Here is a 114,491-nt window from a genome sequence, read left to right as displayed (position 1 = left end):
GAAGCCACATAATGATGCTCTGTTTAGGAAAAAATCTCCTTAGCATTATGATCTCATGTGCTACTTCACCTGCATCCCTCATTTTAACTGCTAGAAGAACTGTACGAGGGGTTAACATGTAGCATTTAGAAAGATGCACTTGTTTGAAGCAGCTCTTGCACCTGAAATTTTGTAATTCTCAGCTTGCTGTGTGCATTAGTGGCTGGCCAAGTAATTGTGCTGTATTTATCTGGCTTTTGAAAGGAGCTCAACCAGCCTCTTCACCCCAGCGCGCTGTACGTGCTGCTTGGTACGCGTGTTCCCCAGGCATCACAGCCCCAGTAGGATAATGGCTTCGGTTTTCTTAGAGTGAAGCAGTTATTTGCAATTTGCCTCTGGGTGCATCTGTCTCACTGGCCAGGTCAAGCACATGCCATCTTAAATATAGGTAGAAGAGATTTTAATAGCAAAAAAAAAAAAAAAGCCCCTGACCCTCAAATCTTTATTCCATCACTGTGCATTCTTGAGGAAAAAACCCAAAAATTAGGCTATACCTCTGGTCGGTATTAATTTGTGTTCCCCACTCCTCCCCTTTGGCTTGTTTTGCTTGATCTGGCTTTTGTGTGGAAAGGACTAAATACAGCTCAGTCAATATTTGCTCGTCAATTTTCTCAATAGTGAATTCCTCTGCAGGCACTTCATCTGTTTTCAACAAACAAGCTTCAAACAAGTGAAAAATGAAGTTATGCCTTTTTTCTTGTTGATTGTTTAGTTGTTGGCGTTTTTTTTAATCTAAATGTATCTCTTCCTGTGTTCTAGCAACCAGGAGAACGATGCTAGAAAAAAAAAACAGTTTTAGACCTTTTCAGCAAGTATTAAAATCTAAACTAAAATTTTGCTTTATTTGAGCCCTGCTATGTGATACTTGTTCCTCTCTAATGGGTTGGTTTGTTGTCCTGGTGTTATACTGTCCCTTCTCCATTATGCGCCTCAAGGGAAAAAAAAAATAATCTTCCATTCTGAGTAGGCTGCTAATTTTGCATCTTACTTTCACTGCATTGCAACATTAAGATCAGCTTTAACTAACATCCTCCCGGTAAATAGCTTACCTTTCTGTAACCTGTTGTGGCAGCCTATTGTCACAGGTAACAACTGCAGAAAACAAGATTACAGTGCACATGGGCTTATGGCCCAGACAGCTGGAGGAGGGCTTCTTGCCCGCCTTGTGCCAAGTTCTACTCTGGTGCTGCTGAAACAAAGAGGAGAAGTTCAGGGAGAAGAGGCAGAGTGGGGCTTTGCTTCTCAATTTTATTTTTTTCTTTTTCCCTCTGAAAGCAATTCCTTAACATTAAAGATGAGGAGAACAGTTTCTATTCAGGGTGACGAGTAAAGCATATTAAGAGTCATAGCAGAGACTTGGGATGATGCTGAGGGGCACCTTCCAACCACAGAACTGCTGTTCCTTCCCATACCTTTTTGTATAAAAAAAAAAAAGAAGGAAAAAAAAAAATCTCAGTTCCCCAAAGCCTAGGAATGGTAATTAAATTGTAGCTGCAGGAATAATGACAGATACGGGCCCCTTGCCTACACCTTTTCATCACCGCGCCCATCTCCCATCTGTTTTTTGTTTGCCCTAAAGCTTAAGTGGTTTCAAGAGCCTCCTCTTGCACGCATGTTCTCACTATGTGCCCATTTTAAATCTCTCTAGGTATTTTAACGAATTAATTAATTGCCAGTTGCTGACCTCAACTTAAGTACAAGTACACGCTGTAAGTCCTGACTTGCATCAGGCACTTTTCTTAGCACAGCAGCCCTTCTGGGGGCTACTCCAAATCTAAACCTTCCTGTTGTCCAATAACTTTCTGTTCTAAACCACCCTGGGTTGCCCTGATGTTGGCTTTCCCTGCCAAAGAAGGAAAGGCAAGGATGGCATTAAGGACATGAAAGGCACTATTTCGGGAAGCGCCCAACCACATAATCTGCTTGGAATATTTTAGGGTTTTCCCAATGTAGCCGGTATCAACACTACTTCGAACTACTACAGGGCAAGTCCAGTAAGAGCTGGTGGGATTTACATGAGCACCTGTAATACTGGTAGATTGTCCTCTGTAAGAAAGTCTTCTTGAAAAGGGGGTGCTTGTGCTTCCCGTAGCGTTACTGGGTAATAACCTGGAACGTGAGCCTTTGAAACATGGTCAGTGCTGGAATCCACGTGAGAACCAAGTGCTGTAATGATAATTGCTCATTATCTTATTATACAAGAACTTACAGCCCCAGAGGGTAAACAACTAATTAAATGATTATCCACTTTAAAAATGGCAACAAAGAAATGAGGAATATTCATTCTTTTAGCTCTTCTTCCGATACTGCCAGCAAAGTCACGTGTTCCTCAAAAGGTGAATGAGGCAGCCCAGGACAGACCGAACTCTCCCCATTCTGATGCTCTGAATGCCGTAGGGTGTTACTGAGGCAGGGAACTTGCTTTTAGAAGAGCAGGCTGCTTACTCAAAAGCAACTCAACTTTTGAGCTGCAACTCAAAATTAAGGAGGATTCGCTGACAGGTTATCTAGGAAGGCAGCCGATGCTGGCCTTCAGAGAAGTATGGGTCACCTTTTACATTCGAGGGTTTGCTTGTGCAGAATTCTAAAGAGAATTTATCTATCTGGGGCACTTGGTCAAGCTGGCTTATTCCCCACTTTCCCCAAATACATGGTGCAAGTTTCTGCTGTTAAGGGGGGGGTACTAACTTGGGAGGTAGCTTGGTCCCTTATAAATCAGAACGCTCGCTATTTTTGGAGGTTTTCTTAAGGAGCGGAGTGTGACAGAAGGAAGTGACTTTTTTTTTTTTTTTTTAATTCCCCATCCCCCCCTGACATTGTAACACAGTTGTTGCTTTCAAGAATATGCACGGTCTGTTTTCTTCAGACTGTTGGCTCGCCTGGTAAAATAATTAGCTGTTAGGCAGACAGAGGGAAAGGATCACATCTGCACAAGACAGGAAGACTGGGACAGTAGAAAGGGGAAAAAAAAAAATCCCTGCTTGAATCACAGCTGCCCACCATGCGTAGTAACAGTCCTTGCCAAGAATATTCAAATTGATTTAGGGAGAAAAGCTGAGGAAACTGTTTAACCCCAGCCTGCTTGGATCTGTGACAGTATCTCTAGGGGCTGCTCCGATCCCACTTTGGGCCGAAAGAAGGGTTTTCAAGCCACATGTTTCACCAACTGTCCTTCAACCCCCTTCCCCTTCTGCAACAGGAATACAAAACACAGAGTAATTGCCAGGCGTGAAGCTGTGAGCAGCTTTCCACACCAAGAAAATAACCAAAGGTGGGAACATTGATTTCATATTGATGGGATTAAGTTGTAATTGGATCATGTGATTAAAACCAAGAGCCAGACAAATTATTTGTGACTAATTTCGGGCAATAGGAACCTTTTACTGCCTGCCGTACGCTCTGAGTAAGGCCCCTTCTCAAAAGAAGTGGTCGGCATGTGCATCATCTGCAAACAACCTTTTCAAGTGTGTGAGTCCAAAATTACTTGCTCCAGAGTTTCTGAGCACACACATCCATCACAGATTGTGAGGGTTTTGCATCAAAAAATATGAGTAGCAATTAGTTCAGATATGCAAGTCTACAATGAATCCCTTTCCCTACTTAAATCTAAATCTGTAAGGATATGCTCATTTAATGATCAAAAAACAGGGTGTTTGAATATTTGTTCCCAGAACCTGTTGTCTCTGGGACCGTCTTTCCCTGCAGGAGTCCCAGGCTCAGTCCCAGCAATCTCTTTGGGGTAAATCTACAAAAGGATAAATGTAGAAATGCACAGAATCGTATCCAAATAAAATAAAAGTGCTATAAAGCAGGTGTTTTGATACTCGATTTCAGGTGCTGGTGCTCAGGTTGAAATCTGGAGCCCTAAACGCCACTTAAGCTGTGGGTGGGCCCTCCTTGCCAGCTGGAGCAGCGAACTTCAGCATTCAGCCCCTCCAAACCTCTGCTCAGCTGCAACCTCCCTTACAACGGGAGGCCTTTGGCACATAAGCTTTTTTCCAGTTAAAATACAAGTTCCCTGGGTACCTAAATGTCTGCTGTGAGGCAAATGCAGATCTGCTGAGACCCTGACAGCACTGAGCAGCTATGCACTGTGTCCATGCCGAAACCACAACAGCCCTTAGCAGCAAAGCGTTCTCCATCAAGCACGCCTGCGAAGCCAGGCTGGAATATGTGTGCTCAAGATGTTTTTGGATCAGGTCTCACACAAAAACAGCTGTGGGAGGAAATGGGCCCAGTAGTCAGACCACATTCACCATTAATATTCATTTATGCACAAATACTAACACAATCCTAGATGACTTCTAAAGGAATGGGCCTAAATACCTCCAGGAAGAGACAGTTCTGTGCTCTGGACAAATGATTTAGAGGCCACTGAAAGGAAACCCAAACCCTCTTCCTCTGTTTCATGAGAAGGGCCTCTCTTGCAAAGAGTTCCTGCCTGTGCATCCTGATGAGAAGGAGACATCTTACAACACCGGACGAAGCACCTGAACGGCTCTGAGGGGACGCAGCAGTGTCCTCAGCCTCTCCTACTTGCCAGGTTTTGGCAGCTCCTTGCACAGAGCTGACCAACTCCTGGGGATCCTCTGCACACCCTCAGCACCCATCAGCATGAAACGGGGTGCCTGACAGCCCCTAGCACTGGCAGCTCCCCCAGGCTGCAGGCGAGCCGCATCCTTGCACAGATTCAGGTCTCCAACTGCTCTGTAGCTCCTATGGGAGAAAGATGATCCTCTCCTCCCGCAGCACAGGAGCACTAAGCGGGTGTTGGACATAAACGTACGTGCAGAAGGCTCAGATACAGGAGTAAAGCAGGCTGTATCAGTAGTTAGGAGGATATGTCTGAGTGGGCACACTTGTAGTTCAGTTATTAAAAGAGGAAAGAGGTATAAAACGGAACCAGAGCAGAGTTAATGACGTATTTTTGATTTTGAAGGTGGTTAACTGGAAGCCCTGAAATCACATCCCTGAAGGAGGCAGGATTAAGCACAGCAACACCCCGAAGAATAAGAGACAGCTAGCGCCCCAAACTTACAGCAGCGAGTCAAGTAATCAGCTCACGGCAAGACAGAAATGTAATAAGGAAAATGCAACTCAAGAAAAGAAAAACAAACAGAATGGGAGAGAGACAGAGAGAGGGAAAGAGGGACAAGAGAGAGGAGCAGGGTAGGCGGAAGGCAGGCAGGCAGGCAACGTGATGGATGCCACCGGCTTGCTATCCATAGCTACACAGTCAGGACTGCTGTCACAGATACATCTGCTGGCCCTTGCTGGTGACCATGCAGTCAAGCACAGCCCAGCCATGCCCTTCAGAGGACGTGGTCTGTTCTTTCTCATTTTCTGCAAGGTGACAACAGTCAGTGTGCAAACCTGCAGCACTTTCCCGATGTTTAGAGTAGAGCTGCTGCTTATCCCTGGCCAGACTCCTTCTGAAGTCAATGAAATAACCCCGGGACAGGATAAGAGAGGTGTTCAACAGTGCTCTGGGGGGTCAAAGGAAAATTGTCGCTTGTTCTAGCACTGCATTTTTATTTAAAGTACTTGATGCATCAGGGATTACACCCCGCTGGAACCAGCTATTTCACAGGGAGTACAGCAAAGATGGAAGTTTGGGTTTTCCTCAAGGACACAGATCCACTTTGAGGGGCAAAGCCTAGAAAAGTGCACAAGAGGGAGGAGACATAGCAACCTTCCTCCCCAAGGTTTGCTCAAGTTCCCCGCTCAGGCCGGAGAAGTTATTAAAAAGGTAGGGAGTGTAAATCCACTAACACCAGGAATCCATATTCTTTCATCCAAATTCCTCTGTGAATCACTGTGAAGAAGCAAACACACAAGACCAAATCCAAAAACCATGTCAGTGCCTCCCTAGGAGCCTCAGATAGATGGTTCAGCATCACCTTACACTGATGGTCCGTCTGACTTCCAATATCTGCGCGCACAAGACGATGCCTGCCAACTTCAAGGGAGATATTCATGTGCACAACAGGCAGGACAAAGCCTTAAAACCACTAGTAGTTACACTTTTACTGCCAGAAGCAACATTTTAATCTAAGTATTGGCTCCTGACAGAGGGTGTATTCTCAGGCGCTCCAACATCTTTGCTCCATCTGAATAATTGCAAATGCCTGTCTTTAATCTATTTTCAAGAATTGTTGGGTTTATGTTTTTTCTTTTTTTTTTTTTTAAGTACAAAAGAAAATGTTTCTGTGTATACATTCATGGCAACAGAGCTACACAGAGACATAAACTAATGGAAGGTCCATATGTCGAGAGAATATCATATGTAATGAGAACTGCTGCATTTTTGTAAAATGTAATGGGACAGATACGCAGCAGCTGTGGGTTACTCAAGAAGCAGCTAATTTAGCAAGCTGAATTCAAGGATATTTCCCAGATCTCCCAAACAATGAATAGCAGTGTTGTTCAAGATTACCATTATGCCTTACATCCTCCTTTGACTGGAAGCTGGGGGAGGAAGCCTCTATCTGTGCTTCTAGGGCAGAAGTACATGATTAGTGCCTAGCTATCATAGGAAGCCCCAGGGGAGCAAGGGGGTCTGGACTTGAAGGAAGGAAGGAAATTGTGTAGGATAAACAAAAAAGAGCCTCAGGAAAGCAGTTGAGATGGGCAAGACTTGGTGAAAAATAGAGAAAGAAAAAAGGGAAATACTGAAGGGATCTATTTAAGTCCTAGCTAATATTAAACTTTAAAACAAAGATGCTCTCTTCTAAAACAGCATTAGAAATTTAGCAGGCTCGTATTTCTGTATATGTAGGTTTGTTCAAAGACAAGGTATTATTAATTTCAAACATACAAATAGCAGAGTTTTTAAAGCTTGACTACCCTTGGATTTTACTTTTCCAGGGATTTCACCCCTCTTCTCCAGAAAAAAAAACAACAACAACAACAACAACAAAACACCAAAAACCACCAAAAACCAAAACCAAACAAACACAACCAAGATACAGGCAACTCAGATGTAGCGGATGCAATCACAGCTCCATTTCACCATTCACTACCAGATTCACTGAGCACATGGGACTGGTGTGATCTGTTCTCCCAAGGTGGCCAGTTTGCCCAGGTAGCCCAGGGCCACCCCAGAGAGCCACAAACTCATTGCAGCTGTGGCTGCCCTGGCTCACAGCACAGCCCACCAGCCCCAGCTGCCTTCAATTCCCATTGCAGCTGAAGCCAAGTGCCTTGTATTGGAAAGGTAGCTGCACCAGAGGACCCACACCAGGCTCTGCTAATTCATATGTTAAAACAGATCATACCTCCTGCCTCCAAAAAAGAAAAAAAAAAGAAAAAGTAAAAGAGGGAAAAATCCGGGGCTAGTTCAAACTCTGGCTCCCTACACAATCTCCAAAGTCTTTATTTTTGATGGGGAAGGTCTCTGCGGTTCACAGTGCCAGTGCTGCCAAGAGCAAAGCGCTGCAGTTTGCAGCTACCCTTCTGCAGCTGGGAGGCAGAGGGGGAGGATAGGGACCGGCTAATCTGGAATCCAAATTTGTTGCAGGTTTCACACACATAAACAAAAGCCGCCAGGCCGTGCAGACAGACTGGGGCCTTGTTACATCAGCTCAAGGAAGATTTGTCAAGCGTAACACAAAACAATCCTCCCCCTGCAAAAAAAAAAAAAAAAAACCCTCTCCCTCAGCAAATTAAGAGATTACCTGAATGAACAGAGTTTGCAGAGGATTTTCAGATATAGTAACTTGGTAGGAGTAACTGAAAAGGAGATTGTTGCATTAAGACAGATTGCACTTATCTGGTTCCTGGATCACGGTGTTAGAATTTCCTCTTGCTGTACTGCTGAGATAACTGAAGGTTCTATCTCCCTGTAAAAGAAAAATGTTTGATTTCCACACAAACAGAATGAGCTTACACAGGAGAAGTATCAGGAGAATCCACCTCTCCTGGCCAAGCTCTTCTCTCTGCTCCATTGGTGGAAATCAGGAGTAAATGCCTAAGGCTCCCGGACGTGCTGTGCACTCCTGAGGGCAGAGCAGAGCAGGGGCTCCTGCTTTGCTGACCGAGTCATTCCCACAAGCCTGGCTTTAGAAATTCATTGTAGTAACAGGCTCAAGCCAAACCTTTTGCTTAGTTACACAGAGAAGGGATCGCTCCCTCTGTTTAAGTCAACGTGAAAACCACTGAGTGGCTTATGTAACGTAGCATCGGGCCTCCGAAGTGTTTTATGGCAGAGGAGTACATCTGGACTCAGCAAAAGGCTATCTTGGGCCAAGGACTTTGCTCTTTACCATGTATGATCTACACATGCAAGTCTGGGGTGTACTTCTGCTCCTAAAGTCACAGCTGAAGTGAGATAGTGCAGCTAAAAGTTGTGGAACTACCTGAAATAAATAAACACATTTTAAAATAGACATTTTAAAGCTTTTTGAGCTGACCCTTTCTATTTAGTGATAAACAAATGCCACTCTGCTCTCATATCAGAATGCACTTCCCAGAGCAGTTCATTCCTTTGCACAAGGACAAAACCCCAGCCCTCAGCAAGAAGAGCCTGAATTTATTCAGAAGTCCATAGGAAACAGCTGTTGCTTTCAACCCAGCCTCTCCTTTATCTCCTTTATTGTTTATTCATGTCTCAACTAATACTAGCCACTGTGAGCAGGTCAGGACTCTGCACTCCAAAAACCTCCTCAGAAGCTAATGGAACGCAGCCCGTTGCCAGTAGGATGGAGGAGCTGGGTTTTACATTATTCAATTCCCAGGTGGTGACAGAGGTAAATTCCTGACTTCGTTAGCTAATAGTGCAGACAAGAGTCAGGCCTTTGCCCCAGATTTTTGCAGAGGGGCGCAAACATTCAGTGAGTTGTGTGAAGGAAACCAAATGCAACAAGTCAAAAATGGAGCGTGCCTGTGGACATTTCTCCCCTTCTTCCCCGAGTTTGTTGACAGTTCCTTTGTACTACAAAGGATGTTTACTCCCCCTCTCTTCTGTAACAATATAGTGAGCAGGATTATGCTCAAAAACCTGCAAAAATTAATCTGTAAAGTCTGTGCTGTGGTGTCACGGCATGCAGAAGTGACCCAGAGCCCAAAGAGGCTGGGGATATTTTTACAGAGAAGAAGGGAAGAGGCACAGAGTGATGACCCCAACAGGTATTTGCTGGAGATTTGCTACCAGGCAGGGAGAAACACGGCAGTAATGAGCCCAGTGTGAAAAACGGGAAAATGGAAGGCAGGGCTCCCATGTCCTCCTTCCAACTGCCTTCATTTGTCTCTGTTTCCCAGCCAAAACGTGGGTGTAATTGTTCAGGCATAGCATGAAGCTTTAAAGACTCACAGTGGATACGGCATAGCGGGAGGACAGCATGATGTCAGCAAGAAGTGAGTTGTTTTCCTCAGCTGTGGAAGAATTAGTGAACTAGAAACCCAAGGATGTCAGGACTTCAGTCCAAATTGGAAAGAGCATTTGAGCTCACCAGATTGGCAGGGGACAGAGGGACAACCCTGTGTCTCCCCTTGCAGAAAGGCTTGTTGATTTTCCTGAGTTACGAACCACTGAAAGCTAGACGTATCACTCACACTCTTTAAAGCACTGCAAAACCCAAAGCAGCATCCCCACGGGGAGAAAAGCAACATGCATTTGCCACGGAGAAGGAGAGAGGAGAGGTGAATGCCTGCCCATAGAGCAGACCTCTCTTCACTTAACAGCATATGACAGTGTCACTTATTTTCACAAACAGCTATTTAACAGTCAACATAAGGAAGCATCATGAATAGAGAACAGCAGACAAGGCATAAATTACACAGCTAACTAAAGACTATGTTTCCTACTCTACTTTAAAAGGCAGGCCAGATGTCTTCAAATACAGTCAACTGTTAGTCAGCGTGGCAAAACCCTTTCAAGACCAGCTAACTCAAGTCACAGTGTGCGCTTGATTCGCTTTGGCTGAACGGGGATCTTCCTGGGCTGCAAGCAGCATCTATGTGCAGCTGAAAATACGGTGGGAATGAGTCAGTTCCTTGGAGCTTGTGTGGGAGGCAAAGGCAGAACTGTGGGTGGCTTCAAAGTGTTAAACAGCCTTTTAAATTCAGGCCCAGTTTCTCAGAGGAATAAGGAAACAGAGATAGTCACCCAGTCTGGATTTAGTTCCATGCCTTGGGTCAGCCTTGAGAAAATTGCTCTCTGATAGTGACAGCCACTTCCCAGGCATGCAGATCCACTTGCTCCTGAGCCAGTTCAGCTTCGGATGTAATTCTGTGGAGTTTAACAGCAGCCCAGTTAGTCCCTCACCCATAGCAATGTAGCAGCAGCTGACCCTTCTCTCCTGACATCCGCAGGCTGCCTCTCAGGAAAGGGAGAGCCTCACCAGCTCCAGTTCAAGCATTTGTCTGTCCATCTCCACTCCATCTCACCCGTTTTGCTTGAGCTGCCTGGGATAATAACTCTGCCAACACGGGCATCTCGGGTACCCACTCCATGCGATGACAGAGAGCCGCTTCAACCATCCAGCTCTGTATTGGCAGGGAGTTTCCCCGCCCCACAGTCTGTCATTCCAACTCTGGCGCCAAGAGCTTTGGGATGTGGTCCTACCCACCACCGGTCTGCACATATGGGGGAAAGGGGATGCTGTGGGTTAAATTACCTGGCACATTGAAAATTCAGGCCCCATCCAGTTTCCTCCTGCCAACTGTTTGCCATTCAGCCCCATTCTCCTATACTGCAGCCGGAGTCTGGTCAGCTCTAAAGAGGATTTATTGCTTTTACTGGATCAGGCTCACCCTTCCATTTAAGTGGATTAATGTGGGTTAGCTCTAACTTAGCCCCACACAGCATTAGCCAAGTCAACATAAAGTTCCCTACTACTGGCAATTTTGTTGTTTTTTCCCTGTCACGATGAATTTTTAATGGTCTTTATGTGCGAAAGCAGCTTTGCAAAATCTTAGGCTCCTGCTTTCCAACTTAGATGATTTGGCATGTGAAGAATGCAGTGAATATTTAAACCTGTAGTTTGGCATAGCCTGCACAGAGGAGCTAGAAACCTAGCCCTGGCCCTTCGGGGACTGGCTAGTAACCATGCAAAACTCCCAGCCTGGAGGAACACCATGGGGAGCTTGTGAGGATCCATCAGTCTTCAGTGCTCAACCAAAATCACCCTAACCCCACCGTTCTTTAGATTCTTTTAATTAACCTCAGGATTCATATGGAGGAGCTGTACGTGGGTGGAGTTGTGGGTTATTTGATAGATGACTCGGCTCACTCTGCTGGTCGTATTTTATTCACGTGAGAGTAACTGTTGAAGGCTGTTATTTACCACTGGGACCAGGGTCCCCATCCCAGTAAACCATGTGCAACCATGTGGTAACAATCTCTGCCTGGAAGATCTTACAATCAAACCAGATTAGAGAAAAGGGTCAAAAAGGAAGGGACCCCTCTTTTGCCCTCATCGTACAGATGGGTGAACTAAGGGCTCATACACACATTCAAGCAGCCACCAATTCAGAGTTTACTGTAACCCCTTTGTACGCAGTTTAGCCCACAGCAAAATCAAGGCAAATCGACTTAGCTTTACCGGCTGTAAAAGGGCAGCCGGTTCAGGAGCCATCACAAGAAAACCTCCATCATCCGCTTGAACACACAAGGATAGATGCTGGAATTCAGCCAAGACAACGTGGCTTTCATCTTTTACATGAAAGGGGGCTCCCTTTGACATTTTGAGGCCCACTTTTTTAAGAGCTGTTACACAAACTTCGGCTCGCACGAGCTTGGAAATATGGAGACACGTACGACCAAAACTTCCAAAGCAAGCAACATTTCTGTACGCTGGGCCCTGTTCTGCAAAGACATATGCAGGAACAGTCCCCTTGACTTTGGCTGAACAACTCCAACAGGTATCAGTTTGCAACCACCAGCCATAAGGACCACAGCTGAAAGGCGTTGATTTCTGGTCTCAGTGTCCCCCAAGCCATGATCTCGGTTTAGATATGAGCATGGAAAGATGCAAGTTTCTTCAGAAGTTGCTGCTGCTCTCTATCTTAGTGTGGCTTTCTGGAAATCCCAGATCTAAATATTGGCAGTTCTGTGCTATTTAATTTGTGAAGCTATCAGACCTCCTACACCCAGTGGCTGCCTTCACGCATGATCATATTAAGGAGGCTCCGTAAGCTGGTATGTCATTATCTCAGTGTGTTAATTTATTAAGTCTGGCCTACATACAGTCAGATGGACTATTCCCTTTGGGTTCTTATTATCAGCAAGATCCAGACATTTTAAGCCTTTTGGAGCCCAGGAATCTCTCTCATCATGCATGTAGAAGCCCAAGGAAATCTCTTGGAATCATTGACTTCCCAGCTACAATAATTTAATTTCATAGATGGAAAGATACTCATACTGATGCACAAGCAAGTGAGGAAAAAAAAAAAAAAGGTAAAAGCAGACTTCAATCTGGCAAAAAAAAAAAAAAAAGCAAATCATACACCTACAGCCCTTCAAAGATACAGCCAACACTCTCAGCTGAATTAACAAATTGTGAAGCAGACCCTTTAGCAGCTAGAGCCAGACTGAAAAAAACCAGGGCATTACTTGACACGTTTCTTTGCCCTGATTGGGAAAACATGTGACTTCCCTCCTAGATATCACTGGTATATGTTAAAACAAGTATTCCACAAGCGATGAAAACAAAAGCACTTGGTTTCCAAAGGATGTGTCTGAGCATGACTGGCTGTTTGAGAGAGAAGTATAGTGTGAAAGCAAAGTTGCTCTTGTGGGGTGGATGTTTAGTGTCCAGAACGGCATGACTGCCAGCTGAGTTTATCCACCGTTAGGGCATTCATAACAAGGCTTTTCCCACATTGTTTTCCTGGTGTCTGATCAGGGATGAATTCAGCAAGAGTACTAACAGCTCTCCATTTTACCCAGCTGCCTCTTTTTGTGAAGCCTGTAGGAAATTAATTTCTTCAAGACCGCAGTTTTGTTTTCACTGGCCGTGTGGCTCAAGAACCATTACGGGAGTAGGGCAAGCAGAAGGTTAATGGTGCAAATTCAAACCTGTTAGAAACCAAATCAAAGTTGAATTTGTGTGTGCCTTTTTACTCCAAGCTGTGATTAAATTCAATGAGGTGCAGTGCCTTAGGTCCCACATCTCAAAAAACCTATACGTACTATTTTCAGCGATCTGTGGTCTGATTTCCGAGATGCTGATCATCTGTTCATGTCAAAGCAATCAACACCTGTTAAACAATCAAATTAGAAGTCTCAAATTAGTATCCAAACATCAACCAGCGAGTTTCTGCATCGGAACTACTAAGTTTCTGTTATTTGGCTGAATTGCTCACCTGGCCAGGCCATGTTTTAAGCAAAGCAGGTCTTCCGTTTCTTGTGGCTAAGACCGCATAGATAATCCTTAAATAGTGATGGCAACTCAGGCTTGCAGAGTTTTCCTGTATTTCTTTATAGGGGATTGGAAAATGCATAGAAGAGCTTTGCACAAAGAAACATGAAGAGGCATTTTGGTATTGTCCTATGTATTAGCCAGGCTCTTAGAAAAATAGCTGCCAATAATTAGTCGCCTAACTCTGTATTTTGGGGGTGATTGATCACATATTACTGAAGCCAGTGGGAAGTTTGCCATTGACCTCAGTGGGCCCAATGTTTTACACCTACCCAGCTAGGAAATCTTACGAGATTCAGGAAGAAATTAAGACATTAAAACAACTCTCAGAGCAAAGCCACTTGTACTTAAGAGTCTAAATACGGAGTTTACACCTCCATCTCAGACATCCAGTTCATCCTAGTTTATACTCACAGCAACAGCACAGCTGTCTCTGAGAGCATCTGAGTCCCAGAAAACAAATTTTATAAATCCAGCTCAATGTCAGCAATCTGACAAATTGTTTTGTCAATCTGTTTTGTGTCTTTTGACACATAGGCGGCTTCATAGAAACCGTACAACAATAAGAACACAATATCATCCCAACAATAAGAAAATTAAGGTTAAAGGATCCATAAAGAAGGATTAAAAACACTTGCCAGGAAAAGGATTTGGAGGAGGAGACACTGGCATTTGCAAAATGGTTGCTATAGGGCCACTGCTATAGGGCCACAGCTCCTGAACATGATCACATTTGCAGGGCTATCAGTATAAAAAAACTGACTGGGAAAAAGCCTCAAACTTCAGCACTGGAAAAATCTTCAGAGAAAACAGCAGAAGGGTTGTTATGGTATTCCAGAGAAATCAAATACATTTCAAATAAAAATTTGTTAGGCTTAATGAATAAACTCATATCACTGTTATATTCAATTGGATTTTTTTCTTAAGAGGCACATAAACTTTCCTGTTTGAGGGGATAAATCAATGACAAATTGTCTGATGTTGTGAAGAAATTTCCTCTGCTAGCAGATGATTCCAATACAGAGTTTCTTGTATTCTCTCCCTTTGAAGTATCTGGTGCAGGCTGTGGTTAGAGACAGGATATCAGCCTGATGAACCCCAAAGACATTTTCTTGTAGCTCAAAGTTCAGATGGTCACAAACAGCAGTTGTTCTGGTTAGAAAAAAAAAAGTATCACGCATTTGCTGTAAGTTCAAAAGCGCTCTGCTCAGCACCTGGATTTTCTGCTCTTCGAGCCACATCTTTACAACCACTTCCTTCAGGAACTGGTCATAAAATGTGCTCTGATGGTGACAGCTCTTAAAACGTTATATATGTGAGTGGGTTTGAAAACACAGTCCTTTCAGGGGTGCTGCTTTGTTACAGGATCTTTTTCTCATGTATGTTAGTACCTAGGCACCCTTTCGGCCTTTTAATCTTTGATTGGAAATTCAACCTAATATCAGAAATAATTGATGTTAGCTCAAAACACTGCAAGTTGTCAAAAATGAGTGAAAGGTGGCTGAGGAAATGTCCCTGCCAATTTGTCACTTTTAAAGTCAAAACTACTTAGTCCTCCTAGATACATTTTTTTCCAAGCTGGTTTGTGAAGGTTCGAGTGAATGAAATAACCTGGCAATTGGGCACAGGAAAAAAAGGGAATGAACTAAGGTGCTAAGGTTAAAACCAGTGATTCTGGGGTCCCAGAAAGTTCCCTCCTTGGCTGTCAGCAGGATGTTCTTGCTCCTCACTCACCTACTTGTAACTTTGCAGGAGCAGAAAGTGCCTCCCATTTCAAACATAGCCCCTTAAAGACGGAATTGGGGAGCTGGTGCACTGTGTAGGATAATAAATTCCTTATTATGGACTTACGCTGCCGTTGTACATAGCATCTTCCTTAGGAGAATGGGGGAGGGAGAAGACCATGGAAAGTTCACCTCAGGGAGTTGCCAGCGGAGGAGGTAGTTTGGATGCCAAACCGTGAGATACTGGCATCCAAATCCTGCAGATCCCAGGAGACAAATCCTGGCTTCGCTTAAGTGTATGGGATTTTTGCCACTGACTTAAGTGCAGTCCGGATTTTACCCTAGGGAACCGGGGAACGCAATCTCCTGGCATTGAATGGGCTGTTCTTCCCCAGTCTTCTCCTACCTGATGCTGGAAGGAGTCCATTTGTTCAAAGTCTAGGGAAGCGCAAATGCAGCAAATAGCATGGCTTCTGTGATAGGTGCCAGAGTTTTGAAATTAAATATATGTGGTATTTCTCACTGCCTCTCTGACACATCACAGCCCTTTGTATCTTTCTGCAAAGACAGGGGGAAGTGGGAGGACTTTGCTCACCCAGCAGCCCGCTCCAGGCCTGTGGCACTTTGGCCACACATGGAAGTACAGCTGTGTCCCTGTGGCAGACGGCAGAAACTGTGGAATCTCAACTGTGGTACTGGCATCATTGCAAAAGGCTGCCTTGCTCTGGCCAAATGATTTCCACCAAACCCTTCCACTTCAGGCAGATGAATGAATGCGCAGGCTTTCCTACTCACCAAAATGCCCATGGTTTCCCCACAGCCCGGTCACTGGCCCCAGAGAAACACAGCCACCGACCATTCAGCACGTGACCCTCAAGTCACAGCAAAGCAGATACCTCCTTTGAGCAAAATACGTCTCTCTGCTTCATTCCATTGCTATTTCACTTTCTAGTTTGGAATCTTCCCATTTCTGTGGTTGGCTCAAGCACTTAATGGGGTTCTGGGGTTTTTCCCCAAGACGAGGACGTTCACTGAAGTCTGTTCACTAAGCGAACAGAGAAATCCTGCAGTGATACCCAATACTTGGGGCCACTGCACAAAAAACCCCATTCATTGTTGCCAAGCCACCAGGGTCAGCCACACAGCTGGAGTTTTTACCTGTGTATGTATTTATTTAAAGGGAAACTATCACTTGGGTTTTTAAGTCATGTTGGTAATTTCAGACTTCTGCTCCAAAAGGATACGCGCGCACACAAACACACATGCATATATGTGTATATACATTTCCTGCTTGGCATCCTGAGCCACAGCGTTGGTCTGAACACTCCTCTCAGAGGCACAGATCATCTGCCCTTCCCAGCAGGAATATGCGGAAACTGCTGGGGATACCTCAGCTTGAACATCAGGCCCCGTACCAATACACTACTGGGACACTGGGAGCTCCATTTTAGGTACTCCTCAAAAATAAAAAAAGGACTGTATTTCTACTTGTATTACATATCTGGGATGAACCATATATCCTCAATCTGCTTTCAGTCCTAGCTTCTACTGTATCTTTTTCATCTGCTCGGAGTTTTCTGAAACAAATTCATTGGGATTTGAATTTTGCAGTGTTCAGACTCTTGAACAAAACCAGCAGAGTGCTGCTGCTTTTGGCTGCACACATCAAAATGCTCTGTTTTAAGTTGTGGCCAGCACTTCTGCAAAATGTGGTTGAAAGTTATACTTTCTAACCTGGCTTTTATCATTGTTCTCAGGAAGTTGTAAAGAGTAAGCACTTTTAAAGTGAAATCACTTGAGTTCAGTAGTTCTGGAATTGGGCTTTTAAGGTTGGAAATGGCTCTCTAGGGCACAAGGTTGTTAATGCTTCAAATTTTAGAAGTCTCTGAGCTTTTAGTTTCTGAATCATGTTGGAGAGAAACATAATCTGAATATTGGAAATCTCAGATTAGAAGATAGGGAACACAATCTGACCTGATACTTCAACATCAAGGATCTCACTGTTTGCACTGACAAGTTTCCTATCCCTGTTCTTTTTTCATAAGATTGAAATCTCACATCAAGAGCTTAAACAGTTAATAAACTAACATTGGCACAACACTGACATGGAGAAATTAAGAGTGTGAAAATCTGAAAAATGCTTGCTTGAAGTCATAAGCCTGTCAGTTCCCTTAAAACAGATATTGGCCAATTCTGCAGCTCATCGTGACATAACCTTAGAAAATACAGAAAAGAAATGTCAGCTTCTATTATACTCTATATAATTAAGAATAATTAAGCTAGATATTAATTATCATTATCTAGATAAGGATTAAGTTTAAAGCTGTGCATGACTTCGTAATGTCTTAGCCATCCCAAAATATGTATTGATTCTACCTCCCCCATGCAATGATGTTTTATTTATAGTGGTATTTTTAACATCAGTGACTCCTTAGGTCATTACATGAATTATATTTAGTCTGGAAATGACTTAGTGCTTTCCTTGCTACCTCAGAGTACACATCAGCGCACAGATTGTGATTGTGATTGCCTGTGCAGGGAGCTGGGGTGTGTTACAGTCCTCGGAAATCTTTCTCACCCAGAGTGCGGCTGTGAGATCCTGTCTCACACGACGTTGGGCAGCAGGCTTGAAATCTAGCAGAAGCCAAACCAAAGTCTGTCAACTCTTCCTAAATGAATTTACAAGTGGGGAATGAGATGAATGGCATGGGATGGTTCTGCATGAGTGCAGGGAAGCAACTAAAAATATTTGTAGAGACCTAAGTACACCACCCCAAAAATATACACATACTTTCCACCATTTAAATATCTTGTCTCTGGGTGGAAGCCAAACATTTTTCTATTTATTTCCCTGTATGCCACCAAGTTACTAAGGAATTTAATTGCCTAACTCAAAATGTTAAGAAAATACCAGAAGGCTGAACATCCCGGGAAAGGACAAGGTGTTAGGAGGATGTTAACTCATCTAGCATCGTGTGCTGAAGAAAGGAAGGCGTTTCCGGTTGCTAGTGCTGCAAACTCCCTCTCAAAGGATTTGTGGAAAAAAGGCTGCATTTGGTCTCTATGAGAAGCCAAGTTCTGCCAGTGATAAGCATTGGGAACACATGCAATGATACCTCTTGTTTCCAGGCATCCTGACAGCTACTTCCAATTTGCATTTCTAAGTGGAATTAGCAGAGGAAGGAGATTTACACATTCCCTGCTGATCGAGCTGATTGGTTTGGTTTGTGCTCCATGCAGGAGTCTCCTGTAGAAGCCCAAACCTCCCAATTAATCTTCAGACAGAGTGACAGAAGAGACAACCTTTGGATGAAGATGCTGGTGGACTTGTGCCACAAATTCCCCATGTGACATTACACAAGTCATTCAAACTCTCTTGGACTTACTCATTTTCACAACAGGGATAAGTCAGTTTTGCCTATTTAAATTACAGCTCTCTGAGCAGAAAGAGAAAAACTTATTACTGAGCCATTAAAGGAGGCCAGGTGAACCCTCCTCAGGCAGAAATTCTGCCCCTGAAGGTAAGGCTAGGCAGCTGCAGTCACTCCTGAGAAATGCTTGACATTATCATGGTGCCTTGCAGGAAAACAGAGCTGTGGTAGCTGGAGAGACCCACACTGGTTATCCCTCGCAGTTGCCTTCCATTCCCCCTGCAATTCCTGACCTGATACTGCTTTTATGAGGAGAGGCTTGTTGGAAGTATTTGCACAGCCAAGAAAATCTTCTCCTTGCCCTCTGTCTCTTCAGTTTCACAGGCTACAAGGAGAAAAGTTCACACAGGTTGGACTGCTGTCATAACATTTGTCTGAACCCAAGGATGCCTCCTCAGGAGAAATGCCTGGGGGTGAACTGGGTTGAGCGCTGCTCCTGCTGCCAAAGCAGGGAAAGGAGGTGGAGAGCCATTCTGACCCAGGCAATGGTAGCAGCACATTTGGTGTCAAGTCTTTTTGCTATAAAATGTCAAGCTGAATTTGTCAGCACCTAGAACACAGCCTGGGTGAAAGGACATTATTCTAAAATACAATTTGTATTACATTTACTAGTGAAATAGATTTTTTTTTTTTTTAAGCCATAAAATAATCAATGTTGTTTCATATGGTTGCAAGCTCACAATATCTGTGTCCTCTCCAAATTAAATCTCCTTGATTGCATCATACCAAGAGGACAGTACCTGTCTCAGATGATCAGCAGGAGTAAACCCAGCACCTCTGCATTTATTAGGCTGCAGAAAGTTGATTGTCTTTCACAGTGCCTTGTATCTTGGTGGTGGTTGCATTTTCCATGGATCCAGGGTCCAAACGTACCATTTATTGGTTCAGTTTAAAAATCTCCAGGCATAAGCGACCCCTTTGGTTCATGGATTAAAGCAAAAGGACATTGCAGTCTGCAAGCAGATAAGATGGCTCGGCCAGGCCTTCAGCAGGACAAGCTGAATTTGAATGGCCAGGGAACATCACTGAAGTCTTCCTGCCACAATTAGTCAGGAGAGTATGATGAAGGTAAGCAATAGGCTGTCAGTCCTTTTGCCCTCGGCTTAGCTGCAGATGGAGCAAACGCCAAGGCAGACTGAAGGATTTTGTGTGCAACAAGTCCTCCTGAACACAACACCTGACCCACAGTGCATGTGCTTCTCATGAGGCCTGCAAAGTCTTTTTAAAAAAATTTAGTAACAAATAGACATTGTGTCATAAATGTGAAAAAAAATCTATGTTTATATGAGCATATAATATTTCTAGAAATACATGAATATAAACCAAGAAAAAGCAAATGTGGACTCAGGATTTCAGCGAAGCGTGACAAATTAAACTACCGAGGCTACTTATGCAACTGGCACGTCACCCCGTGTGCTGGGGGGGTGCAGATGACCAAAGCAATGCCATTGCAGGGAGCAAGCCTTTTACTCAAGGAGGACACGTATAGTTTGGCATCTGTGCTCTTTGCCTCCCCGCTTTGCTGTTACTCAGCAGCAAAACAAGCAGCAGCACACAGGAAAAAAAGAGGAGCAACAGCTCGGGTGCGTTATCACTTGCCTACGGAAAAATAAAACTGGGCTTTTCAGAAGCACATAGTGTTGGCCTGACTAGCTCCCACTGGAAATAACTGTAAAAATTCAGATATACTCACTGGTTTTCCTCTGTCCATCAGCCGCAGCCTGGTGCCCATTTTAACTGGGTTACTCCTCTTCCATCTTCCACGTTAAACCTCTCCGTGTGGCGATGGCAGCGTCTGTGGCATCCAGCCAGCCCTGCAAACTCCCACCGTGTGCCTTCAAAAAGTGAAGTGGCCGTCACTCGGCAGCCATGTCTGCCGGCCTTCCTCTCTGCTTTCTCCTTTTCTTTGGGGCTGCTCTGCTTGGGTCAGATAAAATAAAATAAAATATGACCCTGCAGCATATTTAGCCCAGCCCAAAGCAGTGCATGGGATGAGGGCTCGAGGAGAAGGGAGAGCAGGAGGGGAACTTCAGTTGCTGTCATGGCCACCGGGGCCTACGGGGGCACAGCGCCACCAGGCCGGGCTGCCCTGGGGGTGTTCTCCCCAAAAATGTGTGAAACGCCTGAAAACCACCTAAAAAACACTTGAAAGAACACCTGCCCCCACGCTCCTCACTGTGGTTTGGACAAGAATGGCCAGTGCTCAAGGCAAGCAGCATCTGCCACCAAAAAACATAAAAAACCCCCGTTTTTTCCTGAGGAACCCCGAGGTCTTGGGGATGCAGCTACGGCAATGGCCCCGTGTTTCCCGGCACCACTTCATTTTCCCCTCATTTTCCAGACAGCTGAATAACAATAAACAGAATCATTTTGATATGATGTATTTATATTTACATGGTACATTTTAAAGCAATAGCTACACTGATCATACATATTAGAAACAATAAAAAAAGAAGTTAAGAACTAAAATGTACATCATACACTTGTATATATATTTTTTTTTTACACAGAGGTAAAAAGGCTTATAAAAATCAATACAACAGGGTTTTAACTTTTAGTATATAGATACAATAATGATGAGGCTTCAGGCACTTTAATTTGTTAACGTGAGCGATAGCTTGGAAAAAACAAAAAAAAACCTTTCCACAAAAAAAAAAAAAAAAAATTGGTTAATGTTTTGTTACCACAGATACAAAAATAAAATCTGAATAATTTCTCTCAAATGATTGATGTCAGTATTGCAAAGCTGACTGGGAAAACGCTACACACTGTTCAGCAGCAGTGTGGAAATTAAGGAGGAATATTTACAAAAAAACACCCCATTTCTATCATTGTGCCCTTACACCACTGCCTTCACAAACCAAATAACAAATGCAGCAAAATCTACAAGTATTACAAAAACCCAAGAGAAGGAGGAGGAAGGGAATTAAAAAAATAATAAAAAAAAAGAGTTGGTTTTTTTTTTAAAAAAAACCTTTTATTTCCAGACATACAGAAAGGCTTGGAGTATGTCTACTTTACTTAAATAAATAGGGGCACTTCAAGACCGGACAAAAAGCTGTAAGATCTTTTTGTAGTGTTGTGCTTTATAGAGAGAAGATCTTACAGATGTTTGTTTACATGAAACAATGTGAGAACAGAAATAAAAGGAATAGGTTGTTCCATTAATTTTTTTCCCTCGAGGCTGGCTTGATGTTTACTAGACACCATTGAGAGATTTGTCAACTGCTATTAGGCACAAAATATTTATATTTCATTCAGCAAACCCAGACACATCACCCAGAGTGTAACACTCCATCCCTTTTCTATTATCATTCTTTTTTTTTTCCCCAACTGAAAAAATCCCCAGCAACTGCTATGAATTAAGCCTACCAAACTCTATAGTGTATAAGCATGTTGCATACTTAATTCATGGTTGACTAAAAAGCTGTGATTAACTCTCAGAGGAACCGTTGGGACATTCCACCAAGAAAGAATGGCAAGCGTTCCTTTTACATTTATTTGGCAAATTAATAAAAAAAAAAAATTCCTCTCTTTTAAGACTGATGTCAATGTGCAATAGAGGGAGGGAAAGGACATGCGCCCACTGGCAATTTACTGCAGAAAGAAATTATGGCAGGAACAGCAGTGCCAGCTTTGACAAGCCAATCCCTAGCTGCCTCAAAGTATTCGGATTGTACTATGCTAGTTAGAGCTCACTGCGCTAAATCTTTTTTTTTTTTTTTTAATAAAAATTATTTGGCTATTCCTTGTAATATATTAGAAAAATACTCTTTTTTTTTTTTTCCAAGCTAATTACAAGCCTTGTACACAAGACAACATGACATTTAAAAAAAAAATTAAAGTAATCTTATCCTGCTGTATGCACCTTATGCATCCACTTGATAAATCTGGGTGGTGAACTGAGGAGGGGAAAGCCAGGGAGACGCTTTGGTCTGGCTCCTGCAAAGACTCACACGCTTAACCCTACACACAGACTCACAGAAACGCCGGTTGCACGCGTGATACATCAAGACATGTGTAAGCATCTGGAGGATTGGGACCACAGGTCAGGAAATGGAAGTGGTGGTTAACATCCTGGCTTTTGATTTTAAATACCTGGTTAGATTGCTAAACATAGTTTCTACCGTGGACGCGTATGTTCTCATGCTCATGTATTATACAGAAAACAAACAAACAAATACGATTTTCCATATAATCCACCACTTAATGCAGCATTTCCCCAGAATTGCCATAATAGTGCTTTTGACATTGCATTGTTAGTAATTCTTTGCATAACAACAATTTTCCTCATCTGGAACCTTAGTGTTTTATTCACAGATCATTACATGGCTGGCTAATGAAGAAGTTCCCTTTCTTTTGGGCAGAACTCTGAAAACACAGTTTTATTTTACCAATGTTATTTAAGGAAAAAAGAAAACCCTAACATTTAAGTTTCCCTTTCAAGTAGTGGTCTGAAATGATTACAGGTAAGGAGAACTACCAGATTCTCAATGGTTATGTGACTATGGTAACAGCCTTCCTTTCTGTTCACTGTACGAACAGAGGAATAATTTCAGATGTTTGCTGAAGGAAATGACAACGGACTCTAGAAGAGAAACTGTAGCTTTAGATGGCTATTTTCGCTTTGGAAAACAGAACAAAAAACCCAAAGAAAACCAGTGACAGAAATACTGTGTTGTGGTACAAGTTTGTTACTAGCACACCTTCTATACACGCACAATAACTTGATGGCAAGTTAAAGTATCTTCCAAGTGATATTTCATTCACTACACCACTCTGTTTCTAGAAATGCCAAAGCTTGCTAACACACTGATGGTACCACACAAGCAGAGGCAAGACAAACACAACCTGGAGATGTTCTACAATCCACCACCATTTAAAGCAGTTCTTTTCTCAAACTCATTTTAACTGGAAAAAAAAAAAAACAAGGAACAAAAACCCATGTACAAGACAGTCTATTTTGATTACAGATTAATAATACAAAAGTCTATGCTGTAGGTTAGTTAGTTAGAACACTTGATGAGCAAATCAATGCAGTGTGAGTCCCAGACGACTGAATGTAAAGTGATCCGAACTGGTGGTTTCTGGATGCTGCTGGGCACAGTGGCTGCATCAAAATGAGTGATCTTAGAGCTCCAAAACCAACGTGTTCCTTGAACTACAGGAAAAACGTAACACTTTGAATGCATCTGTAGTCATCCAGCAGCTTTGTGTTTTCCACCACAGCACCTGCACATGACCCCACAGTGGTAACAAGCCCGAAGCGGCAAGTAACAGCACATACATGGAGCAATGAAAGACAAGGCGATAAGGGCCATCCACCGGAGGCAAAACATTTCATCACTGGTGTCGCACGAGCAAGGATCTGTATAGTCTCCTTCTGGATCGGACATACAGTGATAGAGCATAGTGTCTGCACACCACATACAGCTCACTCGATGGATGCAAGTCTTGACGCGGTCTGGAGCATCCTGACATTGACCCCGTTTGTTCTCCTCGTGGTTGAACATGTCCCTGCAGTACACGCACCGTGACCTCTCACCATCTTCCTTCCGCCTGGGTTTGAATTTGACAGGTTGAGTCTTTATCACAGCACCCTTGATATCTTCACCCAGGTCAAAGTCCGAGTTGTCTACGTAAGGGTAAGTGTATTCGTGTTTCGAGGCCTCACTTTTGGCAAAACGTACGTAAGAGTCCATGTCATCAGGATCAAAGTTCTTTCCTCGTGCTGGGGCGTGGCGATAGTCCTCGTATCCAGTCATCCAGATCTTTTCCCGAGGATTGATGCGCACTATCTCCTCATCATCGTCTGGAAAGTTGACGTGCCGGTAGGATCGCGGTACTGACTGTAGAAGCAGAGATGGAGATGAAGAGGGAGAAAGATAAATAAGTTCACTTTGCTATCAGCAATCATTGTCTCCTCGCTTAGTGAAAAGCCGATATTTAACAATTTTGTCTTTCCTTCTTTGTACGTCCTTCACCGTGACCCATCAAGAGTTTCAGCCTTTGGCTCAGGAATAAGTACAACCATCACAGACCTACAATGGTCTTTGTGGTCCGATGTAACATATTAAATCACAACATAACTCCTTTTTTTTTTTTTTTTAAATAACAGGAAGCCCTTTAAAGCTAACTGAGAAGGAAAGGGGGAGAAAGGAAGAAAGGTCTTTCAGGGATGTGAGGGGGAAACCAAACATCAGCCTTAGCTATGGCAGACACAGCCCTTTAGGTGGCAACACTGGGAAGAAACCTTACTTGTTCTAGATGGTAGTGGTCAGAGCTATAATGGTCGTGAAGGTGTCCACGAGTGCAAATTCTTCGATGCTCGCAGGATGCAGGAGAAGCCAGAGTTCGCACAGGCTGTTCCCTTTTTTGAGAGGAGTTAGAGGAGCTATCTGTAGCATTCTGTTTTAAATGGAAAGGGGGGAAAAATCATCATACATTCAGCTGTAACTGCATGCTGTATTAAAAGAGATGTTTTGCTATTCACTGACTTTGCGCACACTTGCAATATTGGCAACACCTGACAGCAGCCAGCTTCATGAAGTTTCACATAAAAATACCTGAAAGAGGCAGATCTGTTGCCAGGTCATAAAAGCTGTCGCCACACATATGGAAAAATAATATGCCATAGCCTACCTGTGACATATTCACTAACACCACTCGTATTCACTTGGCATGTTATTTGTTACGCCGGGCATTGCGGGATGATGAGCGTTCATGCTAGAAGCTACCTCTGAGTTAACTCTGTCAAATGATGCAATTGTGTATGTCCTGTGGGCAGACTCAGAGCGTTTGTGTGCCCAGGCCATACCCCACTAGTTACCCAGGCTACAAAAATTTTTGTTAACCTGCAGGAATCCCTGCAGGTCAAAAACTCCTTTACACATTCTTCTCCAAACACTCACTGAATTCCACTTCATCACAGGCTACTTGAATAATCAGCTTTCCTTTAAAAACTTCAGGGTTTCTTCCCCCCCTAATTTTGTCACTAATCTCTAACGTACAATGAACATTACTTGTGTTTTTATACATTCCTAGCTCACAGTGAGCACTTTCTTTAGGTTAATTAGTTACATCATTACAGAACAACAATCATGAAAGGGTGAAATATCATGCTGTAACATTCTATTGCCAATACCTGCAGCTTCTTAACATACATATTTCTCCTCCTGAAGAAACACACAGTGGGGTACCAGTCTTCGCCACCCTCTCTCCATAGCCCTTCCTTGGTTAAAATAGTTCCCATACAATATCTAGACATTCAGAATTTTGCCCATTAATTCTTTTAATAGATTGGTTGGGTTTTTCATATTACCATGAATATCAGAGAGCAGCTGTTAAATGCACTAACAGATCAGGAGCAGGAAAAAAAAGCCTCCATTAACAAGCTGTAACATTGCATGTGCCTAAAATACTGGTGCTTTGAACTAAGAAAAATCTCCATCCCCCTCCAACTAACAAGTTGTGCTGCAGCTACGACGAGTCCGAGGGAAGGGTTTCCATTTTCCACAACAATCAGCTAGAGACACAACCTCAAGAGCGGAGAAAAGTTGAATCGGTAGAGGGAGAAGACTGGTTTTACCTGAAAAACCTTCTCTCTTTGTCAAGAATGCACTCTCTAAATATTATTTTCCAATGATTTGTACTAGACCTGTCTCTTGCTCCAAGAATACAAGAACATTCATTGTGGATATTTGTTTATTCTGAAAACAACACTCTGCAAGACTCTGTCCAAAGGTGAACACACCTTAAAGCATTACAACACAAAATAGATGTTGATCCTCTTTAACTAGTAATAACACTTACAAGCACTGAACTCCCAACTTACTTTGTTGAAAGCAAATATACACATCTGTTTGCAGTGTGATGTAAAGCCAGGCTGGGTTATCTGAGAGGTACAACAAGCAGGATGAGTTTTGAATGGCTGACCCACCCAATAGGAACAGACTTTTAATGCATGTGTTTGGTTTGGTTGGGTTTTTTTAACAAGTACCTAGAAGCAGAACAACGCTTAAGATAACTAACACCACCTCTAACATGTAACTGCACTGATATTCAGGCTCTTTTCAAAAAGTGGTTTCACCAGCCCAGTCTTCATAACTTATTAGACAAGGGCACTTCAAATATGACGTTTAAATCCTTCAAAGCTAATTCTTGTGCCTGTAACTTTAGGTCCTACAATATCTAGCACATTCTGGGGACATTTCAAAAGAAAATGAGCAGCTTCTACAAGCAAGTACTTCATAATAACATTAAGCTTCCTTGCTATCTGGAAAACCTGAGAAGAGTCAGGATTTAGTTACAACAGCCACCTCATACAAATACCTTTTTGCAGTGCTGTATGTGGTGCAGACCCAGATGCCAAGCTGTAATTTAAGCTTCTCAGAACAACAACAGAAAGGCACACACCCCATAGTCTGGGCAGCCTCAGCCTGCAGCATGCTCCCAAAGTTAAACTTTTACTGGAACAAGCCTTTCATGGATATGCTCTGGAAACATTGTGGGTCCTCACAATCAAAATCACGAAACCTGGGAAAATTACTCCACTGGAGGAGGTTGCGCATACTGGCCTGCAATCCCCTCACCCTCCTAGATGAAAATAAAAATCCCAAACTGGACAGAAGTGCTAGATAACCTCAGTGGGGCGGCTGGGAGCTATAACCAGCCCTCCAAGCAGCGTGCTATTTGCTGCCTCTCGGGGAAGGCAGTATTTCTGCAACAGACAGTTGGAAAAGAGGCTGGAGCGATTTTTATCTTGCCTGATTCTTATCTACCCTTGCTTTCCTCCACACCTTATTCTCCTTCAGACCTGGCAGGGTAACCGAGCCTCTCCTCCACATGTGTTGACATGGCTACAAAACCTGTTTGCAGCATACCACAGAGGCTGCGTCTCTGGCCTCCGCTTTCACCTTATTCAAAATTGCTGCATTTCCACGTTCAATGTCCTCAGATTAGAGGGGCAGTGTGCCAACACAAACACTTATTCTAAGCGCCCAGAAAGGGAGAAAGCAAGCTATTTGCGACAAGGTCTCTGCTCACTTGTCCGTAAAAAAGTTCGCGCTGCCTCCTGGTTGGTGACGCTAGAGTCAACTGGTTGACAAACGCAGTGTCTGCAGGGTTACCTTGCTGGCCATCGGCTGGGATAAGCACTGTTACTTTCCAACACAGTCCCCCATCGAAGCTTCAAACTTCTGTAGGAGAAGAGAGAAGACTCTCGACACATAGGAATGAATGGTTTGAAGATTGGGAATAAAAGATAGAAAATATCCCCCTCCCAAGCAGAAGGTTACCAGTGAACACCACAGGCACCTCACCTGTGCTGGTGAGCATACTCATCTAAAGAGAGAGGTGAACAACAATATGACACAGTTTTCTCATGAAACTTAAGTTAGTCAAGGGAGTAAAAATGAAAGCTGACCCTGAAAACTTCCTTAAGAATCACATAATGCTGAGACAGGAGGCTGAGGGGAAACCTCATTGCTCTCTACAGCTACCTGAAAGGAGGTTGTAGGGAGGTGGGTGTTGGTCTCTTCTCCCAAGTAACTAGTGATAGGATAAGAGGAAATGGCCTCAAGTTGTGTCAGGGGAGGTTTAAGTTGGATATTAGGAAACACTTCTTTACTGAAAGAGTGGTCAGGCACTGGAACAGGCTGCCCAAGGAAGTGGTGGAGTCACCATCCCTGGAGGTGCTCCAAGAACATGTAGACGTGGCACTTCAGGACATGGTTTAATAGGCAGGGTGGTGTTAGGCTGATGGTCAGACTTGACTTTGGAGGTCTTTTCCAACCATAAAGATTCTATGATTCTATGACATTGAATGTTAAAAAAAAAAAAATAGATTTAAAGTGCAAAGCGATGGGAACACCTTGATCTGACATGTACAATGACACACTCTGAGCCAGGTATCACTGCTCAGGAAAGAGGTCTTGGGGTTAAAACAGGCAGCCCTGTGACAGTGTCAGCATGGTGGCTCCACAACATATAAAAAGCAGCATCAACAAAGATGACCATCAAGGCATCGCATGTATCTGCTGTGCTTCCCCAATCTGCCTGCAGTTCTGCACCCCGCTCCACCTTGTGTCAATAAGGGTATTTCCACCATGGCAAATTCACAGATCCATGGTCAGGACAATTGAGGACACAGGATGACTTCTCAGGAACAGGTAACTAAATAGCTTGGGTCTCTCCAGCCTGGAAAAGAGATCATGGAAGGGACCATGAAGATGGGAAGAGAAGTCATCTACTGAATTATAAGTCCCATGGGAATGCTGAGTAGGAATTGATTATTATTCTGGTATCCCTCATGAGAGAAGATTGCAAGGCATTCACTGGAACAGGCTCAGATAAGGTTCAAACAGAAGGAGGTACTTCTGACAGAGCCCATAGTCAAAACATGGTTCAAAAACCCTCAGGAGAAAATAAGTGACCGAAGATCAAAGGCATGATGACGCTCAGGCCTTCAAAAATGTACTTCACTGGGACTGAACCTGGACTTGGTGACTGGTGAAAATCAGGCATGTTCTCAAAGAAAAGGCATTCTCATCTTCAGCCACGTGCCACTATGAACAAATTATGGTAAGACTTTGTCAGTGACGAAGCAGGGAACAACTTCTGTCCCTCACAACAGGACTGGGCCTTGGCTGGGATTTTCTACAATCAGCATAGCAGTGAAAATTTTGGGGAGGATGGTGGAGGGGGAAGACATGAGAGGTTTGTTGCAGGTCACCCACTTGCCTACAGGAATACATCTAGAAAGGGTGTGACTAGGCTGTTTCACCAACAGAAAAACATGTCCCAAACCATCGAGCCACCAGTCCGTCAGAGAAACACTGTCTTCCTCTGAAGCGTGTTGAAACCAATCCAGCTCCAGTACTTTTTTTTGAGGGGAAATTATTGAAAACATGCCCAGTAGCCACATAAGAGAAATGAACCCAAAACTAAAGTTGTTGGAACAGGGAGTCCGGTAAGAAACTCTGTTTCAACACGCCCTCAAATGCTCAATTAGAGAAATTTGTACTGAACGTACTAGAGCTTTGTGATTGCTATGGCAGTCGCAAAGTCTTGTGGTTTCACTGCTTGGATAACAAAATCATTAATCATGACCATAACAGTAATTTTATAAAACCCGTGCAACACATTTCCTTTTGCAAGTGAGCTGTATGTATCTGAGCGAGCACACGTACCACACAATTGATATGGCTGCTTTGAGAAACAACACTGGCATTCTACATGCAAATGATTGCACTGTGATAATTAAAAAAAAAAAGTGTCCCTGTTTCCCTCTCAGACTTTCAGAAGTGACTCATTAAATTAAAAAACCCTAGTCATTAGTAAAGAAGATTATGTTAATCATTTACTGCAGTTTACTACTCATTGAAATGGATTTGTCACACAAGAACAGCCGGCTAATCAGGTGCCTAAGTAATATTCTGAGATAAGCATCTATCATAAAACCTGATGAGAAAAAGCAGCCTTCTCCTGCTCCTGAACTGGACTGATCACCTTGCCCCTAATGGCTTTACAGAATAGTTTCACCCCATGTGATGCAACATCAAAGGTGACTACAAAAAAGAAGAAAGATTCATCTCAAACTTATGAAACAATACAACCTGTGGCAGCTTGTCAGAAATTGGTTGCCAGAGGGAAATTATGGAATTTTGTCACTTGTAACTTCCAGAAGTGCCCTCAGCCACATAAAGCAAGTTTGCTGTCAAAAATGACTGTGGGCCAAGCAAGACAAGATGGGTTTTTTTCCCCCCTTCTAGGATTTTAATGGTTACATGAGATGGAGAGGATAAGGAGGAATAAAGTATCATGATGTTGAACAAGTAGTTTCGCAAGAGATGTTCCTAAAGGAATGGCAAACCTTTGCCAGCCTGGCCTTTGCAAAGCACAAGCCCCTCTACAAGCTGACCTGCTCTCTACTGTCGTGCTCCGCTTTGCTCATCTCTCACTGCCCTGCAAGCCTGCTCACTGCTCACTTGTATCTGAGGGAGACTGGAGACATGCAGCATGAAAATGCAAAACTTGGTGTGGGCTCGAGGTCTCATCTTTACTGAGGCAGCCTTCTGCAACAGCGAAACCTCCTCTCCTGGCAGCAGCTCCAGTATTCACTTCGGGAAGCCTGGACACAATAAAGAGGAGCCCACTGCCAGCTTGTCATCTGAAAAGACATCCCTGCCATCCCCAGGACAAGAAATCCAGCTCCCTCACCAATTCACAGCTTGAGGATGAGCCTGGAAAAATGACAGCCAGCAAGCTGCATCCTCCCCCTGGCCGTAGCCAGACCACCTCCGGCTAAGACCCGCGCACAGCCGGAGCCCTTTGTTTGTGTGCTCTGCCCAGGTGTGATCCCTTGGGAGCGCTGGCACAAGCCAGCCCTTCTTCACTCGGCCCTTTTCATTCGCTGGAATAAAGGGAAAACACAGCTGTGCTATCAATACGGAAAGGAAAAATGATAAAGTTGGCAAAACGGTACAGCAAGCGAGCAACACTGAGCTAAGCTAAGCGCCTATCTGAAGTTTATCTGCAGAGCCTCCGCTGTTTATGAACTTCACAAAGAGGAAGTCTGAGTGCTATTTTGGACGCATGGCAAAGAAACTTCCACCTTTCCAAAGAAATTAAGATAAAATATAGTCTCCCAGAACTCCCTCAGCTAAATCTTGCCAGAACAAGTCCTTCCTTCCCCCTCCAGCTTTTTTCTTTAAAAGCTTAAAGAAATACAGCATTTTTTAATTTCACAGAGAGGGAAACAGCAAAAATCCTAATTTTTGTCTCAAAACACCATTTTCTCTCTATTCAAGAAAATTAGAAAAGGAAACAGCTGATGTTTTCCATCCATCTCTAAGTGTGCCCCGTGTAGTCAGGACAGCCCACTTCAAAGGGGGCTTAGATTATCTATGTATTAAGAAGAAGGTTCAGTGTCAAAAATCTTTTAAGATTTGAAACTCCCATCTTCTGCTTTTAATTTGTCATGGCAAGACAAAGCCATGTAAGAAAATGCTTTTGTCAAATTTCTGTTTGTTTCCTATCACTGAAGACGAGACAGAAATTGTATTGAAGAAAATGGCTTCCATACATTTTTGAAATATTTTGACACTCATCCACTGAGGACCACTGGAGCTGAATCTAGTTCTATTCCCTAGCAGAGAGTCTGAAGAAAAAGCTTCACGTTAGATCATATTCCAGCACAGTTCAAAGACAAATTGGCTGTATACAACCACTACAATAAGGACGGATTCAGATTTTTCTAAAACCAGAACAGGACTGTAACTTCTCAAATGTTTGGACTGTTTCCTAGTCACCACTTACACAAATACCAATATAAAGTGCAGAAAGCTACCTAGTTTTACTGCTACCTCTTTTATTTTTAAGCTTTGTGGTTATAGCTTTTAGTGCCAGAAAGATGCTGGTGGCTGTACTGTCTTAAGTCAGCAGAATTTAAGGAACATTTACAAGGACTCAGTATACAAGATCATCTCTGCTAAGCTAACGCTAAACCCGATTCTGGCATCATTGGTCAGTTCTGCATGGACCACAGATGTGGCTTAACGGCTCACTTTGAGAAGTAAAAAGAATATATGAAAATCAGATACGGTTAAACAATACGCAAACACTCAGATGTGGTAAGGGGGAAACCTCAGGGAGACTTTCCTGTTTCGCTATTTGCCAGGGATACGAGGAGTCAGACACATCACTGCAAAAGCAGGCATTTGAACAGATACAAAATAAATGCCTGCAGAAGTCAGCAGAGGACTGGAGACGGTACCCTATTTTGCCTGAACTCAGCCCAGGACCAGAAGCTGCGAACAGGTCCATGTGACATTTCCTTTCCATACGATATTCCTTGTTTTGCCCTTACTACACCACCGGGCTAGCATACTGCTTCAATGGAAGGAAAAGCCTTTGCATCAGTTCCTTACAAGGGAAAACAAGAATGCTCTAAGGGGAAAAAAAACCCCAAACCACAAGCCCCAAGTACTGGCACTGCTCCCCCAGGCAGCACAGCGATCCCTCGGTACAGTGGTGAGAGTGGGACGGCTCTGCCTACCCAGGAGGCGCGCGTGTTCTTGTCAGTCTGGAGAGCCTCTCCTTACCAGGACTCCTACATTTCCTCCTCCATTCCTGTAACTCCTCCTTGCTGTGGCCCGATTGGATTTCTCCATGCTGAGGTGAGCTACATCGCTTCAGTGGGTTCTTTTTACCTAACCTGAAAACTCTTTAAACCAAACAACTGCTTAAAACCATCTAGCGACAGCAGGCAGGCTTTTTGTTTTTGCATAAAGGGCTCCGTTAATCTGTTTATGCCTTGGAAATGACATCCCTGTGCGGACTACAGCATTGCTGGGACGATCAGCTGCCCAATATTTGTGTTCATACAGCTCCGCGAATATTAGCGAAGCCTCCCTCCTCTAACAAGTAATATTAGCCACGTTACCACAGGTGTCCTCTGCTAAGGCCATGAGAGACAGCCACCAAGGTCTATACCACTGTTGGGATGTGATGGTCTCTGCTTCTCCCTCCAACCGGTCCCATCACCTGCTCTGTGAGCATGTTTGGGTGGAGAACGACAGGAATCTAGCCCTAAATCATTTTCGTATCAGCTCCCTGACCCCAGCTGACTACCCCGTAAAGGCTTGTGCCCTTGATGGCACAGGAGGGTCTCCAGGAGAAGCAGGGGGCAGAGATGGAGGGTCTGGAGAGGTAGGTGGGTGCCAGCTCCTCTTTGAAGTCTTCAGTCTTTGACCTGCTTGTCGTCAGTACAGCTGCAATTAATTTGGAAAACACTAGCTCCTGATTTTAAGATGCTAACAAGGAACTTAGCACATCCAATGCTGTTGAAAAGCTTTCCTTTTGGAGGATGGGTAGGGATGCTAGGAAATAAAGGAGCGAAGCTCAGCCGGGTGATGTTAAATACTGGACGTGTACAGGGGATGGCAAGGAGCCTGCGCCACTGCTCAGCACAGCCAGGAATGGACGGCTCCACAGAACTCACCACTGAACCTCAGCTCTTCTATACAGAAATTTCCAAGGGGCAGGAGCGAGGGAATAAAGTAAGATTGAGGGGGTAGGGGAAAAGAAAAAATGCTAACAAAAATTAGATTAGCTAAGCTGAAAGAATCAGTGCACCTAATCCATCATTAATGTCCTCGCTATGCACAAATTGAAGACTTCAGCCTCTGAACTCATCGGCGTGCTCCTCCTATGTAATACGCTGGGTTACAGAGGGGAAAAAACAGTTAAATGCAAACTTCCCACAGCAGACTGATACGATATTTTAAGAAGTCAGTTAGGGGTCATTTATTCACACAGTTATGAGCATCCATGTTATTTTAGCTAGAAGCCATCACCAAAATAGAACCCAACAGCTGATGAAAACTTTTAAAATACCCTCTTCACATGCACTGCAAATATGTCAGGCTCTGCTTAAAAATGCAGCGGTACTTATTTACTTCTGCCTTTCCTTCTCCTTTTGCAGACAGAACCAGAGACAGATGAACTGCTCCCTATAATCACTTCTGATTTAATTTTCATAAAATATTTACAAGATACAGGGTGAGCAGACCATTGGCAAAACACATTAGGCAGGTGAGGGAAGGAAACAGGGCTATTTGGATGCAGTTGTTTATAATGCATTTCTGTACTGGGCAGAGGTCCATTTTGAGCTCCCTGGACTCATGTATTCTGTTGTTCGTCCTCAGCTACTACTAAACACATGCCTGGGGGCAGGAGGGGGAGTACCATCCTGCAGTATTTTGTCAATCAGGGTTTTTTTTCCTTTTCTTTAAAGGGGTCAAAGGGGGAGCCTGCTGCTTTAAAGGAAAATAATTCTTGAAGCCTCATCTAAAAGCACATTTCATTGTTTAGCTTTACCAAACTCCTCCTTTTCCTTTCGAAATTCTCCAAAAAAAAGAAACTCCAAACAAAAAGAAAGCCATTTGAGAGGATGCAATCGAATTATGGTTAGACTAACAAAACTCAGGTGTGCACTCCAAATGAACTGAACACTCTGTTTTGGTTTTTTTTTTTATTTTATTTTCCACCTGTTATGTGAGACAACAGATTAAAACCAGATTTGCCAGTGTTTAAATAAGTGGAAATTAAAGGCTTCCTCCTGAAGAGCAGGGCAACATAGACATTGCCCCGTGGTTCCAACTGAGACCCCTTCATATCACCACCAAGATGGATGCTCCAGCTTGGCACCAGGAGCCAAATACTTTCCTCCCTCTAAATTACACAGAGGCTGGGATGTCGGGGCCGAGCATGGCTTTTTGCCCACTCACTCCAGACCTGCATCCCTCTGGCCCCACTAGCGCTCCCGGGTGGCGATTCCCTAATCCTTTCAGCTGCGGTGCGGGAAGTTGTCAGTCATCGCTCTGTCCCTGAGCCAAGGTTGCCTTTTTCCAACTGTGTTTACACCGTGCGCGGGGTCGGCTCTGCCCGTCACCTTCAGAGGTGGTGCCCAGGGCTGGACAAGACACCCCAAATCCGGCCAGGGTCCCCGGTGCCTCCTCCCATGAGTGCCTTGGGACAAAGTGTTTTGTTTGAATGCAGCAGCCAGAGAGATTATAGCTTACAAATATAGCTGCTTGCTGAAAGGGACTTCCTTAGCTTGCATATTATAATAATGTAAAAGGCTATTTTCTGTCTTTGTGAAATTTTCAAGCACCTCGTGGCTGAAAGAAAGGACGATAGGCTTCAAAGGCTAACTGCACCCCCTGGATTAAAGAAGGAACCTAATGGAAAACTATAGTAATATCAGTGACATATTTTCAAGGTAAAAGGGTAACATTTGGCCATAATGCACCCCCATCAACACCACCCTCAGCTATCCTGTTGTTTCTTTCTTGTCTCAATCAAAGGATGAATTGCAGTAGCAACAGGAAGGAGGAAAATGCCTTAAATACTAAACCAGGCTCAGCTATGACTGCAAGAGCCACCTTACTTATACCACTGGCACAAGCACAGCAAAGGTCTGCAGTGAAGCTGTATTGCAGAAGGTGGTGTATCCACAGCCAGGGGGTACGTGAGGAATTTCAGGCGGCCTGATGAATATCGGCGGGGTGGCGGAGGTTTTTTACCGCCCGCATAGCCGATCACTCTTACGGTTTCCCCTGAGCCAGCACTTCTGCTTCTCCGGCCCTACAGCGAGCTGGCTTGAGGAGCTAAACCACTGGAAAAGTATTTGCTTTCTCTTATAGGGCTAGTTTTTGGTTCACTTCCCCAGGCTGGCTCAGCACGGGGTCAGCCATGCTGGTAAAAGGGGGATGGCAGGAGCCCCCTCTCTGCTCCGCTGGCTCTCAGCAGTGCTGAGGTCAAGTTGCATCCCCCAGCTGTGGTTTCATATACGGTGCTAAAATAACCCCTGCAACCCCATTCCTGCTCCCTCACACCAGCTCTGCTCTTGGCACGGCTGCACTGCAAAAGCAAGGTGGAGGGAACCGCACTGGCTGGAAAATAACTTCCTTTTCATGGGTGTCTTGCCTCAAATCAGGTCCCCCTTACATAATGCCGAAGAAATGCCCAGGGAACCACAGCTGAACAAAAGCAAGGCCAAAATAAGAAGGCCACAAACCCAGCCTGCCAAGCTCTGTTGACAAGCTGAGGTAGGCAAAACTGCCATGCTGCAAACACGGAAAAGACGAGCTGTGCTTGCAAATGCTCCTCCTGGCCAAGGGATCAGAGCTATTCAAGGGAAACAGTAAGGGCCATGGTGACTGCTTTTTGGGGAGGAACAACCCACCTTCAGCAAGGGGTGCCAGAGATCGCTTTGTTGGCAGCCAGCAGTTTGGGCTCCACCTCTGGATGCTCACTCCCCTGCATCCCCCCTTCATCTGGGCTGCTGCTATTGCCTGCGGGGCCATGCGCTAACTCCATCGATCAAGTAAGCTGATCCAGGTTGAAAAATAATCCTTTAAAAAAAAATAAAAAAAGAAAAAATCTCTTCCCCCTCCATTTTACTGTAATGTTAAGAAAGGGCAACTTCATCTTGCCTAGGTTTTGTTTCTGACACATTTATGCCTTAAGCAGGCAAATGCAGTAACACATTCAACTCCACATGAATTAGAAGGGAACATGCTCACAAACAGCTTCACACTTTAACTCATCACATAGTTCAAGTACATTACTACACAGCCAGATTATTTTTTTCACAAGACAAACATGCATCTAGCTGATAGCAAGCGTGAAATGGTGCTGCAATGCACTCAGATCACAAATTCATCAGCTAGAACCTACAGCTAGGGAGGCACCAGTTAAGTCACCTTTGGACAAGGAATCCTACAGGCAGGTTTGCCGGTGACCCAAAGCTTCTGGTGACTGCCTATTACAAAAAAAATAGGCTTTCAGTCATCTGAAGATTACTTGAATGCAAGTCTGATTATACATAACAAAATAATTAAATAGAGTATAAAACTGGAAGAGCCGGCACACTAAAATATACCACCATATCATCATTTAAGCACAGAAAAAGGGGAAAATGGCTGTTAAAAAGAGAAAGAAACAAAAAAAAATCCTCACAAAAGTCTCCTTTGAACTGCTGGGGCAAGCTGAAAAAAACTCAATACTTAACTGGTGCACGAATTACAATGCTTACAAGTTCTGGCAAGATACAGCTATAAGGAAACTTCCATCCCAGCAGAAGATCGTATTTCAGTTTCCTGCAGGATATATCCCAATTCAGTGCAGGATCAACTGTGTTTGCATGTGGGAAGGGTACGGAGCCAGAAAATACACTACAAAAACGGTCTTGAGAGGAAGAATTGTGACAAGAGAAACTGCTTACCCTCAGCAAAGTAGCTATGATTCTGTTCTATGAAGTAGTTCAACACATCCAAGTCACTGCTATAATTAGCTACATAAAAACTACACGACAGGAAGACTTGGAATATCTGATAGCAATACAGACATTTTCTGCCTAATAATTTGTTACTGAAGAGACGCTCCTCACCCTGTCTTTACACAGACACCTTGAACGCCCCAAGCTCTCAGTAGACTGGTATTTGCAGGCTGCTAACTTGGTGGGGTGGGGGGGAATCACATCCTTTCTTTTGGGTCTGGTTTGGTGACAGTAAACACTCTTCTGCCTCCTCCACAAAGGGCACGCAGGTGCCCATGACCAACCGAACTTCCATCCACGTTCCCATCACCTCCCCATCAGCACAGCAGCAACTGCCAGACCCTCAGGAAGCACGGCAGTACTGGCTGGGTGATCCCGCCCTTGCCAGGGACTCAGAAGTTTGAAGATTGTGTGTGGTAAAACAACCAGAGTGATAGTTTGGTTTAAAAAAGGAAAAAACACAACACAACAAAAAAAAAAAAGAGAAGGTTTTGCTGTTTGAAAGCCTTAGATTGAAACAATGCCAAAGCAACTGGAGTTCAGCGCATTTGGGAATTGCGTTAAACTGCATATTCCTGATCTGCAGCAAGAAAAGTCTGCTTTGTCCAGCAGAGATAGACCTGAGAGTAAAACCACAGTATGATAAATACAATAAAGCAATACAGAAATTGTGCAAGACCTCTACTTCCCCCTCCTTTCTTCTAAAGCAAGCAAAGAAATCTTCAAATCTACCCCACGGTTCTATCAGTTCCCCTTAGCTCTTCACTTCACTTACATCTCATGAATCTGTTACATACTTAAGAATAAACAGATTTTATGTACTGCTTACCTCCACACCACAGTAATTTTCGTGTTTTGTTCGGTCCATAGGACAGGCTGTGAGGGAGCAAGGACAATCTATAGGCTGAAGTAGACAGTAATTGCCCCTAGAGTTTTGAAGGACATAAAGAAAAGAGCAGCTGCCATCCCAGATGACAGCAGTGATACTTCTGTCTCAGCAACAATCGTATTAAATTATCAGTGAGTATAGCTGACTTGTAACGGTAGAAAGAGTAAAATAAATAAACAGGTTTGTTTCTAGGATCACTTATAAACAGGAGGTCCTGAAGGAAAGGGAGAAACACAACACTATAAAAAAAACCTGACAGCCAGAGAAAAACTTACCACTTCACTTTCCTTACTGAAAAATCTCTTTGAGCATTGGTATCCATACCCATTGAGTGACATGAATTTGTTGTGGGCAAAGTTAAACTGAAGAAAGGCAGAAAAAAAAACAAATAAAAAGAAGCTAGCCTTAAAATAGCTGGATATTTGGGACCTTTTCACTCTTTCAGTGCTATCTCTCCTGCCTCCTGACCCCTGGCATAAAAGCAGGAAGAATTCCACTGAGAAGCTGATACAACCTGGTATGAATGGGAGGAAGAAAAAAAAAACTAATTAAACTACAGATAGCCAATGACTTCAGACTCTGGGACTACCTCGGTAGTCAGTCTGCTGGAACAAATGAAGGCAGATTTCACAGCACTAAAATGCGAAGAGTGAAAGCCGTGTTCAGACGTGACAAGCGATTGCTAAGTTGGACGGGGATGCCCAGAGCACTGTCTATAACTTGAAAGACTCAACTAAAAAAAAAAAAAAAAAAAACAAAAAAAACCCCAAAAAACGTAGTCCAGTTCATTGCTAAAAGTTAGTTTGGTTCTTGGTTTTTTTTGTTTTTGTTTGGTGTTTTTTTTGTTTTGTTTTTTTTGAGGGAGGGATTTGAGCCTGCTGGTTTCTGTGTGTGAATTTCTCTCTTCTTGGCAAGTACTTTTTTTTTTTCCTTTCAAATCTGAATGGTTGGTGGTTTACAACGCAAGCCCAAAATCCAGACATCAGAGGATGTGGCTAGCAGCAGTGAACCCTTCGGCCGTACATGCACAGCACAGCTGGCTGCTGAGCAGGAAGAATAACACAGCTAAGGCCATCTAGTCCTATCGCTGTGATGATCCTCTAATCGCTTTGCTCAGCCTCACAGAGCAAACAAGGTGGATTTGCTCACGGTGACAAACTAGGCACTGCAACCCACCACTCCTGCACAGAGCTCTGCTCCTCCAAAAGGCATTTTTCCTTTCTGTTACTTTATCTTAGCCTTAAGAAAAATGAAATTTCAGGCTCTTGCTGCTCCTCAGTCCCTGAGCGCAACCCGTGAAAGAAATAAATCTCTCAACTCAGTGGTTCTCTACTCTCGGCAACATCGTTTTCCAAGGAGTGGTGGGACGAAAGAAGCTCCAGCATCACACGGAACTTACAAATATATTCCAAAGGAATTGGACTGCGTTTCTACACGTCTACTTTAAAGAAAAAGAGCCACAGTGGTTCTTTAAAAGAACCATCTGAATGTGAAATGACCAAGCCAGCAAGAAAAATTAGATTTAGTGTTTATCTAACTAACATAAATCTTATAAATTTTAATAGTGAGACTGTAACATGCTTGAGGCCCACATGGGAGATAAAAGTAGGGAAAAGGTTTCATGGAAAGGCAGCAGGGAGAAATCTGGTTTTTTAATTAGGAAACCAGAAGAGATGCAAGGAGAACTATAACGTTAACATCTGCCACAATCTGCACCGCTACGGCAAGGAATGGGTAATGGTGTCTGTCTCTTAAACAGCCGTCAGCAGCATCCAAGCCACATGACAAACTTCCTAACTCGAACAACCCTGAGCACAGGAGTACATGTTCATGCTGAGAAAAAGGCATAAGGGGTGCAGGATGGCTCCAAGCACACAACTGTGCGGTGAAAACATGAGTCTGAAGACTTCTGCTGAAAGCCCAGTGTGAATCCCAGCACCAGGACCCTGCACAGAGAAGAAAAGTGGTGGCAGCAAGATCTGTTCACATCCCCTTCGTAAAGCAGGAGATTATCTTCCCTGTCTTGTAGTTGAGGAACTGAAGCAAACAGGCTTTTAGCCAGAATTCTGCAAGAGAAACAATGGATCGAGTCTACGCAACCCTTGAAACGTAACCCTGTAGCTCAACCATGCACATTTAGATCATGCCTGCCCTACCTGCAAAATTTTGCAAGTCTTCATTTTGAACAAAAACTAGGATTTTTAAAAATTACTATTGATTACATGAAACAGCTATGATTGCAACATGCACATCAAACTTACTAAGGCTGGGTTTTGTTGTTTTCTCCCTGACATTGCTATTAACCCAGAAGGGGACAGCAGTCGTTTCTAGGTTCACAAACCAGAACTGACAGGGGAGCTGTTGCTCCTTCTGCCAGTGGGTGTCTTGTCTTTAGCGCTTAAGCAGGCAGAAGGCTGCGGATTTATCTGAAAAACACATGAGCAGTGTTTCAGCTGAATTGGTCATAAGGTTTCGGAATGAACACCTCTGCTTTTTCAGATGGGTTGCTAAAAGAGACCATTTCAGGCACTCTGCAGACTCTGGAAGACATTGACCTTTCTTTCCTTGGACTCAATTCACGTTTTTCACTTTATAGTCATGTGGGATTATTATCTGTAATTGAAAGTAAAAGTGTAGATTAAGGAAAAAACTTTGCACAAGAACTCAATTATATGGCAAATTCTGTGGCTGAGGAACTAGAGAATATATTCAGTGCTTATTAAATGTTATTTCTGAAATGCATGTTAATTAAAGAAGGCTGAAGATGCAGGCTGGATGGATGAAGACAAACAGAACAATCAGACTGTTTGCAAAGACAATGTTTCCCCCAATGGAGACACAACGGATGGCTAGTCTTACTCAGATTGCATCTCTTGAGAGGACGATTTATAATGTACAAGACAGGAGAAATTTATTTGCTAACATATGGAAAACATTTATGGGCTCTACTGAGGATCTGGAATTAAAGAAACACAACTACATATTGTTAAAACTTCTAAATGGAGATTTCATTTAAGAAATAAGCACAGTGCCCTCAAGTCAGTGACACTTATTTCCATATACTTTTACTTTCTGCCCTGTTAGGTATGAATTTCAGAACAGAAGTTTGTCTCAATTTGTCTAGTTGCTGTAGGTCTAATCCACAGGAAAATTATTAGATGGCAAAGTCGTTTTTTAAAGATGTAACCCATGCTTCAGAGCGATGGATGGGGAGCAAACGCTGTAGGGATGGGGCAAGGTACTGCAGCCCATTATGGTCTTGGCACTACAAGTTACAGTAGTGGGAGAAGATAAAGGCTACCGACACCAGCGATGCTTCCCAAGCAAATGCTCACATATCCACAGCTGCAGATAATTCACCCCCTTAAAACCAAAAAACCCACCTTCTCGTACAAGAAAATGATCCTTCATTAAGCCACACAAGATCACACCCTGAGGGAGAGCTCTGCCTCTGGGGCGAACCTTCTCTTCCCCATGTAAACAGAATCATAGAATCATAGAATCACAGAATGGTTTGGGTTGGAAGGGACCTTCAAAGGTCATCTAGTCCAACCCCCCTGCAAGAAGCAGGGACATCTCCAACCAGATCAGGTTCCTCAGAGCCTCATCCAGCCTGGCCTTGAATGTTTCCAGGGATGGGGCATCCACCACCTCTCTGGGGAACCTGTTCCAGTGTTCTACAACCCTCATGGTAAAATTTTTTTTCCTAATATCCAATGTAAATCTACCTCCCTCTATTTTAAAACCATTACCCCTCATCCTATCACAACAGGCCCTATTGATCAGGCCCCCTCTCCCCATGTAAATAATTTGCTAGAAGCCCAGAAGGGTTGTGTGCTGACTGACAAATAAGCAAAACAAATGATGCACAAGCTGCATGGACAAAAATACGCACAAAGCCATAATTCCATGGAGCAGTATTGAAGGCAACAAGATCAAGGCCCATCTAAAAGCGCTGTCAATCAATATTCAACAGCCATATCAGGGTCAGTACTTACGTGTAATGAGGGTGGTTGTTTTTTAAGCTGGTATTGTTACATTGGTGCAAATACCAGTGCTGATGTGCAAGGTAAATTTGGGGTGGCCATCTGTGAAGGAGTGTAAGAAATGTGACATTCTGGACCGCTGTGGTTGAACAGATTGAAACACCTTCAAGGAGAGGCAGGACCTCAGGCCAAATATTTGAGGTAGCGTAGCAGTACCGGCTGGGATTTTCAGAGATGGGTACATGACTGATTAAATGACTCAATCATGCAGATGCTTTTGAAAATTCTGCCGCACACAGTTAAGTTTATTCATGCATGTGTGGGAGAGGGGGAGGACTGTGAAGATTTTAATAACTACCTTAGGAAATAAAAAAGAACAAATGTACTTTCTCTTTAAAACAGAGCAAAAACCCCCAAAAATCCACTGCTGTAGCTGGGGAAGAGGGTTTGCAGGGAAGTTGTAAAGAAGTTTTGTGTGCAAAGATGACCAAATGGATTATAATACACAAGTCAAAAAGAAGTGCAAAGAAAGAACGAAACAGAAGGGTAAAAATAAAATATATCACAGCGCTATCAATTTATTCCATTTTAAAATCCCTCCATGTTTCAGTCTGTTATTTCTGGCTTATGCAAACTTCATACTCCACCATCATCTACCAGATAAATGGGAAGTTCAGAGCTTCAAAGAGCTTAAGGACTGCAGGAAAAGAAGAACATTCATCTCAGTAAAGCAAAGAAGAAATATTGGGGAAAAAGATGCTCCTAAAGCCTTATTTTGGAGTATGACAACACACCCGCCCTGATATGACAGCTTGACCAACAGCACCACGTGAGCTACCACCATCGGTGAAGTTCCTCTCACTCTCTGGAGGTCACACAACATGCAGAGAGAGCTGTCAGGCAGGGCACAATTTCAGGTGTGAACCCAACACGGTGACAACCTTGCTAATGCTATTGAGTAGCTTTGTTCCTCCTTCTCCGCTGAGCATCCTACCCATAAATATCCGCACACTGGGGGGTTATCTGTCACCTACTCGGGGTCAAGTAGGGGGGAAAATCTCTTGCAATTTTGGCTCTTTGCTTTGAATGGAGGAATCTGAGTGATTTTAACGCAGCTGGAGCACCATTCATCCAACTTTTCCAATGTAAAGCAACATCTACTTAAAGGCAGCAACTTCCTCCTCCTGAAAAAAGCACCCTATGAGTTTAAAAATCAACACTCAACCACAAGATTGAGCTCGTGAAGAAATTCAGAAGCACTCCTAGGTCCCTAAACATCAGCTGGCTGGATTTTAGCACAGAATATCCTTTCCTATTTCCACAGGCTACTTTTCACTGCTTTAACACTGAGTATTTCCTTGTATAACCTAGCGAGAGCTGGCACATACCCACCCAAGGCACATTTTGACAGTGATCCCCTTTCTGAGGGGTACAGAACCACATGCACAGCCAGTGCAACCACTCATCCACAGCAGAGCACGGCTCGCCCGGTGAATTTGCGGACAAAACAGCACAAACCGGTAAACTGCTCTGGCTCCAGTGGTGCCTCCCCCCAGCCTGTCCCATCCCAGTGCCTATAAATCACTTCTGGCAGGTAGTTGGGAAGCAGCTGCTAATGACAGTTTTGCTGTGGAGTGCAGGAAGTCACCTTTTAACCCCGCCTGCTGTTGTTTGTCTCCCGGAGCCATGACAAAAGGACAGATGCGGACAACATGCCAGCCATCCAGAGGATGACCACGTGGCAGGGAACCTGCCCTGGTCCCGTATTGGTGAAGCATCACCCTCATAAACAAGTTTTGGCTTTGGGTGCTCCCCGGTGCCCATTTTCAAACACTTTGATGCCTGTCCTCAGTTTTTCCTCTTTCACCCTCAAGATGCAGATAAGTATCCCAAAACCAACTTTAACTGAGTTTGGTGCTGCTGTGCTGAGGACATTCCACCTTCCACCCTCCTGCCATCCAGCCCCCGACCTGTGCTGCAGGACAAGGAGAGCATTTATAATATAACTAACACACGTACATGTGTGCGTGGGGGTGCGCAATCGGAGATGAGCAAATAAATTTAATAAGATAAAGTATTCCTTGTGAATGTCTTGTTTTCAGCCCATGGAATAATCGCGATCAAATTACAATTTCATCTGACTTTTTTTTTTCTTTTCTTTTAAAGTGTAGATGTGTAGTGCGGACAGTAGCCTCCTCTGTTTCAGGAAAGCTCCAAAATACATTTTAGACTTTACCACAAATTAAATACAAGCAACTCACTCCTATTTAAGTGACTGGTGGTTAGATAGATGGCATGCTACTGTGGCTTCCTCCAGCTGAAAAGCACTTGTTTGAACTTTCTACATTTCATGCATAGGCAAAACACTTCAGCTTTTCTTAACAATTGCAACTCAAAAATCTTATTTCCTTGAGAATGCACCTGAGTAGCAGCCACCTACTTGAGTTTGTGAGAAGCTTCTCATGGACAGAGAGGGAGGTATTAAGAGGTGTGTGCACCACTCAGACCAAGCCACAGGAAATTTGAGTTATTATTTGTTCACTTCCAGCCCTGACAACATCTGCTCTGCCATGCTTTTCACGTGGTGACGGGAGGCCAATAGAAACTCAAAGCTTTACCTTCTGAGGAGGATATACTTCCACCAAATAAAACACACCCACTGGCCAAACATGATGACGGCTGGAAGCCAACCGTGAGGCATAAAAAGAGAAACTCTTTCCAATCTGACCATGTAAACCAGAGCACAAAGGAGAATGATTTCGAGTGACAAGTACTTACTGTGAAGACATCATCATCGCCGACCTCAGCCTCGTTGTGAAGCGTTGACGAGGAAGTTGTAGACCCTAGGGAGAAAAACCAAACAAAACCACAACAGCTTTTTAAACACATGACATTTCCATGCAACTTTTTTTTTTTATTAGGCTGGTAAACAATTGGATTCTCACAGCTTTGCATGTTGTGGATGTATAAGAGTGCCTCAAATTAAGGAAGAAAACCCCATGTACTGATAGTTGAGTTGGAAAGGTAAAATCTGGAAGTGTTTCTTGATACGTAACTGCGCGGCTTCCAATGCTAATTAACTATGTTAAAAATAGCAGTTAACATTTTCAATTACAGAAGACTTTCGTTTCTGAAGAAGGGTAAAGCTATGTACTAATCAGTGCTTGAGACCAGATCCTCAGCTGTCAAGAAAGCGTACGAGCTATTCTTCACATATGCCCTAAATCTGGGGAAAACACGACTTTTTATTTAAAAAAAAAAAACAAAAAGAAAAACCAAACCTCACTTTGACAATGAAGAATTCGATTGGGTTTTTTTCTTTTTCTAATTTTGGAAGTTGTTACATATTGTAAAGGTCTTCTCTGTTACCAGCTACTTCTCAGAAAATCACCTTACCCCATCTAAGCAAAGTATTTGAAAGGAGCTGAAATACCCAAAATCACAGACATCAGCAAAATACTGGGGTGCAGTTCTTATTAATTACATGGCAAACACCTGGAATAGTGGGAAAACATATTTTAAAAATCCCTTCCTCCAACCTCTTTCCCCATCCCGTGGCTGTCCCCCTCCAGAGCTGCTCGAGAGCCTGGTCAACACCCACATCGCCGAAGGGCAGCAGGGGGGGTGGCACATGCCATCACTGGACTTGGCAGTAAATTTATGCTGTGGCTAAAAGGGGGTGACTCCTCTGCCTACCCCCGACGAAGGATCTCAGACCCCCTTCTTGGCTAGCTTCATCCACCATGAGGCTGCCAAGAACGGTGGATGCAGCAAGATGCTCTGATGGGGGGAGAAACCTCAAGCCAAAGGCATTATTTTTTAACGTAAGCCCACTGTTAGATTGAATTAGGGCCACATCACATCCCTGACTAAAACAGTTGAACGGTTTGTACCACCTTCATTCCGGAATTTTTTTAAAATAACGTGCTTTATATAACGTTATCCACACCAGCCTTAGCTGCTCTCAATTGCATCACCACAAAGATGTGCAGAGCTAAGTGTGAAAGCCCACTTAAAACACTAAGTAACACGAAAACATTCGTGCCATTTGCTACATTAGCTTTAAAAGTAAAAAACCCAGACGGTCTGCAGAGCTGCACAGGATTACTGTACTTGTGCACAAAAATTCTATACTTCTGATGCTACAGGGAATGAACTATTGGTTCAATATTAATAATAAAGCGGTGATTTAATGAAGTGAAGCTTTGAATGCACAGTTTGTTGTGCTTAATATTACCTGCTAAATTCGATCAACTATGTGAATAAAAAAATGCACAATAAATGAAATCCACTGCCTGATGCTCTGTGTGCACAAGACAGTTATTGTTTTTCATTCAGAAAGCCTTATTTGGAAGTTAAGGAGGAACGCATTCATGAGGATCTGTCTGTGCTGTTAATGGGATAAATATACATTTACCGATTTTGAAGTATCTGAGATCCAGCAGAACTTGATTTTAAATACCTCCACTGTAAAATGGATCAGAAAGAGCAGAACAGGAGTTGCCATGTACCAGCATCTCCAAAATACTACTCAATACAGCTGAGTTATCATCTCCTTGAAACTTTGCACAAGCCCGTGCGACTTATGCAAAACATCACCTTCAAAACTCAGAATGCTTCCCAGTTTTAGCAAGCAAGAAGAAGAAAGCAGAAAGCCTAGCTGTAACTTCTTCATGTTAATGGCACAGGAAAAAGGAAACAAGTAAGTAGTTGAGAAGAACCTTTCTCTAACTGATAAGGTATGTACCAGGAAAGAGCCCTGGGGGATTAATTCTCTCCCAGTATCTACTATGTCCATGTCAAAGCAAGGACAGGGCATCCAGAACGTTAAGCTGTCTTACGGAGCTAATGTTCTCAAAAAGAATACACATCTGCATATATATTGGAGCTAGTATCCTCAAAAAATAGTACCATCTGTACATAAAAATATCCTGGTCACACTGGGTGAGAAGGATTAAAGCTTTGGACCACCAAGTCCCTAAATAGTGTCATGGTTAAAAAAATAAAAATCAAGCAAAAAACTCAAAGAATCAAATTTAATTAAAATAAAGTACTATTGAATTATAGCTGCATTATGATTGCCTGATTGCAGAGAAATGTGAAAAGGAAAATTTTATGACAACTTCAAAGCACAGACAATTCAAAAACATTTTTAATAGAATTAAAAAAAACGCAAAACACAACAAAGTCTTCAAGAACTACCACTCAACCAAGAGGATGCAGACAAAACTAATTACTGCAAGAAAACAAAAACAAACCAAAGTTTTATTCAACTCCAGGCAGGAATTCATACTCTGATTTAACAAAGACTCAGTCAGACAAGATTCGGCTGCGTATAAAGGAGAATACGGGCTGTTTGAGTTGCCATTGCCTGTCTGAAACCCAAGCCTATCAGAAAAATGAGTAATAACAGACTCGATGATAATTAAGGGGGGAAGTCTGGACAGACCAAGCCAGATAGGACTGGAAAACACCTGGACTGAAATCCCTTCTCTCCTTAAGGGTTAAGGGATGAGAACACTCACTTCTTAAAAGCTAGGGCTTGCTCAGCGCAGGCTACACTCGGATAGGCGCACAAGAGATGTCCAACTCTGAAAACTGATTTTAAACCCATCCCTCGTTCCAACTCCATGCTTCAAACCCCTTTCTCCATCCTTCCAAGGGTCAAAGTGGCTGCCACCATGTGCTGTGGTACCTTCAATGAGGTCCTCGATGGCTTTCCTCACTCCTCTGTCGAAGGCTCGAGCGTCAGCAGGGCTTTGAAAAGTGAGCCCAAACTTTCTGTTGTCAACTTTCCAGTGGTGAAAGGTGGGGTTCGCCTTCGTGTACACCAGGTCCTTCTTCACAAAGCACTCCAGCACCACCTGGGAGGGCACGAGCCCCAAAAGAGGAGCAAAGTCACTTTTCCCACTCCAAAGACAGAGCCAGCACCGTCTCAGCCTGGACCCAAAAGCAAGCCAAGTCATGCCTCGCATAGAGGAACATCCTTTCCTACCAAACAACGATTAATAAACACCAGACACTGTAATTGTTCTCATAACCATCGCACATTCATGTTTTCCTTGTGCTTTTAGTAAGTGCTTGCTCCCTACCCCCCAGAAGCCTATTTTGGACCCAGACCCAACACGGCACAGGCTAGCAGAGGCTCACTTGAAGGGAGAGCTTCTTCCCTTGATAATTTTGCTTAAAAGGAATTTTATTCGCCAGCAGATTTAGGAGGTGCTATATCACTCCTCTCACCATTTTTACCTCCTTCACTCCTAGTCAGGCACTTCTCTCAGGTTCTGCTGTGCCAAAAGCCATCTCTGGGGTGATGCTCAGGGAGGACAGGAATGGCTTGTAAGTCTTACCCTGTCACCCAAAACCATAAGCATGTCTCCAAAGTAGTGTCAAAAAAAAGCATCCTAAGCAAAATAGTATTGCAAAAGACAAACTGTACTTGAAACAGCTTTAAAACACCATTTTTTTTGAAAATAAGATAATTTTCAACTCAAATAATGCACATTTTTTTGCCTAGACACTGAGTTTGCAGTATTTTCAAGCCAGCCACTCTCTTCACAGGAGCGAATTTCAGAAGAATCAAATATATAGACACAAGATAACAAACCTATATCAGACCTCAGAAACAGGGAAAAGGCTTTATTAATTTGATTTGTGTGGAGAAAGAAGAGAGCTCCATTTTAGATAAACAGCTACCAGCAGAAACCGAGAGCATAAACTCATAAGAGACAACTTGTCTTCATATACTCACTCTGCCCGTTCAAACCTTGAACGGCACGCAGTATAAATAATTCATGGCTGTTTTAAAGGCTTGCACTGCATTACTCAGTGCAATGTGACTGGCTTCATGGCTTCTTTACACTTCAATTCACTTCTCATGTTCCCTTGCTAGGTTTTAAGAAAAAAAACCTCCCAGGTTCTTTTTCAGTCACCAGAGAGTCTTTGCACACGGATGTCAAAAATTTACCTGCTCCTTCCAGGTGACAGCACAACCCAGACTGCAAAAGATGGCAATTCTAGATGAGGATGGGTTTGTTTTGTCCAATCTAATACTACTTGCACATGACTGTGTGTTTTTTTTTTAAAAAAAAAAAACTTGCACAAGAATACAATAGCAATAGATTTGGGATAATTCTCATTTTAAGAACAGACAAAAGTTGAATTAGGTTCTGTTACCAGTTTGTCTTTCTGCCTTTCACCATGGATTAGAAATCCACTTCTTCCATTGCCCTCTGGGTATGTGACCTTGCAGACGCCAACTCTACTGAGACCGCCTCCTTCTTGCGGCAACCATCCCCCACTGGAGTCATCTCGGGTCATAACCACAGCTTTGACTCGCACAATATAGCTGTCACTGCAACGGTAACAAAACAAAAACAAAGCCTTTTGTGAGCATCACACAGTCTCATCAGAGCACTTTTGAGGGCAGTATTTAGACAGCACTGGTCTGGTCCCAACACATAGTTTCTGTCCAGGATGGAAGTCCACCTCCATGGTGGATGGTCTTGACTACTCAAGCCATCATAAGAGACAGACTCATCAAACAACAAGGGATGAACTCATCGAGTTTCCAGATGTCAACATACTGATCAAACAACCCATGGTCCCGGACATCCTCTCCCTCATGCAGTTGGAGACAAGGACCAAGAGAGCAGGATGAGCCATGCAGCACCCCAGTGCCGCCATCCATGGGGGATGTATTGTGGCACCAGGTCTCCAAAAAGTGTTGGAAGAACATGTAGAGCTCAAACAGCCCATAAACAAAGTGTTTTAAGGTTTCTGTGATCGAATTAGTGAAGTGGGCTTTGGAAGATGACATTAACGTTCCTCCGCAACCAAGAGTCTTACAGGAAAAAAACCTACAAATGTACCTCACACAAAAGGAGAAAGGAACCATCTCAGCTCAGGCCATCAGGACCACACCATGTCCCTAAAAGAGTTCCATCAGCATTTCAAGGGGCTTTCAAAAGCGGCACATCATAACCTCACAAGAAGCTACTCTGGAAGCATCGGAGAATCTGGGGACAATCCAGGTGTCCATCACAAGAGGTCAAAAGAGCCTCCACAGCAGGAGGCTTTGCTTCCCCAAGCCTCCTCCCATACCCTTTCTGCACAGCAGTTGCTCCAGCATCTGCTGGGGACATCATCAGGGAGGGGTCATTCAGGAGCAAAAAAGGCCACTACAGGACGTAAGCAAAAGCTGTGTGCCTTGCACAGAACACACAACAGATCCCAAGCTAAAACAGGTTGTCCCCACCCCAGAACTTCTGGGAAATACCAAAATCAGCTTTTCTGTCCTCATGCTGCCGCTGAGTCCCGGCTCACGCCTATCACACGTTTGACATTAATTAACCCAGCGACTGCTCAGGAACAGCACTGATGGCTGTGATGCTCTCACAAGGAGGTCACCACGGTACGGGGTTAGACGTCAGCCATGCACAAGCACAGCGTTGTTGGCTGCAGAGACACCCATCAGCACCCACCAAGGTGCTGCAAGGCACTCAAACCTGGGAACATGAACAGAAGCCTTTTCTTTTGCAAAGAAAAATGACCAGGAACTGTTCATCTCCAGGACACCGAGCGAGCTCACCCAAAGAATGCACAACCCATAGAGGGCTCCAAGAGGAGGCCTTTCAAAATTACAAGTATCATCCTTTAGGGAAAGGAATTCCTCCTTGAGGAAAGCTCTGTATCCAGACATCTTCCCAGCATCCTATACAACATGACAAGAGAATTTGCTATCAAAAATTAAAAGCAGAGGTAGCTTTCTTCATCCTGCACCAGGCAAAACCGCCTCTTGTTTTCAGACCTTATTTTTGCATCACTTTTGTAATACAAATGCTAATATTTGAAGTCTGAGTTCCTATTTCATGAATACAACCAGATTCTATTTAATACCTAAGCAAGCAGCCTCACAGATCCTACTTGAAGGCAATTTTGAGGACAGAGCAAGGGGGACAGCGAGCATTTTCTGGGCAGAGGTGCCTGGGACCAGCTCATCCCTTCTGCAGCTGGACAGATCTCACAAAATGCACGCAGCAATTTTCCCTTCACTGGCTTTATTTTATGGATACACCAACTTTCTCACTGGACCTACACGATGAAGGCAGTACACAGATGCTTAAGGTTCATCCTCTATTGTTCCGATGACTTTGCACTGGCTGATGAAAAGCTTTTCAGCATACTCAGATATGCGGCCTATACCACAGCTGACACACAAAAGGCATTCGCAGAACGGAGAAACGACATTTTAAAGGATATTTTTGTTCTTGAGTCCTTAAAGCAGCATCCTGGTACAGGAAATGGGGCAAGCGCATCTATAAACAGATCCAGTTACCTTTTTATTTTTTTCTAACAAAAGCCTGTTTCTAGATTTTACCAGTGGTAACTTTAATCTCTTGGCTTCCTGATGCTCATAATTAAGCAAAACACTTCAACTGATTTCCTACCATATAAAAATTGAGCTGCTTCCATCCGAGAGAATTTTGATCCTCCTCTTCTCTCTACGTTTTCCATACGGTCCATAAGGATTAGCAACTAACAGATAAAGAACAAAGCAAGTCAACTATACATTTCTGTATAGTGCTCCTGTTCCCCAAGGATCCTTTCATTTTTAACTCCTCTCACTTCTGGGGAACTCCCATCGAATTTCAAGCTCTCTTATGAAGTCGGAGTTGCTTTGATGCGACTTTCCTTCCCATCATCCTGCAAAAGTCATTCACACGAATGCCGCTTCTCCTTCCACACTTGAAAATTGCCACCGGCAATACAGCTTCCTGCGGGATTTACCATGCACTTTTATGGCAGCAGCCGGAGCCTTCGGCTGTCCCAAAAGTAACATCGTCTTCAGTTACTTTGCTGCAGAAATTGTCCACTTAAAGGAAAACTAAGAAAGCAGCAACTATGCAGTACTTCGTGATTTCTACCAATTATCTGCGTGTTTCCATTGCCTCTCGGTGATTTCTCTAGGCTGGTAATCACGTTTGAATACTAGTGGATGCCTATACGTTAAATTTAGGCCCCTTGACTGCTATCCCTGCTCATTAAAATCACAATCAGGCAGGGCACAGAGCCATATGGTTTTCAGTTTTATACCTGCGCTGATATCATGACCTATGGCTCTTCCAACCTCTGCCCCCAAGATCATTGATTTCACCCACGTGCCCAACAGCTGTGCAACTAGACGTGACGCTTATTAGGGGAAATGACAGACACTTTGTTAACTTAAACTGCCGGTTCTGCTTTTGAATGGCACTTTTTGGAAGTCAGCATCCTCACTCAGGGATGCCTAGTGCACCCAGTTCAGGCTTTTGGAGATCAGTGAGAAAATGGACAGGATTTGGACCAGGGCTTGGCTGCTGGCATCTGCCTACATCCAGGAATCTACTGAATGCCAGAGGGTCAGGGACTGGGGGGCAAAGGGGTGGGGAAACCAGATAGAACAGCAGTTTTTTTGACCCAAACAGAGCAATCAGGTAATTTGCTTTGATGGAAAGTGGAGAATAATTTGTTGGTTTTTCAAGAATACGTGGTGGAAGACAAACTTAAAGGAACCTGAGTGCAAAGCAAAAGATGTTAAAAATTTATTCCTTTCGTCATTACTCACTGCATTTGTCTGTCACTCCCAAATACCCAGAACACCATTTAAACTGCATTTCTTTCAACCTGCTACCTCCTTAAATATATCAAGCCAGAAACCCCAGTTTTCCCTCTACCACAGCAGGATGACCTCTGCGCCCCTATCAAAAAAGGACCTTGCCCAGCAGAAGGCTTCACCTTTGGCAAGGTAAGCAGAGCTCTGGCTCTGTTAATGTAATCCCTTGGCACGCTTTCCTGCACGATCAAAAGTCACCAGTGATGTTCCCATCCCTGCTCCCACGAGGCTCCAGCCACATGTGCACGTTTCCCCACATGCAATGAACACAAAGGGACTTTGTGGAAAAAAAAAAAAAAAAAAACCATCAAAGAAAAGAAAGTAGGTTTTTTTTACACTGAGGATGGTAGAACACGGGAACATGTTGCCCAGAGAGGTGGTGGATGCCCCATCCCTGGAAACATTCAAGGCCAGGTTGGACGGGGTGCTGAGCAACCTGATGTGGTTGGGGATGTCCCTGCTCCTTGCAGGGGGGTTGGACTAGATGACCTTTAAAGGTCCCTTCCAACCCAAACCATTCTGTGAGTCTGTGAAAGAAAGAAAACAGGTGTTTAATGCTTCTTAGGGCTTGACATCTTGGTTTAGTCACTGGACTAGGACTAAGAAGCTGCACACTGAATATTCAAGGCTACGCACCGCTTCCTTCAGATTTATAAGTCAAAATCTTGCCCGCTGTTTCCATCCACAAGCCTAGAATAGGCAATGCTTCTTTCCTTCGTGCCAGTGTTGATAAATACTTAGGAGGTACTCAAATATTTCAAGTCCATATAAGGACCTTGCTTCCTTAGCGTAAAAGCTGTTTATTTTTTTTGCTATTTAATTTTACATGACTGCACTGAGGCTCTGGCTGGTTGCTGGCGCTCAAAAGCCTCTGGAGCAAAGGAGTGATCTGCAAATCCCACATGCATGTCTCTGCTGAAACCTTGGTGCACCGAAGTAGCAAAACAACCATGTTCACGTCAACCACTTGCACTTTTATCATGGCAACTGTGCAATTTGACTATACCAGGAAAAATGGTTAATGAAGTATGTGAAAATATTTGGTCTGTTATCATTAATGAGATACCGATTGCTGCTGAGATTAGATAAGGCAAGCCTTTTATATAGTTAAAAACGAAACAGCTAAAAAAAAAAAAACCCCACAGCAGCCTTAGTTCCCCTCTTTTTATTGGCTTCTTAAACTTCAAGACCGCTCTAATTGTGGGGTTTATGGCCTACGCGCTACACGTTTCATGCAAACTATTCTTAATTATGCTCTTAAATGGAATACTTTCCTATCTTAACCCTACAGATTTGTCTTCCACAGCCTTAAAAGCTTGGGAAGAAAGTATCTGCAGGGATTACCCAGCTGCATGGCAGCTGGCCAGCGTGTTCCAGGGCTGCTTCAGGTTGTTCGCCTGCCCCACCCAGAGCAAAAAACCATAATGAACTTGGGGAGTAAAGGTAGCACAGAAAACCACTTGCTGTTTTTACTGGAAGGAAAAGGGCTTTAAAAATTATAGCTTGTGGGTGTGCATACATACATATATATATATATATTTAAAAATATATTAAAAAAAGAGTGTGTATAATTGCTACTCTGAAGGATATTGAGAATTTTCCTAAACAAGAAGTGAGTGAATAGCAAAGACTATGAAGTGACCTTTGCAAAAACTGAACCATGCTTGCACTACCTACAGCCTAACTTTTACAAAGCATGTGTATCTAAGAGACAGGCAACTTTTAAGGCAGATTAAAAAGTGCTTTCCTCCAGCATGCACAAACCACATTGTAAAATGCAGCCAACACCAACCAGCACTCTCTGACATGAGCCGCACCGCTTACGGGAACCGCAGCGCAGCCGATGGGGGACAAAGCCCTGTGCCTTGTTGTACGCCTGCAACACCGCATCCAGGACTGAATGACAATTAATTCCTTCCTCAGTTACAGCTCTAATTTTGACATTGTCTTTGTTAAAGGAGGGTCACAGCTGAAGTCTGCAGCTCCCTTCCACCAGCTGCTCTTTCCTTCCACTTTGCTTCAAATGCAGCAACTACAAATACCATGTTTGAGATGTCTTGCAGCTAAAAAATCCCACAGGAAAAAAAAAAAAAAAAAAGAGGAAAAAAAAAGTAGTCCAACCCACTACATTTAGTACTCTCCTTTGAGTCACATTTAGCATCTAAACCACTTCCCAGACACCTTCCATAATTCAATAACACTCTCCCTCTAGCCAGGTTAGCTGACCAAAATATAAACTTAGAAACTTCCATGCTAAGCAGCCATATGACACTCTAGTATTTTCCTCCCTTCTCAACTTTCCAGCTTACAGCGCCAGGAAAGATTCAGGTCTCTGACAGAAAGGTAATTGCATTTAATGTGTTTCAAAAATACAGACTGCTGTCTTTACACATCAGCATTCCCAGATGCCACATTTCAGGGCAGAGCCAAAAAGGACAGCAGGAAGCTGCGAATGCAACAGTGGCAGAAGTTGGGCCGTTCAGCTGAACTGAATCGCAGACACCAGGCGCCTAAATAGAATTTTCAAACTACCTGGATCCATGCAAATTTAACTTTAAGACTACTGGGGTATAACCTGTCTTTGGCTGAGCTGGATGTATTTCACAGTGCTCTTACTTTGCCCTCTGTCCCTGCCCCAGTAACTCCGACAGCTGGAGTTAAAGCCGTCTTGTTCTTCCCTGGTCATTGCTGGAAATAATACTGCAAGGATCCTTTCTGGAGTTCATCCCACAGCAGGAAAGTGGCGGCATTTTGATGGAAGTAATGCAAAACTGCTATTTTTGGAGTCTCACTTCCTTGATCTGATGCTTGGTTCATGAACCTTCTAGCAAGGGTGAAATGTCTGTGGATTACAACTGGCATTTTCTTCTTCAAAATCCTAACTTATCACCTTGTTAGAAAGTAAACTTCTGAGTGCATGGAGCCACAGTAAAATAAAGTTTGATATTTCAATACCATTTAGATTTCTAGCAGGTTTGAAGCTTTTTCATTAAGTATCAGCTAGAAAAAAAAAACAACCTATTTACAGCCTTCTGGTCAGACCCTCTGTTAAAAAAGAGCCTGTAGAATACCATGGAAAACCTCCCAAAAGTTTTCCTTGCCTTCACTTCTGCATCACACCAGCAACACAGAGCCACTGTATCTGTAATCCATCTCTAGTACAGCAAATTTGCAATCTATGTTTTTCTGTCTTTAAAAATCCAATACTGACAGAATAAAAAGGTGTTCTGGGAAATGCTGGTTTCCACCTGGTCAGAGTGAATACATGGCAGTTCAATCTCCACGTGCCTTGCTCCAGCGATGCTGCCTGAGTCCTGCAGCACATCTGTCCTGGGGCACTTCACCTTAAACCAATATTAACCTTAGAGGCTCAGTTTCAGGACTTTTCTCTCTCTCTCTCTCTCTCTCAACAAAATGAGAAAACTTTGTTGGCATTTAGCATTTCCTCCTAGCTTCCCTCTGAAAACATAAAGAGGTTTTCTCTTCCAACTCCCCAATTCACACCTGGCTACTGGACTGAGTTCGGCAGCATGCGTTCAGCTTGTACACTAACCATTTCACAAAAAAAACCAAAAAAAAAACCAAAAAAACCCAAAAAAAAAAACCCACAAAAAAACCCCAAACCAAACCCCAAAAACACGAGAACCCAAAACCTCCAAGAACACTGTTAGCTACAGCAGTGCAGAAGGTAGAAGAGGAAAATCCTGGAAAATCCTGCCCTGAAGGAAGCACTCATGTAGGATTTGGAAATCATCACTGGCAATTTGTAAGATACGTAAGACACACACAGTCCTACCTGCACATCCCATAAAGCACCCCCGAGGAGCAGTTGTGCGTGAAGGTTACTCACTGCTGGGGTGCTGCCCAAAATCTTCCTGTATGCAGCAAAAAAACCCAACCCTTCAGGGTGCTCACTCCAATGGGCTGTGAGGGGCCTGGATGCGGCAGGGATGCCAGAAGGCCCAAGCGCCTTCAGCCCTCAAAAGCTCGTGGTCTTAATACGATACCGCAAGCAGCACAGCTCTGGGAGGCTGGGGCAAACCCAAATAAGTACCTTTTGATGTTATTTTTCATTCCCCGATGCCCTTCTGAGTCCAGAGGCAGAACAAAGAGGAGCCAGGCCCTCCATGGCCAGCACCTGGCAGGCCTGAGTTGGCTTCCAGCACTGCAGGCCATCCAAAAACCCTCCGTAAGAAAAATTAACAGCAGTTTTGTTTTTTTTTTTTTCCAGAAGGAAAAGGACTTCTCAAAAACCCAAGACACCTGCAACAATCCAGCCGCCCGCCTCCACATCTCCCTTAAACACAGAGGCAACGACAAACAAAGGAACCCTTTCACCAAAATGTTTGTTAAACATTTAAGGCTGATTTTTTTTTTGAGTTCAGGAGAAGCTCTATATCCTACTTGCTCGAATGGGATTTCATAATCCCATAATTATTTCAGATCCTTCCATGAAGTAGATTGAAAACTGTTTTTATATATATTTCTCATATATATAAATTTTTTCTTATATATATATATTTTTTTTTTTTTAAATGACACACACAAATGCATCTACTTCTGCACACACAAATGCATCTTCTTGCAGCACATTTTTACAAGGCTACGTCCAGGCCAACTAACTTGGATGCACCAAACCAGAGAATGAGAGAGATTTTCTGCTGCAAACGGGGCTCTAGGCCCTTGCTCCTTAGGGATCTGGCGTTAAAAAGCAGCTGGGTTCAGCACAGGCAGGGTAACACAACTGCAATTCGCACAGCTGTAAGGTTGGGTGTTTGCACTGGATGGGCTAAACTCATATTTTTGGCCAGCATAACCTCTCCTCCTGCCTGGCCATCCCCGCAAAGTGCCATACACGTGGGCAAAACCTCATGTAAACCATCAAGCAGCTTTTTAGAGAAAAAAGTAGGCTTGCAAACAGGCTGATGGGGAAGATCCAGTGACGCTGCTCGACCGCAAGGATTTTAAGGGCTATCCCCAGAAACCAGCTTACTACACAAACAACGCTGAATTAAAACAAAAGTCTAAGTGGGGTAGATTAATTTACTACTCACAGTCATATTGAAGCATCTATGTAATATATTGTTGAAACTGTGTTAAAGCTATTGAAACCCATAGCAAAAGTTGTTACCAAAATAGCCTTCAGATTTTTTTTTTCCCCCCAAAAGACAGCCACAACACCACTGGGATGCATGCTAACGACAAAACTTTTAATGAAACCTCTTCCAAAAATTCACAGCAAACCTCCATCTCACTGGAGATTTGAGTTACCTCAGGGCCAGCCTCCTTGCAGCTTTGCAGGGCGGCCGCTTTGTCAGGGACTGCAAATTACAGGTTTGGGATTTATTTAAAAAAAAAAATTTAAAAGGTACTTTTCTTCAAATTTCTTTAATGGAACAATTCTGCAATAAATCATTATAGCTGCATATGATGGTATATCTTGGAAAGTTGTAAGGCGCAGCAAAACAATAAAAATCAGTTTAATAACATAATGTGTTTGAATAATTTACCCTGCAGCTCATTAAAAGCCAGCATGCAGTACAGGCAAGAGTTGCACACTCAAGTCCTCGTATTTTCATGCAAGGGTACAAAATATTAACAGATTTCAAGGAAAGCTAATTAGTATTATCGTTTACTGTAATGAGGAAGGAAGTTGTTACTGCATGACAGATGGTATTTGTTTTGTATCGCATGCAAGATAAGCAAAAAGCGCATAAAAGCTTAGCCAGCCAAACAGGTAGTTGCATGAGATCTGCATCCTGAATTGATTTCCCCTCCTCCGAACAACCAAGTTCCTAATTTTTTTTTTCTAACATATACTGACCATAAAACCCACTCAGTTACTGTTATCCTATGTTAGCTAATGAATGGCAATATTTAGCAAAAATAAGAAATAAAACTAACAAGCATAGCAACTGTATTCCAGCTTTAGAAGTTTATCTCCCTCCTTATTTTGTAAAACGAAACTAAAGACTTGGTACTGCTCACCAAAAATTAGAGAGGAATGTAATGGAGAAATCTATTCAATTCACAGTACGATGGGATTTCCACATGACCCTCCTCCCCATCCAATGAGTTTCTGCTGTCACTCTGTAGGGCGCTGTGATGCCCATGATGTCACCAGACGCGTTTGCCAGATGAGGTATCCCATTACTCCCCTTTAACATCATATTTTGCAGATTAAGTGCCACCTGTCCTAATGTAGCCATATTATAACGCGTGAGAAAGTAATGCAAGGCGTGCTTATCTCCAGCTACAGAATCAATGATACTCCGGAACATGAAAATAATTATGCATGCACATACACATGTACATAGTACTTCTGAAAAAGTCAAAGTTTACAAAGAAAAGACAAAAATTAGAAATCGCTCACCCTAAGGAATTTCCATTTTCCCCCGCTCTCCTCCATTTGGATGAGTGAAAAGCACAACTATCTTTATCCCTCTGTAAACATCCTCCCTGACACGTACAATACAACTACAAAGCTTAGACAATATTTTGCAAATATAAAAAAAATTTCTGTGACTCAATTCCAGCTGAATCTATTTCAGACGAGGGAGGAGGGAATAAGCAGGATAACTGTGGTCTAAATATAAAGAGGTTTTATCTTTTGCCAGGTAAATGCATTAAAAAAAAAATAAAATAAAAGAAGACATTCTCATCTACATCAAAGCCAGCACACCCCTTCAGTTTGCCTTCCACCTCTCTTCAATGCCCCCCAACTCCAACAAGCATCCGTGGAGAGGGACATCAAGGGAAGCAGCTTCCCAGGTAGCATCTATTTTCCTCTCAGTATGTAAGAGAGGGTGCACCTTAAACCATTACCTCTGAAAAAAATGTGTATGTAATCATAAAAGGAAGCCTGTGTTTCACAGAAGAAGTCATACATATTCACTGATAGATTATACGCTAATTTAGAAAAGATTAGAAGGGATGCAGGGGCAGATGGGGGGAGGCAGAGAAAAAAAAAAAAAATCCAAGTAAAAACCCATGAAATTATACCCAGGGAGAGCATACACACATACCTGCTGGGGGATGCCATTTCCTCTACGTTTTACAGCCCGATTGCTCTGTTTTACCATCATTGCCACTACCAGCCTCCCGATAGAAAACCGATCGGCGTTGGCTGCCCGGCGTCCCAGCTGGCTGCTGCCGAGCGGAGCGGCTTCCCCCCATGTGTGATTCAGTCTCCTTGAGGGATGTGCTGCATTGTACCGGGTGAGTCATCCCAGAGGTATTCTGCATATTACAGCCCTGGCCGGACCATTACTCATACGCAACATCCTCCTTGCTCCGAGAGCACAAGCGCACGCACCGACCAAAGATCCTTGCTTCCCCACCCCAGTTACTGGCTGGAAAAAAAAATAAAATAATTATGATACAACTGCCATAAACTAATAACGAGGGCGTTTAGTAGCAGTTCATGGAGTAAACATGCTTCTGAGAGGTTGCACCAGACCGGCGGGCGCGTCGCCTGCTCACGCAGGACTGGAAACAGGTCCAAAGTTGAAAGTGAGCGTCATCTCCTCTGGTAACCTCAGCTGCACTTTATTCCCAAAAAGCTGCTAACACAGCGCTGGGACCAAGGGTCCAAACGACTCAACAGGCCTAGGGGAAGCACTCAGCCTCCCAACGAGCCCGTCTCCATCACAGCTTTTAACAAGGTTTTAAATATTTCCCACTTGCAACAATTTTGTATTTAAAATATCAGCCACAGGTCCTTGTATACCATACCTTTGCAGGCAACCCACGTAATCCAGCACGCTCTGAAGTGCTGACCCAGCAAGATCCCTATGCACAAACTGCGTTTTGGGCAGTAGGTCTCAAGTGCTCCCTTGCTGCTCCAAAACTTTCACAACTGCTTTAACTCCTCACTCAGTCAGTGAGTCTCCCTCCAAAGTTACACGATCATCCCTGAATGCCCTCTCCTTTTTTTAAAGCAGAAACACTGCTCAAGAACTGCATCAGCAACAAGCATAAAAATGGTGACACTGGGGCTCTGAGAGCAGCTTCTAAAAATACCTGCCTGAACTAATCTACGCTGATGATTAGACAGGAAAAGGGAAGAAAGCTAATTTAAAAGTTTCCAGGCTTTGCTGCTTCTGCCTTCCTAAAACCCAAACTGTTTTAACCTTGATCTGGAGCAAAAATCCCTTCTTCCTCAGGATGAAGAACAGTGGCCAACGTGATGCTGCCTGAAAGTTGCATTTCCATTTTACAGACGCAACAACCTAAAATCACATAGGCTCTTGAAAACTTCAAGCTTGCACCACGGAAACACCAAGCTTGAGACCACCGAGGCTTGAACCCAGTTTTGGGGCACAGACATCAGCCTGCCTGGAGGATGCTGAGGACATCCTGAGTCACCAGGACAGAAGAGTTTGTTCACTGCTGCTCTCCAGCATCCAGGGAGGCAACATTAAAATGTCCTTAATTTTAATGGGCAAAAGGTACTCTGTTTTGGTAGAAGTGCATTTGCAACCACTGAGTAACTCATAAGCCAGTCAGAGCATCCTGCCAAATATTTTTTTTTTAAAGTATTAAAAAAAAAAGAAAAAGATTAATTGCACATCCCCTGCACATCGTACTGCCCAGATGTGCCAGGATTTGTTGTCCTGCTTTCATCTTCAAGCTCTGCAGCAGCACTGCTCTTCCCCTCCAACGCTTAACACAGCACCCATTGGCTCTGTCCTCAGCTGTCTCCAGCAAGAAGGCAGCACGCAACTCCAAACCAACGCCAGCCAGAAAAATTAAAGAAAGATGCCTGGCCCTTTTTGCTGCAAGTCCAGTTTCTGAAGTTTTTCTCCCGAGGGACAGGGGAAGATGAAATTAGCCTCCTAGTGTGAGACAAAACTATCTTTGAATAAACTGTGTTGTAATCATGTTTTTGAAACAACAGCGGGTACACCTCCCCAAAGCTTCCCTGTTTTCTTGCCTTCCCACTGCTCCACGGATCAGCCTGCCACTGGTCCTCTTAAAAACACAGAGGACAGCACACGGCGAGCCTTGGGACTGGGCATCGACAGAGGGCAGCTTACAGAGAAGTGGCATTAACAAACGTGATTCCAGTATTACACATCAAAAGATGAGTTTACATGGAAAAGCCATCCCGCTGTAAAGCTAATGTATGATTCTGCAGCTGCTACAGGATAAGTCTTAGCTCACGTAGCTGGACTGAGCCACGCTTGTGTATTTTCTGCAAAATCACCCGTTTGTGTCCCAGGATCAGGTGTAGGTAGGGAGAAACACTCCGCATGTGAAAATGCAAGACACCAAAAAGCTCTGTTATAAATGTTACAGCATGCTCAATCCATATAGATGCAAACAAAGCCCTGGCCCTCCGTCTACACCAAGAAGTTGTTGCATCAGGCAAAAGGAACCACCACCACCTAATTCAGCTGGCTTCAAGCCCTGCTCCCACGGGTTTTCTCCGAAGGGAAGCGGATATCAAGTCACCGGATAGTCGTGAGCATCAACTGAATCACTAGTCGAGTTCTCGCTTTTGTAAATGTTCTTTAGACTTAAGGCTAAGCTAACAAACCTCAGCTCCAGGGTTGACAATGCTGCTGCACTTTTAAAAAACTTATTTTTTCCCTTAATTACTGCCTTGTCCAGTACACCTTAGCACATCCACTCCTACTACTTTGGTGCTACAGTGAAACATGCACCAACATTTTTGTGCATTTCCTAGCTCGGATGGGTGAGCAGCTACTCTAACATATGAACATTTTCCCTAGTAGCAGGATTCACGAAGCTACAGGGTTTTGCTTTCAGAAAATGAAGATGAAAAAGGAGGCTTTTGGAGGGCACATTTTCAAAAGTAAAGAGTGCAAATCAGCACATCCATTCATCAGAGGAATGGAGCACCTCTCCTATGAGGACAGGCTGAGAGAGTTGGGGTGGTTCAGCCTGGAGAAGAGGAGGCTCCGGGGAGACCCTACAGTGGCCTTCCTGTACCTGAAGGGGGCCTACAGGAAAGATGGGTAGAGACTGTTCAGTAGGGCCTGCTGTGACAGGACAAGGGAGAACGGCTTCAAAATAGAGGAGAGTAAACTCAGACTAGACATCAGGAAAGAATTTTTTTACGCTGAGGGTGATGAAGCACTGGAACAGGTTGTCCAGAGAGGTGGTGGATGCCCCATCCCTGGAAACACTCAAGGCCAGGCTGGACGGGGCTCTGAGCAACCTGATCTGGTTGGAGATGCTCCTGCTCCTTGCAGGGGGGTTGGACTAGATGGCCTTTAAACGTCTCTTCCAACCCAAACTACTCTATGATTCTATATAGTACAATCTCAGGCCCTAGCAAGGGGCATAACCTATTTATAAATTACAATAATGTACATCAGCATGGCAAGTTGGAGGCAGCACTTCTTTTGTCATTTCAAACTGTGAGAAACAAGGCAACTCTTGATATATCAGTTTTAAAAGTCTGTCTACAGGTGACTGACAGCTTGCAACAACCATTTTTCTTTTCTGGGTCTTTTAAAGTTTAGACCTTGGACAGACACGTAATTCTCAGAGATGAATGGACCTTTGTACATAAGGATGACACTAAAACCCGACCCCAGCATAGATGGGTGTTTCCATCCAGGATGCAGAAAGGTTCTGGGTGGAGGCCATGTGGATTTAATTTTCCTGCAGACAGATCAAAGGAAAGCTGTTGAGAGCATCTTACTCGACTCCACACAAACATCCATGACCAGAAGAGAGGTTACATAAATGACACACACCAAGCTCCTCCGTGCCGGAAAAGCCTCATTTGCTTTTCTTCTAATTAAACCCTTCCCCCGTAGCTCCTAATTGGTACCTGGTCAAACAGCTGTAATACACTCCAGGAAATCTAACCCTGTACTTTGCACTCATGTATCATCACAGGGCAGGCTGCGAATTTTTTCTTGATTAAAAAATGGTTAAAAAAACCCCGCCAAGTAAAACCCCAAGACCTTGCTCCTTTTTTTTTTGCCCCTAAACACTTAGTTCAAAGGAGAGATACTTTTGCTGTCCTGCCTGCCCACAGTTTGCATCTGAATTTGCATTTTTATAGCACCAGTATCGTTATCTCCTAGATTGGCCAGATGGCAGAGCTGAACCACCCAAAGGGCTCCTTGCCTCCATGAGCCAAGATCAATCACTGCTGCGGAGGGATAAAAATCTTTCCCATGCAAGTACTTCCAGATCAATTATGTGTACCCTATATTGCATATATCCAGTCTATCTTCTCTAATTTCTTCTTTCTAGATTTCAAATCACTCTTGCTGCTCTTTCTGAGGGTTGGTCCTATCTCTGGCAAAGCCCTCATGCCAGAACTCAATACTTCAGGCGAAAAGCACCTGCAAGAAAAGCACACAGCAGACCACAAGGCACACACCACGACGTGATAACCTTTATCCACCTACGTTTCTAAATCCACTGAAAACTTCCATAAAAATGTGCTGGCCAGCTCCAAGCTCATATACCAGAGCTGATGCTGACTGCACCTCCTCTCAGCCAGTTCCCTATTTTGCTGGGGACTGACTTAATCTGACCAGCTTAGATTTTCAAGATCATTCTGCCTCTCCTTTAAGTGTTGGTAAAACATTATCTTGCCCTTAAAATGTACCTTGTCCAGCTCTTTCCACTGCTCTTAGGAACAAGGTGCTGTTTTACAGTCTTAAAGGAAGATGTTTAATGCTTATGACTCTGCCTTAATATTTAGTAGCATGGGAATTACTTTATTGGTAATTTAGGGTACGTAACCTCCCAGTCTGCCTCTTTTGGAGCACAGAAATGATAGGAGGTAGATCTTCCCTCATGCATAGAGGATGCCTGCCCTGTATTGGGACTGCTAGCATTAGCTATCGCACAGCTTTCTGGTATTATTATTTAAATTCTTATAGTGACCAGAGATTTCTCACCAATCCCTTCGGTTTCCCGCAGCCAACTGTGCACATCTCCCAACCTCTACTTTGTTCTCCCTGCAGCCGGCTTTCCTGTTTACATCTCTGCCGCCGCTTCCCTTGCAAAGCAGAAGGGCTTTGGAAAAAGCACAAACAAACGAGCGTTTCCTCAAGCTGCAGGCAGTTGCATGCCTCTTTTCCTACCACAGTCCTTCGTCCCGGTCACAAAAGTGTCACTTGCATTTAACGGCTTATATTTCCTGCACTCCGTTTTAATAGGCAGATCTTTCAAATGCTGTAAGATACGGTGGTGTGAAGTGCCCGCTGAATACATATATCACTGACAAGAGCAATTTTGTTCACATACAGCAGAGAAGTCCATGAAGGGAGATCACCTCGGGGTCATCCTGTATTCTGACGGGTAAGGATGAACTGTTCAACGTGATGCAAGTTCATGTTTTCATGTCAATTCCTTCCAAAAAGGTTGAGTTTTAGGTATGTCTGCCTAGGGACAGCCAGAGTCCTCTGGTATATCTGTAGGTGACTGAAGCCTCCCACAGCCATTCCTTTTAGCAGCAAGGATGGTGAAGGAGCTTCTCATCCTGTTCCCATCAAGGTCGTCGGTGTACTCAGTATCATCTGGGAGCTGCAATCGCAAATCGTCAGGGTTTACCAGGAAATACCAGAACATCAATGCCCCACACGAGACCCAAAAAACTGCTAATCTTAGAAAATATCTAGTAACAGCTCATGCAAGTCTATTCAATTAACAGGCCACCACACTGCTTATAATCACCCAAAAATTAATATTGAAGAAAAGTAACATTATCTTCTTACTGCAGATCTGTGAGAAGAAAATATTTACCTTTTATCTTTGGGCAACGCCCTGTCTATGCCTTGCCCACCCCCAATAAATTATTAAGGTAACGTCTAGAAGGGAGGAAGAAGATATACTCTGATTTTTTTCTTCCAACTTCCCACTTGTTTTTCACTGTCTCAGGCTGTCTTACAACCACTCTGTGTGTGTTCAGCGGATGATAATAGAACCGCAACTGTTTATCTCAATACAAAACGGCTTATTTTTTTCCTCCCCTTAAACTCAGATTTAACTGGGTTTTCATTCCTGTTTACCAAGGATGCAAAATTGACAGGAGGGGCCATCAAAGGCTAAACATGCACATCAACTAACTTGGTTTTCTTTTTCCTTAAGGTGATTTCATCCAGCTTCTCTAGCTTCCTTGCTCAGCATTTACCTGCGTCTGCTGCTATGTCCACTAATATCTTAGAGCAAGAGAAATTTTAGGAATAAAGAGTAGCCTTGGTCTGAAGATGGGTCTGCTCTGCATTCGTGCAAAGGGAGAGCAGCTCTGCATGCAGCACTCCAGCGGGATGTTTTGGCTCCCAGACAAGACGGTGGCGGAAGCATGATGTGCCAAGACTGCCCTGCAAGGCCTTGTTGTCTGATAGAAATTAATATTCAGAGAAAACAGCGATGGTGTTTCGGCATGCTAAGGGAGAGACATACACACACATTGCCCAAAAGCAAGCTGAATATAAGCTTTGCTAAACAATTTACACTATGGTGGGAAATCACAAGTTGTCAAATTTTTTGCAGAAAAACAAAAAACAACAACAAAAAAAAACCACCAACCCCACAACCCTCCCAAGCCTGAGTCTGGTCAAGCGCTATTTCCAATATGAATTTACAAGGTGGGGGAAGTGGTCCTTGAAGGACTTGCAAGCTGCTTCTCCACCCAGGGATGCCTTTACATTCATGTCAGCACCAGGGTGAGGCAGGTGCCCAACCCGTGTTTCCTCCACTGCGGGGAGAGCCTTGGAGGAGCCACCAGGCCAATGCTGCGAAGACCCTGCGGATATCGATGCAATCCAGTGTGTGCTGTAGAAACCCGAGGTGGTGCCAGCACAAGCGCTGAGTTACAGGCAACATAACAGGCCCAGCTTCAGCGGATTCTGTGATGGAGTCAGATGATGACAGCTGCATTCGAAATAGAAAGCCGAGGTGGAAAGCCAGCTACTCGTCCCAGTGCAGTGTTCCCCCTTGGAGATGCAGACTATCAATTCTGAGGCAGAAGGGAGAAACCGCATCCTCACTTCACCTGTCTGGATGTGCTTGGGCTGTAACAAGTCCATGGAGAATTTGGGAGTTGAGTCCCCATCCACCATGAGCATGCATGCATGTTTTAGGTGGAATATATTTAAATGCACGTATTTAATGCATGTATTTCATAAATGAGCTAAGATTAGCTAAAAGTAACAAAAGTTAGTAGCGTAGTGGTTGAAAATATTGCCTCCATCCCTTTGTAACACAGCTATGCAACAGTTGGACATGCAAAATAGGCACTCTTCTGTGGACTAACAGCCAATACTCACCTTCCACACACCTTCCTGCTAAGAAATTAGGTGGAAGTCTGTGGTAGTCTCAAAAGAAGCTCTAGATGCCCTAGATGTAGCAGCATCCATCTTCAAGGAGTCTAGGTAACACTTGGATAGGAGACTTTCAGATGCAATTACAACAAAATAAATGAAGTTTAGCTGAAACAATGCTTTGCCAAAACCAACACAAAGATAGTGACCTCTGGAATTTGGGGCTACTTGCAGATGTCCTAGAGGATGCCATCAACTAAGTCATACAAAAGGTACTTTAACCCCTGGCAGGGATTCATCTTGATACTTTTTCTAGCAAAAAGTCTTATTATTGAGGGAGAGTTTCCTATTATTTGCAGGAAAATTCAGAAGAGAACAAGCAGATAGCAGTTTGTTAAAGAGACAGATAAACATGTACAGGAAATACTTCTATGAAGGTCCTGATCCTCTGAAGATTAATAATCTACAGTACTGGAGACAAAACCATGACACTGAGGAAATAAGCAAACTATAAAAACAGGAAGAAGTGGAAGTTTATTTTTTTATGTTATTTTGAGAGAATATTTGTTTTTCTGAAGCTTAAGATACCAGCAAAAGCCTCCATCTGCAGGTCACACTATTCTCTATACAAAAGCAGCTGCAGAGAGTTTCCTCACCCAGGTCCCCAGAGCTGTCAGTCCGGGGAGGCCCTCCTGCACATCACAGATTAGCTGCCTCTCTAGCCAACATTGTTATTCGGTTTTCATCTCATTCAAAGTCATTACAAGTCACTGAAAGGGCTGTCACTGTGCGGACAATGTTCTGTAGGTGCTACCAATAAATCAAGTTATTTTGCTGTTGCATTTCCCCCCACAGCCACAGGACTAAGGCGTTCCCTACAGATACGTATTTCGGTATATTTACTGTAATAAGCAATATTAGGGTAGTACCTGTTGGGAATCAAGAGTTTTGCCACAAACAGAAACTATCAAGAACAGCTGTTCCGGACTCCCCTGCCTTGCTTTTTGTTCAAATGAAAACAAAACTACCAACTACCACCACCGTGAACTACAGTGCCTCCAAGGATGCAGTGGGGACGTGCCGAGGCCAACTACTGCTTCTGTGCTGACTTCTGGCACAAGTATTTTTGGACCACTGCAACTCACCAAAGCTGAACAGACACCAGTGCTTTGTCTAGAGGCACTGAACTTTTCTTCCACCTCAAAAACATCTCGTGTCAGCTCATGATGGCATCACAAGGAGCCCTCAGACTTGTGTCACTTGTTATACATAAGTTATTTTACTTAAGTGAGTCAGGCTGAGGCACAGTACTGCCCAGGGGTCTTCTGCTATTAAAGGAGGTGGGGAGAGTAGGAGACAAGGACACCACATCAATTTATCCTCATCTAAGAACTTTTTGAAACAACTTCTCCATTTCCATCTTGCAAAAGCCTGCAAGAAATTTGTATAATTCCCACTGCAACCAATGCTATGCATGCATACTGAATGTCATCCTCAGAGCTGAATTAAGCTCATGTCTGTCTGCAGGATTCCCAGATCATGGAAAGCCAGCACTACAGAAATGAAGTTTAAGTTAAACTAAAAAAAAAAAAAAAAAAAAAAAAAAAGTTTGTTTAAATATTTATGCTTCTGAAAATGTTCTCGTCACTCTGCTTTTTAGTACTGTATACTCTTGAATTATTTTTGTCCACAGGAAGTGATCCTTTTGAACTAGGGCATTCATAATTGAGGAAGTATAATTAAATTTCCACGTTGGTTAACTATGGAGTACAACGATTACATTAAAAAAATATCAGAAGCAATACTCTCAACCTAGCTTCCCACTTGGATCTGACCTCTACCAAAACTGCACTGAAGTCTAGATGTTGTTTCACAGAATCATATAATAGATTGGGTTGGAAGGGACCTTTAAAGGCCATCCAGTCCAACCCTCCTGCAAGAAGCAGGGACATCTCCAACCAGATCAGGTTGCCCCATCCAAGCTGGCCTTGAACGTTTCCAGGGATGGGGCATCCACCACCTCTCTGGGCAACCTGTGCCAGTGTCTCACCATCTTCAACATAAATAATTTCTTCCTTACATCAAGTCTAAATCTAACTCCTTCTGTTTTAAAACCATTACCCCTTGTCCTATCACAAGGCCCTGGTAAAAAGTTTGTCCCTATCTTTCTTATAGGCCCCCTTTAGGTACTGAAAGGAGGCTATAGAGGTCTCCGTGGAGCCCTCTCATTTGTATGCTTACTGTATGGAACATTTATATAGATGTACCAATATCTATATATTGTATCAAATATTAAGCATTTAGTATTCGTCTGACACATAATATACCAAGCCACATATTTTCTGGTTTTGTATGCATCAACCAGCACAGTGATCGACTATAACAACAGTACAGTCAATTAAACTGCAGTAAAATCAGAGAAGCAAAGATCTGACCCTGAAACAATTTACAAATTTCAGTTCACACAAATAATTCCTGTCTAGAGAAATACCGAGGCTGCTACAGTAGCGTAGAGCGCATCGACACGCTTCCCGACGACAAGGGATAAGCAAAGGTCTGTGCTCAAAAGCCCACCTGAGCCAGCCAGGTTAGCTAGTGGGTACCTGCCTTATGCCAATTAACATTCTCTTTTCATGTGATTACTTACATTAAAATGCTGCCAAATTGCTGCACAACCAAGCAGACCAGCTGTTAATCTTTCTGGTTTTGTCTCCCACGTGTAGTTTTGCACGATGAAGTGTTTTATACCACCTCGTAGCTCTTCACATTAACCGACGATATTGGTAATTAAACAAATCACATCAATTACAAGCTGAAGTTGGAATAGTAACAACAGACACTGACTGAGTCCTTGAGCATCAGCTTCTAGGAAATCACTATCAAGAGTGCTGTTGAAGTTCACACTCTCTGGCTAATTAAGTATTTGAGGTGGCGGTAAGGAGCTGCACCCGTATACGGCACTCGCTGAGGCTCCCTGTGCTTCGCACCCAGAAATGTCATTTCAACCCTGAAATGACACCCAGATATTCCGACTGCACCCTTTCTTTGCTCTAGCCGAAGATGAAGGAACAAGCTACCCACAAAAACTGGTCAACACTTTCACAAAAATTCCCAACTTTGGCTCCTGCCATTAGGGTAGCTCGTCAAGTGTGAGACAATTAACAAAATACAACAGTCTATTTTTCTCCATCATCTGTCAATACCCAAGAGGTACTTTCAGAAGTCAAAGATTGGTTCTTCAAGTTCCTTTTTTCAAAGCATACAAAAATAGCACGAAGCAACAAAAAGCACAATAAAATGACGGGTGCCTTGCCTGAAGCAGCCCTCCAGGCCTTGGTGATCCCAGTTACAGAGCATGCGGTGCACAAGGTCAGCTGTAAGGCAGCTGATGCCAAAAGCATCAGACATCTCTTCTTCTGGGGCATCTCACGGCTTCTTGGCTTTGCGCAGCTCCGGCTGCATGGGGTGTTTTTGCCTTATCCATTAAATCAACCAGTGTTTGAGGTCTGAGGTTACTTCAGCACGTCAGAGATGCAGGCCAATGACACCAGAAATAAAATTAAAACATAATAATTTTAAAAAAAGATCAAGCAGCTTAAAAAGGTCTCCATGGCACCTAGATACTGTGGACTCTCCTGCCAACCAAGGTAGCAAGGGGGAAGGCTGTGCTTTGGTGCCAGGGACCCCAGACGCCCATCATGCTTACGATGACCAGCTGTTGCCAGTATGGAGGATGGTACGGGGACTATTCCAAAAATCCCGCTACTGGATAGCACTCAAGACTTCCTCATGATCCTCTGCCAAGCAAGTGGCATTGAGAGCTCAAAGCAGCTCCTTGCTTGCTTTCCTGAAACACCGCTGTGAAATGGGCACGGATGGCTTTTACCAGCCCAGCGGTGCCCACATGGTTTCCACGTGGCAGATTTTATTAACTTTAATCCGCTAACACCTGGCAATGCAATATCCCACATTCATGGGCTGCTGAAGATGCTACATCCCACTTAGATTTGGAAGGTTAAAATTAAGCTTTCCTTTGATATGGAGTAATTTTTGCTCGGTGTCCCAGTGCTTGTTCAGGCAGGCTTCCTATTCACCTGGGGCAAGCACGCTCTTCAAGCTTAAAAAGGTCACATCCCAGGCTAAAGAATTTAACAGTTAATCGAAACATCGTGCCAACCTATGGTGTGCTCTGTGTCTCTCATGCCTCACACAGTGGAAGTTCAAGAGTGGGAGAGCAGCTTAGGGTGGGGAGAAAGTTTAATTTTAGCCAAAAGGAAGACGATGTTCAGCACACTGCCTAGCTACAGAAAGAAAATAAAAATCCACTCTGCCACAAGCCTGCTCCATGACACAAGCAGACTAATTCGTGCATGATCCAGAACGCAGAGGAGCACTAAACGGTAAGAAAAGGTTCACAAAACTAGAGCTACAGCCATAGACAACGTAAGCCAAGAGTGCTGTGCTACACAAGGCGGGGAGAAAGCCGGCACAGTGTGTGAAGCTACCACACGTCTGCACCAACACACTGAGGGAGCCCATCAGAAACTCATCCTTGAGCCATCAACTGAAGGCACGGCCTCACAGAGGCTGCTGGCCACGCTCGGGCAGGAGACTGTATCTTCAAGCTGCCTCCCGGTCACCAAACGCATGGGAAATGCCTTATATATATAAACAGCTTTCTTGCAAGCTTACATATCCCTGCGCCAGGTCGTTGTGTGTTTTTGTACGAAAAACCACAAAGACCAATCTCAGAGAGACTTTTTCCATGTCTGCCTGTGCACACTTGATCGGAGAGAAGACGGTAACCGCCTTCTGACCTTTACAACAAACCACTCTTGACAAAATTAAGGCTATCCTGCAGAGCAGACTTACCACATCCACAAGTAAATATCTTCCTTCAGCACAAAAGGGGTTAGTATATTTAGCATTTTAATGAGATCATGAATGACAGTCACATTCCTGCAAAAAAAAAAAAGTTCCTGTATTCAAGATATTCCAAAATAAAATGAATATACAGAGCCTGGATTTTAGCCTTTTAGGTATTTCCTTCCCCATATTTAAGGTCTGCAGTTTTCAAAAGAAGTTAAATATAAAACAGCAAGAACACGCACAAGCTGTGAATACGCACAACCCTTTCAACTTCTTTCATTCAATTAAGCAAGGAAACTCTTACACAGCAGCATTCATGTTCCCTGCAACACAGCACCTTCCAACGAGCCGCATTTTCCGTCTCTCCAGTCTTCTGTTTTCTCTGGGTTTTTAAAATTCACCTTCATTATCAAGGGAATTTCTAAATCCTCTTCATGAGTTATACAGCAAGAGACACCTGAACCAGGTGCTCAACCAGGCACATTCCTATTGGAGCCATCCAAGGAAAACCCTGCTTGGTTTTCTGCCATCCTACTGACCTAGGGAGCTGCAAGGGCAGCTCAGGCAATCTATAGGTAGGATTTCCCTGGACCTTATGTTATGCTTCCTCTAGAAAAGGATTTTTAACTTCTGGAGGTTGAAGCTAAACATCAAATCAGCAAAACACCGCAATGGACTACTTCCTTTCATGAATGTAAAGGTATAATTTTCAAGTGTCCTGAGATGCATGACACAACAGGAAAATTTACCTGCACATTGAAGAAAACATTTCCTCATTTTCTGTACTTGCTACAAGAGCCCTTAAGCACAGCTTTAGGTACTGGACGGTTTTCTCCTAAGACAACACCACTTCCGTAAACTACAGCACGGTTCCCTTTATCACTTGCTTTGCACCGTGGACTCCCACGCCACACGGCTTTCCTTGCCAACCACAGCCATCCGTCACGCTTCAGTCGCCTCTCCCTGACTATTTACTTAAGGCTGGGTACAGCCAGGAATTCCTCCATGTAACAAAATGTACAAATGTGCTTTTATACGGTGCATTTCGGCGCTGGAGAGTGCTCTCAAGGAGTTTCCCTTTTCTGTCCTGAGGAGCTGGTTTTACTCGGAAGTACAGGGAGCAGCAGAAGTTTCTTGCTTACAAAAGTCACATGCAGAAGCAGAGAAAAGGGGCTCAGCATTTATTCCTTCCTCCTAAGGAAACAACAGCTTCAGAGCAGTTGGGTATTAGTTGTTGGGAGCATCTTTCCACTAAAGAACTAGCTGAACCCCAACCATCACTCTCTCGAACTATTTTGCAAATAGAGGCTTGCATGGCCCCAATGCTTCACAGAAGAAAGCAGCATTGGGTTCTCTTCTGCAAATACTGTCGCAATTTGGTGCTGCCAAGCAAATGCACAAAACTGCTGTCATTGTACCTCTGGAGTCACCTGAAGCTGCACTGGCATCGCTCACCCAGGTGACATCGAGTGCGCAAGGCGATGAGGATGAGCCTGAACTAGCAGTTGGGTTGAAGCCAACATCGCCTGCTATCCTGCCACGCTGCTTGGCACCCGTGCTCTGCCAGGAGCCAGAAAAAAGACATGGCTCTAGGCTTAATGAGCAAGAAAGAAGCCAGGTGCCCTGTACTCGATGAGAAACAAGCCTCTGAATGATAACCCAAGGAAGACAGACACCATCTGACACTGGAAGACATGATCTGCAGACACGAAGAAGATTCATTTCTACTGGTCTAAGAAAAATACAGTCACCACCTTCCTGCACCTCTCGGAGCAAGGAGAGACCCAACTGGCCCAAGTTCACATCACGGCAGCTTATAAAACAACAAACCGGAAAGAATCAGTACAAAAACCATTACTACTATTTCTGCTGATGCATCACCAATTAAGTAAACAAATTTCTCCACCATTCCATCCTTCCCTTCTCTCCCCACCACCCTCGTTACACACAAGGATGTTTATTTCCACATACACTGCAAAAAAAATCCAGTACTAACTGTACTCAAAAGCAACGTTGGTGGCTCTTTACCAAGGATTTTTCAATACATCCTAATATGTGGACTGTCACTTTTCACAAAAAGATGAGAGAGGATGTGAAGGATCTCTCTCTGATGCTTGGTTCATAGCTGAAGGCCACTTGACATGAACCACCTGAAGAGACCACCTCTTCCAGGTGCAGGCATGTTCCCTGCAACCACCAGCACGGGTTTTCAGCTATATCCCTGGAAGTCCGCTGAACGAGTCCGTTACAGCATTAATTGCAACAAACAGCATACGTTACATATCGTCTCCAACTGCTCCACAGACAACTCAGAGACAACAGATCCAGAAGCTCCCTGCGAAGCAGCTGGGTTTTTCCATCCTTGCTTTCGGGGTAGTGGTTGCCTTACTGTTGGACAAACACAGCACCGCGCTGCTTTAAGCGTCTGTACCATAAGGAGGCAGCCAGGGCTCCGGTGACGCAAGTTGAATAAGGTCCCACTGGGGAAGCAAATGTCTAGTCCCACCTCTACCACTTATACCCCAAGTGTGTAAATCAGAGCAACTTCTTCCTTCTTACAACACATATAGGGAAGGACTAGGTTTAGCTACTTGACTTGCAGTTGAGTATTTTCAGAACAGTATCAGACCCATGTAGAACCTGCTAAATAGTCTTGTGAAAAATTATTCCTCCTATTCCTGAAGCAGAGAGGAAGCAGAAGAAGGAAATAGCCTAGTAATATTTAACTGTTCTTTCTTAACATGAAGTTTGCACAAAAGATGTGTTTTACTGAAATAACAAAATTTAAGTGCTGGAACAAAGGACACATTGCCCTCTGTATCATCTTACCCCAAATCAACACACAAACCTTAGATAAATTTGTAATCTAAAACATAAGTGATTTGCAAAAGCACTCAGTGATTTTATTGCTTAAATCACTGAAGAACTTGGAGTGCATTTTGTCTAGCAGACGCAAAAATCAAAGCAGCAAGTGTTCTCCTGCTTACTGCTATTCCCCTCTGGTTTTGTTTCTTTAACTCAGTGCTGAGAAAGCAAATTAAGCTTCTGATCCCCAGCTCCTACAATCGCATGAGCTACACAGCACTGACTCCAGAAGTTTATATATTTTCCTTTTAAAACATGAATGGGAAAGTGTACACAAACACCCTTTCCCCATCCCTTCCTTCCCATAAGGAGGAGTGTTTGTTTTTTTATTCGACCTTATGAAAGGTTGGGGAAGCTATTCCACCAATACTCTGATAATGGTAGCCTACGCTTCCTTAGAGATATAGTAAACGGAAGGAGGAAAAAAAAAAAACCCCACCCAAACACCACCAGCAACAGAACTGCAAGAAATACTTCTAAATTACTTTTGTACAGAATAGCGACAAATCTATCAAGAAAATAATCCAGCTTACAATTCACCTAGAGATTTCCTGAACAAGAAAATGTAGCAGTACACAGGTGCAGAGGCACCGAGAATTTTGGTGCTCTGTAGCCAAACACTCATGTCCAAGATAAAAATGCCTCAGGTAGCACTTTTTGTGTTACAATTTGTAGATCTTTTTGACTACCATTTCTAAAATAATCCATGTGGCTGGTAACTTTAGGGAACAGTCTTTTTTGTTGCTTAAGGGGGTTTGGGGTGGAGGTGGGGCTTTCCTGCACGCTCTGGAAATTTTCTTTAGGGACCTTGTTTAAAGGCACACACACAGGACCAAACCAAACGAGCGGCTGGCGCAGAATCTACTAACCCACAGTTTTTCATGTATAGGCTGTGATTTCGGAGCAATCCTTAGCCCTGCTGATCCTCCCCCAGCGAGCGGTTGAGATCAACAGCCACATCAACCGCCAGCTCCACATTCAAAACCTGGGACACTCCAGCTAGACCTTGGCCTCCGCATACATAAGCATTTCTGGGACCTAATAATAAAACTGGGAGAGAAGCAAGATTTTTCATGTGCATCACAGGGACAGAAGCTGGGTAAAGTCATCCCTGTACCTCAACCACACGTATTTTAACATGGTCCAGCCCTGAATCCTGCAAGATGACCACAGCAAACCCAGGACCAACAAACTCTTTTGGAGTTCAATCCAAGGCATCAAAAAAATAAGCCTATTTCTGCCTCTCCTTTATCTGCTATCCGGTAATCATTTCTACACACACATGTAAGTACAACTTTTAGGTGAGGGAAGAGCCCCTCCTACACACACACAGAGTGGGACAAAATCGCCTACCTTCCTTCTGCCTCTGCCCATCTGCACCAAGTTGTGCGCCTCTGCATTTGAAAAGTTTTAAACCAAAAATGGTCACTTATCCAGACAAACTGACCCGGGAAGGTTTATGACTTCTGGGTAAGGGCAAGGGAGATGCAGACTTTTTAATAACTGCTAAAAGTACAGACAGGCCTGATGAAGAGCTAAAAAAAAAAAAAGTGAATATTTATCACGTAACTTGTTTTAGGAACTACTGTAAAAAAGCACATTGCTGACCTGATAAGATCTTCCAAACCAGCAGAGTTCACGTATACATAGACACAGGGGGAAATGGTTTATTTGGGCTTTAAGGTTCTTCCTGTAGGATGCCGTGTTTATAAAGGATATTTCTAGAACTTCCTGACTGCATTTGTGAGACCGTGCTCTCCGTACGCCTCCAGCTCCCCTCCACACCAGCCTGCCTCTCCGTAGTATTTATACCCAGCGTCTCAAAGTGCTGAGGCCGGTGACGCTTCATGAGAAGTCTTGAGGTTCAGCAGGACTAAGCTCCAAGTGACTAAGGTGGATAAGATTACAGTTCTTCTTGAAGTGTTTTCTCCTAGAAAAAATCTGCAAGTTCTCCTTGTCTATATAACACATAATGTTGCTTGGGTTTTTAACTGTGTCTTTAAAATGCATTTAGTCCCCTTTCTCCCCCTCTCCTATTACCCTCCCCTTAATTTTTTATTTTATTTATTGTTTTTAACAATAAATAAGCAATAGTAAGTTAGCAAGCTGCTAGTTTAGCAGCTAGCTAACTCTCTATACTTCACTTCCGTCAGACAACAAGCAGAAGCTCACCTCCAGCATTGCTTAATAACTTCCCAGCCATTCAATATTTGGGCTCTCATGCAGCACTACAATACCAAAATGCTAAATACTTGCAGAGAAAAAAACAGGAAATTTTTCTCTTAAGCAGCTCCAGTGGTTTAATTGTACTGTAGCATTTTATTCTTGTTTTTAAACACAGAAAACAAGCTCTGCACTAAGCTCTTCCTCTAGTTCAACTAAATATCAGATGCTTTTTTAAAAATACGAGGTCATTCAAGCAGCACAAGTATCAGAATTACTATTTTACAAAACCCTATACCACTTCCTAACCTTTCTATCTTCACAGCCACCAAACTGCACACATCCAGTACCAACATGTAAAGCAATGATGGGCTGCAACCAGCCTAACACCTCCCATGCCAAGTTTCAGTCAAGGATGAATTATGTTGGCAGTGCTATAAATCTCCAGCGATAAAGTTTTTGCTGTAATTTCACAAGTATTTAAAAAAAAAAGTGCAAGCATTCTCCACTGAAGTATCAGTGGCTTTTCTGTAATTCACACACACACACACACACTCCAAACACATGGAGTGTAACGAGCTCTGAAGTACAGGGATTTACATTGCAGTCTAATCTGTTAGGCTGGACCCTGGCTCTCCCATCCCCACTGAAGCAGTGGGAAGTTTTAATAGAACTTAAAAAAATAAAACTAAAAACAAACAAATGGAAAAATCAGTGCTAAGTAGTCACACACCTTTTAAGAAATGTGATCAAATGAGGTGCCTGCATTGCCAAAATCGTGGAGAAGATGGCAGAAGGCAGGTCTATCCCCCACTTTCAGCAACGTGCTCTCCCATCCTCCTCTTCAACAGCCAACCTGGCAGCAGAGGAGGGCGAATTCTCAGCTTGCTGACATCGTGAGGAACCACTGCATTGAGCATCTAGGGTAAAATCAGGCATTCATCTCCCCATTGTGCCACTGTACTTCTGTCCTCACACCCCCACCCGTTCAGTACAGACAAACGATGGAGAGATGCAAAGGTCCAAGCATTACAGGAATCGTGCTATTGAACAAAAACTAAGCTAAAGAGCTGAAAAAACTCCCAATGTGCTTTAAATTAGCCTGTGTGATACTTTCAGACCTCTACCTAATTTTTAAGAACCAGACTGTTTGTAAATAACCTGCAACCCCAGACTCAGAAGCCCCGCAGCAGTGGCCGAGCCTACTCGCCAGCTCCGCCGATGCTTTCCGGTAGCTCTTTGATTTCTGGGAAACAAACAAAAAAAGTAGCTCCCAAGTATTAACGCCTGGATACTTTTTCTGTCTTCAGCCCTCAGAGACCTTATAAAGACCCCACAAACATCTATGCTGCCGGTACCCTCCTGGCACCCCAGCCCAGAGGCAGAGGGAGGAAGGATGCGTGTGATGAGCCGCCTGCCACTCGCTACCGGGGCACAAACCCAGAAGTTCACCTGTCCCCACCCCCTACTCTCGCCTCATTTCAATCCAACTCAAGGCAAAGCACACGCTTCCCTCTCTGCTGCAACTTGAAGCATCAGCTACCGTAGATCAGCTTGGGGGCATACCTTTCCACTCGTAAAACCACGTAAACAGCCAGCTTGCCTTCCAAGCGCTTAAAAACCCAGGCGGGAGTGTTTGGGCTTGTCAGCGGAAGAAATGCAGCGAGCGGAGGTGAGCCGAGCTCTCGGCTTTCAACGAGTACAAGCATGCGACGCAGAGGGGCGAACATGACACAGATCTTTTTGGGCAGCACCCCTCTCACGGCAGGGATCTGCTCAAGGTGCTACAGGTGAGGAGGCACTTTGGCTGCAGAAAAATGAGTGTTGCCCGTATTTTAAGGGAGGAACGCCCCACCTAGAAACAGACATACACAAGGCTATGGGAGAACCTTCTTACACCTCATGTTCCCTCCCTGAAAAACACTTTCCACCATAAGTATGTGAATTAATAAATAAATAAAAAGCACAAATGGTCTAAAGACTCAAGAAGAAAAAAAAAAAAAAAAAAAAAGGCGTTACACAAATGTGCCTCAGCTCAGATGCTAATTGCTGCTAGTAGCATCAACTAATCCTGAGCACAGACTTAATTCCTATAAAACCACATCATTTAAGAAATGCTGTCTTTCCGCAGGCCAGAGGAGGACGAGGAAGGAGCTGGTAGGCGAGACTGTGGTGCTGCAACAGGCTCCGGTGTTTAGGGAAGAAGCTTCATGATTTCCCACAGTGTTTTGAAACTGACTGCTGTGCAGACACTTTCAGTGTATTTCAGCTATCACAAAGGAAACTAATCTTGCTCCTAATTACTCACTGAACAGGAAAGCAATGCTAAACATTTTAACGTACAGCACAGGGAGGGAAGCTGCCTGGTCTTCAGATCCACTTTTAACTAGCAAAAAAAAAGCAATAATGGGACTATCAAAACGGGACGTACGTATAATACAATGAAAGAAATAATCTAAGTGTTTCCAGACCTCCTCGGGACTTGAGTGCGTGTGTGGAACATGCTCCTGTCCTTGCACGGCAGCGCAGGTCCTTACAAGCAGAGAGACACGTTTCCCATACGCTAGATCAAAAGACACTATCAGGTTTTACAACACATCTCCCAGCGCCGTCAATGTGAGTCTCACAAAGAGCAACAGCAGAGGTGTAACAGCAACCAACTCAACCTCCCAATTGAAAAAGGGGGTGAAAGTGGTGGCTCTCAACAAGAGAGGCACACTTTTGCTCCTAGAGAGAGAGATGTATGCAGGTAGCAAGTCCTAACATTACTTTTGAAAGGTCACTTAATACATGCACAAACAAACAAAAAATATATCCATTTATTTGTTTAGGTAGCTCACTAAAGATGCTCTTTGGCTTGCATTTTGACTAGCTTCTGTAGCACCTCTGACAAAAAGCACCAGCTGGCAAGGAAGGGGCTCCACTACCATGGTAATCTACAGGCCATGAAACACTTTTCTCCTTGCTAGGCACCGCTGTCAAAGTCCAAGCACCTTGTGAAGGTGGGCAACTCTGCAACTTGACTTTTGAAAACACCACGGATGGGGAATCAAGTACTTTTGTTAGAAAGCCCTGTAGTCCCTCCTCCCCACGCCTGCCAATAGGAAGAAGTTTCCTTCCTAGCTGGAATAGCCATCAGCTATCAGGCTCAGCTGATAGACTGAAGATCTCTCCTCTGATTACAACACACGTAGGAGTTGAGAACAAAGAGGAAAAAAAACACACTAAAAAAAACCCTCAAAACATAGTCCTTGAAGTGCAAGTTGCAAGTGAAGAAAGTCAAAGAAGAAAGTTATTTCAAAGAGCCTAAGAACAAGCAAATCGGAGACAAAAATAATAATTTGGGTTAGATCTCACTTAGACCGACAGCAACAGGTCGAACCTGCCGGCTGTCGGCAGAAAGGTCTTTGACAACCTTGAAAGCATACTTTGTAATGCTGCTTTTGATAAAATGAACCTTACTTTTAAGGTGAAGCACCTACTTCTACTGCACGAAGCAGACAATGTTTGGCTCCCATGGCCACATCAGATGCACGTTATGGGAGACCACCTTCCCCTGATGCTAGGGAGAAAACATTGAGAGAAGCATTTGGTTTGCACCAGGAGCTGTGGTGACGACAGAAGTCCTGCTTCCAGACAAGAGCGACACGTGAAAGAACAGAAATAAAATAAGCAAGAAGCACAAAAAAAAAACCCACCCAAGAGTGCAGGGGAAAGGAAAGAGCACAGAACAAGAAGTGAAACAGAGAAAACGGGCAGGAAAGAAACCCAGCGGAAGGAGGGAACAGCCCTGCATTAGCTCTGCACATAGAGCTGCTCCCAGTCTCAGCTGGAGGCAAAGCTACATCTCCCATTCCGAAAAGTTGGCCAGTGGGTGCTGGGGCAAGCCTGCTTCCTTGGGTGTGATGGGTACAGGGCAGGGGAGGAGGGAACCACCGGTGACTTTGCTAGAGGAGGGACAGCAATGAGACGGAGCTAAGACATCCTCCTGGACTTAGAGATGATCTTCCTCTGCCCACCCAACATTTGTTTGACATCAAGCTGGAGTAGGAAAAGAGGCGAGGAGCAGCGCTGTGGTATTCGCAGGTACCAACATCCATGGTCACACCAATATGATAAAACTCCCCAAAATTACTGCACTAGTGTGCAGAAGTACAGTATTTGGCCATTATTTTGCTATTCTTGCTGCATTAGCAGGGCTCGTCCCCTCACCTCAGCTCCGTTTCTGCAACCCAGAACCCTCAACTCACCGAGCAGAGGGGACCAGCACATGGCCAGCCTCGCTGCGAGAGGAAACCAAGCGTAAGACACTATGCAGGGAAATCCAACTTTTGCTCTGAAAAGCTGATGCAAAACTAAAGGTGAGGGTTTGGTGCAAAGGGAAGGCATCAAGAAGGGGGCTGGCACAGCCCAGCTGCATTTCTCTGCAGCTTCAGAGGGGCCAGGTTTTCAGTACTGAGCAAGCACCACAAAAATAAATGATTAAAGGAAATTTGACAAGGAAAGGGGGTGGACGTGGGTAGGGAAAAGGGAAGGAAGGAAAAGAAAACTCACAAAATCTTGGCAGAAAACCAATAGGTAAGAAAAGAAACAAAAAAGAAAAAAAAAAGCATTAGAAATCATCAGCTGAGTTTACCCCTGGCCAAGGTGGGAAGAAAGTGTCTGTGCAAACAAGGTGCTGGGAGACGCTGCGCTGCTCTGCTTGCTGGCAGCCTTAGAGAAGACCCCTCTTACCAGTGCTGGGATTTATGTGACAACAGCTTCTCGCTTGCTTTTGGTAGCCCACAGAAATGGGGACCATCTGCTGTCAATCAACTCCACAGTCTATCCGTGCCTTTTTTTAGTCAACTGACCTTTTTCATTTTATCTCTTTTTAAATTTCTGCACTGCTTCAGAAGTCTAAGTTCTCCAAAAATCAAATGCTCCACTTGGCGAACAGGACATATATCAAAACCACAGTCCCCAGAGTTGTACTTTTAGTGACCTCTGTGCCCTCTCTACTTCTGCACATCTCTTGCAAGAAGGATTACCTTCTACTGTTAAAACAGGGGGGAAAAAAGGGAAAAATAAAAACACCCACTTTCTTCAATGAATTTGTTGCAGGGCGCAGTTCCTAGGGCCAAAGCTGGTCCTAACAGCAGAGAATGTAAGAGGTGCAGCTTTGCCAAGATCTTGACTTCTGCAGAAACAGGACGCTGCCATTCAAACGAGCTGGATCGACATACATCACTTGCGTCGGGATGTGGCCGACTGCCTGCATCCTCTCGGTACTGAAACTTTCCGAGCACGTCTCTCCCAGGTTTAATACCTCTGGAGGATGATTTTTTTCTTATTCTGCTGGAGGGAAGGAAATTGAATTTATCGATTCCTCAAGCATGCCAGAGCGTGGAAGAAAGCAAAAGGAGGGATTGAAACCAATAGTTAAGTTGTCTCGTTCCTGAACTCCTATTTTCCAGCCTGGTCCAGAAGAAGAAGGACAATTACCATCATCTCCCTGCGGTTCAGTGGCCGACAGGAAACAATTTTGTGGTTTAAATCCAGCTACCAGCGAACCCAGGACACGTTAAGAGCGAGCCTCGCCGCACGGCATACTTTTGTTTGCAGCCTGGGGATTTAATTAAACAGGCAGATAAAGCCTACCTTTTAACCCACACTCGAGGGTGCGCCCCAGCGAGATAAAAACAGGCTGCAAAAACAGGTCAAAGATGCTCCCATCGCTGGCACAGCATCTGTGCCACGTTCAGACACCATCCACCATCACCACCCCACCGTGCTTCTTGCCGAGAGGAGCTGTGCTAAAAAAAAAAATCTCACTTTCTGGCCCAAACGTGGATTGTTTAGGTATTTCCTCTTTAATACAGGATTGGTGTTATCCAAAGGCTGCCCACGGCCATAGCGCGGGTTAACATGCTGAGAAATTCAAGTCCGGCTCGCTCCCGCTTCTGGCAACTCTCTTCCCACAGGTCCCCTTCCCAGTTTTCCAACCAAACACCGTCTCCATACATCTTCCACCTACAGCTCCATCCCAAAGTATTTCCAAGACAGAAGTAGAAAGGGCAAATCCCTTTTATTTTTTCGCCGCCCCTCGTTCATCCGACAGAGCTATCGTTCCCTTATAAACAGCAACTTCAAATAACCGAGAAAGCAGCTACTTGCATGTAGTATTTTAAACAGGCATGTTTTCAGGCCAAGAAATAAACAGTTATATTTTGGCAATCCCTCATTTCCTGTCCTATTTGCAAGCAATAATGTCATGACACACAGCGTATACCATGTCTTCCTCCCTGGCCTAAGCTCGCAGCAAAAAAATTTAGCTGAATGAGTCGCTTGTAACACCTACAGAACAGTCATCAGTATTGGGCAAAAGCATGGTGAAAATGAAGAAAAAAAAAAAAAAAAAGAAAGAAATTAATTTTTTTTCAGCGGAAAGGGCAAACTGCAACATTGACAGACTTGGTGTTCAGACCAAGCGTTGCCGGTCCCTGCTCAGTCAGTGATGCAGGGAAGTGGGATTTTGAGACCAGAGAAAGGAAAAAGTTTAATTTTCTTTGCCCAGAACAGGAAGAATGCATCACCCTAAAGCACTGGTGTGATCTCACACTGCGTTTTGCTGTCCTGGACAACACCACATCAACCCCCTACATGGCCCAAGACATATCCCACTTAAGCCAGCTTGTTAAAATCCTCTGGGGGACCCATCCTGCTCGCAAACCCTTGGCACACATGCTCCGGGCTCACTATAATAAATCAAGCGTGTGCTGGCCAAGCAGAGGGGAGACCCCGGGAAGGCAGTCACTGCCTGACCTGGCCAGGGCGCCACGGCTCCATCCCAAGCAGCGAAAGGCTGCGGACTAACACTTCCTCGTTCTCTGACCTTTTCCATTTAATTACTTCCTGTGACTTTCTTGGAACCCGTGCATTGGAACGAGCAGGCGGCAGCCTCCGGGCGTAACCAAATCGCTTTAAGGGTTCGGCTCCATCCTCCTACTTCCAAGCGGAAAGACGCCAGCAGCCCACCCGGGAGCTGCTGGCTGTGGGAGAGGGTCGCTGCTCGCGTCGGGCAGCTGCCCCTCTCCTGGGTGCAGGCAGCGCCGCCCAAAACTCTTCCCACCACTTACACTCAGCGGCACAGCTTCGTGCCTGATTTATTACCAGGCGTCCCCGACTCCCTCCGCGCTGCAACGTGCGAAGGAGAAGGGCAGCGGTGATGGTGGGGGAGAAAGGAGGGAAGGAGAACTCAAGGCTGAGAGGCGCCCGCTTCGCAATGACAAATTGACCTCTAAGTATCGATCTGAAATGGTGCAGTCATGAAGGGACCAATGGGTTTCCAGCATCCTAAGCCCTATTTTTTCCCCACCTTGGTTTTATAAATTGTTTCAAAACTCAAAATCTTATCGAGCTGTTCTCACGGAATTTTTAAAAAAGCCAAAAACGGGGGACCGGGGCGGGGGGAGGGAACTCTCATAATTTACTTGAAGAGGGCTATTTTAAAACGCATCCTGACAGTGGTCTTTTTTTTTTTTTTGTCATCTGGCTGTTAACATTTGCTCACAGTGCACTCAGTGAAATGAAAATAGCTATGCAAATTAAAGCCAGATATCTAGGGCAAATAGCACGCTATACTACCATTGTTCTGACAGCTTGAGAAAACTTATCAGGAGAGCCTGTCCTTATTTCTTTTAACACCATACATATTGGGAAAAAAAAAAAAAATTAAATCACTTCACCCACCACTGAAATGAAAAACAACCCATGAGTCACCGGCTTCAGCGACGCTATCAATCAATGCAGGGCTGGAAGCAAAGAGCTTACGGAGGAAACCATGGCTTACCTAAAACACCTCACCGCGCCCTGCAAGGCGAAGGCCTGGACTAAACCGTGACGAGCCCAACCGCAGCTTCCAAAACCGCTGCTCGGGACGTGCACCAGGGTAAGGACCACGGCACATCATTTACCCTGAAAGCCAACACGTCCAGTCACTGAGGAAAAAAGCTAATGCTGGGCTGGGAAGCGGGTTGGGTACCAGGTTCCCATGGCCACCAGTGCTTCCCCATCTCCCAGAGACCAAAGCACAACTTTGCTGGGTTGACCAGTGACCCCAGAGCCTCTCTCCCCAGCCCAGGTAGGACACACACAAAACCCATTAGCCGAAGCCTCCCTCGGCACGGCAGCACAGCGGCACGTGGAGCAAGAATTTACTCCAAAACAAACTGCAGCCTACAATTAAAGGAAAAAAAAAATAATAGAACAACATCAGAGCCGAGCGCTCACTGTTTTACACCGACACTCACCCCTGCACCGAGCCCTGCAGCCCTGTTCAGAGCAACATCTTCCTGCAGGATGGCGGCTGGTGAGCACCAGCTTTCAACCACTGAACGGGGTTAGGATTGCCCCCACACCTTCAAACCCAGAGACAGGGACCCACCTCTCCTCCTCTTGTCCAATTTGAGAAACAAAACCAAAAAACCCAAACCAAGAATCGGCGGGTTTTTATTGGAAATGGGTTGGCCACATTTTTCCAGCCTGCTAGGTCACGGCAATCCACAAGAGAGAAAATCAACTTTCTTTTTTTTTGTGGAAGAACCATACCAGCTTCAAAATAACCACAACTTCAGAAGCTACATATAAACATGTATTTATAGTCTCTTCATCAAGAAATGCCAAAATAACAATTCCTCTTAACACACACGTTGCAGGCAGAAGCCATTTCCTTCGCTGCTCACATTCCTCCAATAAATTGCCTTAAAATAAGTTCAACGTTACAAAGGTATAAGCGCAGCGCACACCGTCAATTACGATTTTTAAATTTTTTTTTCCCCCAGAGTTGAAAAGTTGCACAATTTTCCACGCCGCTCTATAAGCCCGGAGAGAAGTCATTTCCAAAGCGCGGTGCATCCTATGGCGCTTGGCACGAAACCAGCCCTGCACGGCAAGTGAGTCATTTTTCTGGACTGTCAAAACCCAGAAAGAGATAGCCGGGAACGACGTTTGGGCCAGCACGGCTTGTACAAGCTGGCTTATCTGCGTTTTAAGTTTTATTTTGGGGAAGAAAGAAAGGGGGGAAAAGAGCGCCGTCAGGCATTTTGAAAGCCTTGGTGAGGCCTCCCGGGGGGCTGAGTGTTCAGGAGCAGGGGTGCCTTTGCAGGGGGGTGGGTGCAGCAGGGACACGCAGCCCCTCGGGGTGCGGGGAGGGGGGGGTGGCGGTGAATGGGGAGGCCGCCGGTGACCGGGTTTATGAATGCGGCGTCATGTGACGGCGGCGACGGCCGCCCTCCTATTCACAAAACGGCGGCGGCGGCCGGGGCGGGGATCCGCGACGTCGTCCTGTCCCCCCCCGCCCCCCCACCTTCACGAATCCCCCCCCCCCCCCGCTCCCCATCCCCCGGGGCGAGGCAAGGGGAGCGCGCCGCTTCACCCCCTCACACCGCTTCGACCGCAGGCTGCCCCCAAACCGACCCCCCCCAAGCTGGGGCGGGGAGAGGTGGCGGTGAAAGGTGTCCAGGGGTGCGGGCCCCCCCTCCCCTTCCCCGCACCCCGGCGTCCCCGCGCCTCCCGAGGGTTTTTATGAATGAAAAGGCGGTATGCAAATGAGCGGCCCGGGGGGTTGCGGGGGGAGCGCGAAATGGCGGATGCGCGGGCGGGCAGCGCGCACACGTACGCGCGTGTCCGCGTCCCTCTGTCCGCCCGCCGTCTGTCTGTCTGTGGGGGGGCGGGGGGGGGGAGGGTGAGGGGGAGTGAGGGATCCGCACTGCCCGCCCGCCCGTCGCCCCCGGCCCCGCTCACTCGTCAGGGTAGGCTTCTTCGGTCATCTTCTCCCCGTCTAGGCTCATCCCTCGCCGCCGGCGGCCGGGCTGCGCCTCCGCATCTTCCTGCGCTTCACATGGCGGGGGAGGCCGCGCCGCGGCGGGCCGGGGCTGGCGGCCGCGCCGGGCCCGACGGCGCGGGAGCGCGGGCGGCGGCGGCGGGGGGGGGGAGGTGGAAGAAGAGGAGGGGGGGCTACGGCCGCGCTCGTCGCCGGGCGGCGGCCGGGGGCGGAGGAGGAGGGGAGGCGGCGGTCAGCGCGCCGCGGGGGCGCGGCGGGGCGCGGCGGCGGCGGCACGGGGTCCGGGCCCGGGGGAGCGGCGCAGCGCCCGGGGGCAGGCGGCGGCGCCGGGCCAGCCCCATGGCCGCGCTCACGCCATGGCGGGGCGCCGCGGGTAGCGGCGGAGCGGGGAAGGAGGGAGGGAGCGGGGAGGGGGGCGGGGGGAGCCCCTGCAGGAAGCGGCGGCGCTGCCGAGCGGCCGCGGCCGCCGGGAGCGGACAGGGCAGCGCCGGACCCGGGCGGGAGGGAGGGGAAGGAGGGAGGGAGTCGCGGCGGCGAAGAAGGAGGAGACGCGCCAGCCCCTGGCGCCTCCCCCGCGGCGGCGCGGCCCGCCCCGGCCCGGCCCACCGAGCCCCCGCGGCGCAGCGCCCCGGGTGCGGCCGCCGGCACCGCCCCCCCGCGCCGCAGTCCCCGCGCCCCGCCCGCCGCTCGGCTCGGCTCGGCTCGGCCCGCTTCGGCTCACTCCGCCTGGGCTCGGTCTGGCTCGGCCCGCTTCGGCTCACTCCGCCTCGGTTCGGTCCGATTCGGCTCGCTTCGGCTCATTCCGTCTGGGCTCGGTCCGATTCGGCTCTGCCCGCTCCGGCTCGGCTCTCAGATCACCTCAGCTTGTCTCAGCTGGGTTCTGCATCACCCAGCCACGCTCAATCCTATTCAGCCTGACCCAGTAAGGCCCAGCTCGGCTCAGTCTAGCCCATCTCAGTCCTGCTAGGCCCAGCTCGGCTGGGTCCAGCCCAACCCGACCTAGCCCAGTTCAGTTCGGCCCAAGCCAGCCTGGCTCCTTCTCACAGCTGACAAGGCCCCTAGGAAGGTCTGACCTTCTGTCAGGCCATGTGCACAGCCAGGGGTTTAACAGCCTGTTGGTAGAAGAGCTCGGGGAAGCCGTGTTGACCCCACGGAGCCGCATCCTGAGGTGAGGGGGCTCCCCTGCCCAGGCAGCTGGGTTTCTCACCTGCCTTGTGTTCTTCCCACTCCATCTTGCCCTCTACAAGAGCTCAAATCAACCCTTGGAGACACAATCAGCAGCGCCGTGGGGTGAGCACGCTGGTAGCATTGTACAGCTTCTTTTTGTAGGTCTTTTTAAAAGTTTTTTTTTCTACAATGAACAGTGCTGAAAACAGAAACGCCCTCCCAACTTGTGGAGCATCCACAGCTATATCGTGACATCTCCTGCCCTGGAAAGTTGCTTGGTCCATAGAGGACAGGGTGACAGGAGCCAATTTTTAAAAGAAGGTTCAGCCCATGAAGTCAAATAACTAGCAGTGAGGTTTGGGTTTGCTTTCTCCATCAGGTCCTCTGTGACCAGGCAATCCTGGGAGAAGAAATCTGTCCCACCCAAGCACATCACCTAGTCCTTCCGGCCTCCGCAGGCTCCTCAGCTGCATGATCTCTTTCCCATTGCGGGAAAATGAGAGATGTCCCATCTCTGCTCTCACTGCATAGGGGTATTCAGAGCGCGTACAGCTGCGGTTCCTGAGGAAGGCACTTACCGATTTATGTTTCAAATCTAGTCTATGGGATTTAGTCTTGAAGGGGCCTTCAGATTTTGAGCTGGAAATTGTGTTGCTGCTCTGTTGGGTTTCAGTTTTTAAGTGTTGTAAATTTTCTTTTCAGGAACAGAAGTGGAAACTTGGAGAAAAATCTGTGGACTGCTAGTAATGCGATGGAGGCAAGAGCTGATGAAAGGTTTGAAGTCTTCTTTATGGGAGGTTACCCCCAGGGAGAAGCCATGAGTCCTTTGGAGATGGTACCAGAATCCGCAGCTTTGGTGGCATTACAATTTTATAGTAACACACTTGTCATTGCTAGAGGTTTGGCCATAACACCAGATAACGTGTGAGAGTGCAAGCGCGCTTCCCTCCCCTTGGCAGCCTGCAGTGTGCTCGTTTGGGTGGCAAAGGCGTCTCTCTCCCTGTCCCCTTCCCACCCATTCATTCCTCTGCAAAGCACAGTTTGACACCCCCTCGGCTATGCTAATGCATCCCCTCGTTGGGGAGTTACACTGCTGGATCTGCTAAATGGTCCCAGCTAATAATACCCTCAATACCTCTTTATTTTGGAAAGTTATTCAAGGATCCAGCTTGCAGAATGGCATGATAAACATCTTGGCAAAGCTGAGCTGGCAGTGAAAGGAAGTGTTGGGGCAGGAGTAAGCGGTTGGGGGCAAGGAAATGGCAGGAACGTCTTCAGCTGCTGTACCATAAAAGACCAGATGTAATGATTTGACACACTTCTACCCATCCTATGTCTTTTTTTTTTTTTCCCTCCCCAAACGATTCTGAGATTGCACAGATGTCTAACATCCTTAAAATCTTTCATGCCAAAAATCTCCGCGGTCAGCAGGAGCATCAATGCACGTGAAGCAGGGAGGGTGGCATTTAGCAGTTGGCTACTACAGAACCAGAATAAGGGGAGAGTTACGGCCACATGAAAAACCCAGGGCGCAATCATGAAATTAAAAGGCCATTATCATGCATATACCGCTGAGGAGGACTGGGTGTTAATCACTGTCTGATTAATGCTTAAGAGCTTGACTGTATGATCTGGATGTATTTTTGTGTAATTGTGTTGTGTATGCGTATATTTGCCCCAACAGTGAGAAGCAAACGTGTCTGAGGCTTTGGAAGCTGGAGTTTTACTCGATCTAGTTTCTTGAGTCATTTCCTGTGGATTTGTGAGACCACGCATTTGATCTCTGCTTTCGCTGTCCTAATTTAGAAGCTGCTGAGCTTTTTATTCTCCAAACGATTTCTCTCGCTGCACAACCCTCTTACTATTGTGTCTATGCCTTTTGTACCGATAAATATTGAATGTTATTTTTCTAATATTCAGGTTACCCTGCCGGTTCTTGCGAGTAGCTCTTTCAAGATGACTGACTTTTCTGAATGAAAAGGCTCTCAGAGGTGCGATTCCTGTTTGTGCATTTTACTGTTTGTAGACAGAGCTTCTGCTTACACACAGAATAGCGCTTCCCTGCAATGCGATCGTTACGGTACCTAGAATTAATTAGCCATTGGTGGCAGAGCTTCAAGACAGCAGCTTCTGCATACTAACGATTTGCATGCTGTGACTATTTTGTGTTCTGTATTCAAAAGGATCGTTTATTTTGCCGAGTAATACTTTATCCGTTGCAGAGAACCTGGTACATGGACCTTGTTTCTGCTTGGACTGAAAGTGGACTTCCCCGAGTGCAGTTACACCTTTAGCCAGCTTATTTGGGGTGAGAAGCACTGGAATTTGAAGAGTTTAGGATGGCATTTACTGCGGACTTGCAATGTAGCCTCCTATCTTCACCTACTTTTGCTTTTAAAAACCGTACCTTTGAGCTGAAATCTTCCACGCTGTTGATTTAAGAACCTAAATATGAATGTCAGTACCTTGTTGACTGTGCTAGTTTCAATGACTTTTCCACTGACTCACTCGGTGACTTTGAATGAGTGACGAGTGGAAGTCAGCAGTCCTGAATCACGCCGTCCTCCAGACAATTACCCCCCTCCCCGATAATTCTTTCAAGCAGCAATCATATTTTAAAAGCAGTGATTACAGCCGTGTTTTCCCCCATTATAATCGCTCAGAATTTAAGAGCTGCAGAAACGATCTGCAACATTTGCAGTCAGCTTGAAAGCTCTCAGAGTTGACACATTTTGGGAGGTCACGGAGTTTGGAAATACAAAGGTTTTTTTTTTCTGCAGGGGTGGCATTTCAGCACGCAGTTTGGAGAATTGTCAGGAGGATTTGGGGCACCTGACAGGGGAAGAGGAGGCAGAGGGCTCCTCGCTCCCAGGATGTGCTTTTGAAGGGTGGTAAGACCAGAGCAGAAAACCAGAAAGGGACTTTCACTGCCAGGTGGGCTGCTTTGCCCAAGATCTGATTGTCCCACTGTTTTCTCCGTTTCTTGAGAAGAAAGAAACTGTGCAACTGTGTGTCTTACTAAGACTGAAAATGACAACAAAACTTACATGATCTCTTTGTTACTGCATGTGTGCACCTCTGTACAACTTTGAGGTGCTGGGACTAGTGGCTGAGGGGAAGAAAGGGAAGGGAGGAACAGGGAAGGAGAGTAGAGATCTCCAAAATAGCCCAGTGCTCATCAGTTCAAATAAAATAAATGGCAGTTTAGAGAAGCAACACAGTGCTTTCAGCAGAAGGCAGAGGGACAGCAGGAGCTCAGCCCTTTCTGGACCCCATGGGATCCACCTGGGCAACAGCAATGCCCCAACAGCTGGGTAGGCATTGACCAGCTCATGCAGTCAGCCGAGTCACATGTATGGGACAAACTTGGTTTCATTTGTAACTGTATTCATGAAACCATGTGCTCTCCTTCTCCTTCCCCCAAAATAAAAGGAAGGTTTATTGAAATGAAAGGATTTTGAGGAAAAGAGGGCTTTTCAAAATGCTTGCTTTCCTACTAGGCGCTCTAATGTCCTCTTAATATTCAGCAGTAAGTGATTTATAGCCCTCCTGACACGATGGTTTGGTGTTTCCTTTGTGTGCATAACTTCCTTTTGATTAAAAGGGATGATAACAAACCCAAATTGTAATCTCACAAGCACATGACACATTGTCTTTGTGGCGCAGATAGCAGGAAAAAATGCTCTGATCTTGAGTTCAGCGTTCCAGCCTCCCCCCCACCCCCCAAATTGCACCCTGGTGACAGGGTGGCATTAGCAGGTTTAGTGAGACAGCAGCATTGGTGGGGGCGATTCCTTCAGACGTAGTGAAGCAGGATGACGTTTTTTGGAAGACCCACTGGAGCTGAGTCCCTGGCATGGACTTGACAAGAGATGGATGTACACCTGCTTCTTGAACTTTTTTTGCTGAATGCTTGGAAGTAAAAACTGCTACAAAACTTTGGCGTATCGCCGCCTGTTCCCCAGCAGTGCTTTGCTTCTATGTGTTCCCGGCTCAAAGCATGCCCTGGCTCATCTGATCGAAAAATAAATGTGCATGAACTCTGCCAGTGTCATGAATGCACTGGCAACCTCAGGAATAGTCCTAAAGCTGCGCTGCTTTTGGCATGAGGGAAGGGCTGCTGTCCTCTCAAGATGCCTTCCCACCCTTGAAAGGTTTCTGCATTTTTGATACAGCTGTTTCCGGGGTCTCATGGGAGCTGAATAAACAGATGCCAAATAATCTGGTTTTGCTTCAGGGAGCACAAAAGTAAATGGGTCTGGGAAAAACACTGGAGCTGTGCACACCTTTTCCTCCCCTCCTTTGTGGATTATTTAAATTAAGCTTGAACCCTTAAGAGTATTTTAAGAAAGTTGCCTTCCGGTACCCAAACTTCACTCAATAACCAGTGTTCCTCCCATTCTTGCAGAGCTAATGGGAGACCATCCCATCTGAACACCCCTGTCCCCTTTATTGGAAAGCTTTTTGGTCAGCCTCAGCAGGTCATAGGATGAACTGCTGACTACTTACATTGGCAAAACCAGTTTTCGTGGCTTGACCCGCTTTTCTCACCTGGCAGCTTGCTGTGAGTAGAGGGTCCCTGTTCCGTATCTGTGCAGTTCTAATTGCGGGTTTATGCAGTCCAGGCCCAGCCATGACAGAATCCCCCACACAGGTATTGACCAGGAAGCACTTCTGGAATTAAATTAAGCTTCTGAAATAAGGAAATGAGGACATGGCTGGGTCATGCCTTTAGTGGCGTATGGTACGCAGGGGAAACAAGTGGAGCGAGCACTGTATGTTCTCTGCCTGTATCCTCCTTAACCGAGCCCTTGGCTTCAGGGCCACTCAGTGACACTGACCCACGCGGTCCTTTACAGATGCTCCACAACATTTAATTTCAAAGCGTAGCGGTCCACCCTCTTCTCCAGGCAGATATTTTCCCTTGTGTCAACACTCTCAAAACAACTCCAGCTAGGCAACTATAGCACATGGCTTAAGAGCATCCTGGAAGGACTAGGAGGTGGAGAGCTGGAGCTAAAGAAAGTTTGTGGTTAACCCCATGCACCACTGGATCGCTTTGCCAGGGATAAGTTGCAGCACAGGATGAAGAAGCTGGGAGGAGAGTTTAATGGTCCTGCAGAGAGCACCACCTTAGACAGCCATCCCCCAAGACGCTTGCATTGCTGTTCCCGAGGATTCCCATGGAAAATAATCACACGCTCCTTTTATGTCCTTGTAATCACGAACATATTATGCTTCCCTGCCCACTTCTAAGGAGAAAAGTAATTAGTCACCCCACACAAATCTTTTGGGACTGTACGTACACTCCGGTATGTATTCCAGCTCTGTCTACAAGGGAATGAAGATGCACAGCTCTGGTCTGTGCGTGGTTGTTAAGAGACGCTGCCATTTGCAGAAACTGGGTGCAAGCGCCAGCCACATCTCCGGCAGCGTTGGCTGCCAGGATTAATGAAGCCCAGAACTGCAAGCCCAGGTTATGAGAACTTCACGCCTGCAAAGCTAAAAGCACGGGCTCGCCTCCCCAGAGCTTACAGCCTGCTCACAAAACTCCCTTGTTTTGGATAGGAGCCTCTTGAGTCTCTTAGCAAAAAAAAAAAAAAAAAAAAAAAGGGGCTGGTTATTGCTGGGTGCGTGTTCTGACCTTAAAAGCTAGAAGTAAAAACAATCCAAAATATGGGGCGTACTGAAGTGGCAGCTGAAGGGCTTTTTTTTTGTTCATTCTACAATTAATATCATCGTGCTAAAATTGCAAGTGGGGAGAAGCGGGGGTTAATTTAACGTTTATTGTGACAAAGAGGAATTATTTAGAAAGTGCTGGAAAACAGGAAATGGAAGACATTCTGGAAAACAAGCTTCATTTCCACAGTCAGGAGTACTTGACTTATGTTGTAGGGACTGTGAAGGAAACCTAGATCCATGGCAGGTAAACATTTGCTTTTGATTCTGTTTTTCTCTTACAAACCCCAGCATTTACACTTAAATGGATGTGCTGAAAGCTGCGTTTAGGAAGAGAATCTCAACCTCTCCTGCAGGTACTTTTAACAGGTGATAATTGACTGCAGCTTTACAAAGTATGGCTGGAGGGGTGGTTTGTACAGGAGGAGTTACATGGCGCTGATGATAACTGCCTGATTCAGCTCTTCTGAAGGCAGTGGCAGCAGCATCAGACCATCCAGAAGAGACATTTTATTTTAGTAACATACCATCACTGGCTTATGCCAAATTCCTACCTCCTGATTTCACACATCAGAGAGGTCGCATGGATGACATGGAGAACACACATGTATGCTAGGACCATGCATGTCTTCAAGGTCACACATATTCAGTGTGGACATGAATCTCGGCAAAACTATGGCCTCACTTCAAAAAGGTTTTCAATTGCCCTGTTTCTGGGAGAAAAAAAGAACCAGTATCCAGACACTTAGGTTCTTACAGATCTCCAACTCGGCAGCACTGTGGCATTTTTAGCATTTTATCACTTTTTTTTTTTTTTAAACAGGAAGCTAGAGATCTTATAAAGAAGACTTTCTGGTGACCAATGATATTTTTTTTTTTACTGCCATCAGTTTTGTCTTCACCAGACCTATCAGAGAGTCTGGGGTTTTCCTTTATTTTTCACTTTCTGCTTCTTCTGTCCCACCAGATCTGTTCCTCCCATACAATGCAGTCCAAAACTCACTGAGGGGTGACAGAATTACCATAGCTGCATGGCCTATATGCATTACCTTGCCTATAACTGCTGCTCCTGTACCAAACCCATCACCACACTACCAGTATTTAATTTGCTACCGCATAAAATGCTCTGGATAACTGTGACATTGAAAAGCTGCTTATAAATCAGTTGCTGCTCAGCTCTAAAAAGATTTGGGTCTTCCCTGTGACATTTCTGAGTCTAGGGAAGTAAAAAATGTAAAAGCTCTCCTACAAGACTTGATCAAAGGCCTGGGAGATGGCAGTCCGAATTTTGGCCCTTCTCTTCTTTCAGGGTCGCAGGCAAACTGGGATAAGTCTGTCTTCTTGAAAGAAAGATGGATAGCTGTCTTGCTTTAAAATCCTGGGAGGGTGCAAAGCAGAGGGGATTTTCCCCCTGCTGTAGCAAGTCACGGGCAACTCAGTCCCCTCTGCAGATGGACTTTACCTCCGCTAGTAATGGGATCAGCAAGGCACCCTTTGAGAATGGGCACCAGCACCTGCCACCTTCTACTTTCTGAAGAATACCAACAACAGAAAGGACTTTGTGCCACTGCTATGCAGCTGTCACCAAAATCATGGCCAGAGCTTTACTTTGACCGTAAGATCTGCTAGGCAGGAAAGCGGTGGAAGCTTTGCAGTAACTTACTTTGCTGCACACAACTGCCCCAAGAGGGGCTTTGACCTTTTAACAATGGCACCTCATTATTCAGAATTTTCTCATATTCTTTTTCCAAGTATCCGGGGCAGATGACCACTGAGGAACATAAGATCTTGAAAAAAGATAACCGCCCAGGTAATGAATGATATATTGTGACTTTTGATGTAATTAGCGCATCTGTGTCTGGTCTGATACGCTAATTTTCCTTAGTGCCCTTCGTAGTCATTTGTAAGGATGGAGAAGAGCGCTGATCTTCCCTTAGAGCAGAAGAAATCACAGCTTGAGGAAATACTTGGGTTTTAGGGGGGGATCTCAGACTCAGGAGCACTTGGGAGTCATCTAGGACAGGAAAACAACATCCACTTGAGCTTCATTCCCCGTGCTTATTTACGTGTGTCTAATTGCTTGGCTGTAAGTGGTATTTAAATCACCTAAGCCCCTCTGTTCCCCTGCAATTTACTATCAGAAAGGACAGAAATAAATTCTAACATGTTTGTGAAACATACCAGAATTACTCCAAACATATGAGAATTTTGGAGTAAAGTTAAGTGCTTCAAGCCTAAATACCATGCTTGCTTATTCTCTTCTCATAGTTTATATCAGCATGGATTAAAACAAAACCCATCAAATTGAACGTGGTTGTGATAGTTTGCCCAGTGTGGCCTGAGTAAAAGTGCATTTCCAGCCTTGGAAAATTCTTTATGTCTTGGTTTCCAAGTTTGAAAATAACTCTGTACAGATGAAACACATTTTTCACCATCCAAAGAAGTGTTTTCACCTACCAATACTTTTTGCTGCCTAAACAAGAGCCCTTTCCTTTGCACTTGTGCCAACATGTAACTTGGATAAAGAATTAAACCTAGATTCTTAGTTATAATGCTTCCTCTGACTTTTTTTTTTGAATAATGACTGTAAGACATATGCCGTCTCTCTTCTGAATTTTAATCTTTCTAATGAAGGTGTGTTTGAAGAAGGCACACCCTTCAGAAAATGTTTTGTGGTATCGTATTTGTGCCTTTAGTGTCAAGGACCAGCTGCCTTTTCAATTTTAAATGCACTTTTCAGGGTCTTACATCACAGAAGCCTAAATTAAAACACATTTACCATAAAGGGGTGCAGCATATGCATTCATCCTGGAAATTGCGCTGCAACATGAAAGATATCCAAACGCTATATGTAATTTTGAAGATGAGCAAGGCTTGGCCTTTCAGATGTCCCACGCGAGGGAAGCACCCACATCCCGCAGAATTGCAGGCTTCTGAATCATGGAAGTCAGATCATAAAGCCTCTAATTCCCACCAGTTTGAAGATGTGCACGACTGTGAAAATTGATCCCGGTGCTGAACGCAGGGTAGCCGACTGCCTGGGAGGATGTGAGCCTGTGCGGGAACCCCTGCGGCCCGGCACCCAGTGTGACCCAGGGAGCTGCAGAACTTGGGGAGAGGGTAACTCTCTCATTCTCCTTCCCAGCTCCTCCACCCCACAGTTTTCAGGCTTGAGGGTCAAGGTCTGGTGGCTCCCCATGGTGTGAAGATTTTGCTTAGTGGCTTGCAGGCTGAGAAGGGGTGATCATGCCTGGTGTAAAGAATTACTTGTTTAGCTCTAGGTTGCTTTCTCTTCATTAAGACTTACTGGAGAAAATTTTTCCTCTCATGTGCGTTGGTATTGACCTGCAGTAATACCACTGGTGCCTTTATTTTGGATATATATACCATGGTGAGACCAGCAGCTGGCCTTTAACATAGCTCCCTGAAGGTATCCAGCTATGGAAACCTTGCCACCAGCTGTGCATCCCTGCAGAACCATGGTCCCCCTTTCTGGGTTTGTATGGGATTGACACCAAATTAGTTCTCCATTTCTAAGGCTCCTGGGTACCTTCAGAGATCCATCGGCTCCATTAACCTGTGGGTTATACAGAGGGACACCCCAAACTCTAGCCGGAGTGAGACTTCCTCTTCTGCCTCTAATTTGATGGCAGTCTTTACTCATAACTCACTGTTGAGGGGAAAGATTTTGCAATCCGTTTAAAGTATCAGACATTGGCAATCCCTCTCCTAAAGCATCGTGGTTGGAGAGTATCCTGGGCTAATTTAGGAGGTGCAGTGATCTCCTGTGTCTAGACATTGCAGTAAATGTTATTCAGCCGCCTGTGAGGTTACCGGGCTCGACACAAATGTGCTAGCCAAGCTCAAAAGGAAGAGGAAATATGGGAATATTCACCACCAGAAGACACTGCCTCCCTTGACATTTTCATCTGCAAAACAATGGCTTACAGAGAGTTTTGAACTGGAAGGTGGTGTTGACCTTTTTCCTTTTCCTCTTTTGACTTTTGTTTCCTGTAGGTGAGTCTCTGGAATTACTTAACATTGTCATTGAGTCCTAGGGATTCCCCTCCCTGTCCTCTTCCAGTTGCACTACATCTCCCGCGTTGCCTGCGATGTGAAATTGCTGAGGGAAGACATTTCTGTTTAAACTGGAAACCATGAACACAAGAGCTGCTCCTCCCAAAGGAAATGTTGTTGTTCTTTTTACTTCCATGTCCTCAAATAAATCTTAAATCTTTGCTCTGTACCCGAGTAGGTCCACTTGGGACCTCCCGGTTTCCTATAAATTCTGATTTACTCTCTTGCTGAGTCCGTGGAACCAGATACTAAATCCGTCTTACTGGAAAAAAAAAAAAAAAAAAAAAGAACAATAAAACCCTAATTGAAATATTTTGCTGAAAAATGTCACAGCGTAGTCATTTTTGAAACAAAAGCCCAAGAAACATTTTTTTGCTGGTCTAAACTCAGAAAAAAAAAAAAGCATGCATATACCCCTTTGGTTGGAGTGGAACTGGATAAGTCTGATAAGTCGTACGCTGTGCCAGCTTCAGGGAAATGAGAGCTTGCTTTTGTCTTTTTATCTGTATTTGTGTGGTTTTGTGCTGAATATTGTAGGGTCAGTCTTGGGAAGTTTTGCCGTGATGTTAAGGAGAAAGTGGCTGCCTCGGGCACTAAGGTGTCTCCCTTGGTAAGGCTGAAATCTGGCTGCCTGCCACCAGGTGCCCCTGAATTCCTCTATAACCTCAGTCAAACTGCGGGGCTCTGCACTCCACTTCTCTTTGACGCAGGGCAACCAGATGCCCAAGGCTTGGGTCTATCCTGGCATTCTAACAAGCATCTTTGGGATATTGTTTTGTCCTGATTTTCTTTCCTGGATATGTTTTTTTCTCCCAACAAGCCCTTCTTAATCTGCAATGAACTGATCTTATTCTGTGCCGAGAAGACAGGACTCTGCAGCACAGGAGACACGTGCCTGACCCATCTGACCACCCTCCCCAATTCTTCCTCACTTCACTGCTCCATTCTCTCTTCAGAATCATCACTCAACTAAGCGCCTCATAACTTCCATGCATTCATACCCCTGCTCTCCCAGATCTCGAGGGATAAATTCCCTGTTGAACCCATGCAGAGGGATCATTCTTACGTGTGCAGTGTCTTTAGGGTGCAACGTGCAGGGCCACAATGCAGGTTTCCCTGGCTGAAACCCAGATGTCACGCTCAGCCTCCACCACGTGAAAATGAAAGTAAGCTTGGCCGCAGCAAAACCACAGAGCAGCGATGGAGCCTCGTGTGTTTGTCGAGACGCGTAAGGCGCCCAAAGCTTTACTTCAGATTTTCAGGGGGTGCTAAATGGATGTGTCTGTCAGTGGGACCTCCAGAAAGACAAAACGCCACTGGGATCCCTGCTACAAAGAGCTGCCCTAAGGTCAGTGTCACAGGATTTCCGCAAGCTTATGCTTATCTTCTAGACAAATCTCCTGGGGAGGAAAAGTCAGACACACACACAGGTACAGCCAGCACAGCTGTCTGTTGTGGGGCTGTAAGGAACCGCCGGAAACCCATGGAGGAAGATGCAAAAAAGACAGGGGGAAGAGGGGGAGGGAAGAAGCTGTTTTTCTCAAAGCTTGGCTGCCCTCGCAAGCAGAGTAACATCCCGAAAGAGACACACGTGTTAGTCAGGTTTACACCACTAAACCTTTTGGTATTCTGTAGATGCTGAAACAGAAGGAAAGAAATTTCGCTGCACAACAGTGCACTGGATAACGTACTGTTTTCAGGAAAGTACACCCATAAGCAGGCACAGCAGCTTGCTGGGCTGATAAAGCTCATTTTTGCTCTGGAGTTGAAGAAACTGAGCCATGGGAGCAAATCGACTTGCCAAAGCCACACAGTAAGTGTGATACAGTTAGAAAGAAGATTAAATACGAACAGATTCCCCTTACCCTGATACAAAGCCTACATCTGCATTGAGCCTTTTAGATTCTCCTGAAAATCATGAGTCAGGCAGCCTGGATAATACCAACTCACTTCTTATGTAGAAGTGAAGATTGAGTAAAAACAAGGCACCTGAGGGTTCAGTTTGCCCTGAAGGAGCAGAGCGTTGTTGCTCGCTCTCTGTTTGCCCATGCACTGCCTGACAGGGAGGCACAAAGCAGAGAATATGCCCTCTGGAAAAACCTGGGAATATAATAGCTGCCTAAGTTCAGGGGCTGAGCTGGAAAACAGAGAGAAAAAGAACTAGAGTGGGTCAAAGCAAAAAAAAAAAAAAAGTCCATTTTCCTTTTTTTTTTGTTCAGGGGAAATGAGAAAAACCCCAATGTGTTATTTTGGGTCAACCCAAATCGCATTTTGAATGTGATGTTTTGTTTTGAGGTTAGTTACCCCTCTTGCTTCTCACACTTTCTTTTATTTCAGGTCTCTTTTGAGTGGAAAATGCCACTTCAAAACAGCATATCAAAGGATTGTGTTTAAGAGACACTGAAATAAAATGCTGCGGCATTTTCAAAACAAACTGTTTCTTTCAAAAAATATAGATATGTATGTCCTTTCCCCCTAAATTTTGGATACATTGAGAATGTTTGCCATGTTTCATTCATTTTGGAAGTTCCAAAATTGCATGGTTTGGGTTTGTCTTTTTTTTTTGCTAGACATTTTTGGGGGCTTTTTTGGCCTCATTCAACTCCTGCTGAGCAATTGCTTCTGCAGAAACAAGAAAAGGGAGGCGTGTAACCTGGGGAATGGGAGGGTCACAGCTCACGTTAGCAAAAGGCCCCGGGAGCGCTGCAACTCCTGGTTTTGTCCTCAGGGTACGGGACAAGGCTCACAGCAGCACCTGGGGAAAACCCCAGGCTATGGCTGAAGGCAAGAGCATTACCAGTGCCTGCCTATTTTCCAGCAAAGCTATTGAAGAAGCAGCAGTGAGGAAAGAGTTGAGGCAACGGGGAATGGATGTGTGCAGCTTTACGGCACTTGAATTTAAGTGACCATGCAGCTGGATGGTTGGTTTTCTAACAAGCTGATCGCTGGCAGCAGCCTTGCATCCCCATAACCTCCAGGTTTTCTCAGTTTGCTGGCAGGTCGTATAGAGGTAGATGTGTAGGGTCACACAACAGGCGTTGGTGGGCTAGTTTTATTGGTCTGCACCCCATCCCATGCAGGGCTCTGCAGGGCTCTCTCCTTCAACGGGTTTGCCCTGTTAGGGCTACGGGTGCGGAGGTGCACTCCGAGCTACCTCCCCACTCAAGCCGGGCGCTTGCTTGCTCACCAGCAGGCAGGCTAGGGACGTATGGAGGAGCAAAATGCCTTGTGCTCACTCCAGATAAGAGAGGTGATGCTGATAGGCATGAGAGAAACATCCCAAGCAACTGACTGAAGCAGAAATGTGGTTTGCAGCTCGAGCGTTTGCCCAACTTGTTGGCATTCTCAAGCAGGGGTAGGCAGGAGCTGGTCCAGGGGCGCCGCGGCGGCACTATGATGTCCAGTCAAGTCCTAGAGCTTCTCTTTCCAGCCATAACATCTAATGTGAAGGCAGCAGCCCTTTAAAACAAGATGTATGGTAACTAGCAGCTTAGGTGACGGACATTTCCTTCCAAACCAACAAATAATGCTGTGTGCTCTGACTAGCAGGGGACAGAAATTCTGACTTCAAGCCATTTTAAGTTAGCAAACTCTTTTTTTCCTGATTTTCCCAGAGCTGGCCAGCTGTGGCTTTCTGTGGTTGCTCCAGCATGCAATGTTTTGTAATGAAGTGGTGGGGTCTCAGCAGGCCTTATTCTATCACTGGAACAATGGAGCACAGACTTTCTTTATATCCTGAAGGGCATCAAATAATAAGAACAAGAAAAGTTGTCCAGCTGTGCTTCAGCTGGAATAGTTTTCTCTTTTCATTTTTTCAGTCAGCCTTAGTAGACAGCGTGGCTGCCTAATTCACTTATCTTCCAAGGAGGATACTTAAAATGTAAATAGAAAACAGAATTTAAGAAGTGGCATGTGTCTACCATGACAAAGTAAGAATTACTCCTGCTGGAATAACCTTAATTTTGCTGGGATTGTATTAGGGAGGAATTTGGTCTGCTACTTGGCGGCTCTGCGCACAAGCTGAATGGTGGCATCATTGGCAGTTGTTATTAACATCTAGAAATTCATTCCTCACCTTAGTCACCTCAGGTGATTTACACTTGAAAAGATCACATAGCTTAGTAAGTTTGAGAAGGATGAGTAAAGGAATACCAACCCAAACTGTCTTCTGTCTGGCAAAGACTAGGGTTACTCAGGTTTCTTGGCAGTGCTGGGCTATTCCCTGCTTCGGTTTAACTCCCTGCAAAGTCCATGTGGAGGTGAAGGATTGTGGGCAAAACCCACTGGCTGATTCCCCGGCTGGGAGGAGTGCCCAGAGGTGGCTGTCATGGTCTGCTGGGGCTCAAGGTGTCGCAGAGAAGGACGCCAAAGCATCCAGCAGGCCCCCGCCGGCCAGCGGGAGATGTGCCTGTGAAGGTGCCAGGCGGATGTTTGCTGCTTGCAGCCTGTCTCCAGCTGCTTGTCACAGCGAGGTGAAAATGAACCAGATAATCAGCTTAAAGAGCAGATTTTGAAAGGAGCAGATCCAGGTCGAGGGACCTGCGAGGACAGTGGCGGTGGGAGTGACTCAGCCAGCACAGCTGCAGCCGGAGGAGGAGGTATCTCCACCAGCATCCTTCCGCTGGGAAAGAACTGCCTGGGAGGCAAAGCCCATCTCAGCAGGGACCTGGGGAAATAGATGGCGACGAAACCATTCCCCTGCACCCATCGAAGCGAATCAAGCGGGCTGCACGGGGAACAGCTCATATGTTAAGCCCATCATACTTGCTATCGGATTTTTTGTTGTTGTTGTTGAAACCACTACAGAGAGCAGCACGTTTCCAGGAGCCTGGCTCCAGAAAGCAAACTTCCCGGTGGCTTCCTGCCGGCTTGGGGAGGATTCGTGGCTGGGGATGCTTTACCTCTTCCGTGCCAACTCGACTGGAGCCATGTCTCAAGATGGTTCTTTGATATCCTATACAAAGGATTGTTCCTTGTGGCGTTTTTGTCATGAAATAATATGTTTCTGCAAAGTTTAATCTGATTAAAATACAAAGAATTAGGATGGGGGACTGGATACGTGCAAAGTAGTATTTATGTATCAGTTTCTTTTGTTAATAGATAGGTCTGCCAGTCCCACAAAAACTTAAGCATGCACTTAATGTTCCCAGTGGCTAATCCCATGAAAGTCTACTCCCAGCCTCTACTCAAGCACACACGTACATCTGCATAAGGCACGGACTGCACGGCCCTGACACTGATGTGCCGAGTTAGAGCCGTCGCCTTGTGAATGTCTGCATGTCTGGAGCGTCTCATCAGACTCAAGGATGCGTAAGCCCTCACTGTCTGGATCTACAAGGTATTAAGTAGGACTTGGAAAATGGAGGGCTGGCAGGGAGAGGCAAGACGTTACATTTAATGATGTGAAATAATGGGAGAAGCCAGGCACAGGATCGTTAAATAATGGCTTTGGTTGTCCATTGTTTACTTCAGCCTTCCTTCTGCCTCTGCGAAATGCTGGCTCCTGCACCATCTCTCTAGCAGTGGCACAGTTTCTATCACTTTTTTTCAAATGACCGCTTTTGTTTAGTATTTCGAAAGCAGCCCTAAAACGTACACAAGTATCAGAGTTGGGCAGAGGGAGAGAAAGCTCCAAGATAATGCAGTATATGCACATCGTAAGGCATACACCTTATCTCTCAGTAAAATTGGTGAATTACTATCAGTGCCACAACAGCATTCTCAATTACTGCAACAACTTATGGCCTTTGATAGAAAGACCCCCAGAATTTTTGCCTGCAATCTGATAAAAAGCCAACTGTACCAAAGCAGCAAAGAGATTAAAAGCAAAACAAACAATTAAAGGAAATGGGGGCAGAGGGGGGGGACCCTAATGAATGAAAATTACGGCTAGAATTTGAATTATATGATGTATATTATACTGAAAGCTCTCAGCATGTATTACAGTACTGTCATGAAGGCAGATCTGTTGCCCCTGTGAGACCGGTGTGACTTACGCTGCTGTGTAGGCACTGCTGTGCACCTATGGGATCTCTAAAGCACCTGTGATTGTGAATTCTCCCTTCCTGCAAGGACCCCATAGACTTGGATACTTGGGGAGATGTGCTGGGTTTGGCTTTCAGTTTAACCTGAAGCAAAAGTCAGCTTGAGGCTGCCAGATTGTGCCTGGTTTCAGATGAAACCCCTGTGAAAGTAGTGAATTGAGTATGGTTTCCACTCAAAACCATAAATCGGTCTTGATTTGCTTGAAACTTTGCCCGGTGTTTTTTTTTTCTTTTTTTTTTTTTTTTTTCCAAACTTGGCCTGTGTTCTAGGTTGTAACAAAACCTAAAACAAACATCACTGGGTTTCAGGTTTAGTTGTGAAAGTTTAACACAGAAACCATTTTCCTCCGGGGGGAAGGGGGGATGCTGGCCTGTGTGCTAAGGCTGAGATTCCTTTTTTATTCTTTCTAGAATGATGGTGACAGTTTGTAATTTCTACCTTGAAAGCAGCTGGAGAAGAGGCTTTGGCTCAACATCTGATCTGAAGGACAGAACAGAGGAGGGTGACCATCACATCCCACTTGGATCTCCAGTCTGATTTTCCCATCGCTGTTAGCAGCGGGGAGCGCATTAGTGCAGCGAAGCCCCGCTGTCTCACCGCTATGCCATTTAACTCAGACCAGCGTGGCTCTGAATCAGGGTCAGCATTTGATAGCATGGAGGCCAAAGATAGCAGGACAGATTTTTGCCTGGCACATGGTAAGATCAGCAACTGGGAACCATGCCACCACAGGGGAAGGAGCTGTAAGAAATTGGAACTTCCAGCTCACGCTGAATTCCCGTCTCACCAGGAGTGGGGCTTGTCATGTACGAGAGCAAGATACCATCCATTAATTGCTGGCAGCATTTTGTCTTTCTGCGAGATAGGAGCTTCCGATTCCTCTTGTGTTTCTCCCAGCAAGCTGAGCCTCACATTTCAGAAAGAAAGTCCAGGCTGGCATGCTACCCTTGCTCTGGTCTGGCAGGGAAACCAGGACTCCCGCATTTTCCCATTAGCCTAGTGCTCTGTGTGCCATCTCGTGCGGTGTGAAACAGCTTTTTAAAAAAAAAAAATCACCAAGATTTCCATTGTGCACAAGGTCAAAGACTACAGAAGTTACTGTCTGGCATGCTAAAACATTGCTGCTGTCTCTGATGAGCACAGATACGCTGTGTGGTCCTTGCAGCTTTTGACCCAGAGGCGTGAACGCTAACACCAGAGCCCTCTTGGTGCGCCTGGCTATAATCACAGGAAGCTCATTCATTACTCAGGTCCTGAAGATATGGAAGTCTTGATAATCAGTTTGAATGGGAGGGGTAAATTAATCATTTCCTTTTACACTTGTTGATAGAGCAATTCATTCTGTCATGAGAAAATTTGAAAGTCGAGGAGGGGGGAAGTTTCAGTAAACTGTGAGTAAAACCTGAGATTTCAATCAGATGTTGTGGCCCAGCTTTGCTCCTGCTTTTCTTTTTAATCTTACTTCCTCTGTCTCCTCACAACAGGGCCTTTTCCAAGGCTAAGCCACACTTCCCAGAGCCGTCCTTTTGAGATAACTGGGACGGCAGATAGCTTTTCATCCAGGGAATGGACTGGGAACCTAGGGAAGTGCATCTGCTCTTGCCATTCAGGGGACCGGATGAGATCCTGGAGAAAAATGCCCAAGGCAGTACAGCTACTATTATCTCCAGCCACCAGCAGCAAAAGCAGATTAGAGACCTCCTATTGAAAGTAGGAAAGGAGTGTCCCGGGCAGCTGGGACAAATCCTTTCTGCCTCTGCCTGGCCTGTTGGGCACTGTTGAACTCTCCCAAGTTGCTGTTACAAAAGGATGTGAAATAACATTCATTTGGCTGCTACCCTGGGCTCGCTCCGTGGGACAGGGGAGGTAGTGCCCGTCTCCAGCACTGCATGTCCTCCTGGCAGCGACTGACTCTTGCAGGGATATTTTAGCCTCTCCAGAGGCAGCTGCTGAAATATTGTTGAGCATAGAATTGGAAAATAAGGAGAACTGAAGCTGGGGCTGGGTTTTTTGGTTTGTTTTGTTTTGGGTTGTTTTTTTTTTTTTTTTTCTACATCAGGCTTTAAACTGCTAACTCTAACAATAACATTTCAAATCACAGTCCAGTAATACCACCATGTGTTTTCGGGACATTGCTGTCATAGTGGTTTCAGATGCTTGTCTGGGTCCTACCAATTTTGATGAGGCGTGTACATAAGGGACCTTCACTCTACTTCATAACACTGAGGTCTGAAACCAGAGATCATTAGGAAAATGTTATGTGTCAAATCCACTTAAACATCCTTTATCATTTAGATACAGTAGTTGTCACAGGAAACGAACAGTACTTTTGCATGGCTGTTGTATTGGAAGAACTTGCTGCTTTTTTTTGCCTAGTTGCTTACCTGTCTGCTGCAATCTCATTATGCTAAGTACAGACCTTTTTAAAGGTCTTACAGTGGCTATTTGGTAGGGTGGGACTGGATATTATTTAAATTAGAACAGGGGAAAAAAAGAGCAATTAGTGTTTCCTGAGGTAAAGCTTGTTAGTTAATTGGAAGGACTGAAGCCCAAAAGGCACCAGATGCTGCTGCCTTTAGAGGCTGAAAAAGAAGACAGAACTGTGCGCTACAGGAGTTTTTAGTCTGCCAGTATTGCACGAGTGTGGCTGCACTTTTCTTTTACAAAACACACCTATTATCGTTTTCATTAAGTTAGGACAAGTGTAAAATGGTCTTTTTTAGACCGTTTCTCCTCAAAGCACTGGTGCTGCTCTATCTGTATCGGGGCAGTGAAAATGTTACAGGCTACCAACCATGTTAGTTTATGGAGCTGACAAAGGGGTTTTAAGTTAATCCAGCTGATTTGGGAGTGCTCTGATACAGAGCTGACCTCTAGCTTCATGTTGATGACAGGCAGCAGAGAGTGGTCCCATCAAAGGAACTCGGTACTTAGGTGTCCTTAAGCTGATGTAAGTGCTCCTTTGCACTCCGGTTGTATTGGTATGATGCTTCGGATATTTATAGCTAAAGTTGTCAGTGGGCAAAACACTACCCTGGGGTTGCAGAGATGGAGCTTGAAGGGAAGCGATGAAATATTGGCTACGCGAATGCCTTTCGGCTGGGCATTGGTAACCTCACTGCTTGCCAGGACCTATTGCTGGAAGGCAGTAATTGCAGCTGCTCCTTTGTCAGTCAATGGCCAAAACCTGTAATGATTGTGCCAAACCATTTGGTTTCTGCTCTTGCGCTGGTTCCTCCACATGCCTTGAGTGTAGCTTCTGCTTCTCAGCTCCCGCTCTCTGCCTCGTATTCCTGAGTGCTGGTGGCTATCGATGCAAGCGGTGGTCTTGCCAGCAGTTCACGTATGGAGGCTGCAGTACGGGGGCATAGGAGCGGGGAGGATTTCCCTGCTCCGGCTGGTGGCTCATGAGGCCTTTCAGGGTGCTGGGGAACACCACGTCCAAAAGGGTTTTTGAGAGTTACCTTCTTGGGAAGCTCATGTCATAAAGATAGATCTTACTCTGGCAATACAATGCTTTTGCCTATGGGATTGCGGCCCTGAAATGAAGTGATTCTTTGCTGCTATAATTGTCCCTATGCAACACTATTATGGACAAAAGTTCAACCTTCCCTACTGCCTCATACCACTGTAATCCAAATCGCTGTGTTGGTAAAACAAATGGCAAAGTTACAGAAGAGAGCTTGAGCTGATCTAATGGCAGATTGCTACTAGAAGAGGGGAGCATATTTCCCCGTTTCCTGTCTACTCCTTTTCTGCTCTTAAGTGTGACTATTCTGCCTCCCACTTTGTGCCAGTCTTCAGCCTGTTTGGGATCCACTGAAGCAGAAGCTTGAGAAATGAAACCTAAAGTGAAAACGTAAAAACCTAAATCCAGACACACAAAAAAAGGAGATTTTTTGACCACACTGGTCAGCAGAGGGTGGAGTCCAGCACATGGGAAGGAAGGGACAAAATGCAGAGTGAAAATGAGAGCCTTGCAGGGGGGTTGGACTAGATGGCCTTTGAAGGTCTCTTCCAACACAAACTATTCTGTGATTCTATGATGGAAATGGGATAAAGAAGAAAAGAGAAAGGAAGGAGGAAGAGGAGAGCAATGAGTTGTTATTTAAGCCCAACCATTTGATGGAACTACACCTTTTTCCTGTAGTCCAAGACTCAAGGTGAGAGACCTGTACTCTGCCTTGCATCTTTGGTGGATACCTTTGCCATTCGTTTGCAAATGGGTCTGGTAGCAGCAAGGACAGCCACAGCACCTGCCTGCGTTCGGGAATGCGGGATGCACACAACAGTTTGGGACCCCCTGCTCTGGACACCTGGATTAAACAGTTGGCCTCAGCCTGCTGAGCACTGCTGCTGGACACATTCGTGCACAAAGACCTGGGAAGAAGCAGGGAGTTAAGCTCTGAGGCAGGGAGGAAACGAGCTGAAGTGCATGTAAGAAGCACTGTTTTCAGGCTGCAAGACATGTAATAACTAACCTGAACAAAAGCTCTCTATCCCAGCAAGGTGCTAATTATATGCCTTGTCTTCTGGATACGTGCGAACAGGGTCTCTTTGCCCACTGGGAACAATAGGTGTAATGACTATTTAGTTGGAAAGAGAGGAAGCCCAGCTGCCTTTAATGCACAGGATCAAACGAAGGCCAATAAAGTGTATGCACACGTGGCCTGCGCTCTGTGCCTTAGTGTAACCTACAGAGTTTGCCAGTGTAATTCTAGGGTGTGGAAAGAAATAAACTCCCCCACTCCTGGCAAGGCGCTGGTGTAGACAGAGCTATGCTGACAGATGAGTGTTTCTGACAGTTTAGCGTGTCTGGGTACGTAGGTGTCGTTGCCGTAGGCTGAAATTCCCTTTGGTGGCACAGGCCGCGTCTCTGCTAGGGGTTCAACTGATGCTGCTCCATGGCAGTAGCTTGTGCAGGGCAGGCAAGGACACTTAACACTTTTGTTGTTGTCGTTGTTATTACTGCAGGATATCTCCTCACCTGGGACAACATTTTCCATGCATTAGTTTGCTGGTGTTCCAGACGTATTACGGGGTACAGCCTCTGTTTGTAACAGTTGAGCTCTGTGTTTCGGTCTCTGGCTAAGGAGTGCCGTAGGGGAATGAAATCTCTGAGACTGAAGCAGGGAAGTATGCCAGAAAGTGATGCAGAACTGCTCAGGTCTGCTGGAGGGAGATGGGGCTGCGTGACGAGGACCTTGTAGAGACAGAGGACAACCCACTCAAGCCTGTGTGTATGACACCCTCTCCCCTACCATTCCAGAGCTAAATTAGAAGAGAAATGTAAAAAACCATCATAAGACTGTCTAGGTAGGGCCTGATACTGCTCTGTCTCCATCAGTCTGTTCAATTCTTCCAGTGTAGGACATCCTCTATGCAGAACAATCCCGTGGCACAAAACTGCCCACCTCTGCTCCCTGTGAAAAACCCTAGATGCTGCTCACCACCTCTTCAAGCACACTCTGTGTATTCCTCCAGCCTGCTCGTTTGCTCCTTCACTTGGGAACCAGAGGATTTTCCCTCTCCTGGCTGAGCACACAAAGTGTGGACTGTTATGTCAACATCCATGCTGGCTCTGATTTCAAGAGCTGACTGTCATCAAGCATCATTGTCACCAGGGAGCTTTCTGCTAGGTATGGTCCAGACAACTGCTTGGACCAATCTTGTTAATGACTTATGTGCAGCTGTAGAAGAACATGGAAACCTTCTCTGCCAGAATGCTAGAGGAATTTCTAGGTTTAACCCTCCATGGAGTATCCTAGGCTTTGAATGCAAATAAAAGGGCGTCTTCTGGTAAATGAGATTAATTTTATTAGGAGGGAAAATGTAAGAAAGTTAGCATTAAATTTGTTCACAAGTACAGTAAGTGTTGGTTGGAAAAAAGCATGGAGACCACCTTATGGACAGCTTAAACGACCACGGCTAACCGAAATCTGAGAGCTCAAACACAGAGCACAGATCTTTCGCCTACCTCCTCAAAGGGTAAGGACTGGGCAAAGAGGCGCTTTGACGAAAGTTTCTTTCCCTCTGCTAAATGCATGCTTTTCCTGAAGAGGTGCCATGTATAAAGAAGCAATCATGCTAACGGCATAATTCTGTTTTCCAAGTCAATGTTTCATTTGCCTCCTCTTAGAATATACATTTCTTTGCTTATGCTCTTGGCGTGGCTGTACATATTTTCTATTCTCTTCAGGGGTGGTTTGCTTTGTTGTCATAGCAATGCCTTCTAACTCCTGCACTCACCAGTTTCTTTTCAGGTTCCTGCAGGCTGCAACCAGTCCCTCATTGTGATGATCACATCTCCTAGCAGCTTTAACGCCTATTTTTTTTTTTTTTTTTATCTCCTAACTATAGGCACATTCAGATTCCAAAGAACTCTGGCCCAAACAGGTTTTCAGCTTGAAGTTAAAAAAAAATAAAGAAAAAAAGCAATAACATTGTTTGTATCTGTTTGGGGTTTTCATTGTTCTACTGATGATCTAACATTTCAACATTTTTATTCATTCATCTTCTTGGTGTTTCTGGGACATGAGCTATAATTGCCTTGGTGATATGACTATCAGAGATGAGGTGCACCAGGCTAATCAATGGTGCTCGAGGTCTGTTTTTCCCTAGGCCGTGATCACAATGGTAATTGTGAGGCTGGGACCAAGCCAACTCAAACAAATTGTCCTCTTTTCCTGTGCAGTCCCTCTCAACAGCTTTCCTTCTGCAAAGCTCCACTTTTAGAAGCTCATCACCTCCCCTTCTGTCCAGCTCCACCTTGAATGGCTGCTGAGGCAGAGCTCTTCAGCTGTTCACTGCCAAGCCAGGCAAAAAACAGTAAAAGCTACATGAGGGAGGGAGGCTGGATGAATTTCTTAAACCCTCTCCCCTCATCCAGGATACTCTTTTAGTATGAAGTAGATCACCCCAGACATGGGATATTGCTGGACATGGGTAAAGTGCGATGGGGTAAGAACTCAACTTTGCACTCATCTTTTGGGTCCGGCTTTGCTGTGTGCTTCCCTCTCCTTGAGCAAGTCACTCCCTCCATTCTGCGTGTCAGCATATCCAGGGCAATAGGGAGAAAATGTTTTCTGCCTCATGCAGGAGAGCAAAATCCTTCCAAGACCATCTAGCCTTAGGCACCTCCATGTAAGGGATGATGACAGATACTACGTAAGGAAAGCATTTGTCATTTTTGCTGTCCCTGTTGGACCACAGCAGAGAGAACTGTTGGTTTGGAGGCACTGCTTAGCAGCTGCCCTGACCTAAGGCAGGGATGATACTTTGAGCAATGTACCTAGATTTAAGTTGAAGGTGCACATGATCTGACCTCCTTGTACTACACCTCCTGCGTGTTCTGCAGCTGGTGGTTTTATATGTATATGGGAAATGCTTTCACAGGGTGGGGTGATTCTACCATCTTCCACTGCACAGCTCTCCCTCATTTTGTTGATGAAAGCCGTGTATCTGAAAGGATACATGAGGCTTCCAAAGAAGCGAGCCAAAGGAGCCATAGCCTATATGCTCATCCCCAAATACTTTCTTGAGACAGATTATTACGGGCTTGCATTCCACCCTTACCACACAAAATACAAATCACAGAACAGAGATGGTTCCCACTCCAAAGAGCTTTGTTCATCGCACAGTGGCTGTATGAGGTTGCTGGCTAATATTTTGTTGCTGTTGGAATTAGTTTCAATATGAATCAATACCATTTTTTTTTTTTAGCGCGGTAGGCGCATACACTATACAATTGAAAGCAATTTTAAAGGAACTGGCACTTTAATGAAACTCCTCTTGGGTTTCAGTTCCAAAGTGACTATCAAGCAGGATCCTTAGTTATTTGCTGTCTTTGTAAACATTACATTCAATTTGGATTGTTGTTGTTGTTGTTGTTTAAGTCAAAGATGTTTGATTTTTTTTTTTTCCTTTTTCCCCAAAGTAGGAATATTTATCTTTGAATCCTCCAACAGCTTTGGAATGCAGCCTCCACACAGACTTTAATAGCAAAACCCACTTCTTCTGACTCAGGGACCATTTGATGAAATGTCTAGAGAAGCAAAAAGCAGCAACAAAAAAAAGCTTTACACAGATGCTTCCCTGTGACTAACAGAATGTCCACCCAAAGCAGAGAGAGTGTAAGTACGTTTGTCATATGTGGGTGTATTTTTCCCATACATTCATTTTTAAAGCTATGCAGTAGAGCACTATAAAATTATAGTTTTACAAATAAGCATTATTTGACCGTCACTGGGCTGAGCTGATGACTCACTCTGTGACCTCCACGCAAGTCATTTGATTTTCTTGTTCCTCAGTAAGACTAGCTGGGAAACAGGATGAAAAAAAAATAAAAGACAAACCCAGAAGACATTCCTGACAATATGTTCCCTACCTAAGCTTTGTGTGTTGACTGGAAACACAACATTGGAAAAAAGAGCTTTACAGCTTCTGGCTTGATGTCTGTGCCCAGCCCTGTAGGAATTGTGGGTGGCCAGTGTCTCTCAAAAGCACGCTCTAAATATGGGTTGTGGTGCCTGACCTATTCTAAAACATTAGCAGTAGAAGACTTGCAGTCAGCTGCCAGTATCATTATAGTGTCCCACCAATATCATTACAGTGTCCCATTGTCATTGTGGTGTGAGCTGGGTCTTTTAGCAACATCCAGATGCACTTGGAAACGTTAGCCTTATAATACACAGCTTACAGGCTTCAACATGTCTCTAGACATCTCTGTCCTCATTGTTTACTTTCTGATACCAGGTTTCTCTCTGACCTGAAAGCTACATATTTGCACATAAGCATATTTTTTTTTTTAATGAAAATAGTTTCATTATGTCCAGAAAGCAGCACAGTTGTATAGTATTGTATAGTGTTTCCAGGGCCCGAACTATTAATTCATCCAACCCATGAGGCATTTTCAACACTTCCTCACTATTCAAAAGCTGTGAGGCAAATCTCAAGGAATTACCAGGTCACTCTGGTTTTAAAGACCCAGTGTTTGCTAGCCAAATCTGGTTGCCTTTTCTGGCTTTTCTTTAAAGCACATCTATGTTATGTCTTTAAAGTCTTCTTTGCAGAGGATAGCAAGAAGGAAAAAAACCCCTTTCTTTAATGACACTGGAGACTGGATGCAATCTCCTGTCCCCAGGAACTGGGGCTTAAAGGGTGAGGCTGGGAAAGGCCTGTCTAGTTTGCCTCTGTGTTTTACATATGTTTCCAGTTTATTTTCCTGTTGCTATTCATTTCTTTTTGGTTTGCTTTCACTATGCTTTTCCCTCAGTTTCCACCTAAGGGGCCTTGATCTGTTTCGAGGAGGACACCACAGTTATCTTAAAAAGAAATCTCATGAACTTTAATTTGACTCCTTCCTTCCGCTTACCAGTTACGCAAACCCCTCCTTCCAACCTGCCGTCTACTGTAATTGCCACCTAGGAACATCAATGTTCCATACATACAAAACGACTTATTAAGTGCCAACTGTGAAGCATCTGTGCCATACTTGGAAGGCCTAAGCTTGCTTCAGAGTGGACTCATGAGTGACAAACCAAATCTACTGGATTTAAGTGCCGCAGCCAAAGAAATAATTGCCCTTCTTAGTGTGTATTGCCTGTCCATCAGGTGCTGGCATTTCTGCAGCAGGGCTGGAGAGTGGGGCTTGCTACAATCTGTCTTTAGGCCCAGTTCACGCTCTGTCATTTTATTATGCGCCTGATGAAGATAGGACAATGACACCAGGTGAGCAAAGCCGGTGTTTCCCCAGGCAGCTGTCCCACTAGCAGGATTATCTTGCTGGCCTCTGATGCTGTGGCTGTCCTTGTCCTTGTCCATTGTGGTCAACTGCCTGGGACAAGACAGGATTCCGGGATGTGGGATGGGTGAGTCCTACAAAAGGATCTGTATGATGGACAAGTCTGCCAAGCAATGGAGCTGATGAAGCGATAGTGAAATCAGCCCCAGGAGGGTGACTCCTCTCTCTTCTGAGCGTGTAAACTGCTGAAGCTGAGTCACAATCCCAGCTGTTTGGAAGGATGGGGGGCTGGAATGAAATATAGCAACAATTAACAAAAGAGAAATGTACTGAATAAGAGCCTCCTCCATTTCATTTTCCTTATGGATGTTATTGATTCATCACTCCAGCAGTCCTGGCTCCCACCCAGGACGCAAAGGGCATGATATAGGTTGTCTGGAGGCAGTGGCTACGGAAGATAAGGAATATTCCTGTTCAGTATTTCGTACAGAAAATCATCTTGTATGTGTCCTACCCAAACTGCTTATGTAGAACAGCAAAATGTATCATGGGAAAAGAATCGTGCCAGTTTGGATTACTGTGCTGTTTGAAGGGGGCTATTATCAAGAGGGTAGTACCAGTCTGGGAGAAGCTGACGCAGTGAAAGCTGTTTCCTGTGCGTCTCCATCCCATTCCTCTGCATACACACCCCTGCAACTACAGCTTCACCCAATGCTGTGCACAGCCCCGCACCACCTCCAGTTCCCCTCAGCCATCACGTGAGTCCCACCTGCTTTCCTGTACCACAGTGACAGCGAGCCAAGCGGCAGACGTGTGGTGAGAAAGCTCAAGTAACCAACGTATAGGCTGGCCAGTGTGTGCATGCTGCTGGG

The 114,491-nt window shown here is 44.8% G+C and overlaps 1 protein-coding gene and 1 long non-coding RNA gene across 2 annotated transcripts; one reads left to right on the top strand and one right to left on the bottom strand.

Annotated features, from left to right (window-relative positions):
* Positions 1-20,920: 20,920 nt before the first annotated feature.
* Positions 20,921-87,230, bottom strand: SPRED2 (sprouty related EVH1 domain containing 2). The gene is made up of 6 exons (XM_086743282.1): positions 86,870-87,230; positions 49,451-49,628; positions 47,970-48,138; positions 45,053-45,117; positions 24,814-24,963; positions 20,921-24,404 (listed from the first exon to the last, which is right to left on the bottom strand). Exons 1-6 carry the CDS (start codon positions 86,914-86,916, stop codon positions 23,754-23,756), a joined length of 1,260 nt encoding a protein of 419 aa, XP_086599408.1. The 5' UTR covers positions 86,917-87,230; the 3' UTR covers positions 20,921-23,753.
* Positions 86,584-92,150, top strand: LOC147601419 (uncharacterized). Its single transcript, XR_015257974.1, has 4 exons — positions 86,584-86,877; positions 88,779-88,850; positions 89,997-90,067; positions 90,299-92,150. It is a non-coding gene; the product is annotated as an uncharacterized LOC147601419 (long non-coding RNA).
* Positions 92,151-114,491: the final 22,341 nt, after the last annotated feature.

This window comes from Chlamydotis macqueenii, chromosome 3, assembly GCF_036417535.1.
Source record: "Chlamydotis macqueenii isolate bChlMac1 chromosome 3, bChlMac1.mat, whole genome shotgun sequence".
In the NCBI taxonomy this organism is placed as follows: domain Eukaryota; kingdom Metazoa; phylum Chordata; class Aves; order Otidiformes; family Otididae; genus Chlamydotis; species Chlamydotis macqueenii.
This window is presented reverse-complemented; position numbering and strand designations above follow the sequence as displayed.

Excerpts from the sequence above, each read along its gene's own strand:
- SPRED2 (XM_086743282.1), bottom strand. The coding sequence starts at position 86,916 with ATGAGCCTAGACGGGGAGAAGATGACCGAAGAAGCCTACCCTGACGA. Across the intron at positions 45,118-47,969 it reads CATCGAGGACCTCATTGAAG|GGTCTACAACTTCCTCGTCA; the intron begins GTACCACAGCAC and ends TTTTCTCCCTAG. Across the intron at positions 24,405-24,813 it reads ACCACTACCATCTAGAACAA|TCAGTACCGCGATCCTACCG; the intron begins GTAAGGTTTCTT and ends CTGCTTCTACAG.